The sequence below is a fragment of the Puccinia triticina genome, chromosome 10A, assembly GCF_026914185.1.
Source record: "Puccinia triticina chromosome 10A, complete sequence".
NCBI lineage: Eukaryota > Fungi > Basidiomycota > Pucciniomycetes > Pucciniales > Pucciniaceae > Puccinia > Puccinia triticina.
The window spans coordinates 6,170,398-6,312,687 of record NC_070567.1 but is presented as its reverse complement, the minus strand read 5'-3'; the positions used below and the strand labels follow the sequence as shown (position 1 = coordinate 6,312,687).

Sequence of the window (142,290 nt, the reverse complement as noted above, 5' to 3'; positions counted from 1 at the left end):
GTGGCTCCTCCTCCTCTGCACTTTCACCTCATTCCTCCCCCATCATCGCAGCATTTATTTTTGTGACCCCCCCACATCCTCAAAAACCATTGGCGAAATAACTACTGCTCTCAATTCATATTAACATGGCAGAGCCAGAGTCCAGAATTGCCCCTCAGCTTCCTCAGGAATCAACATCTCTGCAACCACCCCTCCCATCAGATGCTCCGACTCCACCACCAAGTAAGTCGATAGACTTATCCTCATGATCACCCCCCAGGCTGTTTCTCACTTTACCCATATCCCCCTAGGTCAGCAGGTGCTTGAAGCAAACTTTCCAGTCAAGATGTTACCAGCACCCACTTTTGAGGAGTTTGCAATTAGCAAAAGTGATCCCGGCGGCCTTCTTCCATTGAATCCTACCAAACCGATCCTCGATAATGAAATCCAGCAAATTACAGCGGAGGAATTTGGACAAACGATCCAAGCTGCTGAGCAAGCAGCCAAAGGGCTGAGAAATCTCAAGCTTCCCCGTAGTTGGAAACACCTAGTTGATGTCCTCGCTAATTCCATTACCAGCACGAAACGCAGTGAGTTCAAGTTTTCCCAGATTGCCCTCCCCATCCGGATGTTGCCTTCTCTTTTGACTGAAGCTCTTGCAAAGCCTGGGAGGAAACAGGCAAGATTCCGGACGATGAAGCCATCAAAATTGAATCAATCAAACCAAGCTCCACATCACCTCGAACATCAACTGGAGCAACTTCGAGCAAGCCCCCCAAGAAACAAGCCAAAAAAGGTGCCTCTGGTCGGCCAGCCGACTTGTTGGAAAAGAATGCCAAGACTCCAACAAACAGTAACGATTCCAATCCAGCAGCTCTCTCAAACAAATCAGACACATCTCAGCTTACCATCCCGAAACATGCCCCTACCGAGAATCCAAACATTAACACCCCAATGGGTGCACAAGCAGCTCTTGCCACCATCAGAGACTTGGAACCGCACCACTCTCCGGATACCCCTGATAATGCTGTGCAGGCTTCACCAACTCTACCTGCCGACTCTCAAGTTGGACCTGTAGCTTGCGACTCAGTGGTTGGAAATCCAGAACATCATATCCCGCCCGAATCCTCTCCATCAGCTGCGACTGAGACCAACAACGCGAAAGCTGGGGTCTCCAACACTAATCTAGCCGCTCCGGTGGAGCCACCTGCACACGGAACAACAACGGCCCCTCAACCCTCCCCAACCAACCAAGTTCTGCAACCTTCCCAAAGTATCCCAGAAACCCATTCTGGTCAAGCAAATCCAACCCCAAGTGGCCCATCCAACCCAAACCCTTCCAATCCCTCTTCTCAGGTTGTTGTTCGCCCGCTGACAATCCTCAAGTCTGTCGATGTGCGAATTAAAGTTGTTCATATTCACCAAGATTTCGAGGGATCCAAACCATCTTGGCAAAGGTACCAAACCACCTGGGCTTCCCTCACGTCTCTGGTTCAATTTCGTGTACAGTCCATGCACGCTTCAACTCCTTCAAACCCTGAATTCCAATTCCAACGCACGGCATGCTCATACGCATCATGGATTAAAACAATCAGCTCCCTGGGTAAGTGTTCTTTTCTTTTTTCTACATTCGTGTCTCCAAACACAGCGTAACTAACTGTTAGGTTGTTTCTCCCATGTATCTAGCGGACAGCTTCTTGTCACCATCCACCAATGAACAGTGGCACTGTCCCGACATCATTGATTTCCCCTTGCTTGCCACATTTGGAAACAAGGACAAATCCATCCCGCCGCAATCCTACATCTCTACTGCTGCAAAGACACCCCATCCCGAATCAACTCTAGTCCGGTTCCTTTATCGACTTGCGCACCCTACCGAAACCTCCATCTCAGAGTGGGCAAAGCTTGTTGCCGCTTCTGTGGAGATCATGGCCGATAGTCTGTACAAGCCACCCGTCCCCACAACCCAGCAGAGCAACAATCAAATCATTCAAGGCGTACAAGTACTTCAATACATCGAGGCCATCAAAAACCGCCCCTCCAGCTTTGAGTCTGCCGAAGAAAATCCTACCTCAGATGCTCCAGCCCCCCAGCAATCTCATTCTTTTGATGTTCTCCATGATTTCTTAAACCTGATCATTCTTGATGTTCTCTCAGCATATTTCATCTTCCAAACTCATGCACTCAGCAAGCCCCCACAGACAGAGGTGCACAAGAAAACCAATAAGCGGAACCGCGGTGCCACCCACAAATCATCTGATGCTCTCACTCAGACGAACCAAGAATCATCAGAATTGATCCAGCTTCGAGATGAATCAACTCGCAAACTACAGTCCTACCAGCGTCGTCAAAACTACCAGCCCTTGATATTTTTCCTCCTCGGTGGTGTTCGCGGTCTTTTTCTAGCATCCAAGAACCACCGCCACGCCGTTGTCTCTGATTGCATGGAATTCACCCAGGTAATCTCAGTAATTAAACAACACTCAAGTTCAACTCATACGCCCGAAGAACCCATCTGGAAAAACCTCTCAGCATACATTGTTAAGATATTCTCCCCTGTCTTCCGCCTGCCGAACAGAATCTCCCACATGGAAAAGACCCCAACCCAACATGAGATTGCTCAGGCCATTACTCTTGATTTTCTCAGTCATTGGGCAGAATGCCAGCCCACTTCACCTTTCCTTATTCCCCATGCTTCCCGTCATATAGAAGACAGTTGATTTTTTAAACTTGTACATATACATCAGTACATACGCTGAAGTTTATTGCTGTCTGGCCTCTTCTCACTCAAACTGTTCTTCTCGTCTTTTATTCCCTTTGTGATTTGTTCTTTTATATCTCAAATTCAGCTTCCCAGATACCAAGCCTGTACTAGTCAACTGTTGTTCCTAGCCACAATTGTTTATAAGTAATTCATCTTGCCCTGATGCGCTTAAGATTAAAAATTGCCATCGTTCTGCTGATTTCTGAAATGAAGTCTCTCCAATGCTCTCCCTTACATCTGTTTGTGCGTTTTGCAAACCGTGGAATGTGTAACACTTCCAAACACCAAGCAGATTCTTGCCTCAGACAATGGGTATTCATCAACGAAACCTCAGTGACCATAGTAGTTTTCCTTCCATGCATCACTTGCGGTTTCTAGTCATTGGCGCATGGGATATCTTTTCATTTGATAACGGTTTTAATTCATTTCTCCTTTAGGACATAAGTTATATATATGTAGTAATCTTTGAGAAAAATCAAACTAAATGCCAATCGTCACGTTTGGCGGCGGTGAAATTTCTTGGTGGATTTTCTTCGTATAGTGCGGGGTGCCTTCCAATCCTTTGCTTCGAGTTTGTATCTCTTTTTTGGATCACTCCTCAAGCCGTATTGAGTTACCTCTGATCAAGAAAGTTTCACTATACACTCAACCTAATATGATATACACCCAGACCACGAGTCAGTGCTTATTGTTAGAGTCAATCTTGATTATATGGAGTATCACATACACCAACAGAAACAAATCCGTAGCGGACACTGGGAACTCGAGCTGCGTTGCCACTAAATCTAATACAATCTCCGTGTTTGAGGTCTTGAAAGTTTTTGAGCGCCTTGGAATTGAGTGAACACAAATTGATTTGACCTGAGTGGGACTGCGCAGGAACAAGGTCAGCAATTTGATGGGGCACACTCAAGCAAATGTTCATGGGCATTTTAGAGAACTGCTATATTTAGTGTTCAGTCTAGAGGTAAATCCCATACCTGCTTGATGGTATTATCCACAATTTCAAGATGAGAGACCCTCTCGTGAATCGGATGCCAGTGGACCTGCACAACTCGAGCCATACCAAAGACCTGGGCATTTTCGTATTGATATATGTCGGGGAGTTCTCCATGGTGAATATACCAATTAAGGTTCTCTACAGTAATCGTTGGTTGGTTGGATACAGGACACAATGATAATTTTCCACATAGGAAGATCTGGCTGAGAGTATTGTCGAAGATTGCAGGAATATCAGGATCATGAAATTTGAGCACAACATGATATTCTTGATACCCAGTGAATGATGGGGGAAGATTAAATGATGCAATAGGGGTCCCAAGGTGTATTTCATCTCCAACTCGTTGTATACTACGTGTATTTGCAAGAAGTAAATTGGCAGCAATCTCAATCATTATGATTGTCTAATAGTTTGGAAATACGGCAGGCTGAGTTATGACTGGCAATCGAGGAATTCTAGGGAGGGGTGGGACAAGAAGAGGCACCTAGCATTCAATCCCGCCTTTTAATGGCGATACTCATCTATCCCAAAGTGTTGGAGGGCAAGCAACTTTTGTTTTGGCCTTCCACCCACAAAGGCAAATGACTTGTTCCCTTTCCTTCCCTGCATTATCTCATCTCAGGAATAAAGGATTTTATGTATCAATTTTGAAATGTACAAGTCAATGTGCCTCTTTGTTCTACTGTGTTAATTGGTGCAATTTGAAAATTGCTACAAAGTGTGTTCTCCACGGCAGGCATTTTGGTTTGGATTTGTTTGTCTTTATGTGTAAGATATCCTTTGTCAGGCCTTCCTGTTAACCGTTTTATTTGGATAATACATAACATATTTGTGTGATTAACCTTTGTGATAGTTTCTTGCATACGTACAATGCAGTGTTGACTGCCATGTACGCGCGTACATGATTGTGACCCATTTCACGAAATCCCTTCCACCACCAAAATATCCATGTGCACGACGGACTGCAAAGTCTATTTCTACAATGTGTAATACATAAAAACAACAATACCACCACCCATGCCCCCAAGGTCTTCTCCACCCAATTACCCAAAGGCTAACGTAACAAGAAAACTCTTTCTTGGAACCTCACAAGGGAATCCTCAATTTGGAAGTTCCATCATAGAAATCTGCCTCATTTTCTGACGAGGACTTCATTCCTCTTGTGTAAAGCATGTTTTCTGGCAAGGAAAACTGGACAACATTGTAAATGGTAACTTACTGCTTGTAATCCAATTGTCCTCAAATGAGAAAACGTTTGCAGATAAAAAATTCCCCAGCATACCAGGCAAGACAAGAAAACTTGTAATTGAGTAACATCTGCATAACAACCAATGGCAACCAGCACAAATTGAATCTTCTTAGTAGCGGTTGTGTGAGTCTAATCTAAAACGCTGATTTGGTCTCTCCCGGAGGTTGTGATTATGCCCTGTATTCCTGGGTAGTTCGTTTATATCAAAGACCTGTTGGAAGATTACTGCAGTCAGTTTCCGGAGGTCTCAATCAAAATCTCTCATGATTCCCGCTCAGCTAGCCTTAAATTTTACACACACTTGGATAGTTAATAAGCTGGTACAATCCCCTGGAACAATTGATCCCTTCATCTCAATCTGATCTCCCACCCTGAACCTGGCCAGGTTAAGGTTATTCAGTTGTGGATCACCTACCAGACGCATTGGCGTGGGCTGATTGGCCATGAAATATGCAAAAGGATCAACAGTTGGTTTCCCGCACACATAGCTTAGAGTAGGGAAATGACAAACATTCAATTCGCTGGCATCTACAGCAATCAGAAATCCATGATCTGATTCGTTCCCACCGGGCGAAAAGTCACTTGTGATTGCCACTCTGCCCCCCACATGCATTCTCTCCGTTGCATCCGGTTCCCCCAGGTGGATACATAGCAATCCAGAATGCGGAATCCAATTGCCGTTGTCGGATTTCATAGTTGGGAATGGTATATTTTGTGTAAGGATCAGAGTTCCTGAAAGCAGAATTTGTGTGGTGGATGGCAGAATAACTTCTGGTCTGGGTGTATTACAGAGATTTATATTATAACGTCTCATTTGTTGTGGGTAAATTCTAGCTTGGGAGTTACGTGAGAAGATGACACTATTAAAACTAATCATATCACCATGACTGCTTCGTGGGGTATTTGTGTCTAAGAAGCAATTTGCAAAAATTTTCATCATTGTGTGTATAATTCGTTGTAGGTGAATATCAGGAAACAAAGGACTGGCTGGCAAGAAATTCCTTTTATGGTTGTGCTGGCATGGTGATATACATCAGGGCCTTCCAGTTTTTGGGTAGTACATCAAATTTATCTTGGCAGCAGAAATAGCTGATATTACACCTGAGTCATCTTCGGAGTCATTATTCTGTTTTACCACTTGAAGATATCCCACCGCCGGAGCTTAATCCTACCATTCTCCGCCCCTATGATTGCTGCCCGTTTAATCATCACACATAATTAGATCAGAAGATCATTCAGAGTTGGATCTTGTTTGAATCTCCATACAAACTTGACTTCCCTGCCAGTGCATCTTTCGATGTCCACCATCATGTACGCACGTACATGATGGGGATGCTTCTTGTTTCCTCTATCTCCAGTTATGTAAAGAATCATGCATGCGCAGACTGAATCATGGGAATACATATGCCCACATGATACAACCTCAGTTCCAGAGGGGAAATAGAATTTCGTACAACTCACTTGAATACAGATTTCATTTCTGCCTTCGCTTGCCCGTACATGACAATGTACTGAGCAAATTGTTTCCTTGCATGTGCCTCCCTGCTATTGAATCTGTTATATAAACATTTCATTTCATAGATATGTATGTAGTCTATTCAAGTGAATTCTAACTTTGTGATCCTTTCAGCGTGATTTCATAGCCAGCAAACTCTGAACAATTGATACACTATACTTTCCAAGATTCGTCACATCAGGCAAATTTTGTATTTGCATGTTCCTCGTGAGAGAGATGTCAAAAAATCACCTCACATGTTTAAGTTCTCAACATGATTTTGTCTGGGTCTGTTTGGGTCCAGATCGGACCTCACCATCATATCCCCTGCTCAAATTGACGTGTACCCAAATAGCAAATCACAGTTGATTACTCAACATGCTGCCTGATATTCATAACGTCATCCAGTTCCCACTTCCCATTTGTTCATTCAAAGGCTTTTCATGTCATTTAGATGTACAAAGCCTCATATGAGGATCCTAACCATCTAGATTCCGAAATTTCTACTCAACTGGACCACATCTCCCTGATCTCCCACTGGCATCTTTCTGATGAACTGTTGCGAAATATTCATGAGGCAAGGGCTTGTTTTGTCATTTTATCATTGAGGACCGTTGAGTACTACATATATGTATTTCCAGTCTGATGTGCTGTTTTATTTTCAATTGGTAGGGTTTTTTGATCTTCTTGTCTGCTCGCTCGCTCTTTGAATTCGTTGCTTACAGCATCACTCTCCCACCGCGCGCCCCTCATTTCAAATGCTTGATCTAGACCCGCTGCTCCTTCCGGTGAGTGCCTCGCACCTGTTTGTACCTCAGCTAACGAACGATCCGAACCTCGTTTTTGAATGTGAGTGTTGCTCTCTAGAGCAAAGACCTCATTCTTCTGTAATCTTCTCCTGGAATTGCTCAACAACCCCTGCCTGCAGTTTTCAGAACCTCTACAACTTGCCTATCAACCCTGATCACTCGTCTGCATCTGTTGTTCAACCCCCACCTCAATCGTTTCATTGCGCAAGCACTCATCCACCCATCAACCCAGGAGTATCCTGTATCATCCATGGAGCTAACGGATATTGGTTTCAGCAAAGATCAATCAGGAGCGGGCGTAAGAACACCTTTCCCTTCATCTATCCTACAGCGTTGATTCGATAACAGCGCTGATATCCTCTTAAATGACCCATTCTGATTGTTTGCTCCAGGAGAACAATTCGGCTCTTGAACAGGAAAGTTCCCCTGCAAGCCCACCTCGGTTTCCTGGAGCTTTTGCACTTCGGGATCAACCCCATCGCCCGATTCCACTTATTTCGGCCTGCCAATCTGTAACAGGTGCAATCGATGCCCCAGCTCCTCTCTTAGTCCACTTTACCGATCAGTGGTCACATCATCCCCTTGTGTACTCCTATCCCACCCGCCAGAGAATCATGTCAACTTCCTTTCCCCTACAGCCCCCATTTCCTTGGACGAGAAGCGGCTCAACGGTGTACTTCCCCCTCATTGATCCCCCAACCATCTTTTCCTTTGGCGGATCGTTCGATGGTGCCTTACAAGGCGATCTATACTCATTCAGCATTGATCCTGCCGTCTCAACACCAAACTTAACCGCAAAACTTGTCGCCACGCGAGGTCCCGCCCCAACTCCTCGATCTGAACCACTTTTAGCTGCAGCAGATGGTCATCTGTTCCTCTGGGGTGGCATGACAGAAGAACCAGGTCGTGCCGAGCAAGATACACGCATCTATTCCCTCTCGCTATCGACTAGTTCCTGGAGTCGATACACAGTCTCAGGACCCTTTCCAGCTGCGACGTTTGGATCAACAACAACGATATTTGAAGGATTCTTTTACGTTTACGCCGGGACTGACATGAATGGATTGGCTCACGATTGCCTTTGGCGAATTGACATCAACCATTGCAAGCTTGTCTCTCTTTCTGGCCTCTACATGATCTCAAAGCTGAGAGCGTCTTCTATTTCAATGTATATCTCTCCAGTGACCTCCAACTTGCTATGGGAGAATGTTTCATACCCCCGTAGCCCAGCAGCGCAAACAGGCCATTCGGCCATTGTATATGCTCGCTCATGGATCGTTTTTGGTGGTTTGAACGGCGAAAACGTTTTCAACGATATATGGACGTTCGTTTTTGGTAAAAAGGAGTGGACATCTGTAGCTTGTTCGGGATCTCTTCCCCCTCCACGCCAACAGCACTCAGCACTTCGACTTGGCGAGAAAATGTTTGTTTTTGGCGGAGTAGATGGCCAAACTTCGAAACTGTGCAACATGTGGGCCTTGGACCTCCTGAGGAAGTATCTCTTCTGCTTATTGGTCCAATTGTGCCTTGCTTGCCCTGCACCTGAACACGAGCTTCTTTGTCATATGTAGGTTATGCTTGGTATGAGGTCGCTTGCGAAGGAGGTGCAGAAATGATGACTATCGGCCAACTCACAGCGGCGTGGGATGAAACGATTTACTTATTGAGTAGCAACACTACCACTGCCGGCCTGCCCCTTCGTCATTCGCTCTACCACACGCTTGACTGCTCGAAAATAACTTCATCATCCACACCATCCCGGGATTTCCAGCTAGTATTCGGGGATGTCTGCGAAACTGTTGTGGCGCTGCCACATGAACTGTACCCGACAAACGATCTACCGTGAGTTTTCCTCTGATAGATTCCCTCAATCCTCATGGCTCCCCAAGAATTGGTGTTTTGTAGATTTAGTGCAGTAGGCGTGCATATCATCCGTGCCACGGCTAATTCTACAAGGCACTGATTCTTGGGGAAGCCGTTGGACCAGGGAGGTTCTGGTGTTATGTACGAGTAGTGCGGTCGGCGTGCACATCAACCGTGCCACGGCTACTCCTATGTACACCACACCTCTTCTGCATTCCCACCAAGCGGTGCTCAAGATTATTTGGACCGGCTATTCTCGTTGTATCTCCCATCTTGTAGTGAATTGTGTAATGTTTTTTTGGCTGATATAAACTCTTCATTTGTTTATTCAGCCCAGGCAAACGCTCACGAATGGGCAAGGACGCTAAGCGATTTGCGCGAGAAAAGGCAAAAAGAGAAGCACCTGTTTGTATCCCCGGCCAGCACGACAACATACACCACCGTACCGTGCCACCTTCTCGTCAACACGATCCGTGCCCTGATGAAGTCATTACAACTGACCAAACAATCAGAGAACATTACGTATCCCTGACGCATGGCGTTTGCATCGTTGCGCCGAACAACCTTCCTCCGTTCTGCATGGCAGCTTGGTATCCATTCGAAACAATGGCGGCCAGCGAGAAAAAAGGTTGGGAAAAATTTGTCCTTCACCTCCTTAGCCGAATCGACTATGTTTCCGAAATCAACACCAACGGGCCCCAAATTCGTGGATCTTTATGGGGCGATGGCTGGCGGAAATGTTCAAAGAACACTGAACACTTTGGACGGTTTTGCTCCGTGGAGTTTTTGCGGAAACAGATGAAGCTCCTGAAATTCAACCCAGAGGACCAGAAAGCCCGACTCCTTGAAGCTGGACAGTGGATCTCTGACAAATTGAGAAGCTTTGCGCCTGGCGTCCACGACTCGAATCAAAAGCTGCTCATCACTAATCAGTACCCTTCGATGAATCACACGGAGTATGGCGAACCCTATACATCGGCCGACTTCGCCTCTTTCCTGACCTTTACCATGTACGACTTTTACAATCATCCGCACACCGATAACAATGTGAACGACTGGACGCTTGTTGGTTGGATTCCGATCTTCAACCCAAAAAACTCGGATAATCCTCAGATCTTGGCCGATGAAATGTTTGACATAGAGGGGGGTCAGTTCTCCTTTCGTGATTTTCAAGTCTGTCTAGACTTGAACAAAACCCTTGGTGTTACACTGTGCGTATTCAGATCTCAAGACTACCGCCATCAAACTCTGCCTGGCTGTTCCCCTTCTGGAATGTATACCAGAATTGGATTTTCTTGTCAGATAAACAGGAGAATGGCTAATGCTATTACCGCTTATATCAATGGCTTATATAAAAAAGATTTAGACATTGGTGGCTTGCAGAATCAAATTGACAATGCAAACGCTCCTCCAAAGAAAAGAAATAAATAGTTGTTTTCCAAATCTTTTTACAATTAGTTTTAAATGAAATGTCATGATTTCCTCTTTTTTTTATGTTCCTTAATTTCCAAACTCTTCATCCAACCCATGTCTTGAAGTGATCTGTCTTCAATCCAATTCAAGTTTCCTTCTCAAATGTCCCAAACAGTGCTTTGATCCACATCAATTTGTGACAATGTATCTCATCAGTTGTGAAAGTCAATTTCTGACGAATGAATGGTTTGGATGAATGTGGAATATTAAGTTTTTGATGAAGAACCGGTCAAGTTTCTTTCTCAACAGAATCAATATACCACGCTGAAAATAGTCAAAGTGCTCATGCGGTGTGCTTAAACATTTGTGAAAGTAACTGAGATTAAGATTTCTGGTTCAAATTGACCAAACATATGTGCATTTATGTATGAGTTTTGTCACTTTCTTTCCTTTGGACAATTTGAAACATCACAAGCATTTCTCACTGCATTTTGTATTTGAGGATGAAATCATATATCACAAACCATTCCAACAACTCCCTCAATCCCTTGGCTTTATACTGCAATTGTAATCTGATAAACAATAAATCTTTGTGGAGATTAATTGGGCTTTATTTAAGCCATTCAGAGCTGTAATCAATTTAGACAAGGTGTTTTTAGCACTTGTTTCACTGTAGTTAATCCATGGATAATTCTATGCAAGAATGACTGTGTAACAACGTGAAAATGGAATTATCAAAAATTGGATCAATTCAACATGCCATGAACAACAGCTGGCATCATTGAAATTTAGTACTTCAGCAAGATAAGGTTATTTAGTTGTACATCGAAGCCACTAAGCATTAGCATTAACTATTATTTCTAGGTGCAAGTTGAATGGTTTGTTTGTGCTCAACTGCAAGAAACAACATATCCTTTTCAGAAACATTTGTCACTTCCCGCTGGTGCAATAAACAAATGGCCACAAATAATTCAATTATACTCACAGGAAACTGCTTTGATATGTTCCAGTTCATTTACAACTGATTTGAATTTGAGTTCTGGGTTATATTTCAAGATGAGTTATGGATGATTCCCAAATTAGTTTGAATTCAGTTATGAATTACTTATTGATACTGTCTGGAAGAGTTCAGGGTGAGCTGTGCATCAGTTCTGAATAATTTTCCCCTGTGACAAGAAGACTTTTGGGATGAGTTCCAGACCACTTATGGATGATCTTCCTCACTATATACATCACTGCTTAAGCTATATTTACTAAAGGCCTCCAGCACAGTTATGGAAAAAAATTCACGTAGGGCACTCCCTGGAGAGTGGGAACATATCTCCCCTGGTGACAGTACCTAGGGAAATTCAAAATGCAACTGGGGATAGCTACATTTTTGGACAAGTTGCTCTGGACGCATGTCACATCAAAGCTGGTCAATATAAATATCTTATTGTGGCACGGGACGACTTATCTGGATGGGTTGAGGCTGCCCCTCTGGTCAAACTCACTGCAAGTAATGTGGCCAAGTTTCTTTTGGAAAACTGGGTCTACAGATATGGTTCAATCAAGACAGTCACAGTGGATAACGGCGCGGAATTCAAAGAAGACTTCATTGAAGCTGTGAAAAGTATTGGAGCAACTCTGAAACCTACAACACCTTAATATCCGGAGGCAAATGGAATGATTGAACGTGGACATCGACCCATCAAGGACGCTATGGTTGAAATGTGTGGTGAATCTGGCGGAAAGTGGAGGGAGTATCTTCCACTAGTTTTATTTTTGGACAGGATCTCAACAAAACGGACAACTGGATTCACTCCCTACGAACTCGTATTTGGACAACTACCAGTACTACCAGTGGACTTGGAAATGGACACCTATTTGGGAATAGATTAGTTAGAAATCAAAACTACAGGACAACTTTTGGAAGCTTGGGCAATGCAACTTGAACGACGGGAAGAAATTCTGGAAGAAGCTCACACTAAGATGATGAAAGCTAGAGAGGATTCTGTCAGATGCTGGGATAGAAAAATGGCAGCTTGATTACAACGACCCTTGGACACTGGCAAACTAGTACTCATTTACAATAAAACTTTGGAGGATCAGTGGGGAAAAGTATTTTTGAACCGCTGGAATGGTCCCTTTAGAATCGAGAAACAACTACCTAAAGGATCTTATGTACTGGAAGAATTGGATGGGACAGAACTTCACCAAAACTATGCAGCATCTCATATCAAGCGGTTCTATCCTCAAGGATGACCCCTGGATCAAGTCATTGAAGATGAACAGGACCCTGAACTCAGCAGTCAAGATGAAGACAGTCATCACTCTTCTGATGAAGAAAACCCTGATTCTTCTGATTGAGCATTACCTCCTGGGCATGAGAATAAACTGTTCAACCTCAACTGTCAATACTTAAACTAGTTAATTTCTTTATAATTCAATAACTCAAGCACAAACTCAAAAAAACACTCAAGAATCAATCCAAAATCAGCATCAAAACACTTCAATTAGAACATCAAATTCCAGCAAATCACTTCAAAAATCAACACATAAATCAAAAAACAAAAACTCACTGGTTTCAAATTTTTTTTAAGTTGGGGGAGGTGCTCTCACTTCTCTCAAATCCCTCAGATTGGTACTCTGAGCTCACTTTCTCTTTTAGTCTCACCCTCTCTCAAAGATTCTCACTCTCACTTTGAAGGTTGGGGACAACCTTTTTGAAGTTGGGGGAGGTTTTTTGGGTTACTTTAACTAAAACTAACAGTAAGATAGGCTGAAAGACAAAAAATTTTTAGCTATAAAGATTTTTAGTTTTTTTATACTATCTGGTGATTTTTTTGGCTTTACTGGAAATTTTACCCTTTAGAGATTGGTTGTCCATCAAGCTTGAGGCGAAGGAAGCTGAGGAAGCTACAGAGATTGGGTAGTCGTGATTGCCGGGAAGCAAGCTGATTTGATTGATTAAGGAAGGCTCAGGGCGATAGATGGGAATAGGTGATTGGTCCATGTGACTACTCATGATAAAGCTACAGGTAGAACGCGACTTTGCGAAGGTATTCGGACTAGTTGGATATAACTGGGGAAGACTACGAAGTTGGAGACGAGCAGATGAGGAGAGGAAAGGGGAAAGTCCCTGGCCTTTAAGCCCAACGAGTCAACTACAAGAACACAGTACCACCACCAAGTAGACAAGGCCAACCGGCAAGAGAAGCTTTGTCCCCAAGCTTCTCCCAAGAGGAGCCATTTCCGTGAACATAAGGAGGTCGAAGAACAAACATCTCTGTCTGGATCACAGACAGAGATGGTGGTCGGCTAACATAAAAGAAGTTCTACACAAAGAAAAGAAGGCTTACGTGCGGGTCGGTCAAGGATCTTGATGGGCAATCCAATTCGAAGACGAAGGAAGGAGGCTTTTTTGGTTACACAGCAAAGTCAAGGAATCGAGTTGGGGGAGGATATGACCTGGTGTCCTCCCTGGGCAAGCAATGAAAGGGCTTGTCAGTCAAAGAAACAATCACAAACCTGGATGTCTGGATACACACCTTACCGGCCAGGGTATTGGAACGGGCCTCAAAGATATCGGACGAAGACGGCGAGGGCAGATTGGCGGGCAGTTGGAAGATGACGGGTGATTGGCGGCATTTGACCGGCATCCGTGACCGGGGACTTGTCAGAAGCCTGGACCAGCCAAAAATTCGTACTTGAACCCAAATCCCGGGAAACCCATGGATTACCGGGGCCCTCTAACATATACACACGGACGCGGGCGCCGCAGCTTGCGTAGCCCCAAGTTAAACCCCTTCAGGCGGCTTTGAGCTTAAACCCGGAGCCCAAACACTACCAAAACACCAAATACAACTACAGAACCGGCGTGCAACCTCATGCACACTGTGCAACACCCCAGCGCTACCCCGCCACAAAACAGGACAAGACACACGCATTTACACAACCCCATCAATAAAAAAAAAATCAATAATAGACCAAATTTTTCCATCTGTCTTACCACCCTTTTTTCATATATATACTAACATCAACTCCCCTTCTTTAAAAAGAAATTTAATTAAAATACATACATAAAAACAAGAAACAAACAAATAAAAAGACAAAACAACAAGAAAAAAATAAGAAAATACAATAAAATACATTCACAAGTTAAAAACACATAAATAATCAACAAATTTTTTTCCTTCTTTCTTTTCCCTTTATTTATTCCGTCAAACCTCAAGACTAGCATTAACAACTCATACACGGACAACAAAAAATATCAAGACAGCTTCAAGACATCAAGACACAACTCTACACTTCGGATAACAACAACAATCAAAACAGAATTGTCTGGGGACAGACAATAAGTTGGGGGAGGATGTGGTATGCTTTATGGTTACCCATCTAGCCCATTTCAAAATTTCCTTTTTTCTCATATGTACACTCTCAAATCAACCAATATGGCGGCACCACTGGATTCTACAGCCAAAACTACACATGACATCATGGACAACACACCTTAAACCTCTATGGATCACAAGTTACAACCACTTCAAGACACCATTATTCAGTTACATACACTCAAAACACCATACTCAGGTCATGCAATCCGTTACATGAACCACACTTACCCAGGACATGTAATCTGTTACATGGACCACCCTGACAGCTTTTCTACCCTTTACATATACTTTACCTCATCAGCTGCACTCATTTCATTGTGCTATGCGCATTTCATGACGTGTCATGCAGTGTTATGCACACTTGATGCAGGCTTATGCAGTCTTATGCAGGTGCATGCAGACTAGTGTAATAGGGGCTGCAGTCTGACAGTTGACAGATGACATCATGCAGGTGTCAAGATAGCAAAAACCCCTCATGCAGCTTGCAGATGACATCAGTTGACAGGCCAGGCCAGCTAAAACATCTCACCTCCTATTTCTCACTAGCTGAATTCCCTCATATGACATCATGACCTCATGTGACCTGTCAACCACCAGCCAAAATACCTCATTGTAGTCTTCAGGGCAGCTAAAACCCCTCATTCTCTTGTTCCCCTGGAGCTAAAATTTCTCACTCTTTTCTATTTAAGGAGGCTCTCCTCCCCCCAGTTGTAAATTCTCTCAGCAAACTACTTGCACTCAGCTTACCCCATAACAGTACAATACTTGCTCACTCTACAGTATTAGCCCCACTCTATATTGTGGTTTTACACCCTTACATACAAATTACAACCTCATTAAAACACTTACACATCAGCTACATCACCATAACCCTTAAGCCACCTGCTCAAAGTAGGCTATCTTTTGATACACCTCCACTATCACTTAGGGTGTTCAAAATTGATTTTTGAATATCATTTTACATAAAATCATAAAATTTATCAAAGTTTTGAGAGGTGCTTGAAATGAAGAGAACCCTCAACTTTCACCATATCAAAAGTTTGGACATGTAAATCTTATGATTTTCTGTAGAAAGTGGTTTGAAAATCAATTTTGAACACCACAACTACATAAACCTTCCAATCATAGATTGGGGGGCTTGTTTTAGTGTCTAGTGACCCAGGAAAGGCAGAGGTAACCTCATTCATCCCTTTCCGCACTCAGCAAAAGGTTCTCAGGAACACTTTTGAGCTTTACACCGTTGGTTTGACATTTCCTGACCGGAACTTGTTCACTCAATTTGAACAATTTCTGTTGTCTGAGACAACAACTAAATGTAATCCACTTGAACAGTATCAGGACAATTACACAAAACTCACCCCCAACCAGCGCCAAATTGTTGATGATATTACCAGGTCATTTGAAAGAAGTGGGTCTGGGCTTGCATATATTGATGGACCTGGCGGCACAGGGAAAAACTTTTTCATGAATGCTTTGATTGATTACTTTACAAACAAAGGTCTGAAACTCGCTGCGGTGGCCTCTTCAGGGATTGCATCTCTGTTTTACACAACACCACTACTGCTCATGCTAAGTTCAAAATACCTCTGAAGGTCAATTCTGGGTCTATCTGTGCTTGGGAGCCTCAGTCAGCGCTTCGACAAGAACTGTCTGAGTTAGCGCATAATCTGGGACAAAATCTCTATGCAAAACAAATTATTGGTTGAAGCAGTCAACAGATCATTCCAGGACCTGAAAAGCCGCAACAATTCATTTGGAAGCATCAAGGTTGTATTCAATGGTGATTTTCAACATACTCTGCCTGTCTTCAAGATGGGCGACATGTTCTCACAAGCAAAGCTTTGCATTTTGAAGTCACCGCTCTGGGACAAAATAATTGAATACCACCTGCGTTGCAATGTTTGGCTTTTAGGCTCAGGCTCAGCGTCTTCTGAACCTGGTGTGGTTCATGGTGTGGTTCAGGTCCATAAATGGCAACTTAATGGAGGCAAAGGTAAAATCCAGAAAAAACTTGTGTAACATGTTCCGTTGCAATTTAATGGGACATTGTTGCGAGATACATCAATCCAATCACTCAGACCAGATATTATCAAGTTCATCTACGGTGAATTGACTACGGCACAAGTCCCAACACCGCAACAGCTGCGCTGAGCACAGCGGGAAGCGTAGCGAGCGCAGCGCTTCTTGCCGCGCTACGCTACACTTTTAGTGAAGGGATTTCAAGTGAAGACCGCCGCACAAAGAAAGCACTGAGATGAGCCTTTAGGCTCAAGAAGGGACAGTGAGGGGATAAGAGCTCACCGGATTGGCTGGGATTGGAGGCGCGGATAATGTAGAAGAAGAACCGATGAGGTTGATTGCGCTGAACTAGACTATGGCAGATCCAAGTTTACTAAAGACAGCCAATCACGAAAAAAAAAGATCAAGGGTTTCCCCTGCAAGCATTACAAAATCCAAACAAAGGGTCTCCTTCCAAAACCAAGCCTCCATAGACACAAGCCCAGCACCCATCCCCGGCTAGTGAGGCTTAAAGTACTGGGCGGTTGAACCCCAGCGCGCCGCAAGGGCAATTGCAAAGGGGGGCCAACAAATGTATAGACCCTCAAACCGCGCAAACGCAACGGCGGAGGGGTTTTGAGCATGACCCCCTGCTGGAAATGCGGCGAGGGCAATCTCCTCAAACTGCGCAAATGCAACGGCGGAGGGGCTTGAGCATGACCCCCTGCTGGAAATGCAGCGAGGGAAAGCCCCTCAAACCGCGCAATTGCGACGGCGGAGGGGCTTGAGCATGACCCCCTGCTGGAAATGCAGCGAGGGAAAGCCCCTCAAACCGCGCAATTGCAACGGCGGAGGGGCTTGAGCATGACCCCCTGCTGGAAATGCAGCGAGGGAGTCACCTGCCGAAGCTACCCGACACAACCAACGACCTTTTATATCCGCCAACCACCCAGTCTCACCGTCCCCACATTATCACACCCCCAAACACTGCCAAGGCAACCATTCCCGCCGCGAAGACCCTGCCCTCAAAATACCAATATACCCTGGCGACGCAATCCAATCCCCAGGTCGGCCGCGTTTGAGACCAGGTACAATACACAAGCAAACTTGACTACACGACACCCGACTCAAAGTCATGCAACCACACCGGCCATCAAATCAAGCGTCTGATCATTCTGCATGGTTCCCGCATGCCCGTAACCGCTACAATAAATTCTACTGCCTCGGCCACCGTCTTCCATCGAGTTCTGGCCTGGCACGTTGAGTTGACTACGACCTATACCAACCAAATCGGCCCAAATAGACAACATGCACCCTTCATTTGCCTGAACCGCCAGCCATTCCCAACCGGCCAAACGCCCTAACCAACCAAACTCCAGCCAGAACCAGGCAAGTCATGTCAGCCCAGCGAGTTTCAGTAACAAGCAAAGTAGCCAAGCGCACGACTAATGCTGGAGGTGTAACCATGATTTAAGGTACAAATACACCCCCGCCCCTCACCTCGCACTCCTACTCATCTGCTTATAAAACTTCCTTCTCATCATTGGAGCTATCACACTTGACCTCCATTTGACCGGTCGTGCTCCGGCCTCCATCTCACCCATGGGGGTATATATGGGGTTTTCCTCCGCGTGGCATCTGAGACTAAGCCAAAAATGAAGGCGCGCAGGACCTACGCTATATCAGGTGAAATCGCCCGTTATAACGGTCAAGTACTACCCAACTTCATGTGCGTTGACATTGCGTATGCAAATACCCAAATGGAATATGAGTGTCAAATCGGCCTCTGGTCATCATCAAGGCGGTTGGTACGGTGCTTTCTGTACAAGATTATCAATTGAAGTGGGAAGGCGGGGGGTTCATCCGCGATGTTACTATGTCTCATCAGTCAACTGTGAGTCATTGCGTTAACTTGGCGTGACAAAGTCATCTAACTTGCTGTTTAGTCCAGTGATAATCACTTTCTGCAAGCGCGTTATTTGATTGAAACTACACAATGTGATTTGTCAACTATGGACAATTTGGGAACAGGCTCTCGGGCTTCTTTTGCTGGCGAGCTCGACGGAATAAGTTGGACTACTGGCGAACTCGTGATAAATGTGAGCTCCCTGTTGTAGTTGATTGTTTTCACCACTTATACTCATGCCAGCTGTTAGTTTTTGACCGGATAAATCGATAAACCATGAATTCAATGAACTTGTTTACTAATTGGTGGCCGGTCACATTTTATACCATTATCCACGACAGTGATTTCTGAGCAGAGCTTGCTCTCTTCCTGTTGACTGTAATACAGTACTGAATAGTTTCTTGGAGGGAATTCTCCGCAGCGTCTGAATCATTTGACGTCTACAATTATAAATTTAACATCCCAGAAATTCTACCGTTGAGTCTTGGGAGGTTGGCGAATCCATTATCATGTTAATCTTTTCGTGATATCAAACTAAATCCGCAACCTGAGTTTGAGGCGATGGCCGTTACTTGCCCTTGTTAGCACTCAATAGGCGGTTAGTGACATTTGACCTGCGAGTCGTGACGCGGCTGGTGTGGGAAATCTTTTGGATAGTGGTTAGTAATGTAGCAAACTGTAAGATTATTTGGGTTTCAGTCAGACTGAAAGCAAGTGTTACTCATCAAATCTTGAGGTCATGATGGGCCCCGTATCCAAAAATGGGTATTAATACTTACTCGAAACACTACCAAGATGGATGAATTTGTGATGTCGTATATTGATCAATATAGCGTATATTGATCAATTTATATTGATCAATTTTTTTTATTATTCTTCTTGATACCTTTGTCTGTTTTCCATGTCTCCTTAATACCATTCTATAATCTCTCTCCTTCCCCTTGTGTTAGCTTCAAGCCACAGGAATCTTTTTTTTTGCCTGATAACATTCATAAATTTCTACATACACCATTCAATTCTTCCTGAAAAAAAGACATTGCAAGTTTTAGGATTAATCCAGGGTGGCTGAGGGGTCTCAATTTTTTTTTTTCTTTTTTTTTACTTCAACAACTGATCTGTTATCAGAAGTCTGCAAATTGACTTTTTTTTCAAAAAAGGAAAAACATTGACCGCTGACCTCTCTCATGATACCATCCTGCACACATTTTTATTTGGTTGGTTGAACTTGCTCAAGATATTGCATATCATACTTGAAGTGCTATATGCATAGGAGGCCTTTTTGAAATTAGTTTACCATGGTTTAGCATATTTTTGTCAGGTTCTTTTTTTTATCTACTTTTGTTATCAACCACAGATTAATGAGGAATATTTCCACATAAAATTTTGTTGGACAATTTTTCTGAATATAAAACCCAGAAATAATGTTTTTGGGGTCACATCCATTATGCAGCAGCTGCAATCTGATCAGTTGCCAAATCTCACTACTTTGTTAGTTTCTTGGTATTTCTGCAAATATATCTCAACACAGCCTGGGAATTTTTCCATGAAATTGGTACCAAAATTTTTAAAAGCCCCCATAGATTCATTGTGTACCTTGAATGACCACAAAATCCCCAAGTGTAGCTGCTACAATCTGATCAGTGGCCAAATATCACTAATTTGGTAGTTTCTTGGTGTTTCTGCCACTATATCTCAACACAGCCCAGGAGTTCTTCCATGATATTGATTTCAAAATGATCAATAGTCCCCAAGGATTCATTGTGTACCTTAAATGACCACGAAACTCCCTAATGTAGCCCCTACGACCTGATCAGTTGCCAAAAAGCACTAATTTCGTAGATTCTTGGTGTTTCTGCCACTATATCTCAAAGCAGCCTGGGAGTTCTTCCATGATATTGGTACCAAAATAATCACATGCCCTCAAACATTCATTGAGTACCTTTGATGACCACAAAACCCCCAAATGTAGCAGCTACAATCTCATCAGTTGCCAAATCTCACTAATTTGGTAGGTTCTTGGTGTTTCTGCCACTATATCTCAACACAACCTGGGAGTTATTCCATGATATTGGTTTCAAAATGATCAATAGTTCCCAAGGATTCATTGTGTACCTTAAATTACCATGAAACTCCCTAATGTAGCCCTACGACCTGATCAATTGCCAAATATCACTAATTTGGTGGATTCTTGGTGTTTCTGCCACTATATCTCAAAGCAGCCTGGGAGTTCTTCCATGATATTGGTACCAAAATAATCACATGCCCTCAAAAATTCATTGAGTACCTTTGATGACCACAAAACCCCCAAATGTAGCAGCCACAATGTGATCAGTTACCAAATATCACTAATTTGGTAGTTTCTTGGTGTTTCTGCCACTATATCTCAGCGCAGCGTGGGAGTTCTTCCATGATATTGGTACCAAAATGATCAGATGCCCCTGAAGATGCATTGTGTACCTTGAATGAACACAAAATCCCCGAATGTAGCAGCCACAATGTGATCAGTTGCCAAATATCACTAATTTGGTAGTTTCTTGGTGTTTCTTCCACTATATCTCAGGCCAGCATGGGAGTTCTTCCATGATATTGGTACCAGAATGATCAAATGGCCCTGAAGATTCATTGTGTACCTTGGATGACCACAAAACCCCCAAATGTAGCAGCCACAATGTGATCAGTTGGCAAATGTTCTAATTTGGTAGTTTCTTGGTGTTTCTGCCACTATATCTCAGCGCAGCGTGGGAATTCTTCAATGATATTGGTACCAAAATTATCAAATGGCCCTGAAGATTCATTGCGTACCTTGGATGACCACAAAACCCCCAAATGTAGCAGCCACAATGTGATCAGTTGCCAAATATCACTAATTTGGTAGTTTCTTGGTGTTTCTGCCACTATATCTCAGCTCAGCGTGGGAGTTCTTCCATGATGTTGGTACCAAAATGATCAAATTCCCCTGAAGATTCATTGTGTACCGTGAATGACCACAATACCCCCAAATGTAGCAGCCACACTGTGATCAGTTGCCAAATTAGTGATATTTGGGAACCATTCACATTGTAGCTGCTACATTTGGGGGTTTTGTGGTCATTCAAGGTACACAATGAATCCTCAGGGCCATTTGATCATTTTGGTACCAATATCATGGAAGAACTCCCACGCTGTGCTGAGATATAGTGGCAGAAACATCAAGTAACTACCAAATTAGTGATATTTGGCAACTGATCACATTGTGGCTGCTACATTTGGGGGTTTTGTGGTCATTCAAGGTGCACAATGAATCTTCAGGGGCATGTGATTATTTTGGTACCAATATCATGGAAGAAATCCCACGTTGTGCTGAGATATAGTGGCAGAAACATCAAGAAACTACCAAATTAGTGATATTTGGCAACTGATCACATTGTGGCTGCGACATTTGGGGGTTTTGTGGTCATCCAAGGTACCCAATGAATGTTTGAGGGCATTTTATGATTTTCGTACCAGTATCATGGAAGAACTCCCACGCTGTGCTGAGATATAGTGGCAGAGAAATCAAGTAACTACCAAATTAGTGATATTTGGCAACTGATCACATTGTGGCTGCTACATTTGGGGGTTTTGTGGTCATTCAAGGTACACAATGAATCTTCAGGGGCATGTGATTATTTTGGTACCAATATCATGGAAGAACTCCCACACTGTGCTGAGATATAGGGGCAGAAAAATCAAGTAACTATTAAATTAGTGATATTTGGCAACTGATCACATTGTGGCTGCTACATTTGGGGGTTTTGTGGTCATTCAAGGTACACAATGAATCTTCAGGGGCATGTGATTATTTTGGTACCAATATCATGGAAGAACTCCTATGCTGCGCTGAGATATGGTGGCAGAAACACTAAGAAACTACCAAATTAGTGATACTTAGCAACTGATCACATTGTGGCTGCTACATTTGGGGGTTTTGTGGTCATCCAATGTACTCAATGAATCTTTGAGGGCATTTGATGATTTTGGTACCAGTATCATGGAAGAACTCCCACGCTGTGCTGAGATATAGGGGCAGAAAAATCAAGTAACTACTAAATTAGTGATATTTGGCAACTGATCACATTGTGGCTGCTACATTTGGGGGTTTTGTGGTCATTCAAGGTACACAATGAATCTTCAGGGGCATGTGATTATTTTGGTACCAATATCATGGAAGAACTCCTATGCTGCGCTGAGATATGGTGGCAGAAACACTAAGAAACTACCAAATTAGTGATACTTAGCAACTGATCACATTGTGGCTGCTACATTTGGGGGTTTTGTGGTCATCCAATGTACTCAATGAATCTTTGAGGGCATTTGATGATTTTGGTACCAGTATCATGGAAGAACTCCCACGCTGTGCTGAGATATAGGGGCAGAAAAATCAAGTAACTACTAAATTAGTGATATTTGGCAACTGATCACATTGTGGCTGCTACATTTGGGGGTTTTGTGGTCATTCAAGGTACACAATGAATCTTCAGGGGCATGTGATTATTTTGGTACCAATATCATGGAAGAACTCCTATGCTGCGCTGAGATATGGTGGCAGAAACACTAAGAAACTACCAAATTAGTGATACTTAGCAACTGATCACATTGTGGCTGCTACATTTGGGGGTTTTGTGGTCATCCAATGTACTCAATGAATCTTTGAGGGCATTTGATGATTTTGGTACCAGTATCATGGAAGAACTCCCACGCTGTGCTGAGATATAGGGGCAGAAAAATCAAGTAACTACTAAATTAGTGATATTTGGCAACTGATCACATTGTGGCTGCTACATTTGGGGGTTTTGTGGTCATTCAAGGTACACAATGAATCTTCAGGGGCATGTGATTATTTTGGTACCAATATCATGGAAGAAATCCCACGTTGTGCTGAGATATAGTGGCAGAAACATCAAGAAACTACCAAATTAGTGATATTTGGCAACTGATCACATTGTGGCTGCTACATTTGGGGGTTTTGTGGTCATCCAAGGTACTCAATGAATCTTTGAGGGCATTTGATGATTTTGGTACCAGTATCATGGAAGAACTCCCACGCTGTGCTGAGATATAGTGGCAGAAACATCAAGTAACTACCAAATTAGTGATATTTGGCAACTGATCACATATTTGGGGGTTTTGTGGTCATTCAAGGTACACAATGAATCTTCAGGGCCATTTGATCATTTTGGTACCAATAGCATGGAAGAACTCCCATGCTGCGCTGAGATATAGTGGCAGAAACACCAAGAAACTACCAAATTAGTGATATTTGGCAACTGATCACAGTGTGGCTGCTACATTTGGGGGTTTTGTGGTCATTCAAGGTACACAATGAATCTTCAGGGGTGATTAAACATTTTGGTACCAATATCATGGAAGAACTCCCACGCTGTGCTGAGATATAGTGGCGGAAACACCAAGAAACTACCAAATTAGTGATATTTGGCAACTGATCACATTGTGGCTGCTACATTTGGGGATTTTGTGTTCATTCAAGGTACACAATGAATCTTCAGGGGCATGTGATCATTTTGGTACCAATATCATGAGTGAACTCCCACGCTGCCCTGAGATATAGTGGCAGAAACACCAAGAAACTACCAAATTAGTTATATTTGGCAATTGATCAGGTCTTAGGGCTACATTAGGGAGTTTCATGGTAATTTAAGGTACACACTGAATCCTTGGGAACTATTGATCATTTTGAAACCAATATCATGGAAGAACTCCCACGCTGTGCTGAGATATAGTGGCTGAAACACCAAGAAACTACCAAATTAGTGATATTTGGCAACTGATCACATTGTGGCTGCTACATTTGGGGGTTTTGTGGTCATTCAAGGTACACAATGGATCTTCAGGGCCATTTGATCATTTTGGTACCAATATCATGGAAGAGCTCCCATGCTGCGCTGAGATATAGTGGCAGAACCACCAAGAAACTACCAAATTAGTGATATTTGCAACCAATCACATTGTAGCTGCTACATTGGGGGGTTTTGTGGTCATTCAAGGTACACAATGAATATTTGTGGGCATTTGATTATTTTGGTAACAATATCATGGAAGAACTCCCATGCTGCGCTGAGATATAGTGGCAGAAACATCAAGAAATTACCAACTTAGTGATATTTGGCAACTGATCACATCTTGCCTGCTACACTTGGGGGTTTTGTGGTTATTCAAGGTACTCAATCAATCTTTGAGGGCATTTGATCATCTTGGTACCAATATCATGGAAGAACTCCCCTGCTGCACTGAGATATAGTGGCAGAAACACCAACAAACTACCAAATTAGTGATATTTTGCAACCAATCACATTGTGGCTGCTACATTTGGGGGTTTTGTGGTCATTCAAGGTACACAATGAATCTTTGTGGCCATTTGATCATTTTGGTGCCAATATAATGGAAGTACTCCCACGCTGCGCTGAGATATAGTGGCAAAAACACCAAGAAACTACCAAATTAGTGATATTTGTCAACTGATCACATTGTGGCTGCTACACTTGGGGGTTTTGTGTCACATTGTGGCTGCTACATTTATGGGTTTTGTGGTCATCCAAGGTACTCAATGAATGTTTGAGGGCATGGAATCATTTTGGTACCAATATCATGGAAGAAATCCCACCCTGTGCTGAGATATAGTGGCAGAAACACCAAGAAACTACCATATTAGTGATATTTGTCAACCGATCACAGTGTGGCTGCTACATTTCGGGGTTTTGTGGTCATTCAAAGTACACAATGAATCTTCAGGGGTGAATCATCATTTTGGTACCAATGTCATGGAACAACTCCCATGCTGCACTGAGATATAGTGGCAGAAACACCAAGAAACTACCAAATTAGTGATATTTGGCAACTGATCACATTGTGGCTGCTACATCTGGGGTTTTGTGGTCATCCAAGGTACACAATGAATCTTCAGGGGTGATTAATCATTTTGGTACCAACATCATGGAAGAACTCCCACGCTGCGCTGAGATATAGTGGCAGAAACACCAAGAAACTACCAAATTAGTGATATTTGGCAACTAATCAGATGGTGGCTGCTACATTTGGGGCTTTGTGGTCATCCAAGTTACTCAATGAATGTTTGAGGGCATGTGAACATTTTGGTCCCAATATCATGGAAGAAATCCCACGCTGTGCTGAGATATAGTGGCAGAAACACCAAGAAACTACCAAATTAGTGATATTTGGCAACTGATCACATTGTAGCTGCTACATTTGGGGGTTTTGTGGTCATCCAAGGTACTCAATGAATGTTTGAGGGCATGTGATCATTTTGATACCAATATCATGGAAGAACTCCCATGCTGGGCAGAGATATAGTGGCGGAAACACCAAGAAACTACCAAATTAGTGATATTTGTCAACTGATCACATTGTGGCTGCTACATTTGGCGGTTTTGTGGTCATTCAAGGTACACAATGAATCTTCAGGGGCATGTGATAATTTTGGAACCAATATCATGAAAGGACTCCCACGCTGCGCTGAGATAAAGTGGCAGAAACACCAAGAAACTACCAAATTAGTGATATTTGGCAACTGATCACATTGTGGCTGCTACATTTGGGGGTTTTGTGGTCATCCAAGGTACTGTATGAATATTTGAGGGCATGTGATCATTTTTGTACCAATATCATGGAAGAACTCTCATGCTGTGCTGAGATATAGTGGCAGAAAGGGCCTGAGCTCCATTTGGGGGTTTTGTGGTCATTCAAGGTACACAATGAATATTTGAGGACATTTAATTATTTTGGTAACAATATCATGGAAGAACTCCCATGCTGCGCTGAGATATAGTGGCAAAAACACCAAGAAACTACCAAATTAGTGATATTTGGCAACTGATCACATTGTTGCTGCTACATTTGGGGGTTTTGTGGTCATCCAAGGTACTAAATGAATATTTGAGGGCATGTGATCATTTTTGTACCAATATCATGGAAGAACTCTCATGCTGTGCTGAGATATAGTGGCAGAAAGGGCCTGAGCTCCATTTGGGGGTTTTGTGGTCATTCAAGGTACACAATGAATATTTGAGGACATTTAATTACTTTGGTAACAATATCATGGACGAACTCCCATGCTGCGCTGAGATATAGTGGCAAAAACACCAAGAAACTACCAAATTAGTGATATTTGGCAACTGATCACATTGTAGCTGCTACATTTGGGGGTTTTGTGATCATGCAAGGTACACAATGAATCTTCAGCGGCATTTAATCATTTTGGTACCAATATCATGGAAGTAATCCCACGCTGTGCTGAGACATAGTGGCAGAAACACCAAGAAACTACCAAATTAGTGATATTTGGCAACTGTTCACATTGTGGCGGCTACATTTGGGGGTTTTGTGGTCATTCAAGGTACAAAATAAATTTTTGAGGGCATATGATCATTTTGGTACCAATATCATGGAAGAACTCCCATGCTGCTCTGAGATATTGGGGCAAAAACACAAAGAAACTACCGAATTAGTGATATTTGGCAACTGATCACATTGTCGCTGCTACATTTGGGGGTTTTGTGGTTGTCCAAGGTACTCAATGAATCTTTGAGGGTGTTTAATCATTTTAGTACCAATATCATGGAAGAACTGCCATGCTGTGCTGAGATATAGTGGCGGCAACACCAAGAAACTACCAAATTAGTGATAATTGGCAACCGTTCACATTGTGGCTGCTACATTTGGGGGTTTTGTGGTCATCCAAGGTACACAATGAATCTTCAGGGCCATTTGATCATTTTGGTACCAATATCATGAAAGGACTCCCACGCTGCGCTGAGATAAAGTGGCAGAAATACCAAGAAACTACCAAATTAGTGATATTTGGCAACTGATCACTTTGTAGCTGCTACATTTGGGGTTTTTGTGGTCATTCAAGGTACACAATGAATCTTCAGGGGCATGTGATAATTTTGGTACCAATATCTTGGAAGAACTCCCACGCTGCGCTGAGATGTAGTGGCATAAACACCAAGAAACTACCAAATTAGTGATATTTTGCAACTGATCACAGTGTGGCTGCTAAATTTGGGGGTATTTTGGTCAATCAAGGTACACAATAAATTTCCAGGGGCACGTGATCATTTTGGTACCAATATCATGGAAAAATTCCCATGCTGCTCTGAGATATAGTGGCAGAAACACCAAATTAGTGATATTTGGCAACTGATCACATTGTGGCTGCTACATTCGGGGGTTTTGTGGTCACCCAAGGGCCTCAATGAATTTTTGAGGGCGTGTGATGATTTTGGTACCAATATCATGTAGGAACTCCCATGCTGTGCTGAGATATAATGTAAACACCAAGAAACTACCAAATTAGTGATATTTGGCAACTGATCACATTGTGGCTGCTACATTTGGGGGTTTTGTGGTCATCCAAGGTACTCAATGAATGTTTGAGGGCATGTGATCATTTTGGTACCAATATCATGGAAGAACTCCCATGCTGCGCTGAGATATAGTGGCAGAAACACCAAGAAACTACCAAATTAGAACATTTGCCAACTGATCACATTGTGGCTGCTACATTTGGGGGTTTTGTGGTCATCAAAGGTACACAATGAATATTCAGGGCCATTTGATCATTTTGGTACCAATATCATGAAAGGACTCCCACGCTGCGCTGAGGTAAAGTGGCAGAAACACCAAGAAACTACCAAATTAGTGATATTTGGCAACTGATCACTTTGTAGCTGCTACATTTGGGGTTTTTGTGGTCATTCAAGGTACACAATAAATTTTTGAGGGCATGTGATCATTTTGGTACCAATATCATGGGAGGACTCCCATGCTGCACTGAGATATAGTGGCAGAAACACCAAGGAACTACCAAATTAGTGATATTTTGCAACTGATCACAGTGTGGCTGCTACATTTGGGGGTATTGTGGTCATTCAAGGTACACAATGAATCTTCAGGGGCATGTGATCATTTTGTTACCAATATCATGGAAGAACTCCCATGCTGCGCTGAGATATAGTGGCAGAAACACCAAATTAGTGATATTTGGCAACTGATCACATTGTGGCTGCTACATTCGGGGGTTTTGTGGTCACACAAGGTACTTGATGAATGTTTGAGGGAATGTGATCATTTTGGTACCAATATCATGGAAGAACTCCCATGTTGCGCTGAGATATAGTGGCAGAAACACCAAGAAACTACCAAATTAGTGATATTTGGCAACTGATCACATTGTGGCTGCTACATTTGGGGATTTTGTGGTCATCCAAGGTACACAATGAATCTTCAGGGGCATTTGATCATTTTGGTACCAATATCATGGAAGAACTTCCATTCTGCGCTGAGATATAGTGGCAGAAACACCAAGAAACTACCAAATTAGTGATATTTGGCAACTGATCACATTGTGCCTGCTACAAATGGGGGTTTTGTGCTCATTGGAGATACTCAATCAATCTTTGAGAGCATTTGATCATCTTGGTTCCAATATCATGGAAGAACTCCCATGCTGGGCTGAGATATAGTGGCAGAAACACCAAGAAACTACCAAATTAGTGAGATTTGGCAACTGGTCAGATTGTAGCTGCTACATTTGGAGGTTCTGTGGTCATATAAGGCACAAAATGAATCCTTGGTGGCTATTGATCATTATGATACCAATATCATGGAAGAACTCCCAGGCTGTGTTGAGATATAGTGGCAGAAACACCAAGAAACTACCAAATCAGTGATATTTGTCAACTGATCAGATCGTAGGGGCTACATTAGGGGGTTTTGTGGTCATTTAAGGTACACAATGAATCCTTGGGGGCTATTAATCATTTGGATCGCAATATCTTTGAAGAATTCCCAGGCTGTGTTGAGATATAGTGGCAGCAACACCAAGAAACTACCAAATTAGTGACATTTGGCAACTGATCAGATTGTAGCTGCTACATTTGGGTTACGTGGTAATTTAAGGTACAAAATGAATCCTTGGGGGCTATTGATCATTTTGATACCAACATCATGGAAGAACTCCCACGCTGTGTTGAGATATAGTGGCAGAAAGGGCCAGAAACTACCAAATTAGTGATATTTGGGAACTGATCACATTGTTGCTGCTGCATAATGGATGCAACCCCAAATAAGTTATATTTTAAAATATTTCTGGGTTTTATATGCAGAAAAATTGTCCGATGAAATTTTATGTGGAAATATTCCTCATTAATCTGTGGTTGATAACAAAAGTAGATAAAAAAAAGAACCTGACAAAAATATGCTAAACCATGGTAAACTAATTTCAAAAAGGCCTTCTATGCATATAGCACTTCAAGTATGATATAATGCAATATCTTGAGCAAGTTCAACCAACCAAATTAAAAATGTGTGCAGGATGGTATCATGAGAGAGGTCAGGGGTCAATGTTTTCCCTCTTTTGAAAAAAGTCAATTTGGAGACTTCTTATAACATCAATTGTTGAAGTAAAAAAAAAAAGAAAAAAAAAATTGAGACCCCTCAGCTACCCTGGATTAATCCTAAAACTTGCAACGTCTTTTTTTCAGGAAGAATTGAGTGGTGTATGTAGAAATTTATGAATGTTATCAGGCAAAAGAAAAAAAAATCCTGTGGCTTGAAGCTAACACAGGCAGAAGGAGAGAGATTATAGAATAGTATCAAGGAGACATGGAAAACAGACAAAGGTATCAAGAGGAATAATAAAAAAAAATTTGATCAATATACGCTATATTGATCAATATACGACATCGCAAATTCATCCATCTTGGTAGTGAAACAGTGTTGACCTCCGACTTATCATGCATTTGGGATTTATATGAGTTAAGATGAATTTCCTTTTTCAATGGAGATTCAGGATTTTCCGGCAAGTTGGTGAACCCGCAAAATGTGAATTTGGGAATTGACATTCTTATGGTAGACCATATGGAGCACTTCCCTCAATTGCCTGTTTTTGCCTTGCTGGAAGCTGGTTGGCTTTTGGGGCACAAAGCGCGTTGGGTTAGCAGACTGCGTTGGTGGGAACTGCGTCACTGGGCTTCCGGATGTTTGCGCTCTGGCGGTGAAGCGGCCTGGAGGGATGCTGGGCTGGAGCTGATACCATGGCTCTGCAGCGGCGCAGCCGCCTTGGCCTCTAGTATAGGCTAAATACACAGGGCAGACTTGTGGTTCGGAACACAATGAATATGCAAAGAAAACAATGGAAGGTGATGGAAAGTGATGGAACTCGGGTAAAGGAAACAGGTGACATTCTCACTATCACAGACAGAGCGCGCGCGCACATAACAGGCACAGTAGATCAGGAAAGCTATGCAACACATCAGAACAGGGATTGATGTCACAGGCTGAGGTAGGAGGATGGCATGACTTGAGCTAAAAGGAGAGCATGTGGTTGACAGGAAGTGTGGATAGGAGTGACAGCTGGTTTGAGGATCATGAGGTAGAAGGAAGTGAGATAGAAATCCAACATTTAGCAGCGGGTGGCCCGCTGCGCTTTTCGCTGATTCATCTTCAAGGAAAAATGTGAAGATTTCAGCGAGCTTTTTTCAGCGGTATTTCGCCGCTCTGGCCGCTGAAATAGCAGAAAACCGCTGCGCTGGGCGCTACAAAGCGGGAAAACCGCTGAAATAGCGATAATTGGTTGCTGTGCGCGCTGAACGCTGAAACAGCGGAAATATGCTGCGCTGAGCGCTGAAAATTGGCAATTTCTGCTGATCCCCGCTCTTCAGCACACAAAAGCGCAGGGTTTTCTGCGTTCTGGACTCCATTCTTGGCAAAAAAAGTGACTCAGCTTCCAATTCGGCTGCGGCACACTGCACTGGTAGCGCTATTCTTAGTGTAATTTTGCTACTTTTGCAGCCAAAAGCGCAGCGGCGCAGTGCGCTATCCACGCTATTAACAGTTTAACATTAAGCGGACCGCCGCGCCCACCAACAAAAAAAATGGCAGCATTTCTCCCTTCCCCCACTCAAAAAAAAAATTACAGGTACCAATGCACCTGGATCGCTTGGCTCTTTAAGCAATTGGCACCGAGCAAGAGCCAAGCGATGACCAGCAATCATCGACTCGCTGCCTCCTTTTATACTTTTCCCGTATAATTCAATTCAACCCGGACTCTGTTAATTTAATCTCCTTTTCCCCTCCCACCTTCGCCCACATCCCCCTCCCCTTTTTCTTCCATTGTCACCTTTCCACATGCAATCGATCACTCAAAAATGGTTACCTGAGATTCTTTTCAGCACTCTTAAAATCACCCCAAGCCATTTCCCTAGCCCTTCTCCAGGCTGACACCTTTTCCGGTGTGCCTCCGAGTCTTCCCAGACGCAATTGATCCCACAAAAAAGGGAAACTGAGTTTCATTTCAGAAATCGTGACTTTATTGCGCTGCCGGGAATGGATTCTTCCCCAATTTCCTCTGCGGTCGTGTCCAGGACAAGGTCTTTGACCATTTCTCCGATCCATAATAAGTAATCCATGTCCAGTTCAATGACTGTGAACTTTTTCCACCTCTTAACACCTTTTCCGGCATCCCTCCGAGCTTCCTCAGCGATATGACAAACAAAACTTCAGTTGACGGTATTGGAACTGCCGTAGCCTTTGAGCGCGAGACAGCTGAAAATAACGGTCATGTTGAAAATAACCTTATGGTGACCATGCACCACCACGACTGGGATCCACAAGTACGGTTTCCCCCTGAGCCCATCTACATGAAATCACCCACAATGCATATTATTGCATACACTAATTTTGAAATTGTCCAAATTCGATCGGTCCGAAATTCCGCATCCCCGGTCGACGCAACATGGCCAATACCCATGTCCTCTTTCAAGTCAACCGAGAATTTTCCCTGATTGGGTTTCTTTGTGACTGGGACATGGAGAATGGGATGCCAGTAGCCGAGGTTTGTCATAACAGATAAAATGGATAATGTATGTCTTCGGACTCAACTGATGATTTCATATTATCCCTCCCAGGTCCTCGCCCTCAGCTGGATTAATCCACCAAGCGGCAACCGCGGTGCCAGTCTTCCGCCCCCTCCAGGTGGGAACGGCAGTCCCGCAAGACCTGGAAGAAACCTGTAGGTTCAAGCAAATATTTTGGTCTTCTATCCTATCTGCCATGGTGCTTATGTATCTCGGATGTTGTGTACAGCGTCCGTTGGACTGGTAGCGCACGGGCTTCAGCATCCATCCCTCCCTTGCCAGTCGATGCTGAGCAACCAGTCGGGACATCGCAAATCCAAGTCGATGATGCTATGATTACCCCGACCGCATCTGAAGTCATAGGTGCCGGCCCGGTCGACCGCTGTAACTCGCCAACGGACGGAATCCAAGTTACTGGCGAATGCATTCCGACATCCCGAAGAAGAGCTAAAGCTCCTGTCAGCGTTATCCCAAAACGCCGACGGGATGAGCAATGGGTGATTTGCGCATCTTGTCCGAGTTGGCTGGATCTGCCGACATTTAAAATGGCAATATTTTCACCTTTGCAATAAATTGGCGACGCTTAGCTCCATCTACTTATCACCCTTTCCCCTCTCCATGTATGAGAATAACCTTCAGCAGTAATACGTCTGCTTCTTTCCTAGGCCTTGAACCAAAGTTTTCCAGCCTTCTGTATCTGCTGATTTTCTCTCTTGGTTTTATTCTGAACTGTGGAATTCCTGCAGGCTAGGCTTCAGCCAACGTGCTGATTCTCCAATTGTACATTAGCGGTTTAACATTAACAGGACCGACAGGCGCCCGCCAAAAACTTTTTTGGCAGCATTCCTCCCTCTGTGCCATTACAACAACAAACTACAGGTCTAATCTGCCCTGGATCGCTTGGCTCTTTAAGCAATTGGCGCCAAGCAAGAGCCAAGCAATGACCTGAAACCATCTACAGGCCGTGTGCTTTTATAATGTGGCCCTCCCCCCATTGTCTGCATTGTACAAAGCGACTAGAACAGATGACAATTTTTTCATCATTTCCTTTTGCATTCCTTTAAGTCATGTTATGTCTGCGTTGCCTTCCACTTTTGTGGTGCAGAAGCTGTCAAAGACTGCCACCCACATTGCCAAGACTTCCTCAGAAAATGTCTTCAACCGGGAAACAATTGCATCTCACTGCCTTAATTTCCTCGTGAAATCAAGTCCCTCCCCTCCAAAAATGGGAAACTCAGGTTGCCCTTGAAAAATAGTAATTTGCGTGTGTTCCCGGTATTGGATCTTCCTCCGAGCCCTTCTGAGAAATCTTGCCTCACTCATCACGGGTATAAAAAACTTTGCCTTGCTTCTTTCCTTTTCCCCTCTCACTACCAGCACCCCAATACGCCTTTGTCCTTTTGTGGACCATCAACCAATTTTGCGCTTCATGACAATGCTCTCCCCTTCTTTCCTTCCCCCTCTCACTACCAGCGCCCCAATACTGGCTTTGTCCTTTTGCGGACCGACAACCAATTTCGTGCTTCATGACAATCCTCTCCCCAGAAAAACTCCCCCTCCCCCCTCCAACATAAATAAAACGTCCAATACCCAATGATTTTCCCACCTTTCCAACAATGCAACGTCTTGATTCATCTCCACCTGATGGCTTTCCCAACCCTCAGCGCTTCTATCCCTCTATCCAACCTACGCCACATCTCTTCAAACAATGACTTCATCACTTATATCTACTCCCCAACAGGAGGTGCATCTACAACGCCTTCTGCACACTGATGTGATACTCTCTACAAAATCCTCCTCCGCCGTTCCAATGAAAGCCCTATTTTCGGGAATTTGAATAATGTAGTTGTCCTATTGAAGTCTCAAGTTTTTGCGCATGGTCACCTATATGTAGCTTTGTTGAGGGTGAAATGTCTAGAAAATTTGGTGGTTTTCCAAATTGGATTGTCTATGGAACTATTCAATGTGGTTGACAGATTTGTGCTGCTTTAGATTTCTTTTGGTTTGATTATTAAGTTTTGGTCCATTTGTTGAACAGTTTTTTTCATTTTGTTGTAGAAGGGTCCACAAATTCTTTTCTGTTTTTACATACCCTTTTTTGTATCACAGGGCGGCGTAGCCGCCCTTAAACCCTAGTTTCAGCAAAAGTCCGCTAAAAGCGGGTCCAGTCGCTGTCCCGCTTTCGCTGCGCTTTGCGCAGGCCAATTCACGCTCAGCGGAAAGTTCGCTGCGCTGGCGCTGAAAACAGCGCCCGGCCGCTGACGCTATCGCTGTTTGGCTCCAGGAACAGCTGATGGCCGCTTCGCTGCGCTATTGTGGCGTTTTTGTCAGCGAAGCGCAGCTGTTGCGGTGTTGGCACGACGGCCGTTTGCAGAGAATTTTCTGACTGAATACTATAAAGCGCGGGCTATCATTACGCCTCTGAATAAATATGTCAAAGCAATCAACGAGCTCTCAGATAAATGCCCTTGGAACTCCATATCTCAATTGCTATGGATCAAATGACTGATTCTTTAGAAAAGGCTTTGCCAGAAGAATTTCTGAACAAAATTGATGTTCCTAATTTCCCTGGGAGTTGAAAAATCAACTCCCAAAAGTTGTTTACGTTGCGCCGACCGCCTCTGGACGTCTGTCCCCGGCCCTCGGGACCAAAGTTTGACCCGCGCGCATTTTGGGAGTTGGAAAATTAATTTTACTCTCCAGAATGGGAGTCAGAATTTTAATTTCACAAAAAATGACGGAAAATAAAGAAAAATTTATACCTCCACACTGGGGCACCTAAAGCCCCCCAAAATTTTACAGAGGCCATAAAGCACTCTGAATATAAAATTATGGGCTTCACAGCATTGGCACACCCCAAGAAAGGGGTGTGCTACTGTGGGTCTAATTTGGCGGATTTCCTTAGTAGGAAATCCGCCAAAGCCTTAGATAAAGTGCCCCAAAGCCCCCCAGTATTTTACAGCGGGAATGAAAGCCTCTGAAAGTCACATGGTGAAATCCTTGGCAGTAGGAAACCCCAGGAAAGGGGTGTGCTACTGTGGGTCTAATTTGACAGATTTCTCACTAAGGAAATCCACCAAAGCCTTTGCCACAGTGCCCCAAAGTGCACCAAAGTTTTGGATCATGAAATAAAATACTCTGTACCCAAATGGTTAGCTGCAAGGCAGTAACACACCAGCATAAAATAATTTTGAGGCAGCTGGGGCTTTTGGTCATATCTGCTACTAATATCCTCCGCAACAGATAAGATTGCCTCCGCCACAGTTAATAGTGCCTCCGCCACAGTTAATAGTGCCTGCGCGGGTCAGACTTTGGTCTGGCGGACCGGGGACGGACATCCAGAGGCAGTCCGCGCAATGTAAACAACTTTTGGGAGTCAATTTTTCAACTCCCATTTCCCTGAGCATTGGCTGGAGTTGGAAATTGGAAAACCTTTATTATTACTTCGCAACCTGTGTCTCCAAGATGGCTTAGCAAATGGAACAAAAATGTTGCTACTTGATGTCAAGCAGACGGTATTGCGCGTGAAGATCTTGACTGGTACCGCAACTGGCAAAGTGGTAGCGTTACCTCATATCACCCTCAATTACAAACCGGATATGGAATTTGCCTGTTCATCTTCTAGGTTTCATTTCCCTGTAGTCAGCGCCTTTGCCATGACCATAAATAAATGTCAAGGCCAATCACTAGATCATGTCGGTGTGTTCCTGCCCCTGCCTGTCTTTGCCCATGGACAACTGAATGTGGCCATCTCCAGGGCCACTACTGTTAAAGGCATGGGTGTCGACTATGTACCCAAACAAGAAACCAAGGATACAACAAATGTTGTAAACAAGGCGCTACTTTCGTCACATGTGGATAAATAGTGTAGTTATAAAGTATACAAACACGCCTTGAACCTGTTTATAGCTATTTTGTTGTAACCTGTTTGCTGCTTGACAATTTTCACGCTTTGTTCATTTCCAGTTGACTTTGTAGATAGTCCCATGTCCGCGTTGCCCAATAAAGGTAACTCTGTTCCGCAGCGCAGCCGCAATTTCCCTAGTTCTTTGTTATGTGGGTAGTTAGGCCGCAAGTTTGTAAGCGCACAATGAGCAATTTTTAAAAGTTTCAAATGTTACATTTCTTTTATATTTAGGTTTGAACCCAATTTAACCCCTTGTAGATGAAAAGTAAGCATACATAAGATGACTTGTTTTGAGTGGAAATGCAATATCAGGGTAAATACAAGAATCTTAAAAAAAAACTTGTAGTTTTACATGGGATGAAGTCGAATAGAACTGCTATTGAACCAGTGGCTGTTGTAGTTTTTGAAACTCAAGATTGAAAATGGGAGATAAAGATTTTGAATTTATTAGCGCTTGAGATGTTCGTACTCCGACTTTGGCCTCAAGCAGTCCATCTCAAGATCTTTTTCTTCCTCAAATTGTGGATCCAAGGCTGAATCCAGATCCAGATGATGTTGAATGACATCGTCCTGTACAGTCTTCCTTTGAGCCCAATTCCGTAGCAGATCAAAGTTGGGTTGTTCGAGGGGTTCGGATGCCTGAGAGTGGGTTACTTGCACCACACTGACAGTTAATTCCCGGACAGGAGGATTGTTGCCTATGATCCTACTTAACTTGGATTTCTTGGCTTCTTTCTGGCCGTTTTCAGGCTCGTTGGGACCTAAGATCGGAATTTTCTTCCGTCTCATGCAGCACAAAAAATGAAATGGTCGAGGTTGAACTATTCTGATCGTTTGAGCTAGAATAACCGCTATGATACTGTTAAAAGCTGATTAGTACTACGTATTCACATCATAAATCTAAATCCTTGGGTACTTACACGTTCCCGATAATTGAAATGATGACATCGGATGCCTATGAATCATTGGTAACTCATAGTAAGATTGACGCTCAAATTGAGTCTTTACCCAGAGTATAATTGACTGACCATTTCTCGAATTGCCAGTCCATCTCCGGAGCGGCACTTCCCAGCAGAGATGTGCATAAACTACAATTATTGTGTTCATCAGCTTACGGAAAAACTTTGTGAGCTCCAGTAAAAGCAATATCCACGTACCTCCCATACAAGAAGGGGCCATTCGACAAGTAATACAGAATAGATTACTCCCGCAGTGAGAAGAAGACTTCTCATTTCCTTTTTGCAGTCAATTCTTGCCCCCTTCTTCTGCGGGCGGAGATGCTTTTGCGGTCCTTTTTTGCTTTCTGCCCAATCTTTGGGTGCCAGCTTTTTATATTGTTTCAGCTGACGATACGTAGAAAAAATGAAAGGTGTATATGCCTGTATCAAGCAAAGCACACATGCGTAAGCCCGTAGCTGAAAGGATACAATAGCTCGCCGCGGCCTTCAGGGAACTCACCATGAGCAAGCAGCTGTTGAGAGCTAAACAGGTTGTGATTCTGATTTTAAGCCAGTGCGAAAATTGATGCTGCCAGATTTACTCATGTTAGTAAAACCACATAGGTGAGGGCCCAGGATATGCAGACCTACAATCAAGTTATGAAGCTTGCTCAATGGATTTCCAGGGAGGTTAGAAGCAACCTGGAAAGCTGTTTCGGGATTGGCTGACGTCATATTTACATGGGCAAGAGCCAGTTCAATGGAGTCAACGGCTCGTTGAAGATAGATATACTGGGAGTTGGAAAGCGAAAAAACTGTGACAATGACTAGTGGTGCTCAACCCAAGGTTATTTTTGAGGTAAGTAGCGCACCAAGTATTCTCTTGAAGAGAAATAAGTGTTTAGCTTACTTGCGACACTGAAAATGGCTACTCCAATGAAAATTATGTTTAGCATCACAATTACCGAGTAGGGAACGATGTTCAACTTTCTGTCTGACGAATTGGATTGCCAAGGAGGATCCCATCGTGCGCAAATGTACTGGCAAGCAGTGCTCCAGCAAAAACACCTATTTGAGGGGAGAGAGCTGGAAATGAGTATATTTGGTCTGACCAATTGGTCAACTATTGGTCTTCTATCTTACCATACACCAATCCAAATGATCAAGTATTTAATTCCCGGTATGTGGACTTTAGCTTCTGGATTACTGATCCCATAATCTATTGCTAGTTGCATCCCAAGTCCAACCACAGCAACTAACATCGGAAGGAATTCAGGTTAGTTCCCAATCAACCTCTCGTATGGTAATATGCTTGAAAAATCATCAGAGGAACTGGACAAATCTAATGTACAAATGTCATACAATACGTAGCATACCGTCACACAACCGGTGGCGTTTGGCCTCAGGACTCCGTCTGGGGGTTTCGAATGGAATTAAAATGATCAGAAGATTTATAAATCTGATTGGGGAGTGGAATTCCTACTATTTAGATTACTTACGTCTGGTTATATACCCCAGCATGAACTTCCGGCTGGACAATCTAACCAGAATAACGCTCAACGCCATGACAAGCATTCTATGAAAGACACAAATGATTTTTCAATCTCTAATTTATGTCTCCCCTACCCTACAAGTTAAAAGATGTTGATTTGCGCTACTGACATGAGATGAGCCACAAGCATAGTGATTAAGGTGACCCTGGACCACGAATAAGTGCTAGGCTGTGGATAGTTGATTATGATTGGGAGCGAAAACACCACCTTCAGTGAGCTACGATTGGGAATCCAAGATATCTAAGCAGTCAAGTGAGAGGTTCATTGCACCGAGTCCTACATCATTTTTAGCTTTCAGCAGATTGTGAATGGCGTAGTAGACATTGGTGAAGGATGAGTTCGACGTGACGCAAGTGAGTCCGGGAGCGGTGTTAAGTGATAGTCGAGACATTTTGAGAACTTTTCTTGTGGAGAGAGATTTCAAGATTCAAGTCGCGGTGAGGAAGAAGAAGTGACCAGTTCGCCCAAAGGCGGCGAGGAAATAAATTGGTTATGAATCGTTTTGGTAAAGATGCTGTGCAGAAGCTAAGGAAGGCGGAACACGGTTGCGATGGAACAAGGATATCTTGAAGAGCACTGGATACCGCCGGCCATCAAAGCATGCATGTTGAGAGCATCTGGGATTCGAGTTGAAGGTATAAGATGCAAAGAACTCTCGAATCGATGCAAAAAAGTCCCGAATCACTGCCAGTCTCAATAGGCTAAAACAACAAGAGCTGAGACAACAGAAATTTGAGAGGGGTATGTTACGGTGGACCTGGCCCGACATTGGTTGTGCCACCCGAAACGAAAACAAAAAACGAAATCTGACACTCGTGCCAGATACATATGCCGAGTACAGGACACGGGACATAGATACTACAGTCTGTACTCTAACACAGAGTGCTACAGCGTTTTTGTTTGCTGAGGTGCTTTTTGCTGAGAGTAGCGATGATAGAGCAGAGCACCGCTGCATACTTGTGTGCGCTGAGGACATCATTCCACCCACACCTCTACCCAAGCTTCACAAAGCTTATTCATGGTGTACTGAATGCTGGTAAATTCACGGCCATTGCTTTCTTGCCATGTAATTTGTTATTTAATGCCCTTACATATATCTTTACCATAGTGTGATTACTGGCTGGAGCTCTCCCTCCTCACCACTCTTAAGAGGAAAGAAAAGTGCTATGCCAGAGGAGTTTTCCGCAAATTCGACTGTGTGCAGAATATGCAGCTGTTGCGGTGTGGCTGCATCTGCATCCTATTCCGAATTTGCTCAGTTGAAATTGGGCAACGCGACCATGGCTGTACCAAGACCCTTGAGCAGTTGGTCATAAAGCATGTGGCTCTTCGCTTGTCAGTTTTTTCAACTTCTTGCTGTTTTCCTTATCTCTGGCATGGGTATATGTAAACCCTAGTCGAGCTTTCCCTCGTTGTTCTCTCTGTCCAGGTTCTGATCATTTTGCTTGTGCATTTGTTGAAACGTCTCCGCAGCCGCAGCCAGCTAGCCCCCAGCCAGCCCCGCTTCGCGCCGGCAGTTTTTGTGGTCTCCCGCCTGTCCATGGGTATTCCAGTAGTCAACAAACATCGGCAAGAACATCAACACAAGCATGCCTACGATTACAGTCGAAAAGGAGAGATTCTTCAACGACCTGGGGAAAACATTCCGTTGAGTCCAGCCCACCCGACCAGCTAGATAGCACTGACTGACTGCTGGGTGTCGCAGCAGAGGACGACAAGGAGTTCGATGGAATCCTATTCGACTATGGCCTCGAGCTGGATGAGGACGTGAGTGAGGAGGGTGTGGATTACCACAGAAGAACAGAAAACTCACCTGGACATCCGACACATTCCAGACCGAACACACCAACCCGGAGGAGAAGCCGTACAAACTGAAGATCGAAGTGCCTGCGAACAGATACGACCTACTATGCCACCAGGGACTGGTACTGGCGCTCAGGACGTTCATCGGCACCTCTCCCGCCCCAGCCTACGAGCTCGTCGTCCCTCCACCCGACCAACAATGGAAAGCCTACGTGAGGAAGGAGACCAGCCAGATCAGACCGTTCTTTGCCGCCGCCATCCTCCGCGGGATCCGGTTCGACGAGCAGCGGTACAAGGACTTCATCGATCTCCAGGATAAACTGCACGGCAACCTCTGCCGCAAGCGCACCCTCGTCGCCATCGGCACCCACGACCTCAGCAAGATCGACCAATCCACCAAAACTATCTCCTACGAGGCCCGCCCTCCACGGGATATCAAGTTTGCCCCCCTCAACAAGCCCTCCGAATACGATGCCACTCAACTCATGGATCTCTACCAGGTTCGTCTCCCCATCATCACCTCATCATCATCTCCAGCCAACTGAGACCATCACCACTACTTACCTCTCCAGTCAGATAAACACCTCAGCAAATATCTGCATATCATCCGCGACTCCCCTCTCTATCCGATTATCTACGACCACTCCCGCACAGTTCTCTCAATGCCACCAATGTCAGTTCCTTGGTCCCTCTTTATCTTCTTCCAATCCGACTGACTTGCCATCTCTCTATTTTCCGCAGAATCAACTCCGACAAGACCAAAATCACTCTGGATACCCGCGACGTCTTCATCGATGTCACCGCTACCGATCAGACTAAATTGGCCATCGTCATCAATACCATCATCACAATGTTTTCTCAATATTGTTCCAAGCCATTCACGTGAGTCTCAAGTTCAAAAAACTACACCACAATTCCCGGGCACAGCATGCCACAAAAAAAAAACCCACCCGTTTATCTTATGCCATGCATCTTGATAGAGTCGAGCCGGTCGATATAATTTATGAACATGAGTTTGCAACGAGCTACCGATCACCAAAGATCGAACCCCTCGTGTTTGCGACAAGGCAGTCGTACATCAACTCAGTCACCGGGCTGACATTGACGCGCGAAGCGACGATCGCACTGCTGGAGAAGATGGGGCACCGAGCGAGTATCGGTACCTCAGCGGACAGGCCGGCGATCAACACCTCCACCTCACTCGTCCTCCAACAGGCCTCCGCTGACGACCTCCTCTCCGTCACCGTCCCGCCCACCCGTCCTGATATCCTCCACGAGTGTGACCTCGTCGAAGATGTTGCTATCGCCTACGGCTTCAACAACTTGACTAAAACCTTCCCGAGTACCAATACCGTCGCCAAACCTTACCCGATCAACAAACTCTCTGACCTGGTTAGGAAAGAATGCGCCTTTGCTGGATGGCTAGAGGTCCTACCACTCACACTTGTGAGCTAGCCGACCTATAATTGTCTGATCGATAGTGAGATACTGAGTTGGTTTCACATCAACAGTGTTCACATGATGAGAACTTCAAGTTTTTACGCAAGGAGGATGATCAAAGCGAAGTGGTAGTGCTATCGAATCCAGCGACGATTGAGTTCCAAGTAGTCCGGACCTCATTACTGCCTGGGTTATTGAAGACGATTCGAGAGAACCGTAAACACAGTCTTCCGATGAAAGTCTTCGAGGTCTCAGACGTCGTCCTCAAGGACCCGACGCTCGAGCGCAAGGCTAAGAACCTGCGCAGAGTCGCGGCCGTCTATGTCGGAAAAAAGAGCGCCGGGTTCGAGGTCGTCCATGGCCTCCTCGATCGCATCATGGCCATCCTCGAAATCGAGTGGGTCGGCTCGGTCCCTGATCCTTCTCGCAAAACTTCTAGCCGAGGTCAATACCGCATCGAAGAATCCAACCGTACGTCCCCCCCCCCCCCCCCTCTCTTTTTTTTTTTTTTTTTTTTTTTTTGACTCCTGTCTGTTGGTTGATCCGCTCCCGATTTTTTGTTTTTCAGATCCTACATTTTTCGACGGCCGGTCGGCTAAGATCTTATATAGACCCAATCCAGCCACCTCTCAAGAAAACCCCGATTGGATCCAGATCGGGAGGTTGGGCATCTTGCATCCTATCGTCCTGAAAAACTTCGAGCTCGACTTCCCTTGCTCTTCTCTTGAATTTGATCTCCTTCAGTTCTTATAAACTCTCGAATCCCAACTCTGTTTCTTAGTAGATTTTGCCTTGTTTTCTCTACTTTTGATTTGGTTGTCATGAAGGACAGGTTGACTTGCTCACATACAAATTAATCTATCAACCTCGTCTCTGCTCTAACTTACTACGTCATAGAGGTGTAGGCTTAGGGCGCCGTGATCAGATTGCGCAATCTATGAAACAGCGTCAGGTCAGATAAGCTGCGCTTAATATGACATTGGTTCATGTAGTCATACAGCTTCCGAAATTAATGCTACGTGGCAATCCGTTTCATTTCCAAATCAATGCGCTCCACAAGATCCCGGGAGTTAAATTTCCCCACCAGTTCCCATAGATTCGCCCGTAAAACTTAAAAGGCAAAGTTGGTGCATTGGTCCGCCATAGGTCCGCAAGTATGAACTGGGGCATCTATATCTTTTTGGCCATCACAGCTGCCAGTGGGACTGATGAAGTAGATCCGGGTGAGCACCTTTTCGAGCCGACATGCATCATGCAGCCTTGGGTACCAGATACCGTCAGTGATGGCCGGCTTGGATTTGACCCCGACGATTTTCTCAACTTGGACTCGGAGGGAGATCAATTACCGCGCTCGTCGAACTCGCGCCCACCTGGCTATGAAAGACTTCAGGAGCACTTTGCCCCTCAAGGTTACTCCCCATCTGATTTCCTCAGTGACCTTCTGGGACCTCCAATAACCCACAACGTCGAACATCGTATATCTTCTTCTTCCACAGCCGATGAGGGGGGTGCTCAGATGGCCGGCGCAGCTTTCCAGCCGCATGCGACTAACAAGGGTTCTCCAACCGATGAACGTCAGCAAGCCGATTTCTCTTCCAGTGAGGATAGCTTCCAATTCCAACCGAATGGTGTGAGCATGCAGCCTCTTCAGCCCAGCCAAAAACATGACGATGGATTGGAGGGTACCTTCGACCAACTTGACATCTGGTTCAAATACACGCAAGATGCTACACGCTCTCCATCTGAAGACGGACTCCAATCAGACAATCCAAAAGCCATTTCCAACCACGCAGACATCAATTTACCTTCTTCATCTTCAAAAAATGCTCACATAGAATCCCCAGTATCAGCTCCCAGCCAAGCACGCCATGAAATATTAAGCAAACTTTTGCAGAACAACCAGGAACAGTTATCAATTTGTATGACCAACTATGCAGACACCATGATTTCTTCATCTTCAGAAACCTCTCACTCAGCTTCCCCAGTAGTTTCCTCGAGCCAGGACCGCTACCAAATATTCAGCAAACTTTTACAGATCAGTGAAGAACAATTGTCAATCTGCAAGAAATTATCTGCTGATCTGATGGAAAGTGAAAAGCTTCTGAGGGGCTTCACTTTAATAGGAGATCGTTGTTCCAAGCTCATCAGTGGTAATAAAAGAAAGAGCCATGAATTATTGGGTGGTTCATCTTCACAGCCTCCTGATCATCAACCTTTTAAGCAAGCTTTCCAGGGAATTGAGGACCACTTGTTTTATTCAGAAAACTTGAATCAACATCCTAATATTAATGAACCGATCAGCAATGATTTACCAGTAGAATCAGTTGGGTTGATTTTTCCCCAGGTCTCACAGAAAAATCCTTTTGAGGGACATCAACTCAAAAGTATACCCAGGTTAACAGTAAAGGATTTTATAGATTGTAAGAATGTGAATGAAGGCTGCAAAGCATTGATGAAACATATGTACAGACATATTCCAGAAATGACCCAGGAGAATGTCTCTTTGAAGGAATACCAGTTTGGACTGATCTGTCGTATTTTGAAAAAACAGAATCCAGATCGTAGGTCCGTAACCTGTAGAGGATCATCTCTTGTAGACATGATTAATGGATTTGGAAAGTATGAAAATGTGTGGTTTGAATATTGGAAAATACAAAGCAATTTTGATTTCAGAATCCATAAGGACAAGGTTAACTACAGAAGCCTTCCATTGATTTATACAGTGTTCATGTTTTATGTTGAAATGATCCTCTCAATTGTTCCTTATCCAATAGGACAAAGAACAGAAGATGGGAAAGCTCCAAATTACATCAATGAACTCAAGAAAGCTAGTGCACTGTTTTTAAAAATTATGCAAGATTTGCAGAGACCAGATTCACAGATTAAAGGAGATCAAGAATGGATAAAAATGTTGCACAAAATGGGGGAAGCTTTCCGATATTTGAAAGCCAATAACACTCAGATCCTGTGGCATTTTTTGACACTCTGGTTGAGAGCTAACTATCAGTCACTTTTTTTGGAAATCTCTCTAGCTTCAAGTAACCCCAACATGTCTTGCGTTCTCACCAATAATCCTAAATGTTTCTTTAATAATGTGTTTTTGTCTACAATTGGCAATCTGTCTGATGATCTTAGGATACGTTTGCTAGCGTAATATGCAAGTGTCATATACAAATTCAACATGAAGAAAGGAACCAATTGGGCCCAATCATCACTGATTCAATTAATGGGCATTTTTTCATCCAGGTTTATATGAGTCAAAACAAATCTGTGAAAAAAATTGGCATTCTAGCTTGGTACTTGTGGTCAAATTTTCATATTATGCTACATTTGTCATGCATGCAAACATGTGCTTAGCCAACAGATTGATTAAAAAATTATGTTGGATATGTTTTCTGGGAAGCCTTTTCTGTTTTTTTTTTCTGTTTGATAGCAACATATATATATATGACTACTGTGATCTAACACTCGCAGTTTGTGGACGTGAACTGCCCATCCTATTTTACGTGGATTGCGCATTCTTTGAAACATCCTGAGGCCCATGTGGGTTTTGATAAGCGCTACGGTTGCGTAACATGGCATCGGGACACGTATCTATACAGCTGCAAGAGTAACGTCACATGACACTATGTTTCATGAATCGATCCCGGATCTAAGGTTCCCAAGCCCAGGCTCCTGGGGATTTCTTAAGACTGCTTCCGGCATTCATCCGCAAAACTTGTTCCGCCGTGGGTCCTTGAGTATGAACTGGGGCATCAGTCGATTTCGTATCTTTTTGGCTATCATAGTTGCCAGTGGGATTGATGAAGTATATCCGGGTGAACACCTCTTCGAGCCGGCCTGTTTCATGCAGCCTTTGGCACCAGACTCAATCAATCATGGTCTACTTGGATTTGACCCCGACCACTTTCTCAACATGGAATCGGAACAAGATGGCTGCGCGTCGAGCTCGCGGGCAAGTGGCTATGAACGATTTCACGAGCATATTGCCCCTCTTAATTACTTCCCAGCTGATTTCCTCAGTGACCCCCTGGCACCAGCAATAACCCACAACATCGAACATCTTATACCTTCTTCCACGATGGCCGATGAGGGGGAATTTCAGACGGTCAGCCAAGTTCTCCAGCCATATGCAACCAAGAAAGATGTTCCAACGAATGAACCCTTGCAAGTTCAACCCAGTTCCACTTTCAGTCAAGAAAGCTTCCGATTCCAACCAAACGTTGTTGGCATGCAGCCTTTTCAGCCCTGGTACCACCATGATGGGGCATTTATTGATACCTTCGACCCTGAGGAAGTTGATATCTGGTTCAAATACAAGAAAGATGTTTCAAGATCTCCATCTGAAGACCGATTCCAACCAGAAAATCCAGAAGCCCTTTCCAACCATGCAGACACCATACCTTCTTCATCTTCAGAGGATGCTCATAAATCTTCCTCAGTATCAGCCCCCATCCAAGAAAGCCAGGAAATATTGAGCAACCTTTTGAAAAATAATCAGGAACAGTTATCAATTTGTGGGAAAAACCATGCAGAAACCATACCTTCTTCATCTTCAGGAAATGATCACATGACTTTACCAGTCGTAGCCTCCAGCCAGACAAGCCATGAAATATTCAGCAAACTTTTGCAGATCAATCAAGAACAGTTATCAATTTGTAAGAAATTAGGTGCTGATCTAATGGAAAGTGAAAAAACTTTGAGTGGTATCATGTTGCTAGGAAATCACTGTTCCAAATTAATTAGTGCCGCCAAAAGAAAGGGACATGACCTATTGGGCGGCTCATCATTGATTGGTGGTACTAAGAGAAATATACATGTCTTGTTGGGTGGTTCATCTTTACAGCCTCCTGATCATCAACCATACAAGAAAGTTCTGCAGGGAATTGAAAATCACTTGTTTTCTTCAGAAATTCTAGATCAACATTCCAATCTTGTTACATCTTCAAGCAATGATTTATCTGGAAAGTTACTGGAATTGATTTCTCCCCAGATTCCACAGATAAAGCCATCTAAGAGATATCAAATCAAAAATCTACCAAGGTTAACAGTGATAGATTTTATAGATTGTGAGAATGTGAATCAATTTTATAAATCTTTGATGGAAGATATGCACAAGGAAGTTCCAGAAATGAGCCAGAAGAATGTCTCTGTGAATGAATTTCAGTTTGAAAAAATCTGTTGTATTTTGAGAAAGAAAAACCAAGAAGGTGGAAACATCCTGTGTAGAGGATCATCTCTGCTACAGATCATCAATGGATTTGAAAAGTATGAAGATGTGTGGTTTGAATATTGGAGAATACATACCAATTTTGATTTTAGAATTCACAAGAACAAAGTCACATACAAAACCCTTCCATTGATTTATCCAGCTTTCATGTTTTATGTTGAAATGATCAATTCAATTGTTCCTTATCCAAAATCCCAAATAACAGAGGAAGGTAAAGCTCCAGATTACATTACTGAACTTAAGAAAGCTAGTGCACTGTTTCTAGAAATTCAGCAAGATTTACTTGGACCAGATTCAAAGAAAAGAGATCAAGAATGGCAACAAATTCTGCACAAAATCAAGAAATCTTTCCAATATATGAAAGCCAACAGCTCTCAAATCCTCTGGCATGTTTTGACACTCTGGTTGAAAACTAACTATCAAACACTTTTTTTGGAAATCACTTCAGCTGCACGTAGAGCCAACTCATCTTTCATTATGAATGATCCTAAAAGTTTCTTTAATAATGTGTTTGTGTCTACAATCAATGATCTGTCTCAGAAGCTTAACCAGCAGTTTGATTGAGAATTGTATTTTTTTCTTGGTGGACCATTCTGTTTGATATAAGACAAGGCTACTATAATGCAACACTCACAGGCTGTGGATGTAAACTCCCCACCCATCAAGTTTATATCCATCTTTTTACTCTCCAATCCATCAGTGGCAGCCACAGGTGTAAACTTGCCAACCATCAAGTTCATATAACACTTTACTCTCCAGAAGGATTAAAAATCAAAAAGTCATTAATTCTATCAAAACTAAAAGCTTTGTTTTTTCATCTGAATGCACTTTAATCAAAGTACACAAATATCAGAGGTCTCAATTCTGAGGTCCCTGAGACACCAAAAAGGCTGAGGGTAAAGAGCTGTTGTTGCCGGATTAAGCTACATCAGTGAGAGTGCTGTCAAAGTGGTGCTACAACTTGTAAATTATGCAAATACGTGCACCATCAAGCGTTACTTGCCCTCCCCCGGTGTCATGAGTTTCGTTAGTCTTGGGGACGCGAGGCCGCAGCTTGAGCACAATCCCCTCGTTTCAGGGGCCGGGGGACCCGGCGCGCCGAAGGCGCCTGGCGAAGCGAGCCTGCGCGAGGGGCCAGCCCAGGCTGTACCTAGCTTAACACAAGTCCCCTCCTTCGGAGGCGCTCGGAGACGCTTCGCGCCTCCTTGGAGAGGCTTAGTTAAGCTCGAGGCTGTACAGGGCCCTCCGGAGCGAGGCACTTCTGTTAAGTTAGGCGAGGCCGTGGGTCTCACTGTCTCTCGTAGCCAAGCAAGAACTCCAGCGGGATCCCAGCTGGCAGGCCGGCTCGGGTACCTAGCTATCCGGAGTGAAGTGTTTGATCAAGCGCATTAAAGCTAGCCTCTCCATCTCGGCGGCGCCTGTCGTGAAACCCTTAATCATCCCAACGGGATCCAAGCAACTGTAGTCAGCTCGGCCGGTGTGATCCGGAGTGCGATCAGTGTTTCATCGGCATGTTCGCAGTAGATATCACAACCCGAGCTCGGGGAGATATGGCAATCACCGAGGCCGTAGGTCTCTCGTAGCCAAGCAAGAACACCATCATCTTAAAGCAGGCCGGCTCGGATACCTAGCCATCCGGTGTGAAGTGTTTGATCAAGCGCATTGAAGCAAACTTATCCATCTCCGCGACGCCTGTCGTGAATTAACCCTTGATCAACTCATCGGGATCTAAGCAACTGTAGACAGCTTAGTCGGTGTGATCCGGAGTGCGTTCAGTGTTTCGTCAGCATGTCCGCAGTAAATAAAGACGCCGGTTTGCCTCCATCCAGTGCCTGCCATTTTTCACCAAGCGCTCTGTTGAATTCTCATTCATCGCTTATTCCTTACCACCACGGTCATCGGACACTTTCTTTGCCATCATAATTCTTGCGCCACACACTTGTGATTGACAAGACCGTCAAGGCCTCGAGCTTATAAATATATTGATTCCGGACAATTTTCTTTTGACTTTGTAGACTGACCATTTCCCTATCTTTTCTGATACATCACATCGGTTTACACAACCTTTAACACCACGACTTCACATAAATAGACAATTTTCACCGGTCTGGCGCATTCATTCTCTCGCCTTGACATACATGCTTGAATAAATCGTCCAACTGGTCGATATCAACATACAAAATCAACATACTGCATCTATCTCAGTTTACCATCTTTTGTATGTGTCATCTATTTTTTCGACATATACTCATTATTGCAAAAACAACATACTTATCTCATAACCTCTGCATAATACCTAGATAGACATCTCATTGAAGATGAATAGCTGTTCAAACGTCTATCAGCTGTCTTGCCGATTGAATTGGATTGGCATTGCTATCTTTTGTTTCTCGTCAATTGGATTGACAACCCAAACGCCAACCAGACTGTTGGCACGGGATCAAGCTCCAGTCCCTAGGCCTAAGCGTAAGTGAAAATGGTCTGCAATACAAAACATCAAGACTAACAAGACCTATTTTACACCAGCTGTGATGGGATGGAACTCTTTTACTCCTATGGGCTGTACCGATATAAACGCTGAGAAACTCAGAGCACAGGCAGACCTATTGGGTAGTCGGAGATTGCTACGTGCTGGATACAAAACATTCATTGTTGAATGTGGATGGGAACAGGGTGTTGGGGACGACGGTCCAGCAGTTGCAGTAAGCAGCTATTTTTTTTTCCAAATTGGTGATTGAACCAAAATTTCTAATGGGTGTAAAAAAAACTCCATCAAAAAACAGATCTATCCAGATGTTGTGGGGGGAGATGTAGTGGCTTTCCGAGAAGACTTTAGAAGAAGGGGGCTTTTGCTTGGTTTTGGTACTTGGGGAGGGTTTGTTTAGAATTTTCCTGTTTTCTCAAGATACATAAGGTAGGGATGAAATAATGCTTACTCATTCATGTGCATAAATGCAAACATTCTAGACCACAAATATGCACAAGAAATCCAGACGAGGATTCTCATATTAAACCTAGAACAGACCTTGACAGTTATGCACGTGGTTTGGATTATGCTGGTGTAACTTATCTATCACACCGACCGTGAGTACAAATATTTTTTAAGAAGCCTGGAGATTTTCCAAAATTTCTAATATAAAGATTCATAAACACCAAAAGATGTGAATTGGTAAGACCTGATATCATACAAACTCCTGATAAAGCCATGGAAGTGAATGTATGTCCAAGTCTAGTAATTTCCTAAATTGCAAAAAGAGTTGAAAAGGAATGAAATATCAGTCCCGCTACGTACAAATGGACGGTGCAATAATAAATCGTGATCTTCAGAACAAAATATTATATGCGTTAGTTGAAAGTTCACCTTTAGTTTAAGATGGCAACCAATTTTTCACTTTACTAACCAAATTTATGAAAACTAGCTCTGGACAATGGGGTGCTACACCAGAAATGGACAATTCCCGGGCGTATAGTTGGAGAATAGCTGATGACACCATAGATAGCTGGCCCTCAATGTAAGAGAAATGATGACCAACTGATAATTTTTCTATTTTTAGCTGAATCGTTTTGTTTATTTCCAAACAGTATCAGGACAATGAATGCACTGGTCCCATATTCCATTGCAAACAGGCGCCCACTTAATGACCTTGGATTCCTTCAATTTGGCCCAAATCGACTGACACCTGCTGAAAAGAAAACACAATTTGCCTTTTGGGCTGCGGCAAAGTGCGCTTTCTTCTTTCTTCTTTGAAAATACATTACCAAGCAGAAGATTTATATCCAATACATTTTAAACAAAACTCTTTGCATCCCAGATCTCCACTAATCTTTTCAGCTGATATTGCTACCCTTACTGAGGATGAAATAAACCTAATGACCAACCCAAAGGCAATTGCCATCAATGTGAGCAGTTTTTTGTTTCCAATGATGTAATTTGAAAACTTGTTACTGAGAAACACACTTCCCCCTTTTACATAGCAAGATGACTTGGGGACAAGTATTACACTAACTCGCAGGTACCCTGCTGACATGGATATGTGGAGTGGGCCCTTAAGTGATGGTAGCACAGTTGCAGGTAAGAACCTGCTTTCTTCCAAGTTTCTACCTTGTAGCTGCTTCAATTCAGTTCAACAGTTATTTTTTTCAAATGAACTGATAATTCTATTTTCAAATCAGTTATTGTGAATTGGTCAGATGATAGTGCACAAAAAACAATTCAGCTTGATGATTTGGGGTTTTCATCTGCAAATGTGGAGGACATACTGAATCAAAAAAATGTAGGACCTGTCACCAAAAGGCAAGTTATTTCAAATTTGGTAATTCATATGAATTTCTGACTAAACTTTTCAAAGATTTCTGATACCAATTTCCCACAGTCTTATCACCACAATTGAGAAGCACGGATGCTTATTCATAAAGCTAACTGACACCAAGCCAGCTCACAAGAAAACTTTCACTGAATTCCCTATTGAAGTGGCTGATATAACGGGTGTTGCGCAATTGAAACTGAATAACCGAGGTGTTAAAGTAGCCGTCAACCTCAAGGCTGATGGAGTAACTGGGCTGCGCTGGAGCAAAATCATTGGTTCAAAGAATGGTTTCACTTTAGTTCGCCTTCATTACACAAACGCAGAATTGTCCCCAGGGAACATGGACGATTCAAAATTGAACTTCAAGCACACAGCTATTGTTATAAACGACAAATTCACCTATTATGCAGATTTGCCTATAACTGGACTAGTAAGTACATTCATTTTGGAAATAATGAATAAAATCCTTTGATCATCTTGAGAGCTCATTGCTTTTGAAATCTTGGATCTTTTGTACCAGACTTGGGACGATATGATTGAAGGATTTCCCATAGTACTTCCTCTTGAAGTGAGTGTAACAAAAAAATGCTACATCTTGAATCTTTCCAATATGATGTGCCGGACCTGATTTCGATTATCAAATCTTTTAGCCCGGAGTTGAAAACACCATTTTCATTCGGGGAGAAAACAATCAATTTGCCCCAGACATTCATCGCTTGTCAGTTGAGAACACAGGCTCTGTTTGAGTCGAAAAATCCACTGTAAAAATCCATCCATCATGAACATGTATGTAAACTAGTACCACTATGTAAAACCTTCCCTCAAGATACTTTGTATTGGCCGCACTTCAAAAGCTGCCCACAATCTTTCCATTGTCAATATTCATACTTCACTGCCATTTTTACACACCATCCAATCGGCTTTTCACTCGGCAAATTATGCTGCGGCTAAGGAGATAAAGACTTTGGTTGATGAAAGGTCTTTCAGTCAATCCTATTCAGGTGACTGTTAAGTATGTCAGCCAACGCGTTGGACGTGGATGGAGCTTCCCAGACGTCCAAAGCCGAATAATCCGGTCTGGCAACTTGTTAATTTGCCAGATGTCAGCCTCAGTGTGTAGTGAGGGAGCTGAGACTGAAACTGTCAGTCAAACGCTTAGTTAGCGTCATTTAGTTGAGCGAACAGTTTCGGAGGTCAAAATCATGCGTTGCAGCTTGTGATGCCCAAGAATCAATATGGGGTCTTATTTCCGAATGCTTCAGAGAGACGTGGATGGCCCTAGCACAAAGTCTTCGCGGCGAGCAGTTTTCTTTAACAGCTTGCCGGGAGGATTCACATTGGAGTGGGTACAATTAAATCCAGCTTTGTAACGACTCCCAGAACGGTTGATACAGCTCGTCGGATACTCTCGCAAACTAAGGTTTTGCACCGTCTGGCTGGGAGTCCTTGGCGAGCTGAGGTTCTGTATATCCGGAGAGCTGAGAATGCGGGAGGAGCGGGCCTCCGACCCCGCCCCCCGCTAGCTTAACTAAGCCTCTCAAACGGAGGGTCCAGGGGACCCCGCCCGGAGGGCTCTCCGCAGGAGAGGCTTACACCTAATGTCTGAAGTCTGGCAGGGAAAGGAAGGATATTCAACCCCAAAATCACTAAATAATTATTTAAAAATTAGCAAAACATGTACAAAAAAAAACTGAATAGACAGTTTCATTGGCAGTGCTGATGCGCACCCTCACCCAAAAATTTGAGCAAAAAGACCCAAAACTGATTGAAGGAATCCGTTTTGAAGGTCAAAGCAACCCTGAAGGATATTACATTGCTCTGAAGATCCATTTTTGGATTTTCTGATAATATGCACAATTGAAGGACCCTGGCAACCCCCTATAAATGGGCGGCATGTAAAATCCCCAATTTTTCCAAAATTCATACATTTTCATAGCCCATTCATACACGTTTCATGTGTACCCTCAGAGGATTTCAAAAAATTTCATACATATTTCATGCCTACCATTTTTTTTCCGCGGGAGGGGGTGCAAGCCTGTTTTTTTGAAGCTATCCATTTTTTCTAGCTTCAAGGGCGCCAGTGCACATGAAAAAACATGAAAATAAGAAAGGCAATGTCTTGAATTACTGGACTAATCTAACTTAGCTAATTCCCTCCTTGGGGGAGCGAAGCAACCTCCAAAGGAGGGACTTACACGCTATGTGGACCCCGCGGCCTGAGAGAATTATGACTTTTGGTGGGGACTTTTTTAGAATCACTCTCCCTCATGAGCCTCTGCACCATTTTTGAAATTGTTTACATTTCTGGGATGGCCCAAGCTGTCCCTATCTTTCTACTATTTTTTCCCATCCTCAACACCTCTTGTTGAGCTGTAATCAGAGCTGTAACATCATGGATTCCAGATTCTGTACAGTGCAACATGTGTGATACGGGATATAGCCAACTAGATGAAGTTGCAAAAAAAGACATTTGGATGTCATTACATATCCCTAAAAATAGGACAATAGGTGGAACAATTCTCCTTGATGTTCTGCATGTTTTGTTCCCCTACAACTCAATCGCACAATGTGATGTGATGAAGCTACACAGGATTGAAAAAGGCCAAGTTCATGATTCTCTCAGGCCGCAGGGTCCACTTAGTGTAAAGTCCCTCCTTCCAAGGGACGGCGCCCCCCCCTCCACAAAGAGAGGGACTTAGTTAAGTTAGTGGACTAATGTTGAATGAATACAATCAAGCTTTATTTTTTTTCTTTGCAAGAGCTTTCATATGTAAGAACTCTTTTTCCCAGTGTTCCAAGAATGAAGGTTGAGACATGGCAAGATAAAAAAATTCATCAACCGGAAATGTCATCAACAAATGGCTGGGCGCGCACTTCGCGCTAAATTGGCACCAATGAACAAATTTGACTGTTGACCATCCTGTCAGGTCCTGCCAAGGGGGGGTTGAGAGGGAGCACTTGGTGACTCCCGGCTGGTCTCATACATTTTTTGACCATCCTGACAGGTGCTGCCAAAGGGGGGGGGCGGGTCAAGAGGGAGCGCTTGGTGGCTCCCAGCTGGTCTCATACATTTTTCATTACTACCCTCCCTTCCCTGAGGAAAATCTCATACATTTGAGGTGCCTACCCTTAATGGCAAAAAAAGGCATTCATACCATTTTCATGTGTACCATTTTGTGATTTTGCCAAATAATTCATACATTTTCATGCCACCCATTTATAGGGGGTTGCCAGGGTCCTACAATTGAATTTCCTTTCTGCAACAAAATGCAACACTACATGTGTAGGATCTGCGGGTTTGCGGATCCAGGATCCACCAGGCATGATGGTTGTGCATCCTTAGTTTACATTTCTTCATGTTTTTTTTATTTTTAAACCATTAGTACAGTGTAAATGGTTTGGATTGAGGAGATGAGACCAGTGCCAAATGAAAGCTGAGGTCCAGAAGTATCTTTTGGCTCTGGGGCAGGTCCACAGGACCTGAGGGGGAGGCTGGCTGAGGGTTAATATTTTCCCTCCAGCCAATTGTGATTTCTTTCCCAGCCAAAATTTTGACATTACGCGCAAGTCCCTCCCTGCGGGAGGGGCCGCTTTGCGGCCAGCCACAGCGAGCCTCCCACCAGGGGGGACTTGTGTTAAGTTAGGCCCCCCGGCAGGCGAGGGACTTGTGCAAGGCCGGAGATTGGCTGCGCTGCCCATCCGGAGGTCTCGGCGGGGACACCTCGGGACGAGACCCCGAAATATCTGGTCAGGTCCCTACTAACTCAGAATCGGCAACAGATGATCAAGCCAGCTAAACCATGTGCCGCCTCCTTAATTTGTAGGTTAGACTCTTCATCGCGCACATTTTTGCGGCAGGATACATAGCTGAGATTCGAGAACACTTCACGACCAGACCGTCAAATTACAATCACGATAACTCGAACGATCTTCATCCACCATGCCCGCAGCGAGCAAGAACTCGAGAGTTGGAAAAGAGCTGGGAGAATCGTACCAGAGAATCGTACCAGTTCGTCGTCGTCGGGGCGGGGCCCGCTGGTCTGACTGCGGTAGCCAACTTGATCGATAATGGAATTTCTCGGATAGCGTGGATTGATAGTTCGTTCTCTGGAGGAAGGATGGGTGAGAAGTATAGGGAAATACCAAGGTTTGTACTGACAATAGATTCTATGTATAACCTAGATAGGAGACAATTGCTGTTGTAACGGCAACCCATAAACTGACTGTTGGTTGAAACTATTACCATGCCCACCTTTAGTAACACGAAAATCCAGCTGTTCCTTGATTATGTGGCCGCAAGTCCAACTCTTACCAAGCTGGTCCATGAAGCGGAAGAAAAGCCCAACGCATACACTACCTTAGAAGAGCTGGAGCGAGATCGAGGAAATCTGTTGAGTTATGCGGCAGATTTAATGATCATGTTAACCAGACGACTGGTCTCAGCTCATCGCAATGAGGTAGACACCTTCCAAGCGCGTGTACACTCTTTAGATTTCATTGATGGTGTCGGTTGGATGGTTGATGTTGAGATGATGGACCCGGTCAGCCATCAAGCCACAATTTTAAAAACTAGCAAGGTCATTTTAGCCACCGGGTCAGAACCAGTCCAACCGAAGGAGAAGGCCATACCTCCCATCGACTTGGAAGTCGCGCTCGCACCCTCCCAACTCGAAGCTGCAACGGAAGGGATTGATCTCGAAAAGGAAACAATTGCTGTTGTTGGATCTTCACATTCAGCATTCCTGGTCTTGAGGAATCTGATCGGTCTTTCGAACAGGGTGAGGGTCGTACATCTCCTCCGAAACCCCAAGATCAGATTCGCCGAGCAGAGGGATGGGTGGATTCTATATGATAACACGGGCTTGAAAGGTGTGGTAGCTGATTGGGCCAAGGATGAGTATCCAAACCTGGTCGCTGAGGGGAGGATCTTGAAGACCCAAATCGAGGCCTCAGAAGGCGCTCTTTCTCTCCATCTCACAACTCTCACCAGTTGCGCGCGAGTAATTTATGCGATCGGCTATCAGCCCACCCCGACTGCAAGAGTAACGCTCGCTGGACTTGAGCAGAGCTTGAAATTCGACCATCTGACCGGGCATTTCGAACGTCTCCCTGGCCTCTTCGGATGCGGGATCGCTTTCCCTCAACGAGTTGTCGATCCCGCTGGAAACGTCGAACGTGCAGTCGGTATCTTCAAGTTTATGAAGTTCCTCAGGGCCGTCGTCCCGCTTTGGATTCAATCTTAATGGTTTATCTCGATTCAATCGCAATGGTTTCTCTCTGTCTCTTGAGCTATGTAAATCTGTCACTTCTAAACATTTGGCTCTTGGCAGAATGTGATCACTGAATGTTTAAGCGCAGAAGAAAATGGACGAGTAGCAGTCAAAGATGAACTGGTGGTTTACCTGGAGATGGCTGGCAGTTCACCCGCCCCCACACTGTGAATAAAATGTGAAACGTCGTGAATTCACAATTTCAGAATAGTTAGCTGCTTACGGCTGGCCAACTTCGTCTTACATATAGTTTCTAGCCATCAGGGTACCTTCCAGCCCACTGCTGAGAAATGCTGCCTTAAGAAAATAGGGGGTTTCAAAATTGATCCAGGAAGCGTTCCAGGTCGGAGTTTCCAGGAAAAATGAGCGACCTGGAACGCTTCCTGCGGACCTGATCTCCTTCTTCCTATGCCCTTCCAGGACATCCAGGAAAACAGGAAATCAGGAAATTAAAAGAGGACAAAAGAGGATAAATCCCACCTTTCTTCTCAAACCCCGGACCCCCGCCTTTTTTTTCGACACCCCTACATCATCTTTCCCACCACCTCACACTAACTTCGAGCGAATTTTTGTCCACCGCCCGCCATGCTAGAAAATACCTCCCACTCAACAGTAATATCAAGCAGTCAAGACTCAACCCAGAGGAGTCCCTCCCGGTCGACAGCCATATAAGGCAGTTGGCCGGGAGCAGTACCTCCCGGTCGACAACCACATACATACAAGAGTTGACCGGGAGGAACCGGGAGGAGTCCCTCCCGGTCGACAGCCATATCAAGCAGTCATCCGGGAGGGACTGGAGCAGTAGTACAGTACCTCCCGGTTGACAGCCATATAAGGCAGTCTACCGGGAGCAGTATCTCAAGGTTGACAGCCATACAAGGCAGTCGACCAGGAGCAGTACCTCCCGGCCGACAACCACATACATACAAGAGTCGACCAGGAGGAGTCCCTCCTGGCCGACAGCCATATCAAGCAGTCATCCGGGAGGGACTTCTCCCGGTCAACTGCCTTATATGGCTGTTGACAGGGAAAGTCCCTCCCGGTCGACAGCAATTAGAGTAGTCGGAATTGATGCAGTTTGAGCTAATTTGAAACTGCTGATGAAAAAAAAAATGTACAAGAAAGTCCGATGAGGTCAGATCAACTTGTGGTTGCGTGGGGGGGAAGGAGCTGGTCCTTCGGGGACCCCAAAGGCATGGGACAAAACATGTTAAAACAGATAATCATTTCCAGGTCTTGTTCTGCTGGGTTCAAATGCAGGAAGTTCCTCTTTCTGGGGGTCTCAATGTAGAACCTCCAGGAATTATTTTTTGGCTGTGTTTTGGTTTTCCTGGAGTTTGGACCTGGAACGCTTCCTGGATCAATTTTGAAGCCCCCTAATGAAACTCGGAAAGTATGCAGGCTTCTTAACTGTTTTTACGATCAGATTAAAACACATCTCTTATTCTGAACAGGCGCGTCTTTGTATCAGTCTCACACAGGAACGCTAAAAGAGTCTGAGAGAGGACAAAACGAAGAAAAATCAATCGTTCCAGGTTCATGGGTAGCAGCGATCATTATGTAACATTGTAAATGCTGCTCCCGATTGCACATTTCGCGCATCTGTCTTCCTCAGGCGCGAGAAGGCTCCGGCTTGCTCATCACCCGTTTCTTGGGAAAGGGGTGCCAACCGCAATCGTAAAATTGACCAAGTTAGCCAAAGCAGGACAAAGCCGAGCTCCGCCTGCTGGCGAACATCAAATGTGGAATGTGCAAGAACGAGCTTTTTGGGAAACCTACTGACAAGCTTCACGCTTCAAGCGGCTCGGCTCGGCCTGCCAGGATACCGAGTCGATCGAAGTGTTGTGTTTGATCAAATACCTTAACCACAGCCTTGGGACTGGATACATCGACCATACGATAGAAACATTGCTACCACCGTAGGCAAGCAAAAACCTCCGCCCCAACTGACAGGCGAGGTCGGATACCGAGCCATCCGGCGTGCGTGGAAACGCGAACCTCAACGACGCTTTTCATGAACCCCTTGATCATCCTCCAACGAGTTCCAAGCAACTGTAGTCGGCCCGGATAACGTGAGATCCGGTGTACCTCCAGCGTCTTGTCAATCGGCGTGAATATATAAGGGCGCAGTCTGGCCTGCTCGATTCCAGATTGTTTTGCTTTTCTTTAGTGCTCTGCTTTATTTCATTCGTCATTCATACCGTACTTTCGTTGCCACAAGCCTTCTTGACTTCCAACCCGGGTTCATACAAAGCCTACCACGTGCTTACAAGCATATTACTTTCGGACACTTTTACTGGACAGTGGACTGCATTTTCCGCTATCTTTTCTAATTCAAACCATCGGGTTGAAGAACCTTTGCGCCGCAAGCTGAGATTTGATTCACCCCTTGAACAGATCTGTGACTGTAGACCACTTCGCTTCGTAAAGGCCTCGAAAAGATTGACATTTTGATCCAAACATCTTCAATTCTTTTATCGCACTTTCACTTTTTTTTACGTATCTATTTTAGCCGTAGTGAATACCCATCATACAAAAAATCCACATCAGACCTATCACACAACCCCTGTGAAATACCTAGATCAACATGGCAATCAAGATGAATAGCTTGTCAAACATTCATCAGAAATCCTGCAGATTTCAACGGATTGTTATTGCAATATTTACTCTATCAGCCATTGGTTTTACAACTCAAAGCCCAGCTCAAATGGCAACAAACACTCAAGCTCCAGTTGCTAGGCCCAAGCGTAAGTTGGCATAGCATTCAGTCAAAAATATTCGCAAGGCTGACAAGATATACTTCATTATAGCTGTATTGGGATGGAACTCTATAGGACCTCTTGGTTGTACAGGCATAACTGCTGAAAAACTTAGGTGGCAAGCAGACTTAATGGCTGAGAAGGGTTTAATAAAAGCTGGATATACAACTTTTGTCATTGAATGTGGATGGGAAGAGGATTATGGGAATTATCCATTGGTAGTATGTGACTCTAGTTTTTCACAAATGATTGGATCAAAAGCTCTGACCATTATAAAAATTCCATCAACAAAAAGTTATATGATGGTGTTATGGGGCAAGATTATCATTCTTTCCGCGACGACTTTAGAAGAAGAGGACTTGGACTGGGTTTTGGTACCTGGGGAGGGTTAGTTTTTCATTTTACTGTTTTCTCAATAAAAGTGGGTATAACAAAAAAGAGTTTAGCTTACATATTAATGATTGCCACCACTGAAAACCTTCTAGGCCACAACTATGCCCACGAACTGAAGAGGAGGCAAAGATTTATGCCAAACCTAAAACAGACCTTGACGGATATGTGTTTGCTTTGAATGAACTTGGTGCAACCTATCTATCACACAGGCCGTGAGTTCAAGGGTTTTTCTAAAAAGGATTTGTCAAGATTGATAATTCATAGCTCTATAAACGCCTCAGGTGTGACTGGGGATTTCCACAAGTATTGCAATCAGATATGGCAGTTGAATTGAATGTATGTTTCCAGTATGTTTTACAAAATTCACAGAGGGTTGATGAATTATAAAATATCAGTCGCGATATGTCCAAATGGAAAGCGCAATAAGCAATCGTGGTTATCAGAATAAAATGTTTTATGCGTAAGTTGAATTTTCAAGAATGCCTTAATACGTACACCACCTGTTCACTTAACTAACCCAGTCGGATGAAACTAGCACTGGGCAATGGGGTGCTTCTCCATCAGCCGTCAATACCAAGGCCAATAGTTGGAGAATAGCTGATGACACCTTAGATAGCTGGAACTCTTTGTAAGAAAATTGATGACTTACACATACATCCTCCGTTTTCAGCTGAATCTTTGTGTTTATTTCTCAACAGTATTAGAACATTGAACACACTTTACCCATATTCTATTGCAAACAGGGGGCCATACAATGACCTTGGATTTCTTCAACTGGGTGAAAATAGACTAACAATGGCCGAGAAGAGAACACAATTTTGCTTTTGGGCTGCAGCAAAGTGATTTTTCTTCTCTGAACATCCGTTGGCCATAGAGAACAACAGCCGCTGAGAAATTTCACACAACTTCCTAAACCTCCTAGATCGCCCCTAATTTTTTCGACTGATGTGTCCCGCCTCCATCCGGATGAAATTGAACTGCTTACAAATCCACGGGCTATTGCCGTAAATGTGAGCAACCTGAAAATTGAAACTGAAATTTCTTTACTCATGAGCAAACACATTGTTCTGATAACCTCCTGTTTTTTACACAGCAAGATGCACTGGGCCAAAGTATCACCCTAAAGCACCGGTACCCTGATATGGATATATGGAGCGGACCTCTCAGTGATGGTAGCACAGTTGCAGGTAAGAATTTATTTGGGTTCAGAAATCCTACTTGGTAGCTGCTTTTAGAAGTAGTCGACGTTTGCCTTCAAGAATAAACTGATTTTTTTTTTTTTTCATTTCAGTCATCATAAATTGGTCAGATGATAGCTCACAAAAAAACATAAATCTTGAAGATTTGGGGTTTTCATCCGCACATGTGTATGAGGTACTTAGTGGAAAGGATTTAGGAGTAGTTTCAACAACGTGAGCTCTTTTAAATCAATCACTCGTTTTTGGCTGATCATCGCCTAACTTCATGGTATGAACTTTTGCAGCTATGTTTCCACAATTGAGAAGCACGGAAGCTTGTTCCTCAAGTTCACCAAAACCAAGCCAGCTCGCCAGCGAACTTTCCAGCGCTTCCCTGTCGAAGTTGCTGAAATCACGGGTTCTGCAATTCTGAAACTAACTTCCCAAGGTGTTAAAGTAGCAGGAAACCTCAAGGCTGATGGAGAAACTGGGGTGCGCTGGAAGAACATACCTGGTTCAAGAAATGGCAATACTGTAGTCAGCTTTGATTACGTAAATGCAGATTTGGCCATCGGAAATATGGATGATACAAAATTAAACTTCAAGCGCACAGCTATCATTATAAACGAGAGTACAAAATATGATGTGGATTTTCCTATCACTGGATTGGTCAGTGTATTCCTTTTGTCATCAAAGTATACTCTTGTTGACATGGGTTTCTGCTCCTTGGGACTTCGTATGCTACACACCAGACTTGGGACAATATGATTCAAGGATTTCTCGTCTCACTTCCGCTAAAAGTGAGTGCTAAGATAAATAAGACGCATATTCTTAGATCCTTTTGATTTGATTTTCAGCTAACTGGTTTGCTTTTACAGCCTGGGTACAATACAATTCGCATTCAGGCAGAAGGTGATTGGGCCCCGGACTTTCATTGCTTATCTGTCGAGCAAAGAGCCCAGCAATACTTTTGAATCACAGCCAACTCCCCTGGTAACAATCCAATTACCATTATTGTCGCTTCATTTCTTACATTCCAACTTGTTTTTCAGTCAGCCAAGGTTGAAGTTTAGATACTCAGCATCTCCCAAATAGTTAAAGGATGTCCACAGATTTCCAAGGTCGTTCAGTCAATGCGATTCACATTCATTTATATCATGATTTAATAAAGTGACTTGGATTTGCGGTTGGGAAAGAGTCGCATTTCAATGCCCAAAGTTCCTACCCAAGCCAAACACTGCAAAAAAAACTGTGTCAACTGTGAGCAGTTGACATGCGGCAACTCTGAGGAAGCTTGTGGTGTTACACCAGCCTTACTCAAGGTTTGACTCAACCCAAGCTTCAATGCACAGTCACTGTGCACCTTGCACAGTGACTGTGCCAACAAAGGCACTTCTGCATTCATGTGGAGTTACAATGGCAGCTTGGCTTGAGTATCCTGCATGTCAACTGCAAGCAGTTGACCAAGTTATTTTTGCAGTGAAAGGGAAGGTGGAAATCCTTTGCTGGAAGAGGTGTGATGTGAGTGCCGAAGGACAATCAAAAAATGGAGAATGAGATTATGCAGAGGACGTCAGATGCTGAGCCAATTATCATAAAAAAACACTGCTCAGGATTGATCCTTGAGAGTCTTGACTCTTGGGAATCGAGTTTCCAAAATATTTGAGCAATTTGGAAGAGAATGAATGACGTCTAGAAGTACAATATTTAAGCAGGAAACAACAAATTTCCTTGATCTGGATGGTAGATATGTGAGTGAATGTAAGACCTTGATAAATAGGATATAGCATGAAGATCCAAATACAGAAAACCAAAATTACAACGAACTCAGAGCAAAAATCAATTGAACAATGATCCAGACGCGGATAGCAAAAATGATGTGTCAATAAGGTGCATTAGAATTTAAACAAGATTAATATGTTGGTTATGATTAGAAAGAAAACTTTGAGGGAAAGGAAAGTGCGAATCAATATATATTATTTTACTTTGTCTTGGCTCTGAAAAAAAAATCAATACACGCGGACAATTCCATGGAATAGTTTGAGTGGCAGGTTTGAGTCACAGAAAAAGTGGAAATCCGTTTGAGATTGATTATTGACTCGAAGATTCGATGTTGGTTAATAGGTTCGCGATGTCGATTGATCCCAACTGGGATAGAGTGATTGAGCTCAAGTTACCCTGTGGTGGGCTCGTCGGGGACCATTGCCCGCGTCGACGCGAATGTGATTCATATGGTAATGGTAGCTTTGGAGCCGGGGCTGCTTGTCGTGGAAAGCGCGACAAACTGGAAGACGAAGGTCCTCGCGAAGCCGTGTTTGAAGATTGGAATTCATTCGAGGCATCGATGGAAGATGATTCCAAGATAGAAGGTGGTGTGCCACTCTTCAGATAAGGTAAGAAAGTGTTCGAAGTAGAGCGGGGCTTGGGATCCTGAGGACCATGCATATTCGAATCGACAACCTCAATTTTCAGATCAGACGCGTTGAGTGAGCTGGACCGATTAGATTTGAGATGAATGCCATTCATGTGTCCTTTATGTTTGATGGAATTGCTGTTGGCGAGGATGTTGCGAGGAACCACGGCTGTGGCTTGGGCCTTCTTTGAGCTAAAACTCTCCGAGCGTTGAAAATTGGTGGCAGAATTGGAATGGGCCGTCAAAGATACGTTGGAGAAGCTCGGCTTGTGAGTTTTTCGCGGCGACTTGGGAACCCCTTCGTTTCTGCTTCCTGGTAACGAGGATGAGGATGACTCTGAACGCTCATGCGAAGCTGCTTGGTTATGAGCCAAACCGTAGGGTGATAGGAACGCTGTCCGGGGTGACACTGGTTCTGGCAATATAGCTGAACAGCCTCCTTCGTTGGAACCATTCTCAAAGGGTGCGTTCCAGCTATGAGACGAACCGAAACTATGAGTGGAGTTGAACCGCACTCTGCTCTGAACGAGATTAGCATGAGGAAGCTGTTGAGGGCAATGATACGGGAAATGACCCATTCGCGGTGTTGATGAGGGTGAGTCAGACACGATTCCATCTCGGGATAATTCCTGACTGTTTTTCGAATTCTTGCGAACACTAAGAAGAGGTCCAGAGCAAACCGAATCGGAATCTGTAGCTCTGGAGCTAGGCCTTGCTTGATCATGTATCGCATCAACTTTGGCTTGTAAATCTGAAATCTGCTTGACATGACGAGCACGGTCGGATTCGAGTTGCTCGATGCGGGACTGTGCGGCTTCGAGCTGGGCCTCTTTCATCGCCAGGTTGTTCATTTGAACGGTGGCTGCGGCTCGCCAATGAGCCTCACACATCCGGTCAACCTTGGAAGTATGGTCAATCAAGCCAAGTAATTCGGAGGTGAGCTGGTCGGTGTTCATGACCACTTTCAGTATAGATTCTCCAAACCGGGCACCTTTGTCACCATTTAAGGCCTGTAAGGTCATTACATTCCGATGAAGAAGCTTTTCTCTGGCGTTCAAATCAGCTATGAATTGCCCTAAAAACATAAATTCCTGCGTGAGTGGTGTATAGGATATTTCAAGAAAAGAAGAGTATGAGAACTTACGGCGCAATTTCTCGGCCTTTTGCTCAGATTTTCTTCCTTCCCGAATGAGTTCCTTGATGTCCCCGACCATAAAGCGATGGGAATCCGAATGGAAAATTTTGAGCGCTTCGGTGACGAGATTCTCAAGCTCTGACCGAGTACTTTCGCGAATCTTTTGTGCAATTGATGCCGTGAGCCACTGACTAGACTGAGGGGCTTCAGCTCGAGTGCAACTTGACAATAGGCGTTCTGCAGTGAAAGGTGAAGTTTTTTGACTATAAATGGAGTTTTTGCGGTGTTCCAGTAACTGTGCCAGAATCTCATACCGGCTGGGTCCACGATCGGACATAGAGCGTGGACGAGGTACTTTCTTGATCTCTCTTCTCGATAAGTCCAAAAGGGCATTGCTGTTGATGTTGAGATAAAAGTCATCGACGCTGAGACTACGAGAAGTGCTATCAAATCCGGATTGAAAGAGAGGAGTCGCCTTCTGCGAGATCGCTCTGAAAGCGTATTCACTCGAGTGATTGGATGGCGGAGTGCTCGATGGCGTGAAGATACGATTCATACCCCTCCATGCTTCGGCGGATGATCCATTTGATACGATGGACCTCAGTGAGCTCAAGTCACTTGACTCGTATGGGCGAATGGTAGCGTTGGATACTGGTATGGAAGATTTGCTGTAGCTTTCGATGTTCTCCTCAGCGCCCGGTAAGGCGGGGAGGCCACCACACACAAATTGCGGGATTATAATTGGTTGAGGTATGGCGATAACAGGAAGAGCGTCCGGTCGCTGAGAAGTGTCGAGATGCAACGGGAAATTGCGGATGTCGAATGATGTGGCGCGCTGGATTTGCCTGTTCTTGCCAGAGATTGTAACTTCATTTTTGCCGGGGGGACTCGAGCCCTGTGTAACTTGACACTCACGATGAGCCCTGTTCTGAATGTGAATTCCACATGTTTCATTTTCATCGCCAGATGAGGCGATTGTCTCTTCAATTGGCGAAGGGTCTAGCTGGCTCGACCACTCAGCTGTCGGAAAAGGAATAGAGCCCGGCGAAGTTCCGTGAGTGGCTGGACAAATCTCTTGCTTTTCTGTTGACTCATGAATGGGGCTCCAAGATGAATTTGGTAGAAAGCTGTTCGCAGATTGTTTAGGAGTCTCCGGGTAGCGTGAGTGATTGGTAGCGAACGAGATCTTGCTCGACGATCGGGTGCGCCTGACGTTTCGAGTGGATGATTGAATGACTGTTAGGTCGAGAGTGGCACTTTCCGAACACATGCTCGAGCGAACGCGGTGCTGGGAGGCAGTGTAATGGGTGTTGCCGACAGAGCGTGAATGCTTGGATATCAACAAGGGCATCGTTGGCCCTTTGGAGTCAGTGCTGGAGTGATGAGCATAGCCGGATAGTCGACGAGGAGCGGGTTGCAAAGGCATCACATCGGGTGCTTTATCTTTGATAACTTTGGAAGAGTTGGAGATGGAAATCACGCCACTGCGAGGGCTAGTCGAGGCAGCCAGCGCATCGAAAATATCGACGCTTAGATTTTCCTCGATGCGATTGTGATTTTTCTGCTCAAGTTGAACTTCGTGTGCCGGCTGCTTACTACGATCTGGAAGTGGCTCCTGCGCGGGCGACTTCTTGCCATGGCCATGCCATTCGAGACTCGCAAGACGACGAACGAAGTGGTTACCGCACTCAGACCTGGAGTGATTATGCCGAGAGATAGGCTTGGGGCAAACCCCGATCGGCGATGCCTCGCTACCAATCGCAATTGCAATGGTGCTCGCACGCAGCTTCGGAACTTTAATCGGAGGTGGGGCGTGATTCCTCTTGGGACTTCCGGTAACGTTGAGTAAAGCGGTGCTGCGTACCGATTCTCCTGATAGGCGTTGCGAAAAAGTGGTTGGCTTGTTGAGATTGGGAGAAGACGATGACCGACTGAGCTCATGAAACGAGTCATCTATTACTGGTCGACCAGCCTAGATTAAGTTCGAAGAAGAAGGGCTTGAACAAACGGGGCACATGATAGATTAGGGTAGAAAAAGTAGAGTAGAATATAATGTATCTTACAATGCTAAATGACCTAGGTGGATAGTTTGGATTGGCCACTATGCGCAGATCACATGGTGGCGACTAGTGAAATAGGTCATCATGATATGATGAGCAACGGTTATTCAATCACATTTGATAGAAAATTTGAGGAATCAATCATTCCATACCTGGATAGCTTCGAATTCTTCCAAGGCTGTGGAATTGTTTGGCTCTAGTTCCTGTTTTCCCGCTTTGCTCTGGAATGGTTTGAGCACAGCTGGCTTAAGAGAGCGGCTTGGGGAGGGCTCTAGCTGACTTCTGCAAGTACACAGACAGATGCATATCCATGAGTCGAATGCTAGGTGCAACTGCAAGTGGCAGAAGAAAATAATTGGGCGCAGTGATAATCAATAAGAACTTACTTCAGTGAAGGTTTGCTTTTCTCCGGGGTTTGCCTTTCCGAAGAGTTTTTGGACAAAAGACGTAAGCGTGAGGAGAAGGAGGGTTGACTGCCGTGGCTTTTGAACAAATTCATGTTGCCAGCGGAAGAACTCTCTTTGGAGGGCTTGTTCGACACTGAAGGAGGCTTGGAATTGCCTAGAAAGATTGCGGAGTTCCGCTGGCTTCGCAAAGGTGAGGATGGCTGTGAGTTTGCCTGGTGATCTAATGCAACATTCCAATGCGGAGAAATTTGATCGAGGTCAGAGTGAGTCGGAGGAGAAAGATCTGTCAGAGAGTCGTCCGATGGCCTGCGAGATCGGTACTTGGAAAAAGGCTTAAACTTCGCGGCAGTTGACGAGAACGAGGTTGTTTTGGAGAAGCTCCGGAGATTGGTAGTGGAGAGGGAGGATGTTGAGGTTGCTAGTCCGTGTGTTGGTCGAAATCCGAATGGGCGCTTCGGATTCGTTGGAGAAGACGAGCAGGCAGACGGAGGGAGGGAAGACCGAATGGAATAATGATCCAGTTCAGGCCCTGTGGGACATGGTGTTGGCTGGGGAGCTGCTGTTGGCGACGCCTTGCCAGCCGGAAATTCCAGGCAACTAGCGTCCATCATCATCATCATCATGAGGCTTAGAAAGAATGGACCCGGAAAGAGAATGGACTGGTCGAATCTGCTGGGTCGAGGGTAGTTGCAGTTGCCAGGGTAGACCGTTCGGCGCAGTAGAGTGCTCAGTTCAACTTGATTTTTTGTCCGAACACAGTCAGACGACCAAGTACCGAATAGCGACAGGGGATTGGGAGCTGATTGGGGGCCCTATTTAAATATTAGGGATGAATGTAGATGGGTAAGGGTACAAAATGCTGATTTCATTCAGTGCTGGCACCAGGGGGGGTTCTATCAGGGTATCGACCTGAAATAATAATCCAAGTCTAGAGGTTAGATGTGCTCCGGGTAACTCCAATCCACTGAGTCGGTAGACATTAACGAGGCGCCAACCGAGAAAAAGCTGGAGGTGTGCTACAACAAATTAGAAGTCAGGAACTTCGACGCGAAATTAACACGCCGACGCACTCCAGCTTAGAACTTAAAACTACCTAAATCCGCTCAGCCGAACAACTCTGAGAAAAAGCCGAGCAACATTGACAGCGGTGTGTGCCGACTCGGACAGTGAACTCGTGCCTTTTGCCACTCTTTCCCATCCACAACCAAGAAACAGATCCATAGTGCAGACATCCGCAAGTCGGCGTTGTCGGGGTGTGTGCAATATCCCATCTGTCCGCCCGTACCCTCTGCAAACCTGGTCTGCATATGTTGGGAATGTTCCCTGGTCATGCATGCATTTGATGCACGATGTTGTAAGAGGACCAGCAAAAAAACATGTATTCGCAAGGATGTGAAGCAAAATCTGAAAGCCCGAAGCTGCTGACTGGATTTCGAGTTGGCGCGTAACTAGGAACTTGTAGGAAAGAAAGTGAGCCAGTCTCTGCCAGTATGATAGTATCCCAATCTCAAACCCTTACATTCGACATTAATAGTGCATGAATGACCTCACAATTATGTAAATAGCTGGGGCAGGCCGGGGCTGCCGCTGGCGAACTGGGCGCTGCACACTGCAATGCCGCATACATACAAGACGTTGCATCTCACAAGTCATCCAGGTTGAGATCTGTTCAGATTCCGAATTTCCGATATGTATCAGAATTGAAGATCTGTCTGGTATGTCACGCAGAATGCCCGATTACATTACGTGCGGAGACGTTGTGCATGCTCATTGTTCTTTTTGACAATCAGCAGCAACAAAAAGTTACCAAAGAAACGCGTCATGAAGCTTTTTTCGCGTATGTAGCTTGTGAGAGGGGAAAAAAAAACGGAAAAAAGGCCGGCACTACACCGGACCTTCAAGCAGAAGCTAGCAGAAGTCAAGTCTGTTTAAGTTGCAACTACACGTAATTTTGACATGGTGCATATTGGCGTGTATGCACTTTTCTGTGGACACACCAATGCCCCATCATATTCTTGCAGATGAATTACTTCCGAATCCGATGATGTCTCTGGGTCCCCGAATCGACAAAAGGCCAGTGGCACAAGTAACAAGTCAGCTAGCCGTTGTTAAGAAGACTGTTCTGTGATCAGCTTGTGATCAAAGGAAACCAAAATCTCGGCTATTTATTTGACCTATTGATGTCTGCAACGGAACGGCCCCGACTCCCAAGCCATGCCAAACTCAAGAAGGAAAGGGGCTCTCCGCGCCCAGGAACTGGCACTGCGCAAGTTCGAAGCCAAGCGCCTAATTACACCTGTTCAAAATTACATCATGAGAGTGAACTTTAACAACCAATGACGATCCGATACGTCGATACGCGCATCTGTAAAAAGGATAATTGGTGGCTGCAACTTGATACCCTAGGGGAGCTACTTGATTGTCATTAGGGAAGGTGCAATTTGATTAAGATTCGGTGAGATCCAGAGCCTCCGTTACAGCGCAAGAAGCTGAAAGTCTCAAAATAGTGCTAGTTGCATACTACCAACTCAACCAACTCCCTCTTTTTGTGGAGGGAGGACACCGGTCGTCGGAATGGACCGCTAATTTACCACTCTGCAGTAGGATGAAGGTACTTCTAAGCTAAGTTAGGTCCTAATAATTTGCTGCATCCATGTAGCAGGATGAGCATCCTGATGTATGTAGTTTTCACCTATTCACTAATGGGCAGCAATAAATTGCGTAGGCAAGCGGCTAGTTATGAGGGGGTTTCACTGTAAGGGAGCCCGGGAAGAAGTTTGAGCGCTCGCGAGTATTATGAGGTGGCTCGGGGTGACTTCTTGCTGGACTTCACACAAAATTTTGAGCAAGTAGCACTGTTCACGTAAGCTAAACATCAGCAAGATTGAAATAAAGTTTATCCCATTGTGCCAGCCAATTTGGCTGGGAAAGTATGCTGATGTATATCTCTCACATGGTCATAGATTTCTTATGTGAACAGTGCTAGTACATCACCCGCGAGTAAGCAGATTTTGTACCGCAGGAAGCGGGAATTCTTATTGTGAAACAACGTTTTCATCCAATTTATCATAATTTTTTTCAATTTTTTTCCTTCTGAAACCACTTTTGCTGACGATTGAAAAACTTGTGCAAGTTTTGTGATAAAATGCAATAAAAATGGTGTCAAATTCACCAACATGAACTGGGATAATTAATGGATTCAAGCTTAATCTGAAGTGAAGTTCCTTTGAACAAAGAGATAAATGTCAGTCTGTGCACAGATCTTGGTTCTTCTTAGGATATGCAGTCAGTTGGTGAAAGGAGGTTGATATTCCACCATGATCTTTCAGGCGGAATACACCAATTCAGTTTTACAATTTTGATACTATGCATCTACAGAAAACTGTATGGATTTTTACTCACAGGTGTCCTGTTTGGAAACCCGGGTGAATCCCGGACAGTAAATTGAAAAAAACGGTCAAGAACCGTTAAGAGCGATCCAAAAGGTTTTTGTCAACACGGCCTGCTGTGTTGAGAATCCTGTCCAGTTTTTGCCCGAAGCAGTCATGAGCCAGCTGAGGGTCTGAGTTTTCCTCACCCTCAAAGTACATCACCTTGGTCAAGGAAAACAAGACAACCAATTTTTTTGGATCCCATGAGTAGTTGAATTATCACCGAGTAAGTGCTCAGGTGTCTGAATCTGGTCTACATAACCATGCAGCTCACACCTGTTGCTTTCCAAAAGCATGCCGAGCTCCAAATCGGGATCTACTGGGCACGATCCACCCAATTCTGGACCAGATGATGGTGAAGCTGGACCGTTGATTTCAAACAATGCTGCCATGGCATCTGAGCTTGCAAAACACAACGCAGAAGCAAAGCGCTTGCAAGCCAAGATTGAGTTACACTCGTTGGCAATTCAGGAGGCCCATTGCAAGATGCTAATTTCCAGCCAGTCGCTCAGCAAGGCTTATCAGAACCTTGAAAAGAATAAGAAGAAGCAGAAAGCTGCCAAATCTCGCTCTAGTCACCAGAGAAGGCCCCACCAGCCAATTAGTGGAGACGTATGTAACCTTGTGGAACACTCAATCTTTGATCAAAACAAGAAACAAACTGAGGTTGCCAAAGACTTTCAAATTTCCAACCGGCAAGTTCGTCGAATAGTCAGCAATGCACGAGAGGGGAAACCCAACGCTTCACTGAATCGCCGTGGGCCTAAGTCCAAGATCACCAGTGATATCTTGGTTTCCATTCTTCTTCACCTGGAAGAAGACCCAAAATCAACTCTTTCCGACCTCGCGAAATTAGTGAAGGATGAATTCGATGTACAAATATCCACTCCTGCGATTCACAAAACACTTAAGTCAGTCGATGTAACCTGGAAGACGGTTACACCAGTCCCTCGGAAGTGGAATGAGGCAGCCTTCCTCCAACAACGGCACAACTTTGTTCTCAGACGTGCAACTGACATTGGATGCAAGATTGTATATGTTGATGAATCTGGTTTCAACTTGGAAACTCAAGCATCTCGTGGCTATGCACTCTCAGGTAGGTTTTTCCACCTCTGAAAAAAAATTATTGCTTGCTTGAAAATGTAGGTCAAGCTGCCCGGATCAAGACTAACACTCGCGGTAGCATGTTTTGATATGTAATGTAGGTCAAGCTGCCCAGATCAAGACTAACGCTCGCGGTAGCATGATCAATCTGGTGGGTGTAATGTCAACTAGCGGCTTTCTGTACTACGAATTGTTGAATGAAGATGGCAAAAAAAAGCAAGGGACAACGGCAAACGACATTTGTAATTTCCTACTCAGACCAACAGTGGGCCGCTACGCTAAACTACGCTATTTTAACCCTAAAGTTTAGCGTAGCGGCAAAAAGCGCCAACCTTTTTTGAATAGCGTTAGCGCGCTGTTAGCGCCGCTACGCTTCGCTAATTTTCAGCGGCGCTAACAGCATACCAATTTTTGTTTAGCGTTAGCGCTGTGCTACAGCCGCTACGCTACGCTACGCTACGCTACGCTACGCTACGTTGCGCTAAGGCGCTTTTAGCGGAAAAAAGGCACTTTTTTGCCGCGAAAAACGCTTTAGCGCAGCATAGCGCGCGCTCTTTTGCGCCTTGCGTGCTTAGCGTTAGCGCAATTGCGCGCATCTGCGCTACCGCTACGCTAAAAGCTAAAATAGCTTTGCATCCTTTGCGCGTAGCATTAGCGCAGATGCGCGCAATTGCGCTAACGCTACGCTAAAAAATAGTGCATTTGCGCTGCGCTACGCTACGCTAACAGCTATGTTAGCGTAGCTGACCCACTGTTGCTCAGACTGCAAGACCACTGCGCATCTGGGACGCTTGTAATAATGGACAACGCTAGGATTCATGGTGGTGAGGACTTTCAACGGGTTGCCAATCTTCTCAAAGAAAGCAAAAAAAAAAATCGAAATTGAATCCTTACCAAAATACTCGCCAATGCTCAACCCAATTGAACTTACTTTCAACATTATCAAGACTCATGTCAAACACAAAGATATCTGATCCCGCCATGAGCTTGCAGCAGCAATTCGTGAAGCTGTCAATGAAAAAATGACCTCTGAAATCTGTCAAAATTGCTTTTTTCACTGCCAGAAATTCTATAAGGTATGTAGTGAGATGCAACCTATGGATGGGAACATCATAAAAGACCGAGAAAATTATTTCCAAGCATTGTAGATTATTAGTTTTTGTTTTTAAATGTGCTTCAGCATGTACCCAAAAAGTGCAAAAGACAGCTATGCATAGCCTTTACACCATTTAACAATTTTTTTAGATAGCTTACCTTGACCATGACAAGTATTAACTAATGTTAAAAAAATAATTTCAAAAATAAACCTTCCTGAAAATGTGGACAAGTTCTGGTTAATTTGAGGACAAAAAAAATCAAGATCAGGACAAGAGTTTTTGAAAGAGAGACCAACTTTTTTGAATCATGGGACAGAAATAATACAAAACAGGTCAAGAATAGTAAAAGAGAGGAATTCAATATTGAAAATGTGGACATGAATTTGGAATAACCAGACAGCTGAAATGATAATATAGGACAGTTTTCTGTAGATGCATAGTACAGAAGGCCCACAGAATGTTTCTTTCTTGTGGCTTTTGCCAGTGGCTGGTGAGAAGCACCCGGGCCCCATGGTGATTCTTCCTAGCCTAAGGGCCCCATGGGCCATAGGGCACAAAAAATCAATTTTCCCAAATTTATCTTGCTCAAAAATTAATTTGTTTTCATGTCCTTTTGTATGCTACACACATGTCAACAGGTTTCCCACATTTCACTCCCCTTTCACATTGTTACATAGTGACCCGGGGACAGCAGACGTGGAAGGATTTCTTTTCCTCATCCTTCCATCACCATCATCCACTCACCAACCGTGTGTCTGTTGTTTCCAGACCAGTCTAGCTTATCATGAATACCTCCAAAGTTGTTCCCTGGAGTACAAATTCTGATGGGTTATCCAGAATTGGTTTGTGGCCAGCCACAGCAACCTCCCACCATAGGTCCCCCCTGATGTTCATTTTTTGGCCAAACATGACTCTGAGCCTGTGTCTCTAAAGTTACAACAGGGCACAAGAAGAAAAGGGGGATTCTGAATAACCTCATAACTATAGCATCACATTCACTCTTGATTTCCATCCAATAAACAAAGCACAATACATGAGGAAAGAGAAGGAAAAAACAGACAAAACAAATAAATGTGAATATTGTTGGATTGGATTTTACTAGCCTACCTTTCTGATACCCCAGTTGAGAATAATGAAGATTGCACGGCTAATACCGGGCAATACTGGGCTTGTGTTGACCTCTGTTCCAATAATTTTTATTGGATTGCCCCTCCAATCCAATACACAAAGTTTATGAAATTGTGTATTCAGTGAGTGATCCAATCCACATGTCACCAATTAAATCTGCATATTGGAACAGTTGCAGTGTTGTACACAGGGTCCACATTGATTTGATAATCCTGAACATCATCAAAACTTTCCTAAATCCTGAACTTGCTTTGAGAAAAGTTCTTGGAATTTTGAATGAAAATAACAACCCAATTAAGAGCCAAGGGCTCATATTCCTCTTTAATCACATTGGAAAATGTCAATGATTTTGAATAAATTTTAAGCATCACACCAGTCACCAGTGTCCATTAATATAGATCTTTCTCAACTTTATATTTTCTTTGCTTGAGGAAATTACTAAACTCACTATCCTTTATTTTCAAAAATATTTGTACATCTTTTTTTCTCAAGTTTGCCCATGGCTGATTGTGTCTCATTTTTTTTATTCTCTATGTTTCAAAACAACAACTTCTTCACATTCTATTGATTTTCTTCCATTCAGCTGCTGATGATTTTGCTTTTGAATTTTAGAATCTCATGGGATTGTGGTATTCAAAATTGCATAAGATTTTTTTACATAAAATCATAAACTGCAATTTTGGCTGGGAGATTTCACTTTAAGTTTTATGCACGCTGACATCTCCCAGCCAAAATTGGCTTTATGATTTTATGTAAACAGGCAATTTTGAATACCATAGATGGCAGGAAGGGGAAGAACCATGAAAAACTGGAAGGAGTAGCAATGATGAAATCATTGTGATACATACATGTAATTAGGGTGTTCAAAGTTGGTTTGCATAATTTTGTGCATGCATAAATCATAAAATCATAAAAATATTTTGGTGAGGAAATTTTGTATTACATAATCAGACAGTCATATCCCCTGCAAAAAAGATTTTATGATTTTATGATTTATGCATGCATAAAATTATGCAAACCAACTTTGAACACCATAAATGTAATGTCCATGGTTACGCTGTATTATAATTGGACACAAATACATGCTTTTCCAAAAAGTTTAGAGCACATTGCTGTGCCAATGTGTTATCAATGCAAATTGTTGGTGCAACTGTTACTTCATTTCCAGGATCACAGTGGCACATTGGATATCAACAAACCACTGTTACAGACTCAGGCTGGTTTTTTATTGGAGCAGTGGAGAATTGAAACCTCAATAAATTAATTTGAAATTGAAAACCTGTAGTGCATTGGTAAGCCAATAGAAATACACTGTAACCTAGCAGCTAATGGACTACTGCTGTAATGTAACACCACTTTTTTAAGATACTCTACTGGCCGCTAATGTTTAGCATAATTTTTTCAGCTTGGGGCCAAGGTAGGTGATGTCAAGCTAAATACAGCCTTTACTCCAACCATACACTTGGGGAAAACTGAGGAAAAGTGGTAAAACCCCCTGAATTGATGATGACAAAGGCGCCATAGTTATGCAAGGGGAGTTATGTTGGAGTTTTGTACTGCTGGACTTCCAAACATGTTACCAAATTTCACCTGACAAATATTCACATCAATTTTTTACACGGTGAAGCAATAAATTTGCAAACCAGAATGTTCTTTTAACAGACCAACAAGAATAATTGGTTGGACACATTGAAGCAAGTCCAATCAGTGGTCAAATACCCACTCCCTGGCTACCAGTCAAATCAGCTGGTTTGGCCAGTTAATGTTGAGTTGGATGCAGATACACAATTTTGCAAACCAAGGTTTCACATTTGGAGGACATGGGATGTAAATTGGGTCTCAGATAAGTAAAAAGATATCATCAATCAGCTTCCTTGAGGTGATACTCTGCACGTGTCCTAGAGAATGGCATTTGGTACCCATTTGGTGGTACCCATACTGCTTGGTGGGTATTGCCCGCACCCGCCCCGCACCCACCAGGCAGTGCCGGGTCCGGGTCTGGGTGCCTGCTTTCTTGGTTGAAAGCGGTGTGGTACCCGGGTACCGCCTATTACCTATTCACCCCGGGCAAACCGGGGTCATGACAGGCATACAGGTTGCACAGTCCTGCATGTCACATAAAAAATTCCCGCGCCCTGTGTCATGCATCATTTGCAGGACTGGCTTACATGTATGTGAACTGTAGCTGACAGGTCTGTGAAAGCCTCTGCACAGTTACTGTGCATGTGACATGTTGGAGATGTGAGCTGCATGTCATGATCCGGACAGCTTGTCATGTATATGTGACAGGACCTGCATGAGCTGACATGCATACAGGACCATGCAACCTGTACAGCTCTCATGACCCCGATTTGCCCGGGGTGTATTATGGTCCGGCAGCCGGGTAGCGTGTGACATGCAACATACACAAACCTGTCATTGAAAATTGATACATATGTATTCCCCCGCTTTGCACAGCCTAACCGCACCGGTGACCAACCAGCAATAGTGGTGGCTCCCAACCGCAAAAGACACAAATCCCAATCATTGGTTACATCTCCAACCCAAGATAATCTGGAAGAACAAGAAGGTCCTAGTCAAGCTGAGAAATTAGATAACAACAAAACTCCAACCAGTACTCAGCCACCACCAAGTCAGACAGTCACCAACGAGGAGGAGTTACATGAGTGCAAGACACTCCACCCATTTTATGTCAGCCTGCTCTTACAAAGGATTATTTGAATATAGGACGAGCTCGGAAGATTGCCAAAGATCGCCGGAGCTCAAGCTATGGCTTGTACAATGTACCCCAGCTTTCCAATCAACTGGACAAGCATGGCCGGCGCATGATAGCTTATCCATGTAAATTTTAAGCCATTTATTTTTATATTGGTCACTTTGGATCTTAGCTGACATTCAGCAACAGATGTGGCACCAAAATCAATTGTCCAACTGGGGATTCATTTTGCAGCAATCTCCTCAATCTGCCTTTGCAAACACCGGGAAGCTAACTCCTCTTGATCATTGGCTTCTCTAGGGATTACAGGCACGGGTTACATTCAACCAAAGGAGGTAAGCCCAAATTTTCTTTTCTTGAGATCAGAAAATCAACGGTGGGCAGATGCGATACGTTACAATATTTAGGCCTAAACGCGTAACGCATCGACCATTATTTTTAAGGAAAAGGTGTTAATTTTATCAAAAAAAAATATTGAATTTTTGATACTTTACAATAAATTACAATACATTTTTGGCTGTATCTATGAAAAATGGCCAATATTTGCTGTTATTTAGGGTATTTTTGCATATTTTTGCACCCGTGAGTGTTATAGTTAACTTATTTTATACACTCGATAATCTTAATTTTCTGTATTGTAACTTATTTTTTGATACTTTACAATACTTTACAGTTACGGTTAACTGTAACGGCCCACCGTTGACAAAATTGACAGTTAAATTTCTTAGGTTCCCCAACTATGCACGATATGGTGTGCCAAGGCCGCTCAGCCATTTTCAACACTTGCGGATGCTGGCCACAAAGCAATCCTCCATCCAACGGTTTTAAAGAATTTGCCAAGACCACAGGATATCTCAAAGGATATCCACATGCTATACTCGGCAATACAAGACAATTACCGCACTGTTTTGAATGTGAGTCCAATTCCAAACATTTCTCTTATATTCACACAAATTCTAACATTTTATACATGTAGGAGCAGCAAGGAGCCTTATATCTTGGAGTAGATGCATGGCAGTCGCCCAATGACTTCAAAATCTTGGGCACAGTCATCTACCAATTAGTAGAAGCCGGTGTTGGTGATACACAACTATTGGCTATGCCACTAGATTTTGTTTGGCTTTCTCAGAGTCATACCGGTGAGTACTTGGCTAGGACCCTTAGGATAGTTGTGGAGAAATTTGGAATTCAGAACAAGGTGACCTGTTTTTATTCATTGTCCAATTGCTGCAGTTTCATTTTTTTCCCTTTTGTAATTTTACTCAATACTGACAAGAACATTTGATTTTTAGATCTGTGGTCTTGTGAGCAACAATGCTAAAAATAACAAAGTAATGGTGAGGGAGATGAAGAAGTTCAAGTGGTCACGTTTTAGGGGCAAGCCACATTGGATTCGCTGTTTCACCCATATCCTCAACCTGATAGCCCAGGTGATTCTCTGGCCGTTTGGAAATAAGGAGAAGAGGCGAGATGCTCATAATAGAAGCTCAATCAATGCCAAGTGTGACTCAGATGAGTCACAATGTGAAGATGATGATGCCAAGGAGAAAATCAGACAGTAAGTCCAACTCGCTCTCATTCCTCCTGCTTCTTGCCGATAATTTCATTGGAGAATCATGTTTTGCATGCCGCCCTAGTCTCTCCCGGGGTGACAGTGATATTTCTCCCCCATTCACGGATGAAGATAACAAGACTGAATCCTTTCAAGCACAAGGAGATGACGGGAGTGATTCACTCAGTGAGGCCAACATTGACAAAGCTAGCAAAGAAGACAAAGGAGATTCCTATACTACTGATCAATGCAAACTAACACTTGCAAAGGTAAAGAAATTTGCAGACAAACTAATTCCAATTTAGCTTACCATTTCTTTCTACAGTTTTTTGCCGTTGCGAAGAAGCTACGGTTCTCTCCAAATTCAAAGGCTGAGTTTACGGCAATTTGTCAGTAGAAGGAGTGTAAGACTCCTCATAGCGTGGAAAGGGATGTACGTACCCGTTGGAACTCAACATTTGCTCAACTCAATAGCATCATTTGGTGCAAAGCTGAAGTGTGGGTCCTCCCTATTGTCTCCACTTGGGGGTCACATTAACTGACTTGTGTGCTCTGGGATCTTCACAGCAACTGACTTGTGTGCTCTGGGATCCTCACAGCCTTGAGTGGCAGAGGCATAAGCAACACGGTCTCAAGCGCAAGTATCAATTGGATAAATCTGATATGGACTTAGTGCGTGATTTGGTCCATGTTCTCGGCATTTTCCAGGAGTTGACGCTTCAAGTATCCACTGCCGGATTGTCTTGCCTATCAAATATTGTAGTCTATATTGACCAAATCACCAAACATCTATCAACAGTTATCACTGATTTCAAATACTCTCTAGTACTGAGGAATGCCTGCCGATATGGATTGAAGCTAACAAACAAATAATATAGCTTAACCGACTCTTCTCCTTTCTACAGAATCTCTATTTGTGATTGTTTCTCTTTCTTTTTTCAACAGTATTTTCAATTTACTAACACCCTTCATTTTGGCAGTGCTGCACCCGTCGGTTAAGGACGAGTACTTCAAGTTGGCGAAATGGGAGCCCAAGTGGATTTCTCAAGCCATCCGCTTAGCCCGGGAAATGTAGACATTGTTTTACAAGCCCCAAGAACCACCAACTCCCGTGACTGCCCCGAGTTCCACTTCCAAGGCAAGTCACCTTCTTTTACATAAAAAAACCCCGGTAAGTCTGATTAGACTTTCTATTTATCTCTCAAAAGCCCAAGACTAGTGTGCTTGCAATCCTAGGAAGCGCTGCGGCTGCACAAGGGGGAAACGGCTCGACTGACGCATTTGATATCTGGCTTGCCGGAGGACTTATCCTGGATGGCAGCAAGCAGGTCAATCCTCTCAATTGGTGGATTGAACAGAAGCGTGCCGGTAACATGCATGGTGGCCTTGTAAATATGGCTCTGGATGTTCTAAGTTGTCCAGGTGAGCTGAACATTATTGAAATTCTTGAAATTTTGAATCTAATTCCTCTTGTACTTGACTTTTAGCAACATCTGTTGATGTGGAGCAAGCATTTAGTTTTGGACAAGATTATGTTTTGGCAAAGCGTCACCGACTTACACCCATCTCAATAAGTAGGGGGATGACCGTGGCATTCTACTTGAGAAACAACATGATAAAAGAAGGTGTCTTGGCCTCATGGAAAGCAGGAATTGGTGATGTAGTGAAGACTGGGGAAAAAAATGAAAAGGAAAGTGGTTGTCTTGGATGAAGATTGATCTGTGTCCGCCACAAGAAATGGTAGTTACTTGATATCAACAAACCTTTGATATGTTCACCCGCCCCCACAGTGATTGAATAATAGTAGTTGCTTGAGTTAAATAAAGTTTTTTACATTGTTTGAAAGGTGATAACAGTCTTAAATAAATAGTTATGCATGTCTTCACAGTAGATAAAATCAGAAATGTACGTGTGCAGAGGAAAATTCAAAAAATAGCCCTGGTGGTACCCGTGGTACCCGCCTTAAGTACCGCTGATACCCGCCAGGCAGTGCTGGGTTCGGGTCCAGGTGCCAGTTTTTCGGAAAAAAGACGCGGGTAACGGCGGTGCAACCGGTACCCGAGTCCAATTCGTCATTCTCTACTGTGTCCTCATAAACTGCTTTGAAATGAACATCAAGCAAGTGAACAGGACAGGTTTGGCACTAGACAAGACTGATCCACCAGGAAAAATCAATTGTCACCAGACATCAGGTGACATCAAGAAACAATGGCTGTCACTTTTTTCCAGCTCTGGCACTACCACAACTAGGCTACAATGGCCCCTTTGTTTCCTACAGGGGGCTGTACATGCAGCCAACTGTGCAACTGGTGGGTAGCTCAGTGGACTTAGGCTGATGTCACCTGTAGTCCAGTGACAATTTATTTTTGCTGGTGTGAAAGAGCAAAAGACCAATACAATCTGTCATCTCATTTGGGTGGTAGGCTTCCCTACTTCATGGCGGAGGAGCGGGCCCTTATTCTCTCACACTGCCATGAACTCTTGTCTGCAATTGTGTTCCGCTGAGGTGATCTTTAAGGCGATTCGAAATGATTAAGGGGCTCGGAAAAGTAAGACGTCGATGTGTTATCGGTGAAGCCGCAAGATTCATTTCATTATAATTACAGATGTACTTTCAATCATCATAGCCTTTCAAGTCTGGGTTTCTTTTCCGTTGAGGGACTGGATGAAATCATTCGATTCAAGAACCAAAACATAGGGGTTTTCAGTGGTTCAAACAATTGCATACGATTGAGGCGGGTGGAAGCCAATATGGGTAACAGAAGTCAAGCTTACGCGGATAACTCATCGGGATAGGTTCAGGGGTTACGTAGCCAAAGTAATTGCGACGGATCGGTGGGACAGCGGCCAGTAGCACAGGACCTGGAGTTCAAGGCAGGGCGTCAGTGAGTATGAATGCAGACTAGAAAGAGTAAAAGGACTGACCAGCAACTCCAATGGCAACCGACCAAAAAATCGCTGGATTCTCGTGAGCTTGATGTTGCTTTTCGATTTATCCATGCCATGTAAAAGTGTAATTTGATTAGTCAGTCGGTCTTCGATTAGATGTCCGGTAGTCCTTTCTTAAGAAGCTCACCAGATATCGCCGGGCTTTCTGGAGTCGGCCCAGTCGGAGAACGCTGGCCGAGGACATGATATATTCGGAGTGAACAGAGTATGCAAGTGGCTCGGTTGAACGTTTGGCGAAGCTGGAGATGTGCGTGTGTTGATTGGTGTACCGCAGGGCAAATCGGAAACACTGCCGACCCGATCTCTTGCCGTGTCGACTGCTGGCGGGAGGCCTCGGGACAGGCTTGTGAACTTCTCTCCTTCACTTCGGTGGTGTGAAAGCTCGAGAGACAGGGCGAGTGATACACTCGTCATCCCACAGGGCTGCGCCGCAACCCGTCCTTGTCACCATACAAAAAAAATTCGGCTCTCGTCCTGCCACCTCCACCCGTCCAGGTTCAGTGCTCCTTCCGGCTGCAACACTTCCCTCCATCCATCCATCCATCGGTGAGAACCTTGTGCGATCGATTCTCGATTCACCACCACTGTATTGATCCTCTCTTCCACTTCGATCAGCTTGTTTACGCGGACTCTTTCAAACCCTTTCTAGAAACCATGTCTTACACCCTCTACGGCTTCGAAGTTAGTGATTTCCTTTGTTGTCGCTGCCCACCAAGTCCTTCGAACTTGTCTGGTCTTGAGCGAGAGTTGACAAGAAACTGATGCTTACTTCACCGTTTGGTTTTAACCAGCAAAACACCCGTACCCGGGTGTGCCAAATCACCGTAAGGACATCCGTCTTTCATCTTCCCTTAGAGCGTTATTCCGATCAAAGTTGCCAACTACTTGTCTTTTTTTCGCTACCAGGCCAAGTATGAGGATGTTGACGTCAAAATCAGCAAGGTTCACCCTTACGAGAAAGATGCTGGATTTGAGCCCTACGTTGCCAAATTCCCTCACGCCCAAGGCAAGATCCCAGCTTTGGAAGGTCCAGGTGTAACGATCACAGAATGCGTGGCCATTTGCCATGTGAGACATCCTTGGCCACGTTTAAACCGCTTTTCGGAACACTGACCAAAATCCTACCACATTTATTTCGCCAACAGTACCTTGCTTCCATCGCCAACAAGTCCAACTTGCTCGGTAGCTCCAAAGAAGAAGCCGCTGAAGTGCTCCAGTGGATGGTGTACCTCAACTCGGAACTCTGTCCCGCCTTATCTGAACAGTGCGCATTTGGCCACCTCACTCTGCCATCTCTTTAAATCCATTGCTGATTTGATCCCCTTGTGCGATTTGTTTGATAGGTTCCTTTTCCTGCCGCCGGCCAACCGTCCTTACAACAAAGCCAACGTTGCCGCTGCCGAGAAGAAAGGGAACGCTATGCTTGAAGCCCTTGAGAAGCTCTTGATTGGCCGCACCTTCCTCGTTGGGCAGCGAATCACCTTGGCCGATATCTTCTTTGCCAACCACTTGGTCCGCCCTTTTGCCACTTTTCTAGATGCCTCCTGGAGATCTTGCCACCCGAACATCCTCCGTCACTTCAACACAATCGTACACCAACCCAACTTCATGGCAGTACTTGGTGGTGAGCCTACCTTGACCGAGAAAAAGGTTGAGTTCACTCCCCCCAAGAAAGAAAAGGCCGCTCCTGCTGCCGCTGCTCCTAAATCTGAAAAGAAGAAGGAAAAGAAAGACGACGAGGAGGAAGAGCCCCTTGTTCCTGCTGAGCCGAAGGCCAAGCACCCCTGCGAGGCTCTCGGCCCCGCCAAGTGCTTTCCCTTTGATGAGTGGAAGCGACAATATTCCAATGCTGAATTCCCCGTTGCTATGAAATGGCTCGAGGAGAACATCGACCTTTCTGAATACACTTTCTGGAAAGTCACCTACAAGGTTGGTTAAGCTTATTGCACCTGTCAGTTTACAGCTGGGAGCTCACCCGAAATGTTTGTCCGTTAGTACCACGAAGAGTTGACCCAGGTTTTCATGTCAGCCAACTTGATTGGTGGACTGCACAGTCGATTGGAGGCCTCCCGAAAGTACCTCTTCGGATCGTCAGTCATTCCCCTTTAACTCTTCGCTATGGCAGGATAAAATAACATTGTGAATGCTTTTAGTGCTGGTGTCTACGGCAAAGCCAACGCCTCCAAGATTCAAGGAGCCTACATGATCCGAGGATCCGACCACAAGGCTGTCTTCGATGTTGCGCCTGACTGGGAGAGCTACGAATTCGAGCCCCTCGACTTCAAGAAAGACATCGACTTCATCAAAGGATGTTGGAACTGGGATAACACGTCAGTACAGTGTTTGATTCTCCTTCCCAATTCATTTGACGCTTCCGGCTTGATGGCTGACTCAAAACTTGATGTGCTTTACCCAGTTTCGATGGGCTCGAGTACGCTGATGGCAAAGTATTCAAGTGAACTCTTGTTCACCAACCAGAAACTTCCCTGCCTTCATGCACCCTCTAAAACGATGCAAAAACTTTGCAAATGATTCTCTTTCTATGCGCAAATGATTCAATCAACTTCTTACTGCCAAAACACCGTGATGCCTAACATGATAAATGTTGAACGTAGCTCCCTCCCTTCAGCTCTCGCGAGAATTGTTCTGGATGTCCATCACTGTTCCTTCCTTAATCTATATGGTAGCAGTTTGGCCACCTTGAATCTTCGGAAATTTCATGACTCGGAGTTTCGTTATCATCTCACAGATCTATTGATTATAAACTGAACTCATACGCCAAGATGCGCATGATCATGTTGAATTGAAGCAGTACACCTAGCTTAACTACAGTTGCGCAAGGCATCCTACTGTACAGGAATTGCCCCCGGAGGGTTCTCTGTAGGAGAGGCAGGGAGAGGCTTATGAATAATGTCTGCAGGCTGACAGACAAAGGAAGGATTTTCAATTCTAAAAAGACAAACACACATTTTAAAATTCACCAACATATGTACAAGAAAAACTGAATAGACAGTTTTTTTTGGCAGTAGTGGAGGACTTCCTGCCAACTTTGAATAAATCTGGAATTCCAGATTTCACAGGGGAATCTGGAATCTGGAACTCTGGATCCCTTTGGGGAGCTTTGGGGACCAAGATTTCACTGCGAAATCTGAAATCTGTTGGCTCAGATCTGGATTTCCAGATCAACAGGAAGTCCTCCACTGATGAGCACCTTTACCCAAGTTTTTGAGGCATAAGCTTCTAAACTGATTGAATAAATCTGTTCTGAAGGTCAAAGGAATCCTGAAGGATATTTCATTGCTCTGAAGATCCATTTTTTGATAATATATGAGATTGAATATCCTATCTGCAACAATTGAGTGGCTACAGGTGTAGGATCTGCAGATATCCGCAGGTTTGTGAATCCAATATCCACATGACATGATGGTTGTAACTCCTTAGTTTACATTTCTTGGTGTTTTTATTTTTATTTTTAAGACATTAGTACAGCATAGAGATGGCCCCGACAAACCCGTCGTGGGTACCTGCTATCCGCTGGCGGGTACCCGCCCATGGTCAGCGGGTACCCGCCAGCATGTGCGTGTTTGGGTGCAGATGCTGGATTTCTGGGAGAAATCAAGTGGGTACCTGCTCTTGTTTGGGCAGGTGGTGGCTGCCACAACAACCGGAAGGACTGGGAAGGCCTTCCTTCCGGTCAAAGAGGTTTTGTAACCTCTTTGACTGGAAGGAATCCTTCTGGTCAAAGGGGTTACAGAACCTCTTCAACTCGACTGGAAGGAAGGCCTTCCAGTTGAAGAGGTTACAAAACCTCTTTGACTGGAAGGGAATCCTTCCAGTCAAAGGGGTTACAGAACCTCTTTGACTGGAAGGGAATCCTTCCAGTCAAAGGGGTTACAGAACCTCTTTGACTGGAAGGCCACTGCCAGCATAATTGGCTAGGTTGAGGTTATCCCAGTTAAACTGGGATGACCTCAACCAATTTAAACTTGGTTGATCTCAACTGATGAAATATAAATCCAAGGTACCCCCCTTGGGTTCATATTTCATTGGATGAGATCAACCCATTTTAAATTGGTTGAGTGCATCCTAGTTAAACTAGGATGTTTTCATCCAAGTCAAATATGCTGGCAGTGGGCCTTTCCAGTCAAAGAGGTTTTGTAATCTCTTTGAAGGCCTTCCAGTTGAAGGGGTTCTGTAACCCCTTTGACCGGTGTGAGACTCGAAAAGCGGTTTGCACCTCTTATGGCTGAATTTAGAGAAGTATGTGTGGGGAAACCCCTGCTTCTCTGAAAGACAAAGACTGACAACACCCCCAGCTAGGCCGGAAGCAAGAAGACAGTGGTCTAGTGTAGTTGAATACTTTTCTCACAAGTGGCTCACAATGGACTGTGTATTTCAAAATATAAAGCTAGTATTTTATTATGTGGCGGAGAGTGTGAGGGTGACAATTTATTTGAATCTTGTGGGGGGAATGATCTCCTTGATTGGATTCCATGGGGGACAAAGGAGGAGAGAGCCTCTCCATATATAGGAAAATGTGAGGCATTTATGCTGGTGGTCTATGTACATGAGGGGTTTTGGCTGGTGTGCCTTTACAAATGCTGTGCAAATACAGCTATGTACAGTGTGGCAGTGTATACATGAGCAAATTTAGCTGGTGATCTAGTTACAAGTGTGGCTTACACAGCCCTCTGGTTGCTATGGAGTCTTCTCAAGTGACCTGCACAGCTTTCTGTATTGCTGTGTAGTCTGCTTGAGTGACTTGCACAGCCCCATGGTTACTATGCCGCTTTATTAATGTGGCTTGTGGTTGCTGGATTACTGTAATAAGTGTGAGATTACAGACCAAGGCGAAAGGCATCACCCTCATAAATTGAGGAAGTTGCCCCGAGCTCAAACAGCTGCGGAGAAAGGTAAGCGAAAAAGCAAACCCATTCCCGCAGTCCAAAGCAGCGCAGCGGAGAAGTGAAAATACTGATGCTCAGATGATGCATACAGTTAAACTATCCGCCAGCAGCGCAAGACACGTGGAGAAAGCCAATCCCGGTCCGAAAACTTTGTCAGAGAGAATCTCAGTGAACACCAAAGGTGAGCAAGCTAGAGATTCGAAACTAACAGAGTAAGAAGAAAAGCTAATGCTTTAATCTTCCGTACCTGACAGATAAATTCACTCAGGACAAAACAAACCGAACGACCGAATCCACTCAAAGAGAGGAAATGGAAGATGGTGAGCAAGGTCAGACTATAAACTCTAACAATAGAGAAAACAACTAAAACAAGATCTTGACCGTTAATCTAAATAGAGAACGTTAAGAGATTGTTGGATCGTCTCGTGAAAGAGAAGAACTACAAGTTCTGGACTATATGGGAATGCGGGAAGAGCTGAAAAACACTAACTTTGACAGCTAGAACCTACGCACCAGAAGCAGTCCACAGACCTCAAAAATCCAACTAAGAAAAAGAGCAGCTAGTCTCTTGCTCTTAGGTAATTTCACATTCATCTCTTAGATAACAATAATTTGTCTTTAGCTATTATTGTTTTTATCTAATTAGAAATGAATGCTCTTAGACCTTTGAAATCTTTCAATAAGTGGCTTGTGGTTGCTACACAGCTGCATATGAGGCTGGCTGGTTGCTACGCAGCCACATATATATGTAAAAGGGTAGTATGTAAGCTATATACATGCAGTTTTGTAAAACTGTGTATGTAAACTGAAGGGAGTGTGTGTATCAAAAGATGGTGTAATGTAACACTACATATGTAAACTAGAAATTTTTGAATTTTTCCATCCAGAACTAAAGTGTCTACCACACCGGAAGGATTCCTTCCAGTCGAAGAGGCTACAGAACCCCTTTGACCAGAAGGAATCCCTCCGGTCAAAGCGGTTTTGTAACCTCTTTGACTGGAAGGAATCCACCTGGTCGATTTTGAGGGGAAGGTACCCGCCGGTACCCGCGTGGGTACCCTGACTGCCCCAGGTGTTGCGGGTGCGGGTGTGGGTGTCAAACTTTTGGCAAAAAAGCTGGTGGGTACCTGCATCCAAACAGGTACCCGGGCTCACAGGGGCCATCTCTAGTACAGCATAAATGATAAGCATTGGGGAGATGAGACCAGTGCCATTTGAAAGCTGAGATTGAGAAGTGTTACATGGCTCTGAGGCAGGTCCACAGGAGCTGAGGGGGAGGCTGGGTGATGCTAAGCATTTTTCCTCCAGACATTTGTGATTTCTTTCTCAGCCAAATTTTTGACTTTGTGCACAAGTCCCTCCCTTTGGGAGGGGCTGCTTTGCGGCCAGCCACAGCAAGCCTCCCACCAGGGGGGACTTGTGTCAAGTTAGCAGTACACAGAGTGGCATGAAGATTAAGCTGAGGGTGAATCATTTTGGAAAGAAGGTGATTAGTCAAGCTTAACTAAGCCTCTCCAGGGAGGCGCAAAGCGTCTCCAAACTGTGCTCCCCCAAGGAGGCACTTGCGTTAAGTTTGGTGATTAGTACCCACACCCTCCACATCAACCACTACAGCTCAATTGGAACAAGAATAAGAAAGCCTACAAGCACTGTGAGACGTGTAGGTGCAAGCAGGGCTCATGACTCAAAGCAAGGGTGAAAGCGCAGCGCAGCGGTTTTGGTGGCTGCTGCGCTGCGCTGAAAGTAGCGGCCCCGCCCGCTGCGCTACCGCTTTTTGGGTCTGGCAAGAAGCGGGAACCCGCTACTTTCATCGGTAGCGCAGCAAAACCATTGCTGCGCTACCGCTTTTTGAGCTGGCCGCGTAGCGCTCCCCCGCTGCCAGCCAAAAAAAGCGCAGCGCAGCTGTTTTGGTGGCCGTTGCGCGGCGCTGAAAGGAGCGGCCCGGCCCACTGCGCTACCGCTTTTTGGGTCGGGGAAAAAGCGGTGAGGAACTCCGTCTGGTGCTAGGCTGGCGGCAGTTGGGGGAGGGGAATGGAAAAGAAGATCTGAGATGTGTATGCCCTCCAGGGTGATTGGCCGTGAATTAGCGCAGAGAAACGTGTAGCGTTGGGGGGGGGGATGATTTTCTGACGGCTGGAATTGCGCGTCAGCGGTGTTTATGTTGAGAGAGGAGCCGGGGATACTGCCGGCGGGAGTGTGATCAAAAACAGTGATTGGTGGAGATTGGTGTTTCGGGGTAAACAAACTTAGAGGACATGTGAAAACTGAGAATATGGGCAGAATGACGCCAAGACAAATAACTTTGAATTGATGGAGAGACTGAAAAATATACGGTTCAGATTAGGTCCATGCCGCTCCAAAGCCTGAGTTTGAACTGAACTCAAACCTTGGAGTTTGTGACATCTAGCAGACATCTCATCACAACCTAGCGCGCACGCGCGCGCTACAACAACTAGACAACTGAAACAAAACAATACAAAAAGAAAACAAAACCAAAAACATAGAAGAGAATACAGAGAGGAAGAAATCCTGAAACGCCTTGAGGATGCGCGCCACGCCGCGCTGTCGGACCTGAGAAAGTCTTGAGGGCTGAGGGCTGCGCCATAACTATCATTGCGGGACCCAATCATAATTGATTGAGTCGCGGGATCCAATCATATTACCTAATCATAATTGATTGAGTCGCAGGACCTAATGAAGGCCACCGGCGCGCGCCATGCGCAGCAAAACTTGATCCCACGCGTGTACCAGTCTGTCCACCACAGCGGGCCCCCACTATTTTTGGTGGTAGCGCAGCAGGACTGGCGCTGCGCTACCGCTTTTTGGGCTGACCGTGCAGCGGTTCCCTGCTGCGCTGCGCTAAAAGACCGCTTTTTTGTAGCACAGCGCAGCGTTTCAGCCTTGATTACCGCTTGTGCTGCGGTGAGCAAACATTCTACGCTGCTTGCCTATATAAACCACCACACTGCAAGTAAGAGTAAGTAGAGAAAGTAAAAATTACATGTGGGAAAAGTCCCCCCATGCTCTGCCTTGTACATAATGAAAGAAAAAAAACGGCAAGAAAGTGTAGAAAAACATAAGAATATAAAATAAACATGGGAGCATCCCACACATCCTCCTTTGTCCTCACACGCACGCCACGGCCAAGCTCTGCTCTCACGCTAACTCCTGCTGTCTCTGCCGCTTGCCTTTGCCCGCTGTTGAACTCCTCTCTCCCTAGATTCCACACCCCTGTCTAGCCTATGATGTCAGGATCCCACTCACTGCCTCTGCCCCAGCTACGCCCGCTTGGGCTGCTGTGGTTTCCCGCAATCACAGCCTCCACTCTAGGCAGTTCGCGCTGGCCTTCTCAGTTTGAGTCCAGCTCCGCCATTGAGCTCTGCGCGCCGCCGCCTTGCCCCCTTCAGTTATGCGCTCCGCTGCCCTTGGATCTGTAGTCAGGTGTTGCACGTCCCCTGGTCACATCCGCAGTCCCCAAACTCCAGGACACTTTTCACTACCAAGATGGATGAATTTGTGATGTTGTATATTGATCAATATAGCGTATATTGATCAATTCACATTGATAAATTTTTTATTATTATTATTCCTCTTGATACCTTTGTCTTTTTTCCATGTCACCTTGATACTATTCTATAATCTCTCTCCTTCTGCCTGTGTTAGCTTCAAGCCACAGGAATCTTTTTTTTTTTTTTTTGCCTGATAACATTCATAAATTTCTACATACACCATTCAATTCTTCCTGAAAAAAAGACGTTGCAAGTTTTAGGATTAATCCAGGGTAGCTGAGGGGTCTCAATTTTTTTTTCTTTTTTTTTTTACTTCAACAATTGATGTTATCAGAAGTCTCCAAATCTACTTTTTTTCAAAAATTGACCCCTGACCTCTCTCATGATACCATCCTGCACACATTTTTAATTTGGTTGGTTGAACTTCCTGAAGATATTGCATATCATACTTGAAGTGCTATATGCAGAGGAGGCCTTTTTGAAATTAGTTTACCATGGTTTAGCATATTTTTGTCAGGTTCTTTTTTTATCTACTTTTGTTATCAACCACAGATTAATGAGGAATATTTCCACATAAAATTTCATTGGACACTTTTCAAGACAAAGGTATCAAGAAGAATAAAAAAAAAAAATGATCAATATATGCTATATTGATCAATATACGACATTGAAAATTCATCCATCTTGGTAGTGTTTGAAACCCGTGCCACTTTGCGTCCCCACATTGGGATGTTTGCTGGGTACCCATTGGGCCAAACCCTGATCTGCCAAGGAGGCTTGCAGTTCAGGGGTTGGGCATGAAGGGCTGAGTTTTTCACCCTGTACTGTAGCACTATCTGGAATCCACAACTTGAATTCAACATCTTTTGCGGCTTATTGACTAGGCACATTCCAATGCTGGGGATATCAAAATTTACAAGTTGCAGAAATCCAAAGTATTTCACATTATTGGTTTTTTGGCTGCGACCCGCAAGCTAAACAGTTTTAGGGTGGGTGGTAATTTGAGACAAATAGACCTGGCCCAACCAACCATTTATTCTGGGGCCCAACATGGGCAGCCTGCAGGCAGCCCAAACCCGCACAATTTCCATGCCTACTCCCATTGATGGTCAACACAAACGGCCATTGAGAGTACACCCCCCCCCCCCCCTTGATGGCTGGTTTTACCCACCATCAATGTGATCACAATGGTAGATAGAAATACCAGCAACTGAAGGGAAGTAAATGCAACCTCTTGTCCACCAACTGTGTTGGCCATTGATTGGATTTGATTACTGATATCAGTCCTTGAAGGGACTGTGCATTCCCCTCAATGACTGAAGTTGCTGTACAGCCATTCCCAAAAAGCTTGCGGTTGTTGGAATGCTACTTTCAGCCTCAAAGCCTGTATAGCCCCTTTATGACAGGCTGCATAAAATAATGTGATTAGAAGAAAATCACTACTTTCTCTGTTTTTAACTTTGCCTTGAGGGTTGCACCATTGGAATCCTGGAGCAATTTTACACCAATTGGACCCTTTGCCACATGCCCCTCCCCTGCCCTGTGGCCAGTGTGGCACCCTTGTTGAGCCAAACAGCCGCCCAAAGGGGTTTTGACTGCCTGTACATTGAAGCTGTACAGGTTTGTGGCTGAAATAAAAAAAAAAATCTTTTTTTGGCCTCAAGCCCGCAAGCTTTTTGAGAGCCTTGAGGAGCAACGGTTCCAGGCTTGAATCATCACTGTGTCCCCTAAGCCTAACTAAGGGTGCTAGCCCCTCTGCTACCTAGCATCAAGGTGAGGTTTACTTCTGCTGGCTTATAAGCTATAGTGCAACCCTAAAACCCTATCAACTCCGCATCATGTAAGAGACCAGATCTGAAATCCATAGTATAAAAATATAATATAAGGAAACCCTGCTTTGCCCCACAACTCTTTCCCTGGAATCAAGGTTGGAATATGTAGACCCTACACAATCAGAGGGAAGGACATACTTGGAATTGGATTTAACATCAACAGGATAAGTGCACGGGATTTTCAGAAAAACAGTTCAAGCACCTGATTATCACAGTTATCTGGCTTCTCTCACATAGAACCAATTTACCCCAAGAGTAAAATATTGAAGTCACCAGTATGATTTGGCAGAAATGATGTTATGTGGTGTAGTGCACTAACCTAATTTGATACACATCACTCAAGACTTTCATATATGTATTTCAATATAACTTGAGTGCTTGGCTTCCACTTGAGTCATGTACTTTTCCTACATAAATACTGGCCATCAAAGTGGCTACCTGGGAAAGATATTAGAAGTGGGCTGAGGATGGATGAAGATAAAGGAAAAGGGTTTGTATTATATAAACCCCACTCACCAAAGTTATAACTAGTAAGGCTGGCGGGATTGTATGGTAATCAACTTGCAAAAAGGAAGCTTACCAGAAACAGTTTGAATTTCTCCATCTGATTGGATTTATCCTACTTTTGAGCTCTTACCAGAGCAACTGTACACTATCAGGTTTATTGCCCGCTTTTGGCAACTTAGCATCTGATTTCCTCAGGCCTTACACATGTACTCTGACCTCTTGGGCACATATGCATTCTCCTGGGGCAGACCAAAAGTGACACAGTCTTTTGTCTGAGTATCACAAGTTTTGGGGGTGATACATAACATACAGGGTTGCCAGATGTGACACCGCAGTACTCAGCAACTCGAGATGGAATTTCTCAGCCCATGTAGCACCCGGACTGGGTGCTATTCCTTTTTTTGGTTTTTGGATGGTTTGATTAGCTACCTGCATAATTTGGTGGAGCTTTTTCCCCCATGAGCAAGTTCTTGATCCAGCTGGTCAGGGGGGATGAGCTGGTGTTTGGGAGAGTGGATGTGAGGACTTGGATTGGTTTTGTGGTCGGGACGGATTGGATGATATGTAACCCTGCCTCAGTTTATTCTAAATAGGTCTGTAAAAAGGCCCCTCAAATGAGTGTCATTGGGATGTGCTGCCAAGTGCACATGGTACCGTGCACTTCGTGCATTGGAGAAAGAGCACTTAATGGTTTATGTGCGTTCTTCTGAAGCTGAGGATCTTTTTTCCATGACTCAACCGCAGGCGGATTTTAATATGTAGTTTCGGATGGGAGTGGGCGCGTCGTGCACTGCCGCTCCGCCCGGGGTGGAGCAGTTCTGCTCAGTGCTCGGCTGTACTGGATGTATGCGGATTAGGAAGAAGCAGGACACGATGAGACCCAGAGCATCCTCCATCCAGCAGGCCATCTTCAACCACCACCACCAGCAGAGCAAGCCGATAACCAGACAACCATCCACCCAGCTACAGCAACAACAAGAACAACAACAAGAACAACAAGAACCAGAACCAGAGAACGAGGCAGACGCACTAGACCTGCTCAGCATACTCGACCCTGCTGTCAATGCCGCCTCAACACTCACGCACATCAGAAACTGTCTCTTCATCCCACCCATGATCAACCATCTCGGAACACCCACCATCCAGCTCGACGGCGACGACCAGCTCACCCACTCCGAACTAGACTCACACCTCATCTCCATCCTCAACCATCCCCGCCCCAACTCCAGGCGCATCCAGCAGATCAAAAGACTCCTCAAAGGACTCAAGGCCTTCATCTCCACACCCATCGGAATCATCTTCACCATCTACGGCTTCCTCGTCGTCTTCTGGGTATACTCACCCTCTCCTAACCCCCCACAAAAAAAAAAAAAAACACTAACACACACACCCTCTCAACACAGGGCGCCGCTTTGGTACTCATCCTTCTTGGCTGGCTCAAAATCACCCCGCAGGAGAACTACAGGATCTGGGTAGAGATCTGCAGCCAAGTCCTCAACGGATTATTCACCATCCCAGTCAGCACAGCATCTTTTTTGTTTTTTTTATATGCTAACCACTAGTTTACGAATACACAGGGAATCGGGCTGTTTCCGAGCAGGATCATCGACTGTTGGAGTGGGTCTGGCCCACCAAAACTAGGCGAAGGCGGGCGCCAGAGGCTGATGACAAGTGTGTGTGTGTGTGCAGATATCGGGGTGATTGTGCATTATGCACGGGTGATCTGGAAGCGCAAAGGAAAGCGCAACCTGGACGACCCCAACGACCTCATCCCGCCCGAGCCGCCCCGCTCGCCCCGCCTCCTCCCGCCCCCGCCCTCCTCGGCAGACCCGAACTACTTCCACAACGGCCCCAGACACGCGGCGGCCCAGGAAGAGAAGAAGAGCGGCGCTGAGGAGGCCCAGATCGGCCCCGAGACAGAGGCCGGACCCGGGGACGTGATCGTCGTCCACGACCAAGAACACGCACACCAGCACGAGCATGAAGAGGAGCAGGAGGGGCTCACAGACGTATGGAAAGACGAGCAAGAGATCGTCCTCAACCAGCGCGAGATGACCCGACTACGGCGCGCCCAAGAAGCGCTCTGCCGCTCACAGACGTGGTACCGGCCGCACTCCTCGGCGACCCACTACGTCAGTCTCTCCTTTTCTGTACAGCAAGCAGCGCGGGATGCTGAGAGACGTGATCCGACAGGCGTTCCCCGTCCCCATAGCTCTCATCATCGTCCTCCTCAACCTCGGAAACTCGCTCTTCCAGGCCGCCCTGTGCGCCGTCATGTGGGGCTTGCGGTACAGCACCCGGCCCGCCGTTCGTCCCCCTCCCCTCTCACCCGTCTCTTCCTTAGCTAATGTGTGTGTGTTTTTGACGCTGTAGTGGACGACCGCGACGTTCATGGCCCTCTCGTTCTCCTGCGGCATCTCAAGGTACCCTCTCCCCATCCAAACCAGAGCAGAGCCAGCACCAGCGACTGATGGAATCCTGTGTGTGTGTGTTTGACAGCGGGATCTTGGTCTGGCGGACCGGTGCACGGACGTCGAAGCGTGCGAAAGTGGCCGACGACGTCGCCCGGATGATCGACCCCTCGTCGACGACGAAGCTCGAGCCGCTCGAGCCGTCCGCGGCAGAAGCAGCGGGAGCGGATGCGGCGGGCGTGAGAGGAGTGGCCCGCGCACGCCCCGCCGTCCACCACCACCTCTTCCAGACCCAACCCACCGCCTTGCCCGGATCAACAGCACAGCCTCCCCGTCGGCCGCCCGTCACCGGCCTCCACGTCCGCCCCGCTTCTCCCCCCCACTCCCGCCATCACCCTCCGAGTGACTCGTCCTCCCCTTCCTCATCGTCCTCGTCCTCTAACCGCTCACACTCTCTTATTCGCGAGCCTAACGATAGCCACATCGTCGCCCCTTACTCCTTCTGACCACCTCTCTCCTGCTTCTCTGCTCCTACCACCTTCACCTCTATTTCTCTCTCTCTCTTTCTCTCTCTCACTTCGCCCTGTTTCGTCCGCAACTCACTCACATATATACCCACACCCTTTGGTCGTCATCGTCTTCTTCTGCATACTCATACCTTGTCTTTATTAGTCACTGTTGTACAGTTCTGGATTCGCTTTTCGGGCTTCGTGGCGGCCACTCCGCCATTCCATTCGTCTTTATTGTTTCATATCTCGCTGCATCAGTATCATTATCCTCTTTGTTTTCTTCCTTGGGGCGCTCGTCGCATCGGTTCGTTTTGTATGTGTGTTTGTGTAGACTTAGTTCGTTTGTATGTCGAAGTATCGTTTATAGATTTTTATTTTTTTCTGGGCGTACTTTCGAGGAAAGACAGTAGAAAAAATCAGGGTCTTGGGGTACAGCGACTCAAGAAGCTTTCTGGGACGGCTCCCATTAGCGAGATTTTCATTTTTTTTATGCCATCGTAATCTTCAGCCTCGCATCCTGCCCTAAAGTTCACCCGTGGGGTACACATGGCTTATGGGATGTCTGCTGGCATTGTTGCGCCATCCAACCTGGACAGATCCGGAGACATGTCTAAAGATCTTCCACAGTATGTAGGTCAGACCAAACGTTGATTTAGAAGCAGGTTGTCAACCACATTTGCTGGTCAAAACTGGAGGACTTCCCGTGCCATCTGGGACCCCCGCAGATGGCGGTCTAGACCCAAAAAGTCTGGATTTTCGCGAAATTGAGCTTTTTGGGCTCTAAGGTCACTTCGCGGAGGCCCGCAGATCTCGACAGGAAGGCATCCACTCGCTCTCAATTCACTTTCAGAAGCGAATGTCGACATCAATGAGCATAAGGACTTCCTTCCAGGTTACTAAATCCAGAGGCCAGGAAGCTCAACCGCGCTATGTACCCAGTAAAGCGGGCGCTTTTCTGCGGGCTGCGCCGCGTAGCTTTCCAGCGCAAAGCTGCACGGCCCAGCTCACGTTAGGTAGCTGGCATAGCATTGTGAGAATTGTGAGTATGTCATCTTGGGAAACCCATAACAGTCGATCCGCGCTCAACAGCTAATCACGACCTCTGTCCCAGCGAGCGGGTTACTAACCCGCTGTAGCCTGTATCTTGTCTCGCCGGATTAAATTTTGCAGAGCACCTTGGCTTGGTGACGTGTCAGTATTGCGTCCATTGCCGCCCAACAAGGAAAAAAGAATCAGTGCAGCTTGCAAGGGCGAACCCGGAACGCCTGAAGTCTTGTTTTGTCGATGACGGGAAGAGCTCATCATGATCTAAAATATCAGTAAATCTTTAACGACGGCTATCTACCATCCTCCTGTAGGCAGCTGCACCTGCCGCCGCCCTTGTTTCAGAGGGAGGGGTATCAGCACCTCCACCCAAAAATATTCACTTTTAGGTGCGTTGTCGAGCAATTGGTACTTGCCAAGACAAATATACACTCTGGTTGACTCGTTTCAAGATCAGAAACAAACCATCAATGTGGGAGATCTAGACAAAGAAAGACAGCAAAAGCCAGGCAACTCGTGGCCGGGTTGCGTGGAAAGTTGGCCCGTTTGAATCAACACCCAATTCTTAACATGTTCATCAAACAAATCTTGGCCCAAGTTCTTATGATCGTATGCGCTATGTCAGCCTCAGGTAGTTTTCTACAGAGGCCTCATCTACCATTAGAGACTGATGGATTAGAGGCAAATGGTCTACATGGTACCAATGGTATGTGTTCTGATCATGAAGGCTATCAATATTTTGTCTTTTTTCCTACTTGCTATGCCAATTGCTTGCTCACTTGTTTTGACCAATAACTCACTCCCAGGCAAGGAAAAGCAATACTTGGATCCTATTAATCCTGCACCTGAACAGCATAAAATCTGGGGCAATGCATATGATCATATCTCTCAAAATAGGATTTTGAAGAAGTTGATGAAGGATTACATCCCAGAGGAGCCCTCCAAAGGTGACTCATTCAACTTTTTACTTTGACAATTTCATCAGGAGTTTTGTAATGGCAAGACTCATTGTAAAAACTTTTTGCAGTCTTGGATATAAAGAGAAACTGGAAACACAATCACAGTGAGTTTACTATTTTGTTCTTCCCTGAATATAATCACTTTGTGAGGCTGATTAACTTGATTTCAAAATCTTAGAAAAATGGAATGAGCTATGTGAGACTTCAAACAGTATATTTGAAACTTACAAGGATGTTGAAAGAGAACTCCATTATAACGTAATTTTCTCATTGGATGAAAGTAAAGCAGTTCATGGTATTCAATTATCTTTACTACACAAACTTCAAGACAAGTTAGAAGGATTTGAAAAGATGAGGGCATTTGAGATATTGGATTTTTCTCCCAATTCACCATTACAGAATCCAGGACACCAAAAGGCAGAAGAGTTCTTGCAGGAAACAATCAGTTTTGTTACTCACTATCTGGAATCACTGAATGTGCCTGAATTTGTGTTTGCTGAAGACAAAGGTAGAATGGTTTATTATTCATTGAAGATCATTGAATTTTTGTTCATAAACAGATTTGTTGATGATCAAGATGTTGTCAAGGCATTCAAAGAACACAATTCATTCTTGAAGGTCGCAAGTCTCTTCAACATAATGAATCTGGAGAAAAGATTGGGAGTTGATCTTTCGAGTGGATTTCTTGAGCTTACTGAACAATGGTTTTGGACGCTTGATTTTGCTTTCTTTGGTGGTAAGCCCGTGTGTTTGGAATGTAAATTTGAAGATGCTGATTATTCTTCTTCTTACATTATATTTTCTCTAACTATCTCTTAATAAAAACATAAAAAAAAGTGCTTGATGGAGAAGTCAACTTGAGGATTGATATAGAGTGCTTAATTGCTTATTTTAACTTTTATTCCCATGGATATCACCACCTTCTGAGCACTGAAGAACTCAATGCTTTCAATGAAAGATTTGATTATCCCTTGAAAATGTTGACTCAAAGTCCTGCAATATCCAATCTTGAAAGAAATCCAGAAGCATCAAGACATGAAGCTTTTCCCATTCACCGTAATGAAGGTATGAAGGACTCCCCAGGCAAGGTCCACTCTGGTGATGATGAGCGGCATTCTTTGTGGACAACAGCGGATGAGCCAGAAGAATTAGAAGGTGCTAGAATGATTGTGGATCAAATATTCAAAATCCATTTGGGAAGAGAACTTGGAAGGGCAATTGAGCCCAATATGGTCCTGATTTCTAGGGCTCTGTGTGAGATTTTGGATCTCATTGATAGGAAGATCTTCCCAGGGATCCTTCAGGAAGCATTAGGCCATTTTGCAGAGATTGAAGACATATATATTTTGCTATTGTTATCTTCCAGGATCCAATATTGCCATAAGATGTGCATTTCTACTGAACAGTTTATGGAACAATCCTCTGATAAAGCTCTGCAATCTTCTTTCAAGCAAAGAATAGCTTCCTTCCATGTCCATTACCGAAATCAGATGAAGTATCTCCAGGATGAGTTTGATAAGACTTATTTTAGGATCAGCCAACAAGAGCCGGGTGATAGCTCCCCCTCGATAGTATTGGCCAGACTTCAAGATTATCTATCAAAGATGCTCAGAAATACCCTGCCACCTACACCAATTAAAACAGATAAATAGGTGATAGTTTGGATAGACTTTAGACATTGATGGATGGATGGGAAACATACTTCTGTATTCCCAAGATGGCCTCCTGCTTGCAACACAAAACATTGCCTCACTGCATAGGGAAATTTCTTTGACATCCATATCCTTCATCATCATCATTATAAAATCAAAATTTGCATTTACATTGCAAGCTTTGATTGCAATCAGTCATCAATATATTTACATGCTAACATTTGGCTTATTCTTACATCCAACATCTTTCAACCATCTTCCTTTCTTTGTTCATTGCTTGGTTTCATTTTCATCATCATATCTCCTTGTGTTCCCATGGAATCAATAGGCTTCTTTCCCTGGCTTGTGGTGTCAGTGCAGAAATGGCTCTTGGTCCTCTCTCTCAATTTCATTCAATTTTCAAGGAGAGTGTCCCATGTGACAGGGTGTTGGTTGAAGAGCCCTTGTTAGTTTGTGGAACAACCTCCAGGTTCCCCTCAGCAGTTTGCTTAGCCCAAGATTTGGCATCTTACACGGCCAAACCTGGAGCCACACATCATTTATCACTGCCAACAATAACTACTTGGACTTTGATTGCAATTATGGTGTTCAAAGTTGATCTGTGCATGCATAAATCATAAATTCATGAAACCTTCTTTGCAGGGGAGTGCACAAGTTTGATTATGTGACCTGGAAAAAACAATGATCACTTGAGGACCCCGGAGAGCCCCTACCAAGCCGCCTCATGTAAAATGTTTGCATGGTGTTGGTCCAACCCGAATGCCGCCGGGGAAAAACGCGCCCCCCTGGTGTTTGGATAGGGAACTGCCATCGGTTATTCAGCCATCGCGCCTGGCAACCTTCAGATGATCGACTCACGACTGACGACAGTCTTTCGTCGACTTCACTCACTAAAAGACAATTAAATATCAAGACCAAAAAAACGGCTCGGAAACAAGACGGCAGGACAAAGAACACAAGGGGGGTTACGAATAATTCAAGAAGAGTGTCTGTTGGCTACGAAATGTATATCTGGTGGATGGGGCGTATTTGGCGGGACTGAGGGATGAGCAAATGGACTGTATATGAGCAAGCGTGTGCAGAAGCAAGGAAGGGATGGACGGGTGCAAGGGTGCGGGACGACGAGGGGTGGGGGTGGAGGGCTCGAGGAGGAGATGCGAGGCGACGACGACGATGGGGCGCCAGGCGCGTCCGGCGCGGGCGGGATGGCCCGGACGCCGGCCGATGGCGGGGCCGTTAACCAAGAAAGGGGTGTGGAAGATTCAATGACAACGATGACGACGGTGGTGGTGGCGGTGAGAGGCTGCAAATTAACGGGTGTGCGATTATGTGCTCTAGTCTAGGACGGTTTTGGGCTTGCATGAGGAAGGGACTATTTCTATGTTTTTTGGGGGGTAAGGTGAGATGGTGTATATATGCAATGTGATTCTTGATGGAGCGCGAGATAGGCAGGGGCGGGGTGATTTGGAGGATCAACTGAAGGAGGTTCGGCGGGTTCTAGGGGGGCCTTCGAGGGGGTTTTTGAGGATGGAGGTCGTCTTAGGCCGGCCGGCGCCGGCGGGATGGTTGGTGGCCGAGGCGGGCCTGCGGGCGATCTTCGAGGGCCCCGCTTGGTGCTGAGGATGATGATGATGATGGTGGTGGTGGTGGTGGTCCGCGGGGTCTTCGAGGGAGACCCGGCGGGGACAGCTCGGGCGGTAGACGGCCTCGAAGGATTCGTCGGTCTGGTAGATCTTGCTCGCCGCACTTCGGCCCGACTCCAGCTGAGGGAACTATCCAATCGTCGGCCGGTCAGTATTAAACTGGGTGTGTGTGAGAGAGGGAGAGAGAGAGGACTTACGTTGGGTCGTTCGTATTTCTCTTTGAGTCTGATCATCCGGCTCCAGCCGTCTTCGACCTCGCCCTTCAGCTTGCGGATCGTCGAGAGCATCGTCTTGCGGTCGCGCTCGTGGGCCAAGCGCTCCTCGTCCCTCTTGCGCTCGGAGCAGGCGAGGGCGGCCTGGAGCTCGGCCTCGCGGGCGGTGAGCTTGGCGAGCTCGGCGCGGAGATGGACGATCTCGCGCTGCTCGGAGCCGGTCTGTTTGGGCTTGGGGCTGGGGACGGGCTCGGGCTCGGGCGGGGGCGGTTTGGGATGGGGGTCGAAGAGGAAGGGGCCGAGGTCGAGCCGGAGCCCGATGCTGCTCAGCCGGCCGGTCGCATCCCGGGCCCGGGCCCGCTCCCGCTGCCGCTTCAGGACGTACTCCGGGTTCAGCGAGACACTCCCGGCGCGGCGGATGTCCTTCTCGGTGCGCTCTAGCTCCCGCTCAACGGTCGCGATGTCTTGGCTCTTCGCCCAGGCTGCCAGCTTGCTGTCTGACCTCTGTCGACTCCAGCCGGGCATGACTTGGTCTCTGTCTCTGGTGGTGGTGGTGGTGTGTGGATTGAGTGGGGGGGTGGAACTGGTATTCGAAGGGAAAGGGACATCAGCTTGCTGCGATCTCTTATACATCTTTTGGAATCGAATCCCGCGGGCTAGATACTTGAGAGAGAGAGAGAGAGAGAGGAATGCGCTCGGAGAATATCTCGAGCCAGTGGGCTCATTATTTCAAAGAGTCAAGCCAGGCCATGCTGTCACAGGATAGATGTATTTATAGGATTAGAGCGTCCCTAATGGAGCATCAAGCTCTCCACACGCGGTGGATGTGATCGTCTTCCTAGGAGTGTATTCCTAGGAGGTCGGTCGAACGCACCCAGAGCTGGGGTGGCTCTTCGGTGCAAGTAAAAAATGGTCTTACATAGACCGGGGGAAAGCGATCTTTTGGCGGCTAATCAGACGGTATATCTGTCTCAGCTATATGGCGTGTCGATGGTTCCCTGGATGCTACTCTGAATGTCTTGCGAGATGGGATGGCCCTGAGCCGAGCGCAGTGATCGGGGGATAGCGTACTATTACAAAGACGAGCGCGGAAAGCTTATGCAGCAGTCGCGTCGGTTCTCGTTGAGTGTGGATGGGGATAGATAAATAGGTAGAGGTTCTCCGTTGAGGATCGATGGTGTGTGGATATGGCCACTTGGAGAAGAGGAGAGGATGGCCAGCTCGGGTGAGCGAGTGTGGGATGTGGTTCTTGTGGTTCTGGATCGGCCTGAAGGTTGTGAGCTGGAATGATGAGATGGTACTGACAGTCTGTGGGTTCGGATGTGGGTTGGGTTGAGGTGGGGTGGGTTGAGGTGGGTTTATATAGTAGTAGTAGTCTGGGGGGCTGCTGAGGGAAGGCTGAGTGCTGCTGAGTCGTTCATGGTGACTGCGCTTCCTCCTTTTGAGGATGGGTGCTATTTCGCCAGTCTCGGCTGGCAGTCGGCTGTCGGTGGCTCCCATCGAACCTTAAAACACTTCCACTGGGCTTTGAAAGTGGACATGGCCACGAGAAATACATAGAAATAAAACAACACCAGGATGTCTTACTGCAGACAGAGCACATCTACATAAATAGCTCAGCCTGATCATGAAGAGAGCCCTGGCCCCTGGCTGAATATAAGCACCAGAGGGGGCTAAGCCAGCGCCGCAGGGGGGGCCTCCTGCCCAACGCCGTCATCACAGCCCCACTCTGATCAGACACAAACCAACCAAAACATTAACAAACCACCACCACCACTTCCACGATGAACAACAAACGAACAACAACAACAACAACAACAACAACAACAACAACAAGCCAGCAGCCAGCAGCCGAGCGCAGGAAACCACTCAGGGCAAACTCAAGCCCATCAACAACCAGACACTCCCAGCCCAGCGGAAACGGAGGGAGCGGACTGCTGCTCAGGCTATTCGAATCCGAGTACTTCAACGTCCATCTGGCCATCTCATAGTCAGTCCACCAACCCACCCCACACCACCCCCAGGAAAACACTGACCACTCCCACACACACACACACACAACAGTCTCAAAACCTACCACGACTCCATCGGAATCACCTACTACCTCATCAACAGACTCAACCAATTCCCCTCACAGGATGTCGAATTCTACTGGCCCCAGCTATGGTCTGCCCCCCACCCACTCACCACCCTGCCCCACCCACGCACCAGAACTAACTAACCAAGATCTGTCTCCAGCCATCTGCTCATCAGTAGACCCACACAGAGCTTCGCACTCGAATCCTTCATCATCAGCAGATCCCAACTATCCACCCATCTCGCAATCAAAGTCAGTCCAGCCAACCCATGATCCAACAAACAGAAGCTCACTCACCCACCCTCTCCATATTTCACAGACACTATGGTATCTCCAAGCATCCCTATCCGATCTATCCTCAAACCCCAACACACCCAACTTCATCGTCTGCCATCGGGCCTTCAACCGCATCCAATCCATCATCTTCTCCGACCCCCTCCTCGAACTATCCACCCAGCGGCTCCAAGTCGACCCCAGGCAGACTGCCATCGGACTCAACCTGTCCCTCAACCCAAACCAACCCCCACAACAAAACCACCACCCCACCAGCCAATCAACTCCCTACTGGAAACAGCTCAAGCAACGCACACTAACCGAATTCAGTAAACTCTCATCAGGAGCAGGAGGAGCAAGAACTAAGATCACAGAGAAAGTCCTGCCGACCACCGTCGGAATCGGCCTCGCCCTCGCCGGAATCGCCTCGCCCCAGCTGGCTCTGCAAACCGGCCATGTGCCGATCGAACAGAGTAGGAGCTATGGCCAATCCCTCACCATCACCTCACGACTCAAGGGGAAAAATCTGGAGGAGGATGACGATCACAATAGCAACTCGGCGAGCGATGAAGAGGATCATCCTCAGAAGCCCCAACAACAACAGCAACGTCCTACTTTCAAACCTCTCATCCGTCCTCGCCACCAGAGTATGAGGGAGCCCCCTAGCCCTCGGATCCTCAAACATCCATCATCAAGGCCCCAGAAGCTGAGCAGCCACCAACCATCCTATTCAATCGACCATCCTGCCACTCTCCAGAACACCACCAGCCTGAATGCTCAGCACAACCTAGCCTCCTCCTCCTCCTCCTCCTCCCTTGGACTCTTGTCGCCACAATCGGCCCCCAGAATCAATCTCGATCAGGTCCAGACCCACCTGGCCATCGCTTCAGCCTCACCCTCCATCCTCACTGCCCCCATCCCCTCCACCGATCCCTTCTCCTCCCGAGATGGCTTGCCCAATGTCCCTCAGGGCCATCACCTAGATCATCTGCTCTTTCAATCGCCTGGCAGTACAGACAGCCACTATGGCCTGCCCACCATACCCCACTATCCAGCTCAACTCGGCACTGCCTCCATTGCTTCCACCTCTTCCCCCAGAGTTCATACTTCCGCCGCAATCTCTCAATCTGCCCCCTCCCTACCCGAAGCGCTCTCGAAATTTAAACGGGACAGCCGATTCCACCACCCTCGCACATCGGCCATGAACCGAAACGGGAAACTCACCCACCAAGCGGGCGGCACGAACAACAGTAGTCCGATCCGCCATCTCTTCAACGCACTCTTCATGGATCCCAACGAAATCCCTCACGGCTTGCTCGACCAGGTCCTCAAATCCCAATCGATGAGGTCTCAATTGGATCTAATCACCAGTCTTCAGGATATCGCTACTCGACTGGTCGTCGTGCCCAAGAAAGCCAGACTCTCAGCTCTGCGTGCCGAGCTGACCGTCCTCAACCACAGCCTCCCCAAAGGCTGCTGCTTGGGAATGTACTGCAACGGAGATCATTGTGACGAGGGTGATAAGGGCGAGGAGAAGTCGGGGGGTGGCAGCATGGAGGCCGAGCTGGGCGTCGGTGGCGGCGGCGGAAGTTCGAAGCGGAAGAAGAAGTGTCACCAGCGGATCGTCAGGATCTCGCCCAACGAGTCTGTCGTCCTCAACTCAGCCGACCGGGCCCCGTTCTTGATCCACGTCGAAGTGCTCGAAGACCATCTCGACTTCGACCCCAACCGGCGCTCGAACTACGAGGATCTGAGGAAGGCCATCAAGGGCTCTGCCATCTCCGCCAACGACGCCGCCGACTCGAAAACTCCAAATCCAAACATCTACCTCATCAACGACTCCTCGCCTAACTTCTCCGAATCGAACGTCAGCAAACTCGCCACAGCTGAGCAACCAAGTCGTAGAAGCAGCACCGATCAGCACACTATCAAATCCCTGGGGATGGCTAAGATCTCAAGCTCGCTTCCTCCCGTTGGCGAATCATTCAACCATCTGGGCCTTGCCTCCATCAGTTCTCCTACCGGTAAGTGTATTTCCCCCGTCAATACCGCTCCTCTCCACTGACTGAGGAGAGCAAAATGGCCTACCTAGATCATACGTCCTGTAGCAGCGCTCATTCTAGCGACCACGGCTTCAAGCACCAGCTCGATCATCCTTCTCAGACTCTGCTCGATCGACGGACGGGGATCGAGCACAGCCAAGCTGGCTCGGTATTCTCGTCTCCGCGTCATCACAGCAGACGAGCTTCGTCGTTCGACTTCCCCGAGATCCTCTCGAACTTTCCCGAGGAGGAGATTGATCTTGTCGAGCAGATCTATGGCAAGAGCAAGGCCGGCTTGGACTCTCATCAGACGATCGATGATGATGGCGAAGAGGAGGAGGAAGACTCGTTTCTCTACAACCACCGCCACTCTGAATCCCTCAATCTTCCCGCCGGGCTGCACAACAAAGCCCTCGACGAACAGGCGTGGAAGCGGGCCGAGCCGGTCGTCGCTCTCACTGAAACCCTAAACAACTTGCATTCCAACGAGCTCACACCCCACTCTGCCCATCCCGAGCTTGACGACTCGATGGCGAAATCCAAGTCAAATCCTTTGCCGACAACGACAACGACGACGACGAGCCAGTCGACCGCGGGTGCAGATAGTAGTACCACCAAATTGATGGATCCGAGCGCGCTGGCGGCCTTGCACCAATCGCCCTCAAGCCTCAAATCGCCCAGTCCGACTCCCTCACGCCCGCCGATCACCTTGGATGAGTATGCGGAACGGATGCGGATGGCGGCGATCATGCTTGCCCAACTGAGTGCCTCGCAGCAGCCGTCCCAGTCCCTGTCGATGACCCCGTCGAGTGCCGCGGGAATGGTCGTGGGCGGAGCGATCGGGCTCGGTGCGGGCTTCGTGGGCGTGACTGTCGGCGCGGGACTGGGGGCGGTTGTGAGTCGTCGGCTGGTCGGGAACGGCCAAACGGTCATCACCTCGCCGATCGGCCGGAAAGATCTCAATGCCAACGGAACTGGCTCAGGGGTGAACGTCAACGGACAAGGTTCGGCGGGGCTGTCGGTCAAACTGGACATGAAGACCGCCGAGGGCAGGTCCGATCTCCTTCCGTCTCGCACCGGAAGCTCGGGCCCTAATGCGGTCCCCCGACAGAAGTTCTTGAGCCCCCAGCAGAGCCAGGCCATCAAGGACAAGATCATGTCGGAGATGATGCTTCTGGAGGAAGAGCGGATGCAGCGGATGAGGCTTGACATCATCACGGGGAACCCCAAGCAGCCTGGTGCCTCAGGAGGCGAGTCGAAGAGCTCGACGGGGGGCACCCAGAAGAACTCGCATGTGGCGGACGAATCGGTGGTGATGAAGGCGGTGAACGAGGAAGACCCGTCGGGAAAGATGCTCTCGGAGTCGTGGGCGTCGAAGCGAGCGCGGATCCGGCAGTCGTCGCCCTACGGCCACTTAGCCAACTGGAACCTGTTCTCGGTGATCGTCAAGACGGGCACGGACCTGCGTCAGGAGCAGATCATCGTCCAGCTCATCAACGAGTTTGGCCGGATCTGGGCCGAGGAGGCCTGCGACGTCTGGGTGCGCTACTATCGCATCCTCGTCACCGGCGAAAGCACCGGGCTCATGGAAACAATCGTCGACGCTGTCTCCATCCACTCGCTCAAAAAATCCGCCTACTCTAAAATCTCCCTCCATCGCGCTAAACAGCCCGCCCTCAATCCGAGCCCCGGCGCCACCGGTAGTAGTAGTGCTGCTGCTTCGAATGCTAACACTGCAGCTCCCACTGGCGGCTTACCAAACTATTCGATCTTCGACCATTATGTTGATGTGAGTATTTTTTTGTCAAGAATCCCCCAATGAGGAAAAGAAATTGACAGCCCCTCCCCCCCCCCCCCCCCCCCATCTTTTAGACGTATGGACCACCGACGGGAGAAAAGTACAAGCAAGCGCAGAAGAACTTCATGAAGTCGCTCGTCTCATACTCGATAATCTCGTACATCCTGCAGCTAAAAGACCGCCACAACGGGAACATCTTGATCGACAAGGAGGGCCACATTATCCACATCGACTTTGGGTTTGTGTTGAACAACTCGCCGGGCTCGATCGGCTTCGAGATGGCGCCGTTCAAGCTCGCCCAGGACTACATCGAGGTGCTCAACCCGCCCGCCTACTTCACCTCGGCCAAGGACGGCAAACGCCACCCCTCCTCGAGCCTCTCCGCCGGGAATGAGCTCAATAGGTTCCATGAGTTCGTCGAGCTCTTTAAACTCTCGTTCAAGAAGATCCGCAAACACGCCGAACGGATCATCACGATCGTCGAGCTCATGCAAGTCGGTAAGTCCCCCCCCCTCTGTTCACTCCCCCCGCCACCACCACAAAAAGCTGATCAGTGTACGACTACGATAGAGTCCAAGCTGCCCTGCTTCGGCGGCAACGGCGACCTGGTGATCAAGAACTTGCGCGACAGGTTCCAGTTGGGCCTGACCTCGGACGACAAGCTCGACGAGTTCATCGAGAACAAGCTCGTCCTCGCCTCGCTCAACTCGGTCTTCACCAGGCTCTACGACTCCTTCCAGTACTTCAGCCAGGGCGTCCTGTGACACCCCCCCTCCTCACATACGCTCTCTTTTTCCGCCCCCGCCCCCCCGCTTGCTTGTCTTATCTTCCTCATCCGCTCGCTTCCTATGTGTTTTGTTTATCCTTCTCGCTTTCGCGCCTGCCTGGCTCCTCCATTACGTCATCCACTTGCCCCGCGAGTCCTTCCCTCCTCTTTCTCTCTCCACCACAGCCCACTCTCCGTCCGTCTCCGCCCCTTAGATCCGCCGCCGTCCACACAAAAATCCCACACTCTTTCGAGCATCCGTGGGCTCTCTGCGCACATATGTTTCGTTGTCCCCCCCCCCCCTAGAGCTGTGTACCCGTATGTTTATTGTGTTGTATAGGGACACGAAAGCGTGTGTGGATGCTGCTTGTGTGTGTATGTCTTCATCCCTGCGCCGGGCCCCGCTCGCTGCTTTCTTCGCTTGTTTGTCCTCTGTTGCGAGGTGTTGTTGTGCTCTTCCTTGCTGGCTCTGTTCCCGTAATATGATGTATTCAGATCCCCGCATTCGGGGCGCGGAGGGCGTCAACTCTGAAGGGAGGGCCTGGTGTCACGTTCGGCACCCTCCTGTCGAGGCACTTCTGTCTGGGTGCAGTGATGTATGCGCTCTTTGAGCCACCCCACTCGCACCCCTCGTCCATCTTTTTCAGCAGGACTGCTGGCCACGCTCCAGGCATTGGCGATGGCACATTGGCTAGTGTAGGCAGTTCCAACACTGGGCCAGCTAAAATATTAGCGCTAGCATAGCGTAGTGTTAGCGGCCGGATTGGCCCGCTAACGGTACTACGATAGAGAAGCGCGCTGGCGTATCGTTAGCTGTTGTTTTTTTACGCCCGCTAACGCGACAGTTTTTTATGGGTGGCGGTAGCTAGCTTAACAAAGCCACTCGGACGGAGGTCCGGGGGCCCCGCGCGGAGCGCTCTCCGTAGGAGAGGCTTACTTGCTATCCCTCAATTTTGGCAGGAGCAGAAGGGATCAGTGCAAAAAATAAAAATACAGCCCTATAAATTGTAATAAAAACAATAAAAGAAAACTGAATAGACAGTCTTGTAGCCTTGACAAATGCGCAAATTGTGACTCCTGTTCCAGCCTCTCAATCCAAAGACTGCACTCCCTAGTGGCAAAAGTGTTCAACTTCAGGAATATGGTCAAGGCAGGAAAACAAAATTCCAAACCATGTCTTAAGTTTGGAAGATCCATGTGTGGATCCACATTTGGCCAGAGGGAAGCATAGTGGTGATCTTAGCTTTGTACATACAATGTGTCCATTTCCATACAACCTAGAACACATGCAGATTTTTTGGTCCACTGGATCTACAAGCAATACAGCCTTGTGAATCCTTGTGCAGATCCATTTCTTGAGAAGTCACTTTTCAAAAATTTATTAGAAAATACATTGATGGTGATACAAAAATTCTGAGGAGACAGAATTGTAGAGGAGATGTCAAAGGGTCAGAAAGCTGTGGCTCAGACCTTTGGAGGTGCTGGGGGCAGAGCTATTAAACAGTTAAAAAACCTTACAGCCATTTGGTACTTTCTGCTCCCCTATGAAATTGGGGATAATATGCAAGTCCCTCCCTGCGGGAGGGGCCGCTTTGCGGCCAGCCACAGCAAGCCTCCCACCAGGGGGACTTGTGTTAAGTTAGGGGCGGTAGCCTAGCGTAGGTTTTGTGCACGCTGGCGCTGCCTGGGGAAAAAACTGCGCAGAAACAGCCCCCATCTTCTTGACCCGCGCAGCTACAGGGATGACACTGGGCAGAAGTAACAGCCCAGGTTTTTCCTGCAGTCACGCAAACACATCAAGAGAACTGGAATGTTGGTTCCGCCCAGGTTCTCTGGCCCTAGCGTAGCGGAGATTCACTCCGCTATGCTACCGGGGGAGCAAGAATCTGTTAGCACCAGCGGAGCGGATTTTTTTTTTTGGTGCTAATGCTTTTTTTAGCATTAATGCAGGAAAAGAAAGGTACACACTGCAGCTTGGCTTTAGCAGCATGAAAATCCGGCTAACACTGCAGGAAAACAGGGCTGCCAGGCTAGTGCTAAGTGGCCCTGTAGCGTAGTGTAGTGTAGCAGCCCACCACTGACTGTTTGCTGGCAAATATGACTGAAACTGAACACCAGTATGCTGCTACCTCACAATGAGTGAATAACAAGAAACTTTAAAAAAAAAAAACCATTTTTCTCATTTTTTTTTTTTTTTTTTTTTTTTTTTTGCTGGGGCCCATGGGCAGCCCATAAGCTAGGTAACAATATGGAGAATAGTGGCCATGGGTTCTGAGATAATAATATATTTAGATTGATCTTCCCTGTGAGGGCGCACCCAAGCACCTTCCGGGCAGAGTTAGTGCTGAGTATATATGCACCGCTGTCAAGCATGAGTTTGATAGGCTTCTTTGGCTTGCCGGAAACTAGCGTCATAGAGGCAATGATATCGAGAAATGTTTTTCCTGTGAATATGCAGCTTGTCTTGATAGGCGTGTTGGATGGTGGGTCAGACTGCTGAGAGGGGTGTATATCCTGTGGACCCTCAAGAGAAAAGTTTTGAAGCCTGCGGCCTGGCCTCTAGTCTAAGAGCATCCTTCAGCGAACTATTTAAAACAGGATTTTGAAAGAGTTAGTAACTATATGAACATTCAATGCACAATAAAAAAACTCACATTTTGCTCAAGACTTCAACCCTTTTTCTGTTTTAAATGAAGGAAAAGTTAAATTGATTTATCAGTTCAGAAATCCGTTTTATTGCTAGCTTGAGTTCCTGTATATACATACATGCCCTTAAATCTCCTTTGCACTCGCCACACCAACCCATCTCCTTTACTGTGCATTGTTGAAGCGAACCTGCAAAAAAAAAAAAAAAAAGAAAAAAAAGAATGCACATGAACAGTTTGAATAAGAAAAATTTGGAAGGAAATAAATTGAGTGAAAACTGACAAATTCTTTTGTCTACTCAGAAATGTGCCAATAAACAAAATTGGCTTCTTGGGCCAATCTATGTCCCCAGGTTTCCCAATTGTACCCTGTTGATTGACCCTGAAATTTGAGACATGTAATCAAAATCAAACATAACAAAAACCACAAAAGAGAACTTTCACAGTAATGATTTGCTACTCAGATTGAGCTTTGATTTTCAAAATCCAACTTACAACTCTAGATCACTTCTTAGAGCAACCTGTAATTCATTCTTATTTGTGTAACCAAAAAGGTCTGGTGCCATTTTAATCAAATCATCCAAGGACCTACCAGTTGTCCACGGCAATGTCAGGCAAGTCCTTCTGCTGGTACAAATGAATGGACAACAACAAAAAAACTTACATATTTCTGAGAATTTCATCTGTATCCATGTCAAGGAGACTGCCTGAAATGAGTTTCAAAATCTTATTATTCAGTCAAGCTCTCTATAGTTCTTGTTTATCACAGCTACCTTCATCTGATTCCAAGTTTTCCAGAGGAGCCTTGTTTTTACGGGAGAATCCAGAAAGACTAGTTTTTTTTTGTGGATGAAGATGGTCAGTAATGCAACTCTGATCTTAAGTTTAGGTTTTTGAGCAAGACAGACAGGTTGATTCAATACATACATTTGATGGAGGTCTATAAGCACTTCATTTGTAACAAAATCCCAACCATATTTTGCAAGTGACTTGTGATATTTTCTTCACCAAAAACAAAAACATCAGAATGAATAGGAATATTCAAAATCAGATTGACAAACAAGAAACTCACAAAGGAATATCTGAAACTTCAAAATGATAGAGGATGTTCCTGGTCAGATCGTTGGCCCAGTTTTTGCTTGCAGGTTGTCCCATAAAGCTTTCAAGCAAAAAGGAATTTGCAGTTCAAAACATTCAGTTCAATAAAATGCATTTATGATATTAAAAAAAATAGAATGGGATTACTTCAAATCTTTTATGAGATCATCTTGATTGTACTTATCAAGCTTGAAGAGCTCTTTCAAAGCTCCAGAATATTCTTTCAAGGAACTAGAAAAACCAAATCATTGAATAAGACACACTTCTAAAACCTAATAAATATTTATGATTATGTATTATCAAAGGAGAAACTTACACCTTGTTAATGGACCGTTCCACCCAACTATTTCATGCAAAAAGAGTTTTATATCCATATATTAAATCAATATCCCAATTTTCTGTTTTGTTGATAGAGGGCGTGATTCACTACATACAGCATCTTCCATCTTGCAAATGCATTTGGCACAAAGCTATCGAGATCTGTGGGTTTTTGGATAGACATCTGTGTCATATCTCCATAATTGCACCATGGAAACTTGGATGTAACAACCAGCATGTGTGCACGACCTTCTTTTCCAGGTTCACCAATGTCATCCAAATTTTGTCTAAAATTCATTGTTCAGTAGATCAAATTAGTCAGCTATATTCAAAACAGCCAAAAATTCAATCATTAAACTAACAAAAGGTATCTCCCCAGGCGTGGGATCCCTTCCGGTGCTATTCCAGTGATTTGACATGCATCTTTAAGATAGTCCTCAAGTGACCTGAGAGAAACAAAGTTTTCAGTTTCTTACATTCTGTCCACCACAAATTGATATTCATTCATTCATTATCAGCAACAAAGCTTACATATTATCAAGGGCCTTTTCGATTAGCCTTTTTTGGGAAGGAGACGCATGTCATTTACTCCTGCTTTCAAATTATATTTCTAGCTTGAGATGGGTAAGGGAGATGTGGCACATACCTGCAATGAAAGTATGGCAGTGAAAGGAATTATTGAATATATTTTGTCACCTTCCAAGCAGTTGTGAGAAATGTAAGCAAAATTTGACAAACTTATCATGATCTTCAGGTCCTTCAATTCCTGCAATGTGATTTTCTGAAACAGGATGCTTTCCTCTTTCCGCCCTGTTTCCACTGCAGTCCCATTTTCATATCAGCCATCCAACAGTTGATTCTGGTTTTTGGTGATAGAACATATCAATTAGCACATACAGCCAATCATTAAGCTTTATAATTTCTGTTTCCACATTGTATCTATTTGAAATTTCTTTTCTGTATTGGTGATCATTTCTTCAAAATATCAGAAACAGATTACAAATCAAAGCCATGTGTTGATTAGGAAAGACTAACTTGAGCCGTGGATCAGATGCTATCTCCATAACTTCGAGGATTGTTGCATCAAGAAGTTTACGGATTCGCCCATCTTCTCCAGGCTCACCAAACTGACCTTCAGTAAAAACTCTCCTAAATTCAATTTGAATTCAGAAAATTCAAAAATCCATTTGGCTCTACAAATCAGATTAAATGAACTTACACCAAACGCTTGTCCAATTCCTTTCTCAAGGATTTGGGGGGGAAAAATGAATCACTTAAGGCATATTTGAGATAGGCCTCAATTGGGCTTCAAGGATTAAATCCATCAGATTAGTCATTGTTTTTTTAACCAGCATGCTTGTTAACATTCACTACTTCACCTCATGAAAGAAGACTTACATACTGTCCAGGGACTTTTCAGCCTGACTGTTGTTTTTTTTATAAAATATATATATAACCAAGGTCAAAATCTTAGCCTTATAATCTAGCTATGAGGAAGTTAGATTGAATACGCACTGAAAATCCACAACTGAAACGTATCTTCCCCTGCTGATGTTTGATTGTAAAATTGTTGAACTCCACTTAACTGTGATAGAAGCAAAAATTTACTCACATTTTCATACGCTTGGGAGAACCTTCCCTTCCAGTACTATCATATGCAGCTCTTGCAATCTTTCCTCCCAATTCCGTATGCATATTGCCACTTCTAACATACAAGTATCAAAGTGATTTCAGCATTAAAAATATTTGTTGAACAACAATTGTAGGTCCCAATTCCAATTTCAAAACGTACATTCCAGATGGTGTACTTTGCACATTCAAAATTGTCAGGGAAAAGTTTTGAACATCAGACCTAGCCATCAATTTTGATTCCAAAATGTTGCTCACCTTGATCCGCCAACTTGAGAGGCCCTGCCATGGCATGGGGTACATATGTCTCAGTACATATACAAAGCTATTTTCTTTGAACCATTATATGGATACTTACATATCACTCATTCCGCTGTCTTTGCCGCGGAAGAAGCGTGCAATGAAACTTGCACTAGACCATTGTGTTGGTGTGTTTGTAAGAGAGATGGCAAGAATGGCATAAACAGCAAGCAAGCCGCTACGAAGTATAGATCTAGGCATTCTCTAAATTTGTTGATGTGGTAAGTGCGTAAATGATCGATAAGACAGACTGTGAATAGGAATAGATTAATGGGGGCATAAGGAAGACCCAGACAAGGGCACTTTATAGATTTTCCCAGGATGCTTGGGTTACATTGAAGAAGTCAAATACATCTTTGAGGCAAACAACACCTGGAGTTGCACGGCCCAAACAGACAAGAGAAACTGTAGGGCCATCTCGGTGAGACCACCATTGATCAGGTGGGGTTGAGAAAAATGCCTGTTTTGTTTGGTGTACACAGCTCAGTTGACATTGCCCCGGTGTTTTTGTGCCTATAAGCCAGCTTTTTCGTACAGGTTTCCTCGATGAACTGAGTGTTGAGTTGCAATATATGGTCTACTCGGGTCTTGCACTGCGAGATGGTCGGTCGCAGTGACCAAACTTTGAGAAGCCTCGTTTGACGCCTCTCAAACCCAGAATCAGGGGATGTTTGATATATGGATAGCCATATAAAAGTGGGAGAGAAAATCAAGCTGGACGTCTGGATGCTAATTGGTCGACTCGCCTGTCGCATCTTTGCAGCCTATGTAAGGCTGTCGAGTGCAAGGTACATCGTTACAGGAAATACACTCCAGGACCAAAATTGGCTCGGTGGATACCAGTAATGTCGTGCTCACTGGCACAAGCTGGCACAAGGAGATTGGTGTGCAGTGCATCTTGCATTTTTTGTATAGAATACTTGAAATTTTTGCAGTGTTTTATCGAGGGTGCTGCCAGCACTGCTTGAGTTTGGTCAGCAGCATAAGACTACTTGTTTCTTTTCTTCCTGGCACTAAAAACATAATGTACTTCCCCCATGTGTATAGCGGTTACAGAAGTGTGTATAGCAGTTGTCCCATTGATCAAATAAAACACATGGACAGTTTGTGCCTGATTTGGACTTTCTCAAAACCATTAACCAGTTTTATTACTTCAAGAAACTACCCAAAAAGTGCCAATTCGCCCCATTGTGGGCTTCTTACCCAACAAAATGATTGCCATTTATGATACAAAATTGTTACCAATAAATATATCTATCAATCTGAGGATTTTTAAAATGAATTTACCCAGTTAATGAATGAAATTTTTCTGCAAAAAATGTGAAAACAGTTGATTTTGGGTGTTCTTGCAAATTTGGGGCCAAAAAGGGTGCCATGTGGAATCCAATGCTGCCAAATTTTTTCTCTTGGAATGCCGAAACAATTTCAATGGTGATCCTGTGGCTTTCAAGATCTAGGTGGAATTTTTGGGTCTTTTACATGTAGGGCAGGGGCCAAAACTCCTATTGAATTTATTTTTACCACTATTATTCTTAAAGGATAATTCCACTGAGAATAACTATCTGCCATCACATTTTACATCCTACCCTTTGTGGCCCCAATACATTGCAAGAAAAACTTACTCAACTGATGGTAGCTGACATGCAAGATGCTCCTGTGTAACAGCCACTTTAGCTTAATCCAAGGACTAACAGGTTTTTTCTCTAGCACAGTCACTGTGTGTTATGCACAGTAAATTTTCACTGAAGCTTGGTGAACATCAAACTTTGACAGAGGATTTTGTAGCACTACAACCTTAATTGCAGCTCTTTCATCACCAGGAAAATAAAATAGTCAGTTGATGACAAGTGACATCACACCAGCTCCAGCCAGCTACCCAACATCTATCCAATATCTATCCACTATCTACCCCAATCTTCCAACTGTCTCCTCAACTTCCCAAATTTACCAAGGAGGTCCTGTTCAGTTTTTGATGAGCCCAACTGATCCTCAGTTCTGTCCAGCTGATACTCAGCTTTGGTACCCAGCTCATACTCAGCTTTTTTGCCCAGCTCATACTCAGCTTTTTCACGCAGCTCACTCTCAGAATTGGAATAAAACATTTTTACCAGTCCTTGCCCAGCTGATGCTCATCTTTGTACTAGTCCTGGCACAGCTGATGCTCAACTTTGTACCAGTCCTTGCTCAGCCTTTTCCTAGTTCTGTCCCAGATGATGCTCAGCTTTGACCCAGTCCTGAGCCAGCTTTCCAGCTGATTCTCAGCTTGCTGAGGATCAGCTGAGCCAGGCCAGGGAAAAAGACGGGAATCAACTTAGACAGGACCAGAGCTGAAAATCAGCTAGGCTAGGGCCAAAGCTGAGCATCAGCTGAGCCACAGCCAAGGCTCAGCATCAGCTGTGCCAGGGCCAAAGAGGATCATCAGGTGGCCGGTGCCAAAGCTGAGCATCAGCTGGGCCAGGGCAAAAACTGAGCATCAGCTGAGCCAGGGTAAAAGCTGAGCATCAGCTGGGCCAGGTAAAAAGCTGAGCATCATCTGGTTTTGTCACATTGAGTGCTTTGATCTTGAAACCTGTCATGTGAGCCCTAGATGTGCTGTTGGAGAGGAGCAGCATTGGAGCAGTTTTGAAGCTAAAAAAAAAGCTGCTTGTAATTACAGTAATGAGTAGTAATTAAGATGATCAAAAAAAAGGAAAAAGAGAAGTGAAACCGTGAGCCTCCACCCCCTTGCTTCCCTCCACGCGCATCCCTGTGGTAAAGCTCAAAAGCGTTCCTGAGAACCTTTTGATGAGTGCGGAAAGGGATGAATGAGGGAACCTCTGCCTTTCCTGGGTCACTAGACAGTAAAACAAGCCCCCCAATCTACAATTGGAAGGTTTATGTAGTGATAGTGGAGGTGTATTGAAAGATAGCCTACGTCAAACAAGTGGCTTAGGGGGTGCTGAGTGAGCCGTGAGTTGACATGGTCCATGTGTTGCCGCAAAGGGGGTTGTGGAACACCCTGACAGAGGGGTTAATGATGAGTGATTGATGTAATAGAGTTGTGATATGTATGTAATTGTTATGTAATAAGGGGTAAAACCACAGTATAGTGGGGCTAATACTGTAGAGCAAGCAAGTGTTGTACTGTTATGGGGTAAGCTGAGTGCAAGTACTTTGCTGAGAGAAATTACAACTAGGGGGGGAGAGCCTCCTTAAATAGAAAAGAGTGAGGGATTTTAGCTGCCCTGAGCTGTCAAATGAGGGGTTTTGGCTGGGGGTACAGCTTAGATGAGGGAATTTAGCCCAATTTACAGGTCACATGATGGAATGATGAGGGAATTTAGCTGGTGAGAAAGAGGAGGTGAGAGGTATGAGTTTGGCCTATGATGTCATTGGGTCATCTGATCATCTTTACTGCCCTGTCTGTCACCTGAGCTGTCAAATGATTTCATACAAGGGAATTTAGCTAGCCTGAGCTGTCAAATGATGTCATGCTCAAGCTGCATGAGTGGTTTTTGCTAGCTTGACACCTGGGTCCTGCATGATGTCATCTGTCAGCTATGATACTGCAGCCCCTATTAAACTAGTCTGCATGCTCCTGCAGAAGACTGCATCAGACTGCATAAGCCTGCATAAGCCTGCATAAGCCTGCATCTAGTGTACATGACACTGCATGGCATGTGCATAGCACAATTTAATGAGTGCAGCTGATGAGTTGATGCATATTTAAAGGGTAGACAAGTTGTCAGAGTGGTCCATGTAACAGATTACATGGTCCTGGTTAGAGATGGGCAAAAAGAACCTGTTGCGGGTAACCGCTATCCGCTGGCGGGTACCCGCCACGGCTGGCGGATACCCGCTGGCGGGTGCAGGTGCGGGTGCGGATGTCTAGGATTCCGGGAAAGAGCCGGCGGGTACCCGGGTAGCTTTTGCCACACCCGTGCACAGGTGTATCGCCGCGGCCGCGCAAACCAGATCTCACTTGTTTCAGCTGCGGCTGCGCAAGGATCTCCGACCCGGGTTCCGCTGTGTGTTTGATTGCCATGTCCCCTGTGCTGCCCCACCGACTCACACAGAATGGCCCGACCAAGTAAGAGACTCCGAACAATGTCAACACAAGAAGACAAAACCAACAACAACCAACAGGAAGATCGCGCAGAAGATCACAAGGAAGATCGCGAGGAAGAAGACAACTCTTCCGGAATTCATTTGACCGATGAGCAGCGTCTAGGTACGTCCCACCAATCATTTTTCACTTTTTCAGCAGCTCACCAACCAACCTTGAATCTAGATCACGCAGTGAAACTCTCTTGTAATCAGGTCCACAAAGAGGTTATCTGAAGAAATGGATACATAAGTCTGTGATTTGCAAGCGTTTTTTGGTTGCGGGTACCTGCGGGTACCCAAACGGTGTGGTAGACGGAAAAGTGGAAAAATAAAAAGTTTTTTCTATGCCACATAATTACTCATACTAGGCCTCAAGATACCATCAAATGGACCCCAGAAATGGATTCTACGGCCAATTTCACCCCTAGTCACCACTGGAAGCACCCCTGGACCCCCTCTAGCGTGGAAGTTACATCTCATGGACACCTATCACACGGCCAGCCCCAGTAACCCAGCTGTCACCTGCCTCAACCCAAGTTTCACAGTAGTACACTTATACATATCACAGGATACAAACATACATCTCCCTGTCAGGCTACACTCATTACATATTAACTACATACACTCCTTTATATACATAGTATGACATCATTTACACTGTTTCTGCAGCCTCAGACTTTGTGTATACACTAATTCCCCCTGTATGACAGCTCATGCAGTCTACTGTCACCTCATGCATGCGTTAGAATGTTCTGTTGTATATTCTGACACCATTCATGCGCCCCTGAGGGGCTATGACATCATTTGTATCTACTCCCACCAGCTAAAATCCCTCACCCTGTTGTCTAGATTAGCTGAAACCCTAACCCACAAGCCCCTTTGGGGCTCCCCTTTTGTCTATAAAAGGAGCTCTCTCCACCCCCAGTGGCCTGCTCCCCAGTTCCTCACCCAGAACTCACAACTCACCCAACACTCATCCACACTCAAATCCTAAAACCCTTATAACAATAAATCAACCCTTATAACAACAATTCAACCCTTATAACAAAGTAATTGAAACACTTACACGTTGCCAATCAAACAGATTTCATCTGGAACAGACCAGACCTATCACTTAATAAAACTTGCCAAGCTGAGCTTGGTGGGTCTTGTTGACTGATAACAGAAGGGCAGAGCTTGCAACTCCATCATACCCTTCACCATTCAGCAAAAGGGTTTCATTACCACTTTTGAGTCTTACAAGGGAGTCCCCAACGTGATTGGATAACCCTGTTTGATCAACCACGTGTAACGAACTTCAATTCAACCCAAAGTAATTGCCAAGGGATCACAATTGTGCTAGTGAAAAAGGATCAAGTCATCAACAACTCTAGTACGGACAGTGGCATATTCATTTATTCCGTTGGACAACTAGTCAACTTTTGAACCATCCCAGGAACCAATTTCAACTCAAACCAGAAGGACTTGTCAAAGGATCTGAACTTCTAGCGGCGAAAAGAATCAAATTTATCAACAAATCTAGAACAATCAACGGCATATTCAGTTATTCTGTTGGACAACTAGTCGACTATTAGGAACCATCTAAGGAACCAACTACGAACCTCTGAAAGGAACACATAACTACCAAACCTGAAAGGAGTGTTTCGAAGGAAGCAGTTAATTATATACTGGAAGACGGTGTGTAGTACCTAAGGATCTGGATAATTAGATACTGTTAGAAGAAAACTCTGGAGCCAACTCAAAGGAAACAGCCAATTATATACTGAAAGACGGTGTGTAGTACCTAAGGATTCAGATAATTAGGATACTGTTTGAAGAACCCTCCCAGCACGGTAAAGTTATTTATATCAATATTAAACCCCCCCCAATTTGCCCTGGTAAAGAGACCAGAGACCAGATATTATTGTTTCTTTTTCAGAGCACAGTAACAGTTACCAAGGATTGAATGTATAATGAAACTACGGAATCAACAAGAATCAACATGAATTTATTGTTTGGCGTACCAGATTTTGAAGATACAATTCTTCCAGAAACCACTTCAAGGAAAAGGCCTTTTACAGGAACTCCAGCTATGATTAGGAATATGGAAAATACAATGTCAACTTGGCCAAGGAAAGACAAAGGGAAAGGACGAGAGAATAAATTCAGAGATCCTGCTGAAGAACACTTACGTGACTCAGATGAAACTCAACAAAACCAGAATATTCCACTCAGAGGCACTGTGTCACATCAACAACCATCTGCTTATGGAATCAACAAGAATGAAGCCATTCAAGAACCTACATATCAACACAAATTTCAACAAAGACAACATTCAGAACATCATCAATATCAACAAACAACATATTATCAACATCAACCAATACCTTATCAACAACCAAGTCTATCATACCAAGAATCCGATTATCCACCGGGAATCATTGATGACAATGAATTATTCTACAATGGAAATCGATTCTTTGAATTCCTACGGAGATACAAAAGGGCAGCAGATTGGTTTGGTTCAACAAAATTTCAAAGAGCTCTTCAGATTGGACGATTTATACGAACAGAGGAACTGAAGTGCCAAATTGAGGATATGGACGGTTACGAAGAATGCAACTGGGATACCCTGCGTAAGGAAATGATTGACACCTGGGGAGAATTTGATTCTTCAGTTTTGTACACCAAGAAGGATCTATTCAAGGTAGCAGAACAACAGGCCCAACAAGGAATCTTAAACTACCAGGCTTACAGAAGATATCTTGGAAAATTCAACACAATACTTGATTACATGATGGAATCCTACCAGGTTTGGAAGAAAGAAGAATCCAGTGTTTTATTCTTAAGTGCCTTTTCAAGAGAAAGTCAGGAAAACATCAATCAAACCTTATTCAACAACGGCCAGCTTCAGAGAAGTAGGAAATATGAAGTTACCGAATGGAATCACCTGGTTGCCGCTGCAGAAATGGAAGTGATACAGATAGAGGAATACTTCTGGAGAAAAATCGAAACTCTGCAGCAAGAACTTGTGGAACTCCAAAAACAAGCAAAGGCACTAGACTTACCTCCGGATTACAACCAGCAACTCAAATTCACAGAAGAACCAAGTGAACATGAACCGGCCATGGAAATCACACAACCTGTTATGGATGTTTTGGAACCAATAACAGATAATTCAGAACCTATCACGGAAACGGAAACTTACTCTCAGGAATTGGTTTTTGAGCAAGCGGCCTCAACAATTCACCTACAGGATATGGTGGTAAACCAGAAAACAGTTTCAAACTTAATGGATACACCAATGGAGCTTAAACACTTTGTTATTGACATACCAGAATTTGTCTCCAATGATGTGGATATGGCAATCAGCATGGATCAGGAAGGAATTTTGGATCAACCTATTCAACAAAACCAAACTGTGGATCATCAGACACCTCAAATCAACAATCATGACTCACAAATTGAAGATTCTATCCTTACAGAAACAACAGTTCAGGAGTCTCAATTTTCTCACATCCCGGCTATAGTTTTGATTGAAGATATCAACAAACCGGGAAGCAAGATTTTCAACAAGCACCTCTTTAAACCTCACTTGGATCAACAAGAAGAAATTTTCAACAAATTTAACCTTCAAGCCCCAGGACCCACAGATACAGACCCTGGAGAAAATGAAGGCAAGACTATCAGTATATGCAACCCAAGTATTAGTACTACTACAGATCTCAGCCCAACAGACTCACAAATTCCAATCGGTCCAAATCCAATCTGTACACCCTCTGAAGACATGTTCATCTTGCTGCCTGCACCGGTTCCACCAGATATTAACTCAACAACAACAAATTCAAGTGGCAAACTCAATGAAGGCCATGCAGAACCTAAACAAGAGCTGGAAAGATCATTCAACAATCTATATCAACTTGGACAACAAAAGAATCAAATTATTTACTTATTTTACTCAATTAGAAAGCTCCTTTTTCAAGCATCACTAAAGATTCCGCCCGACCGCTTTGGACAACTTCAGACACACTTCAAACTGCCAAGGCTCCTTGTTGGAATTGGTTAAACATTTACCATTTTTCTATTTTCTGAATCATCAAAACAGATATCAGCTCTAAATTCTGAAACTCTTGGGGCTTAAATCTTTCAAGTTGGGGGAGGAACTCACATTCTTTCAAAAAGTCACTCTTTTATCACCCTCCTCCCACCATCAATCTCACAGTACACAATTCAGAATATCTCAAAATTCTATGGAAACCTCCAACTAAATCTACCTCCTCAGCAAGAGTTTAAACTGCTTATCAACACTCGTTTTTAAAAAACCACACTCTTTTTACTTTTTTTCTTTCTTACAAATAACTCACTTTCTTTGAGGTTGAGGACAACCTCTATAAGTTGAGGGAGGGGGTCTGGGGGGATTAATTTCACGAAGAAGAAAGAAAACATTTTTTTTTTTTTTGGTTTTTCTACTATATGTATCAATTTTTTTTTTGATTTTATGCTAAGTTTACCCTGGTTCAAACTCAGACGGAGCCAGGGGAGCGTTCCCAGTATCCATTAGCTCTACTGGACCGGATATCCACACAGCCGGGGGCCCGACATAAACGGATAAGAAGAGCGAATGACTTACCGGAAGTCACTCGCTCGACGAGCGGATCGGATCATCCACGAAGGGACGGTCAGTATCCGGGCCCTGGCGTTGGACACAACAAGCAGGGACAGGGAATCCTCCCGGGGCAATAATCTACCGGCCAGAGTCTATTGTTAGTGCTGGATACACAATGTGATATCCAATACCGATAAGCAGTACCGGTACCGTTGAAACATCACGACTTACTGCTGCCACTTCAGCAACTGCGGCTCTGTCAACAGTGAATGGGCGCTCGGTTGGAGCAGCCCCATCTCCAGCAGCTCGATCCTCTCAAGTTTGTTTGGCACAGAACCGAGGGGCGATAGTCCCTCCTTGATATATTGATCCATCCATGATCAGGATGGGATTGTGGATGGAGAATCCCGGCTAGCAAACAGTAAGAACAAACAAACGGGTCAGCGACGCCGTGGCTAAGAAAGATACATGTAGCTACACAGACAACAAAGGCTCACATGAGCCAACACTTTGGCGGAGGTCCTTGGTTCCTCAGAGGATAAGGTGTAGAAGTCTAAAGGAACTCAGGTATACTTGACAAGTGGATGAGAGTGAGATGGTGGTTGAGGGTAAGATTTCCAGGAGAGATGAGAGGTCTTTTTATACTCGAGCGGGTTCTGCGGGCACCTACCGGTCCATATGTAGGGCACTTGGACCCACTTCCAGACTCGCCAAAAAAAAAAAAAAAAGAAACAAACGGTCTGCTCATTTGGAAGGCGAGCATGTCGTTCGACCCGGCCCGTAACAATCTGAGATGGAACCAAGCCAAAGGAAATAAAGACGAAGAGACGGTCGTCAGTCTCGCCGCCTCATCACCGGTCTATATGTACAGTCCTCTTAACCCACTCCCAGACTCGCCAAAAAAAAAAAAGTAAAATGGACGGCCTACCCAGTAGAAGGCAAGTGCGTCGTTCGACTCGGCTGAAACATTTCAGATCGAACCAAGCCAAATGTCGCCTGGGACCACCTTCTGGCTTGAGGAATACATATACATACATATCCAGTTATGGCTGGTCAGTACATAGTCAAAAAGAGAAAGAAAGACGGCCGTCAGTCTTCTCCGTCTTAGCACCAGTAAAAAGAAGGTAAATATGTACTCACTGTTGAGGGTATGGGCTATCGAGTCCGGCGAGCGAAGCTGTCCGCGGTGATGGTACGAGTCGGGCTGTTAAAAACAAGATCTGACTGTCAGCTGTCAGAATTTGGATACACAAATGAAGCTGTCGTTTTCTTTCCTTCTTCTTGACGGAAACCAAGAAGAACGGTCAGAATAAGGAAAGAGAAACCACCCACCCAAAAGGACAAAGACGGTCCGAGGCTCAAACGAGTCGACTTGAGAATCGAAGCCCTCATTGAGCACCGATGACGTAGTCAAAGAGGTCGGAAGATCGGCAAAGTCGAAGGGCTGGGTGCTGGCAGAGGACGAGATGTAAGGATATATTGATACCCCCTATGGGGTAAGGTCGATATACATACACATACCCCCCAGGCGGGGTAGGGAGTGAACACTCGAGACCGAACGGGAGCTTGGACGGGCGGACACAATGAGCACTGTGTACCCGGGCCCCAAGCCCGACCAACCAATCATCAGAGGCGGGGTCGAGTCCCCGATCACTACTCGTACACAGAGGCCCGCGGCTTCAACAGCGCACACCCTAAGGCGCTAGAGCAACAGCTGCGGCCGCCACCACAGCACAAGCGCCACCACAGCACAAACTGCGCAACTGCGAACTGCGGACTGCGCGCAGCACTTCGACTCCCAGAACTGACAAAAAGTTATTGTCAAGAAAAAACCCCAAAAATGACATAAATCAATTTTTTGGCCAATTTTCACCCTGTGCAGCCTCTCAAGCCACATGGCCCAGAAGACGTCAAAATGGCCAATTCTCCAAGGATTCTGCAAATCACCACGTAAATTCACCATGTCACAGGTTCAAAAGTTGACAAATAGCACTTTTCACGTCAAAATTGTCTGGGGACAGACAATAAGTTGGGGGAGGATGTGGTAGACGGAAAAGTGGAAAAATAAAAAGTTTTTTCTATGCCACATAATTACTCATACTAGGCCTCAAGATACCATCAAATGGACCCCAGAAATGGATTCTACGGCCAATTTCACCCCTAGTCACCACTGGAAGCACCCCTGGACCCCCTCTAGCGTGGAAGTTACATCTCATGGACACCTATCACACGGCCAGCCCCAGTAACCCAGCTGTCACCTGCCTCAACCCAAGTTTCACAGTAGTACACTTATACATATCACAGGATACAAACATACATCTCCCTGTCAGGCTACACTCATTACATATTAACTACATACACTCCTTTATATACATAGTATGACATCATTTACACTGTTTCTGCAGCCTCAGACTTTGTGTATACACTAATTCCCCCTGTATGACAGCTCATGCAGTCTACTGTCACCTCATGCATGCGTTAGAATGTTCTGTTGTATATTCTGACACCATTCATGCGCCCCTGAGGGGCTATGACATCATTTGTATCTACTCCCACCAGCTAAAATCCCTCACCCTGTTGTCTAGATTAGCTGAAACCCTAACCCACAAGCCCCTTTGGGGCTCCCCTTTTGTCTATAAAAGGAGCTCTCTCCACCCCCAGTGGCCTGCTCCCCAGTTCCTCACCCAGAACTCACAACTCACCCAACACTCATCCACACTCAAATCCTAAAACCCTTATAACAATAAATCAACCCTTATAACAACAATTCAACCCTTATAACAAAGTAATTGAAACACTTACACGTTGCCAATCAAACAGATTTCATCTGGAACAGACCAGACCTATCACTTAATAAAACTTGCCAAGCTGAGCTTGGTGGGTCTTGTTGACTGATAACAGAAGGGCAGAGCTTGCAACTCCTTCATACCCTTCACCATTCAGCAAAAGGGTTTCATTACCACTTTTGAGTCCTACAACGGGTACCGCCAATACCCGCTCTGGCCCCCCCAGCGGATGCGGGTGTCAGACTTGGGCTGAAAACAGCCGCGGGTACCCGGGTCCTTTTTGCCCATCTCTAGTCCTGGTTAAGTGTGGTTCATGTAACAGGTTTCATGACCTGAGTATGGTGTTTGTGTGTGTGTAATTGACTGATGGTGTCTTGAAGGGGTTGTATCTTCTGATCCAGAGGGTTGTAAGGTGTGTTGTCCATGGTTTCCTGTGTAGTTTTGGCCATAGAATCCAGTGGTGCCACCATATTGGATAATTTGTGCGTCTACATATGAGAAAATGGAAAATTTTGAAATGGACTAGTTGGGTAACCATAAAGCATACCACAACGTTCCCACCCAATTTGGCAATCTGACACTTTCCCGCACTAGTCTGTCATCTCCGCCCAATTTCCGCTCCTCTCCAACGCCTGACCTCCCACGTCCTCTGCCTAGCCCCCACCAGTTGGTCTCTCACCAGAGCCTCCGCCCCAGCTCCACCCGCTTTGGCTGCCCTGGCTCACCTGCTGACGTGCTGCTGCTATCATTCCCCGCATTTGATACACCACATTCCAGCCCTACACATACGCTCTGGTCCAAACCCCAATCCACAATCCGTGTACTTCTGATTGGTGCATTCTGTCCAGTGCAAATTTCTGTAAGCTTTTCTGACATCATCCTCAGTGCTTATGTCACCAAAATGCACTCTGAGCTCAGCCACTTGTGCATTCCCGCCCGCGCTATTGCCAATGTGGAACTCCCAAAAGATCAGGAAAGAGCTGTGAGGGGAAATAGTCAACTACACTACTAACAATGTAGAAGAGGCTACAGGTGCTGGTGAGGCTGCCCTCTTGACTAATGCTGATGGAGAGAGGGTTACACTAAGAAAAATAAAAGGCTGTGGCTGATGATTCTCTTTGACTTAGATGCCTTTTACACTTTATGATTTTGAGGTATATCAATCCTACTGAGTGAGAGAGGAGAAGTGAGATGGGGAAAAAAACAGAAACTCTTGAGACACTTGGAGATGGGTCAAGGCTCTGAGGTTAAGGTAAAGAGATATATGCTGGGAGATATATCTCACTGGGGTGAAAGTGTATCTAAGTGGGGTGTGTAAAAGGGTAGCTACAGAGTGTATGTGGGGGGAAGGTGCATACAAAGTGCAGTGGGTGAAGGAGCATGATGGGGATACAACATCTAGAGGGGTGTTTATATATGTGAGAAGTACTACAGGAGGGTAATACATGATGAGCACATAGTAAAAATATCTAAAGATGAGCAGTAATGATGAAGGTGCAATGAACAAGGAGTGTACATGAAAGGTAGCTATGTAGAAGATGACATAATGATGAACAGAAGTAACAGATATGAGGTCCAAGAAGTGTACATAATGAAGATGAGCATTTGGTAATAGCTACAGGAACTATGAAGGAATGTACTGCTGATATCATATGAAGGGAAAATGTGTAATGAAACTATGTATAATCTGCAGTCCTATGTAGCTATGATACTAATGAATGATGTATGTAATAAAGCTAAGGATATGTATGAAGAAAATACCTGGCAAAACTGTGAATGCCAATAACTGCTGATCCATTTGGAAATCCTAGGTGAAATGAGTGGGTGACTAGGGGTAAAATTGGGTGTATAAGCTGAATATGAAGTAATAATGGGATATTTTGAATGGGTTTATGAGATATGGAAGTGGTGGTATGAACAGGAACAGGTTTACCACACTGAGTGGACATTCTACCACGCTTGCCCATATAAATCACCACAACATGACCCCTCCACGCTTTTCCGTCTCCATTCCCATCAAATACCGCAAGCTGACACTTTCCCACACTAGCCCTCCATCTCTGCCCAAATTCTGCATACTCCTCTCCTCTCCAACGCTGTGGTGGCCAGACGGGCACAGGGCCTCTCAAGATCATCAAAATCTTCAAGTCAGCAAGATCAGCAATCTCACCAGCAAGACCCTTCAGCCTCAAGATCCCTTCTCATACTTTCTCACTTCCTCAAGATTCTCAGTCCCTCCCAGATTCTCTCTTTTCCTTTCTTGGTCCTAACACATGTGTCATGTGGGTTTGTTTTGTTTCATTTATCTTTTTTTTGTTTTCTTTTTAGATTCTTTATCATTTGTGTTCCCTTTCTTCTTATTCTTATTGGTTTCATCTTTATCTTTGATTGTTGTGGTGTTTTCTTCTGTTTCTTCTTTTTTCCTTTTTACCTGTTTGATTTTTGTAGTTAGGGATGTGATGACATGTCCTGTGACATGTCACTCCCCAGAGTCCAAGTTTGAGTTTGAACTTGGAGGATGGGACGGCATGGGACTTGCTCTGATCCAAGAGAAATTCCATCACCCTTTTCTGATCCGCTGGCAGTGTCCCCAGCACTTTCCTGATCCTTGGCCAAGTGGCCTGTATCCCTATCATCTTGATCATCACCGGCAGTATCCCCGGTATCCTTTCCTAATTCTTCTCTCATCTTTTCATCCACCAAACCCGCCAACAGTATTCCGTCCCTGTTGTCTCTCAAAAATCTACCCCCAACGCTATCACATTTTGATCCTCATCTTATTTGCCGGACCACCCACGAGGGCAGCTCACTCAGCCCCATCCCCTTGATACTCTTCCTACCACCTGGCACGGTAGGAGTTCCACAACGCTTGAACTCCCATGTCCTCTGTATAGCCCCCGTCAGTCATTCTCTCATCAGCGCCTCTGACCCAGCTCCATCCGCTTCAGCTGCCCTGGCTCACCTAGTGACAGTCCAGAATCTGATACGCCGCAGTCCAGCTCTTGACCTCCACTTCCAGCATAATTGGCTGGGTTGAGGTTATCCCAGTTAAACTGGGATGAACTCAACCAATTTAAACTTGGTTGATCTCACCTGATGAAATATAAATCCAAGGTACCCCCCTTGGGTTTACACTACATTGGTCAAGATCAACCCATTTTAAATTGCTTGAGTGCATCCCAGTTAAACTGGAATGATTTCCCAAATATGCTGGCAGTGCTCTGCTCTGGTCCACAATCCACAGGTCGTCCCAATCTGTGCTTTCCATAAGCTTTCTGTTGTGCTTTTTCCAACGTCATCCTCAGTGCGTATGTCACTGAATTCACACTGAGCTCAACCACATGTGCATTCCAGCCCGTGCTATTGCTGAGAAGACATTCTGTCACACATGCCAATATAAATCACCACAATGGGCTCTCATATGTACATATTTTTGGAGACTGTAAAATGAAGATGTGTCTGGTGAGAGTCAACAACCTCAGCTATGCTTATACACATACTAGAGTGATGCCTTTCTCAAATGCTACAGACACTTGTGGCTGCCATAGAGGGTGTCAAAACAGACCTGGGTACCATTTCCACCGCTGTTACCCGTACAGTTTCTGCCAAAAACGGGCAGGGCAAAATAGAGCACCACAATTTTGGGCAATGACAAGTGCTGGAGGCAAAAGGTGTTGGTGTGAAAGTGGAGGCTGAGCATGGCAGAGGTAACAGGTGTTGGGCATGGGAGCAGGGTGTGGCAGACAGTGTGTGTGCATGTGAGAGAGGAGCTCAACAGAAAGCCTATGAGTCTGTTTGAGTGGACATAGTTGGAGAATCCAAAATGATGGTCTATTGGATATTGACAACAACAGTGGGCCAATGTGAAGTTTTACAATATATGGGCCGATTTGTGTAACACATCAGCCATTATTTTTAAGGAAAAACTGTTAATTTTAACAAACAAATATCAAATTTTCAATACTTTACAATAGGGGGTATCAAATATGACCAAATCCACCATTATGTAATTGACGGGTTTGAAAAAACCCACAATTTTCAAAAAATGCTGGTTTACCTTCTACCCCATTTTGGGATCCACTGGTGACAAATTTCATTTTTGGCCAATTGACTGGTTTCTAATCTTGGATTTCTCATGTTTGATACCCCCTATTCCCTAATACTTTAAGTTAACAGGTAACTGTAACAGCCCACTATTGACAGCCGACTTCTATTTGTGTACTTAGGGATTCATAATGTACTTCACAACTTTTACTCACTTACAGATTATTATTGTTGGTGGCTTTCAACAGAGTGGTGGATCTGAGTTCTGAGGAATCACTTGAATCTTGAGATCATATTGTAAGGAGGTGGCGGGATGTTCATCTCTTACCTGATCAGAACTCTGTCTGGACACATTGTTACCATTAACTGTAACAGAAGTGTGTTATGATATTACACCTCAAGGAATTTTTTTTGTCCAGAAACTGCAGTGCCAGCAGTTGAAATGCAGAAACTCAAAGGATGCCTGATATGACACTCAAGACTTTCTCAAAGTTTATTTCAACATAGGGAACAACATATTTATAAAAGCAACTTATATTTGAATTACATCAAGGTCCATGGGGGAATTTTTTGAAATTTCATCAAGCTCAAGATTTGGGACCATCCTCAGGAGCCTAGCAAAGAAGTGAGGTCCCGCACTGTATGAGTGGAATTTTTTTGCCCTGTTTCATGTTGATGTCACCCGATCACATGGTCAGCAGATTTAAAACTACCGTACTTGATCATCATAGCACTGAACCCAGCACTTTGGAAAGCAAGCACAGATGAACAGTGCCACTCGGCTATAAACAAGCAGGCGCTTAGCTGTACTTACAGACCTAACCTTGGACATTTCGATAGCGGAAGATGAAACAGAAAGCTGCCCGTGATGCCTCTCCTCCCCTATTTGTACCACGAGCCCCTTAGAACTTTACTGGTCATTGTGAATTTTAACGGGTGTTTAATTCGGTTGCAAAGTTTAAACTCGTTCATTTGGTGTCTCAGTCTGTCTCAATCACCTCGAGCAATGAGAGATCAGCATCATAGTTATCCTCATAGCCAGAAACTGTAACCAGCAAGTTGAATCTCGGAGGAATCAATCCTTCAAATTGTGTAAACAAGACACATTTCTCAAAATAGGACAGCTATAATTCAGTTTTTAAGAGGGCTGAGGCCGAGCCGAGAGCACAGATTTAGGGACATTCGTGTTCACGCTTCGAAAAATGAAATTATTCCGCTGACCTACTGCCGAGTCCAATACATATTAGACTGAGCAAAGTCTACACGGAAACGAGTCAAAATAAACTTCAACAAACATCAAGATCAAGGGAAGAAACCAATCTCAAGAATTTAAGTGTCTTGAGCCATGAGAACGGCTGGTTAAGTTAAGCACTATGGAGTTTGGGCTGGCGATTCGGATTAGGGGCATAAAAGGTGCTGTTTTAGCAAGAAAAGGGAAGCCTCTGGTAGAAATTAGTGCCACTCAAAATGAAACATTCATGAGTTCCTGGAAAACCGGATCACAATTGTTTTTTTTTTTCGTTGCATCGTGGTGATGTATTTATGTGCAGTTTTGTCATGAGTTTGATGAATTGATACACTCGCGGGCCGACTGCCCAAGATAAGCAATCCGGCCTTTAGAATGAATTTTGCCGAAATACTTGGCTTGACAGGTTGCTTGATCCATTTTCTTTATAAAATAGATATCATTATCAGTCATGAATTTCCTACCAAGTTTGTTTATCATATTTTACGTACGTAATAAGGTAAATTATATGCAACCAATACATAAACTGTGGCCTTTCAAGAGCTTTCAAGTAACCGATTTCATCGAGCCCGATCAAACTTTTACATCCCGGTCTCGATACGAATTGCTATCGGGGTTAGGGGCCGAAGCGGTGCTCCAAGGTGTCGTAGAATGCTGCCAACGTGCGGTGCGTGGATATGATCTATCGTAGTGCAAAGGAGAAGAGGGAAGGCAGAGCTATTGGTGTAGAAACATATTGGGAGTTCATTACCAGCAATTGCATTGCTAACGAACCCGGTGGTTAACTTTCGATCAGCCCGGTAACACACCGCAAGCAGGGTTAGGACTCCGGCAGTGCACCGCCTCCAGGGTGCTAATTCGCAACCGACTCTGCCGTCGCCGTTCTTTGTGAATATGAAATTACAATATACGTCGGCCAGGGTCAAAGTGATGTAACTCCCTTTCTTTGGGCTCTGTTTATTCAAAAAGCTTTTTTTGTTGGTTATAAGTATGTATGTATTTTTGCAGTCATACCTGGTTTTTTTCTCTTTTGGCTTGTTGCTGTTCTGATTGTCATCTGGCTGGTTGTACAGACTCTCAAACCGTTTCCAATCGTCTCAAACATTGGCCTTACGAATCGAATTCATCAAGCGACTGCGCTGATGAAGTCACCAGACAATCATCAGCTTTCCTTTCAAATATAAAAATATCTGAAATCTCCACACCTTTCGGCATCCGGAGGCACACCAATCTACCTCGCTTCCTCCCACGTTCTTCCCCTGATCTCAGTCTACAGACTTGTCTGAATTCTTGAAACATATCCTTTCACTTAAGCATTGTTATTGCCATCCGTTCTCCATTCTCGGTTGCTGATTCTCCTCCACCGCCGCTCTAAACCAAAGTCTCTCCCAAGTACTCTATCTCGGCTTACGTTACTAGACGTCATCAATCTGTCCTATCTAGAATCCTAATCATCAGCTGGTCCATTCCCCAAACCTTTCCCACTCCTGCATCCTCAGCTCTGTTCCTCCTCGGCCCTTCTCAGCACCGATTACGTCGTTATATCTAGCAGGCCGTGCCGATCGGTAGCACAAGAGCTCGATCCGAACCAAAACCCGGAGGGCTGGATAAAAAAGAAAGATAACCAAAGCGTCCTACCGGAAGAAGAAGAAGAAGAAGAAGAGGAAGAGGAAGGAAAAAAGGAAGGAAAAAGAAAAGGAACTCATGAAAACTTGAACTTATCGTCATACATAATAGGATAGACATTCATGTACTTGGACTAGTTGCGCACCTCTCTACATTCATATTCCATTCAAATCGACTTTGTGCGTACCACAGAAGTCTTCCAAGAAGCAGAAACAGCAATCAGTAAAAACCACCAGAGTCCTCTGATCAGCGGACCAGTTTAACCTTTTTTGATTTTGTATTAAATAGCCGGCATCTTCCAGAGCAGTTTGCCGGAGAAGTTTTCAAGATTGCTTTGCAAGTGGCGTTCGACCCGATCGACTTTTTAAAAGGGCTCCCCACTTCCCATCACCTCCACCTTCCTAGCAGCCTGTATCCGCCTCTCCGCTCTTCCCCGGACCCCAGGTGATCGACAAGCATGGCCATGAGCCCCTCTTCAGCAGATGGGCATCACTCTCAGTTCATCCACCGCCAGTCATTCTCGCCTCAGGATGGGCCATCCTACGCCAACAGCCGAGAACAGCCCCAGCCAGTCATTTCCTCCTTAGCCCCCCATCCAGCCGGCGGGATCTCGTGTGATTTTAACCAAGCTCGTTCAGATCCCCGACCACTTGACTTGCCACAGTCACATACAGCAAACCATAATCATCGCCCGGCCATCAACAACAGCCACCCGACCAGAGCCACAGGCCCATCCGATAATCCGCATCTCTCTCACCCCACCAAGAAGCCCAGTGCTCAGAGCAAGAGCACCACCGGCTCCAACAAAAAAAGCCTCCCGGGCACCCGGGCCGATCAGCCGACTCGGCCCACTCAATCGGCCGCCGAGCTCTCCTCAAGCAAACATCCCCACCCTTCTTCCCCCGCGGCCAATCCGCCAGTCAAGAAGAACGGGAAGCCCCTCGCCAAATGTCCGTTCTGTGGAATGACCTTCAAGAAGCTCGAACACTGCCAACGCCACGAACGAACTCGTATGTCGCCCTCCTCTCCTTCAACCTTTTTTCTCTTCCCTCTCACCCCTCCCCCTCAATGTGTGCCCCCCTGTCCCGCCCTTTTTCGTGAATGTCGGCTCGGCGCTTTATGTTTTTCAGCCAGGACTCTATTTCTCTCCCCGTGGGTTTACCATAATATATCTGCGGTGTATTGTGCTATTCCTGAATTGGTCTGCGATTGCGCTCCGAGCAGCAGAGGCAAAGCTCAACCAGACCATTCGGCCGATTTTTTTAAGTCTTCCCCACCCACTCGTAAACTGCCTTTAATGGACTCTATATCACAAATCGCTGTGTCCCAATCCACCATGTCACATCTCTCTTCGGCATCCAGCCCAGCTTCCAATGAGACTTCTTGGGTTCCGATCCCATGAAGTCACTAGCCCACGTCGGCCATCCATGCCATCTTCCCCGGGTGGTCATGACGCCAATCGGCATCGCCCCACAGCCAGTGCTCATAGCCCAACGGTCGATCGATCGGTCGATACGTCAATCACCGTTGATCTCTGGCTCTCGTTCCACTGCAGCCAGCAGCCGACCTTTTTTTTCTCCTCCTGCCTCTTTTCGATTGCTCGGGAACACTCCGATTCACTCCCCCCCCCCCCCCCCCCATTGACTTCAGCTTGAACCCGTATCCGACCGAGCTGAGATTGGGCCCCCGGCAAAACTACCGAACCCAGTCTTCCAACTCCATCGATCCATTCCACTCTCCAAAGCTGTTTGGCCCTCCGCTATTACTTTTTCACCAACCTGCGTTCTTCCTTATTGGTAGGGGGATATAGATACCTGGTAATCAGCCCCGATCCCATGCCTCAGTCAAAGAGCACTCTATCAATTGTGCTGCCTGTGGTCAGCTTGAAATTGATTAAGCGCTTCGTATTCAATAATGTGCATTTGCTGAGTCCGTTATTTTAATGTGAGCGGAACAGAGTCGGGTCCACTGCAATCAAATTGCTTGGGCTTCTTCACTGGTCATTGCCGCCCCCTTAACGGCATAGGTCTCTAAGGTGTCTATCCCTCAACCTTTGTGCTGGCTTGTCGTATCACCTTCCATTCAGTTTCCTACTCTACATTTTTCGCCTGACTTTCTGAGGAAGCGGACCAATATATTCATGAGATGCTTTCTTTTCCTTCAGACACGCTGGCCAGGCCGTATTCTTGCACAGTATGCTTGAAGACATTTGCTCGACAGTTTAGTATACCCTTTTGCTCGGTCATTTTCAATTCACTTCACTTCATGATTTTAGTCTACAAAAACTAATGCTTCTTGGCGTCTACTGGAAATCTTTTTGTTTTGTCCCGATCATTGAGTAGAGATACTTTGAACCGCCATCTCCGACTGCATTCTAGATCCGATGGCAAAACGTCCATCAACAAATCCTCGCCGGGACAGCCGTCACAAGCACCAGCATCACCCTCGAAACAGCCCCCACACATTCTACCCAGCTCACCAATCCGGTCCAATTTCGATGTGTTGTCTGTCTCCGGAGTTCCACAGCCTCCTTTTGTTTCCCCAACCAATGGTCCCCGACGCGACAGAGGGTTTTCGCTGTCAGCGTTGGAGCATTCATCCCTTTCAGGTCATCTTAGGCGGGACCCCTCTATGATCAACAATGCCCCCCGTCAGTCTATCAGTCTTCCGCTTCAGAGGCATGACGAGCAGTTCAACCACCCGCATCATCACCCGGTGTACCCTATTCGGTACAATCAAGCTCCTCAAACATCGTCCCAGCTCAGCTTGGAGATATCCTCACAACCCTCCGAGTCCTCAGCAAGCTACGTATATGGCGAAGCTATGGAAGCTCGCCGGGGCTCTTGGTGCCCCGGAGGACAAATCTGGAGCGACATGACGCTTCTTGCGCCTGACGACCCGGGACCTCCCCTACCATCTACTCGAGGCTACCGCCACCAGCCTGAACATCTCAGCTTGGGGGTCGCCAACTGGTCGAAAAATCTGACCAATACGTTCGGATTAGTTGAAGCTGGGATTGGACCCGTTCCATTGTCAGCTCCTGCAACCTGTACCAACTGGGGCACATCTCTGATCGGATCAGGTGCGCCCGAAAGTAGCAATCAGACCACCGGGTCTGTTGTAGGGCCCAGATGGGAAACACTTCCTCAATATGAAACTCAGTCACATATTCACCCAAGCTGGTCAGGCTTGGGTCGCTTAGACGAGGAAGAACAGATCAAGCTGGAACCTGAACCGGGTACAAATAGTACGGGTACATCCCAACTCCTTCTCTCATCACCCTCTCAGCCGGGCTCCTTCGATCAACCGAACCCGATTGAGGGCAATTGCCCGACTGGATCATCGTCAACAGAGATGCCACATGAGCCTTCATTTGAAACCAATCAATCCGTTCACTGGTCGTTCCCTCCTGGGGGGAATCTTTCTGACCCATATCTCACTCAGTTGACTCATCCAGCAAGCTTCTCCTCATCCTCCGACCCCCTCGATTGTTTCGGAAACGTCTGGCAAACCGAGTCCAAGAACCTCGGCGTCGACGACTTCCATCCAGCCTACTGGAATCCGCGGAGTATTTGTGTCGATGGTCCAGACGGAGATCGGAAACCGATCGCCGGTAGCCATGCGGTTCTCAATCCAAACGGACTGCCTACTAAAAACCCTTGGGAAGAAATTGTCGAGTTGGACTTTTGAAGCCATTCGATCTTCTCTGTGTTCTTTCATCTGACACTCTTATCTCTGGTCTATCGCAAAAACAAATAACAGCAACACCCCCACTTGGGAACAATATTGTTTGATCCATATGCATTCCTCGGGATTTTTAAGGACTCTACATAAAAACTTGGGAACTACATATATACTTATCTATTATTGTATAGATATGCGTCCAGAAGACTCTTCTCTTCTTCTCTCTCTCATACTGCTATTTCAATCAGTTCTAGATCGTTTTCATTTCATATTTGTTTTGCATATCTATCTATCTTTATTCATGTATCACCCCTCCTGCTGTTCTTCCCCTCCAGTTTTCTCATTGATTACCAATTACTTTTTTCATCAATTATCTAAAAAGGCAATACATGGAGTATGTAGTGTGCTTTGTTCTTTTGGAATTTTATCATCATCCAGTTTGTTTTTGTTCTTTACACTGTATCTCTTTCCCTCACCGCACTTCTTTTGTCATCTTTGATTTTCTTTATATAATTTGATGATCCAATACTTCAATCAACATATCCTCCAGCTATTTCCTTCTTCCATTGTACTTTTACTTCTTTCTTTGAAAAGAAAAAAACATTCTGACACGTTATACATTGAATAACTAGTATTTGATGTGAAATTTTGTATACCCTCACATTTTTTATTTGTATACATCTCTTGATTTATGGTATTCAAAATTGCATAAGATTTTTTTACATGAAATCATAAACTGCAATTCTGCCTGGGAGATGTCACTTTCACGCTGACATATCCCAGCCAAAATTGGCTTTATGATTTTATGTAAACAGTGACACATGCAATTTTGAATACCATAATTGAACAACACATCCCCATTCAATTTGCAGCACCAAAGTCCTGATGAATGAGCCATACAGACTTGCAAGTGCCCATTGGGCAAATAAAGTTATCTGTTTCTTAGTGGAAGTCCTGAATGATGTGATGTAGACCTGGTCTGGCCTGTATTGCCTTGGAATTTGCAGCTCTGTCTGGACCAGGCACAATCAGTTGTTTGGGGCTGTTCACAATAAGAACCATGATTGGTGGACTTCCTGGCAATTTAGAAAGCAGGCCGTTTTCTATTTCTTAGAATAGAAACTTATTTCACTCCCCTTTGAAAATAGAAAATAGAAATGGAAAAGCTGGTATCAACACTGGGTTGATATGGTTTGATACCATATTGGGCCAAATTCTGTATTGAATTGATCCCTGTTACCTAATTGGACTGTTACCGTTAGCAGTAACGAGTTTTTTTGCGCGCTGCGTGTATCAACATTATCTGCGTTACCATACCGTTACCGTTATGGTAACGCATATAACGTGGTAACGACAGTATTAGAGCAAAAAAAAGGGTAAAAGAGCCGAAAAAAACTCAATACCGCGGCAATATTGACTTCATATCAGCGGCAATATCGTAACGGCTTGCAAAAAAAAACAAAATTCAAACTGAATATTGGTAACACGCTGCTGTTACTGGTAACGGTAACAATAACACACCAAAAATTGATATGATGTCAACATGTTACCGTTACTGGTATCTTATTGACCCAGTGTTGCTGGTATTCTAAACCAAAGGGATTCCTCCATTCTTGTGTTCAGTTTTTGCAAGCCCAGCTGCTCATACCCAAGTCACTTCCAGCTAAGTGACACCAGGGGTTTGGTATGTGCTTGATTAGCAGCAGCTTGGATGGGTCCTGGGCCAATCACATTGTTAAGTTTTTTGTACTGTCTCTGTTTTCTTTTCTCTTCTGCTACATAAATATCTATCAGGTTTCACACACATTTCATGTTGTAACATAGCTTACCTGAGACAGCAGACATTGAAGGACTCCTTTCCTCATCCTTCCACAACCACTGCCACTTGCCCCTGCCTGCTTCATCCCTTGTCTAGCTCATCACATCTTCAATGTAGAGATAGCAGCAGTAACCATACGCTCTGTCATCAAAAAAAAGTACAAGGTAATAAAAAAAAACTGAGTGATTTACCTTCTTCACCTGAAAGTCTGAAACCAATGGTGGGCTGTTGCAATGTGCTAATGCATTTGGGCCCAAGTCTGTAACAAATCAGCAGCCATTTGCAATAATAAATTGTTATTTTCATAAAAAAAAAAAACAGTTGAATTTTTAATAGTTTAAAGTTGGCTGCATCCTCAAAAAACAGCCTGTGATGGTAGTTATCACAGGTATTTTTAAGCCCTTGGGGACATTGTTGACTTTTCTTCTGCAGCTTGATAAACTTAACTTCCTGTGTTGTATTTTTTTTGATACTTTACAATATGTTCCAGTTATGGTTAACTTTAACAGCCATTGCTGAAACCCAAAATTGCAAATGCGCCAAGGACCCAGGGAGTGTGCTCTTATTTAACACTAGTTGGTGGCTGGGCAGCATATTCTTTTGGATGTGATAACTGGTTGATTGGAGAAGATAATAAAGATGACACCCCTATCCTCATGACTTTGTTCAATGTTTAATGCAGTATTGGTACCACATTGATGAGAGGAATATCCAAAGACAGTTTGAGATGCTTATAGCAAGTTAAGATCTGGGATATAAACAGTCACACTCATACTCTGATCAGTCTCAAAACAAAAAATATCCTCTGATTCACTGTTCTTTTTAGTTGGTGAATGCCATATACTGCCAACTGGCAACAATGAGCCACTATACTGTTATACCAATCATCACACCAAGGGGTGTGACCATGTGCCTAGAGGGTACTCACTAGTTTGCCCAGGTATCAAGAAGTATATCACCATATCACTCTAACTATGGGTTATCACAAGGGAAAGGTGGTCACATTTCTTAAACCATCCAGCCATCAAATGTAATGGCAGGAACTAGTTCCAAGCAATTGAGAGCTTGATACAACTTTGATGAATGGATCTCAGTCTGCAAAACTTTCCATTGGACAATGAAGCAGTCCACGAAGGGTAACAAGAGTATACCCGTGAGACTCAGTCTTTTGACTCTTGCCAAGGATTCAACGTAGATCAATCGTGGTTCGGGCTTTCCTGTTATTAACTGTGGATGAATGCAATTAGTTATTATCAGTTGAAAAACACTGGGTAGTTTTCTAGAGTCCTGGGAGGTGCTTCTCATCCAGGAAATTCAAAAGGAGAACTACCTACCCTGACCAGGAAGGCGGACAAGGCGATGGGTACTGCTGAGCCTGGCCCATTCAGTAGTATTGCACCCGAACCGACTTGCCCATCTTTGTCATCTTGTGATGTCTCTGGAAACACGAAGTTTGGTTTAATCGCAATGAACCACACGCAAACCAGTAAAGAGTTGATCGTTGTAGATATGCTTGTGAGAAATGATTGGTTGACTCTCCTGGCCCGCGGAATCTCAAGAAATGTATACTGATCGGAGGAAAAACCTCTCAATAAGCCCATCTCATTTTGGTGGATGAGGGTGAATGAGTTTTTGATTATGGAAAAGACGAACTTGGCCTGCTTGCTTGCTCCGTTCAAGTTCAACAGCCTTTGATCTACTTAATGAATCGGCCGACGAGATGATATAGGTCCTCGGAGTATATCGATCGAATGGAAGGTCTGATAGTAACCGAATCATTTCCCCGGTATGGCCACCTATATTCTTCGAATAAGGTTGGATCATTAGGTTAGTATGGTTGATCTATGAAAGATTGAGATGCATTTGTGACTGACCACTCCCTAGGAGGACGGTGAGTTTACATGTTCGCAATCGGCCAGCGGCAGCGGAAGGGGATTGGCGTTGGTGAGTGGATCGAATGATATAGGCGAGCCGCAGAATAAAGGCAAGCAAGACTACGAAGAGTAGGCCAATGAACTGTCCGATTGCACCCATTACGTATCTACATCGTCATCCTCGTAGTGTGTCAGAGTGTCCAGCCGATTTGTTTGGGATCTGCCGAAGAGGCACGAAGCTGCGCGAAGTGTGTCCGAAGTGGTACTGCCGGCGCCACGGGGGGCGTACCAGGCGTGCGCCCGCGCTCCCGCCCCCTGTGTGCACATCCAACCCCGAGCTTAACAAAGCCTCCCAGTGAGGCAGCCCCGCAGGGTCCGAGCTCAACAAAGCCTCTCTGGAGGAGAGCCCCGCAGGGTCTCTGTCTCACAGAGAGGCTTGCCCCCAAGCGTCGAGCTTTGGCGTGAGTCCTGACGCGCCTAAGGCTCGGCAAACCCCCATTTTTTACTAGATCCTTTATTACACAACCCCAGCTGCTCGGATTGGGTCATGAGTGACATGGCCTTGGAGCCCAGCTTCTTCCGCAGGCATTCACCCACTCTTACTCCAACAAATCCCCCATGGGGCTCCTGGACACCCTTGCAAAAGCACCGATGAGCTCTCTTCAAAGGATGTGGGTTTTCTTTTTTTTACTTGTGTACAGGAACAATTTCCATAAACATCCCTGTACTCTTCCAGGAGAATTGAAAACAGCAGTGTGCTAGATACAGCTCTGGTACAACATTGTCCTGCAGTTTGATACTTATGTAATTTGGTGTGGTGTATACAGCTTTCATGGATTTACCACACATGTACGTGTGTATGATCAATCCTTGAATCCTGAAGTCATGAAGTTACATGCCTTCTTGGTTCAAGGCCATTGAAGAAAAATGGTGGCCTATGTAGTCTTGAAGGCAAGATGCAGGCCTTCAATTTAGCTCCTGGGTGGCCAATTTGGTCCACAGGATGATTGAGTAACATGGGGTCAAATTTTGACACCAGCCAAAATCAAAAATGGGGTCCTCAGGACTCACACCAAAATTTGCCGCTTAGTCCCAAGTCCCTCAGGCAGAAGAGGGACTGACTAAGTTCGCGCAGGGTCTCTGTCTCACAGAGAGGCTTACCTGCAAAAACCTGTATCTGGCCTGAGAGCCCCAGGAATATCAGCCTGTATCAGGCTTTTTTCACTTTTTCCTTTTTTGTAAATCAACCATCAGCCCGCTGAGGCTGCCCCTCTGGACTTAAGAAGTGCTCAGGAGTGCACTTCTTCTGATGCAATTTAGGCCTTGTAGCTGGCCATATAAGGCCTGATCCTTGCATTTGAAGTTTTCAAACACCAAGAAAAGCGGACCATATTGAGAGAGAATTCTTTTGTAAATACATGTGGCTTTGTATCAAAAGCTGTTTCAATCTATTGAAAGGCATTCAAATACTGCATTCCTGCTTACATCATCAGGAATGTGTCTCAAAAAGAGGCCTTTTTCAAACTGCTCTCCAGGCCATGAACCAAGTGCTATCAGCCTGTGACTGCCGCCAAATTAAAGAGGAGAAGCAGGCCTTTCTTTGGTATCCAGGGTGGGAATCAGTTCTTTTGGGAAGTGGTGTTTTTGGGGGCACCAAGTTGGCCACCTGCAAAAACTTTGAGCTGTAGGCAAGCTCTCACGCCAGGAATCAGGGATTCCATGCAAGTCCCTCCCTGACAGAAAGTCGTACTTTGTGCGAGGCCCTTTGTGACGCGCCCCCCGGCTGGCGAGGGACTTTTGCTAAGTTAAATCCAACCCAAGCCTCTCCAAAGCGTCTCCAAAGGAGGGGCTTCATGTCAAGTTGGAGATGTTGCCTGTGTAGAAGGTCAGGATTTTTGTGATATTTTGTTGTTGTTTTTACTTCAACGTCATGTAGCACCTACACTTCAGCATCTGAAAGACAAATCAACTTTTGGAGTCTACCTTCTTGCCTCTGATTTTTTAAAAATCTATGCCAATATACACTGCAAGAAACACTTGCTCAACTGACGGCAGTTGACATGCAAGATGCTCCTGTGTATTTGTGGTTGTAGTGTTGGCCAAGGATTTAACAGTTTTTGTTGCACAGTCACTGTGCATTGAGGCTTTGTAACAGCAACCTTTGACCAAGGCTTGTGACAAGCAGTGGGTAGTTACATTACGTTGCGGTATCCGCGCTATTTGCGTAATGTAACTGCCTGCGTTATCCACCGCACCCCGTTACGTTACAAGGAACGGGCCGTTTGAGTGGCATATGGATAGCGTAACGGGTCTTTTTCCGACGCCGTTATGCTACGTTATTGCTTGGATAACGCAAAAACAAGCCCTCAAGGGCCGTTTTGGCGCTGAAATCAGCTTGTTATCTGGCGCGCCGCGGGACTGGATAACGTAACAAACAGAAAAAAATGGTCCAAGCAGTGGCGCAATAACGTAGCGCACCACCTTTACAAGTAACTGTAACAATAATGGCTTAAAAACTGTTATGTTACCGTTGCGTTACTGTTATCGTTAATGTAACTACCCAACGTAATAAGTCTTAGTCTGGCAGTGGCAAGTTGTATGACACCACAAGCTTCTTCAGAGCTCAGAGCTCTGAAGAAGCTTGTGGTGTCCATGTCAACTGGTGTCAGTTGCTTGATTTTTTCTTGCAGTGACAGTGACTTTATAGTTCTAAATGTGTTTCAAGAAAGCCATTTTTCATTTTCTAAGGGACTCTGACTAGGGGTGTGATAGTGGTCTACCTCCACAAACAGCTGTATTTCCTATCATAGATGAGTGGCATATGGCCAAATTTGAAAAATCAAGGAGGACTGGAATCATGTGTTTCTTTAAAAT

The 142,290-nt window shown here is 45.1% G+C and overlaps 20 protein-coding genes across 20 annotated transcripts; 13 read left to right on the top strand and 7 right to left on the bottom strand.

The window, feature by feature from the left end:
* Positions 1-13,992: 13,992 nt before the first annotated feature.
* On the bottom strand, positions 13,993-14,213 carry PtA15_10A658 (uncharacterized protein; the record flags this gene model as incomplete). Its single annotated transcript, XM_053160856.1, has 2 exons — positions 13,993-14,034; positions 14,103-14,213. The coding sequence occupies 2 exons, from the start codon at positions 14,211-14,213 to the stop codon at positions 13,993-13,995; spliced, it is 153 nt and encodes a 50-aa protein (XP_053024789.1).
* A 3,868-nt stretch (positions 14,214-18,081) lies between these two features.
* Positions 18,082-18,473, top strand: PtA15_10A657 (uncharacterized protein; the record flags this gene model as incomplete). Its single annotated transcript, XM_053160855.1, has 3 exons — positions 18,082-18,205; positions 18,284-18,344; positions 18,422-18,473. 3 exons carry the CDS (start codon positions 18,082-18,084, stop codon positions 18,471-18,473), a joined length of 237 nt encoding a protein of 78 aa, XP_053024788.1.
* Positions 18,474-18,601: 128 nt separating this feature from the next.
* On the top strand, positions 18,602-19,245 carry PtA15_10A656 (uncharacterized protein; the record flags this gene model as incomplete). The annotated part of the gene is made up of 3 exons (XM_053160854.1): positions 18,602-18,754; positions 18,893-19,045; positions 19,240-19,245. The coding sequence occupies 3 exons, from the start codon at positions 18,602-18,604 to the stop codon at positions 19,243-19,245; spliced, it is 312 nt and encodes a 103-aa protein (XP_053024787.1).
* Positions 19,246-37,119: 17,874 nt separating this feature from the next.
* On the bottom strand, positions 37,120-39,554 carry PtA15_10A655 (uncharacterized protein; the record flags this gene model as incomplete). The annotated part of the gene is made up of 12 exons (XM_053160853.1): positions 37,120-37,531; positions 37,593-37,627; positions 37,701-37,760; positions 37,830-38,051; positions 38,131-38,199; positions 38,262-38,437; positions 38,521-38,678; positions 38,754-38,865; positions 38,962-39,024; positions 39,110-39,186; positions 39,273-39,331; positions 39,444-39,554. The coding sequence occupies 12 exons, from the start codon at positions 39,552-39,554 to the stop codon at positions 37,120-37,122; spliced, it is 1,554 nt and encodes a 517-aa protein (XP_053024786.1).
* A 1,198-nt stretch (positions 39,555-40,752) lies between these two features.
* Positions 40,753-43,159, top strand: PtA15_10A654 (uncharacterized protein; the record flags this gene model as incomplete). The annotated part of the gene is made up of 8 exons (XM_053160852.1): positions 40,753-40,810; positions 40,872-40,930; positions 40,999-41,466; positions 41,539-41,639; positions 41,708-41,848; positions 41,947-42,412; positions 42,478-42,877; positions 42,975-43,159. 8 exons carry the CDS (start codon positions 40,753-40,755, stop codon positions 43,157-43,159), a joined length of 1,878 nt encoding a protein of 625 aa, XP_053024785.1.
* Positions 43,160-43,562: 403 nt separating this feature from the next.
* On the top strand, positions 43,563-45,223 carry PtA15_10A653 (uncharacterized protein; the record flags this gene model as incomplete). The annotated part of the gene is made up of 4 exons (XM_053160851.1): positions 43,563-44,496; positions 44,725-44,800; positions 44,876-44,971; positions 45,181-45,223. 4 exons carry the CDS (start codon positions 43,563-43,565, stop codon positions 45,221-45,223), a joined length of 1,149 nt encoding a protein of 382 aa, XP_053024784.1.
* Positions 45,224-46,034: 811 nt separating this feature from the next.
* Positions 46,035-52,689, top strand: PtA15_10A652 (uncharacterized protein; the record flags this gene model as incomplete). The annotated part of the gene is made up of 15 exons (XM_053160850.1): positions 46,035-47,064; positions 49,941-50,102; positions 50,163-50,338; positions 50,420-50,511; positions 50,604-50,720; positions 50,796-50,853; positions 50,916-50,980; positions 51,056-51,148; positions 51,219-51,359; positions 51,449-51,536; positions 51,612-51,708; positions 51,810-51,930; positions 52,010-52,373; positions 52,464-52,511; positions 52,594-52,689. The coding sequence occupies 15 exons, from the start codon at positions 46,035-46,037 to the stop codon at positions 52,687-52,689; spliced, it is 2,748 nt and encodes a 915-aa protein (XP_053024783.1).
* A 3,034-nt stretch (positions 52,690-55,723) lies between these two features.
* PtA15_10A651 (uncharacterized protein) lies at positions 55,724-57,186 on the top strand (the record flags this gene model as incomplete). Its single annotated transcript, XM_053160849.1, has 3 exons — positions 55,724-55,767; positions 55,839-56,090; positions 56,202-57,186. The coding sequence occupies 3 exons, from the start codon at positions 55,724-55,726 to the stop codon at positions 57,184-57,186; spliced, it is 1,281 nt and encodes a 426-aa protein (XP_053024782.1).
* Positions 57,187-59,800: 2,614 nt separating this feature from the next.
* On the top strand, positions 59,801-62,517 carry PtA15_10A650 (uncharacterized protein; the record flags this gene model as incomplete). Its single annotated transcript, XM_053160848.1, has 14 exons — positions 59,801-59,960; positions 60,024-60,193; positions 60,268-60,359; positions 60,458-60,577; positions 60,647-60,701; positions 60,761-60,825; positions 60,901-60,993; positions 61,064-61,204; positions 61,288-61,375; positions 61,459-61,552; positions 61,657-61,777; positions 61,849-62,212; positions 62,296-62,343; positions 62,422-62,517. 14 exons carry the CDS (start codon positions 59,801-59,803, stop codon positions 62,515-62,517), a joined length of 1,707 nt encoding a protein of 568 aa, XP_053024781.1.
* A 1,117-nt stretch (positions 62,518-63,634) lies between these two features.
* PtA15_10A649 (uncharacterized protein) lies at positions 63,635-69,086 on the bottom strand (the record flags this gene model as incomplete). The annotated part of the gene is made up of 7 exons (XM_053160846.1): positions 63,635-65,031; positions 65,101-67,063; positions 67,155-67,217; positions 67,304-67,433; positions 67,538-68,087; positions 68,985-69,006; positions 69,078-69,086. The coding sequence occupies 7 exons, from the start codon at positions 69,084-69,086 to the stop codon at positions 63,635-63,637; spliced, it is 4,134 nt and encodes a 1,377-aa protein (XP_053024780.1).
* Positions 69,087-71,283: 2,197 nt separating this feature from the next.
* On the top strand, positions 71,284-72,105 carry PtA15_10A648 (uncharacterized protein; the record flags this gene model as incomplete). The annotated part of the gene is made up of 1 exon (XM_053160845.1): positions 71,284-72,105. One exon carries the CDS (start codon positions 71,284-71,286, stop codon positions 72,103-72,105), a length of 822 nt encoding a protein of 273 aa, XP_053024779.1.
* Positions 72,106-81,200: 9,095 nt separating this feature from the next.
* PtA15_10A647 (uncharacterized protein) lies at positions 81,201-81,719 on the bottom strand (the record flags this gene model as incomplete). Its single annotated transcript, XM_053160844.1, has 4 exons — positions 81,201-81,247; positions 81,362-81,448; positions 81,512-81,569; positions 81,663-81,719. The coding sequence occupies 4 exons, from the start codon at positions 81,717-81,719 to the stop codon at positions 81,201-81,203; spliced, it is 249 nt and encodes an 82-aa protein (XP_053024778.1).
* Positions 81,720-82,189: 470 nt separating this feature from the next.
* Positions 82,190-83,994, top strand: PtA15_10A646 (uncharacterized protein; the record flags this gene model as incomplete). The annotated part of the gene is made up of 8 exons (XM_053160843.1): positions 82,190-82,216; positions 82,327-82,359; positions 82,442-82,603; positions 82,681-82,799; positions 82,879-83,464; positions 83,531-83,625; positions 83,689-83,865; positions 83,952-83,994. The coding sequence occupies 8 exons, from the start codon at positions 82,190-82,192 to the stop codon at positions 83,992-83,994; spliced, it is 1,242 nt and encodes a 413-aa protein (XP_053024777.1).
* A 9,064-nt stretch (positions 83,995-93,058) lies between these two features.
* On the top strand, positions 93,059-95,207 carry PtA15_10A645 (uncharacterized protein; the record flags this gene model as incomplete). The annotated part of the gene is made up of 7 exons (XM_053160842.1): positions 93,059-93,622; positions 93,694-93,807; positions 93,868-93,907; positions 93,980-94,422; positions 94,484-94,597; positions 94,664-94,713; positions 94,790-95,207. The coding sequence occupies 7 exons, from the start codon at positions 93,059-93,061 to the stop codon at positions 95,205-95,207; spliced, it is 1,743 nt and encodes a 580-aa protein (XP_053024776.1).
* Positions 95,208-96,824: 1,617 nt separating this feature from the next.
* On the top strand, positions 96,825-98,865 carry PtA15_10A644 (uncharacterized protein; the record flags this gene model as incomplete). The annotated part of the gene is made up of 6 exons (XM_053160841.1): positions 96,825-96,960; positions 97,061-97,201; positions 97,282-97,317; positions 97,392-97,704; positions 97,774-97,949; positions 98,051-98,865. The coding sequence occupies 6 exons, from the start codon at positions 96,825-96,827 to the stop codon at positions 98,863-98,865; spliced, it is 1,617 nt and encodes a 538-aa protein (XP_053024775.1).
* A 965-nt stretch (positions 98,866-99,830) lies between these two features.
* PtA15_10A643 (uncharacterized protein) lies at positions 99,831-101,245 on the bottom strand (the record flags this gene model as incomplete). Its single annotated transcript, XM_053160840.1, has 5 exons — positions 99,831-99,923; positions 99,986-100,168; positions 100,542-100,637; positions 100,706-100,942; positions 101,102-101,245. The coding sequence occupies 5 exons, from the start codon at positions 101,243-101,245 to the stop codon at positions 99,831-99,833; spliced, it is 753 nt and encodes a 250-aa protein (XP_053024774.1).
* A 649-nt stretch (positions 101,246-101,894) lies between these two features.
* Positions 101,895-107,674, top strand: PtA15_10A642 (uncharacterized protein; the record flags this gene model as incomplete). The annotated part of the gene is made up of 7 exons (XM_053160839.1): positions 101,895-101,897; positions 102,565-102,710; positions 102,959-103,049; positions 103,117-105,094; positions 105,163-106,901; positions 106,985-107,408; positions 107,481-107,674. 7 exons carry the CDS (start codon positions 101,895-101,897, stop codon positions 107,672-107,674), a joined length of 4,575 nt encoding a protein of 1,524 aa, XP_053024773.1.
* Positions 107,675-110,200: 2,526 nt separating this feature from the next.
* On the bottom strand, positions 110,201-113,735 carry PtA15_10A641 (uncharacterized protein; the record flags this gene model as incomplete). Its single annotated transcript, XM_053160838.1, has 19 exons — positions 110,201-110,261; positions 110,331-110,357; positions 110,605-110,703; positions 110,817-110,909; positions 110,986-111,028; positions 111,095-111,153; positions 111,249-111,323; positions 111,394-111,480; positions 111,567-111,650; positions 111,736-111,762; positions 111,854-112,024; positions 112,100-112,183; positions 112,773-112,886; positions 112,957-113,043; positions 113,136-113,162; positions 113,350-113,442; positions 113,530-113,544; positions 113,625-113,648; positions 113,725-113,735. The coding sequence occupies 19 exons, from the start codon at positions 113,733-113,735 to the stop codon at positions 110,201-110,203; spliced, it is 1,281 nt and encodes a 426-aa protein (XP_053024772.1).
* An 18,761-nt stretch (positions 113,736-132,496) lies between these two features.
* PtA15_10A640 (uncharacterized protein) lies at positions 132,497-135,729 on the top strand (the record flags this gene model as incomplete). Its single annotated transcript, XM_053160837.1, has 4 exons — positions 132,497-133,049; positions 133,402-133,565; positions 134,418-134,590; positions 134,658-135,729. 4 exons carry the CDS (start codon positions 132,497-132,499, stop codon positions 135,727-135,729), a joined length of 1,962 nt encoding a protein of 653 aa, XP_053024771.1.
* Positions 135,730-138,550: 2,821 nt separating this feature from the next.
* PtA15_10A639 (uncharacterized protein) lies at positions 138,551-139,576 on the bottom strand (the record flags this gene model as incomplete). Its single annotated transcript, XM_053160835.1, has 4 exons — positions 138,551-138,769; positions 138,877-139,110; positions 139,196-139,338; positions 139,417-139,576. The coding sequence occupies 4 exons, from the start codon at positions 139,574-139,576 to the stop codon at positions 138,551-138,553; spliced, it is 756 nt and encodes a 251-aa protein (XP_053024770.1).
* Positions 139,577-142,290: the final 2,714 nt, after the last annotated feature.